This window comes from Amphiura filiformis, chromosome 20, assembly GCF_039555335.1.
Source record: "Amphiura filiformis chromosome 20, Afil_fr2py, whole genome shotgun sequence".
NCBI classification, from domain to species: Eukaryota; Metazoa; Echinodermata; class Ophiuroidea; order Amphilepidida; family Amphiuridae; genus Amphiura; species Amphiura filiformis.
The window spans coordinates 39605134-39749312 of NC_092647.1; the positions used below are offsets into that span (position 1 = coordinate 39605134).

At 36.5% G+C, this 144179-nt stretch overlaps 5 protein-coding genes across 6 annotated transcripts in view; 2 read left to right on the forward strand and 3 right to left on the reverse strand.

Moving 5' to 3' along the window:
- The window catches only part of LOC140142308 (aminopeptidase N-like), a 15852-nt gene extending 8592 nt beyond the window's left edge, over positions 1-7260 (reverse strand). The window contains exons 1-5 of the mRNA XM_072164276.1: positions 6512-7260; positions 2983-3262; positions 2534-2654; positions 1667-1821; positions 191-304 (exon numbers count right to left, since the gene is read on the reverse strand). Coding sequence (XP_072020377.1) covers positions 191-304; positions 1667-1821; positions 2534-2654; positions 2983-3262; positions 6512-7260 — 1419 coding nt within the window. The remainder of the gene's footprint in view (positions 1-190; positions 305-1666; positions 1822-2533; positions 2655-2982; positions 3263-6511) is intronic.
- Positions 7261-26539: 19279 nt separating this feature from the next.
- LOC140142900 (aminopeptidase N-like) lies at positions 26540-87912 on the reverse strand. Its single transcript, XM_072164923.1, is given in 19 exon segments — positions 26540-27363; positions 28877-28958; positions 46116-46256; positions 49308-49475; positions 50203-50313; positions 51304-51386; positions 51611-51814; positions 52423-52559; positions 52751-52842; positions 53594-53775; positions 54429-54560; positions 57524-57658; positions 59615-59728; positions 60802-60956; positions 61535-61655; positions 62402-62681; positions 70967-71090; positions 71093-71689; positions 87827-87912. Coding segments are annotated over 19 exon segments (3054 nt in total). The 5' UTR covers positions 87858-87912; the 3' UTR covers positions 26540-27198.
- On the reverse strand, positions 33256-37955 carry LOC140142899 (uncharacterized). Of its 2 annotated transcripts, none has more exons than XM_072164922.1 (2): positions 36481-37955; positions 33256-34817 (listed from the first exon to the last, which is right to left on the reverse strand). In XM_072164922.1, exon 1 carries the CDS (start codon positions 37880-37882, stop codon positions 36647-36649), a length of 1236 nt encoding a protein of 411 aa, XP_072021023.1. In that variant the 5' UTR covers positions 37883-37955; the 3' UTR covers positions 33256-34817; positions 36481-36646. The 2 variants fall into 2 exon arrangements, with proteins under 2 accessions (XP_072021023.1, XP_072021022.1); XM_072164921.1 differs by having other exon boundaries at positions 36477-37955.
- A 26896-nt stretch (positions 87913-114808) lies between the features above and the next one.
- On the forward strand, positions 114809-127717 carry LOC140142903 (uncharacterized). The gene is made up of 9 exons (XM_072164925.1): positions 114809-115156; positions 116608-116778; positions 121829-121920; positions 123561-123708; positions 123946-124176; positions 124444-124671; positions 125176-125427; positions 127071-127218; positions 127608-127717. The coding sequence occupies exons 1-9, from the start codon at positions 115075-115077 to the stop codon at positions 127684-127686; spliced, it is 1431 nt and encodes a 476-aa protein (XP_072021026.1). The 5' UTR covers positions 114809-115074; the 3' UTR covers positions 127687-127717.
- Positions 127718-132481: 4764 nt separating this feature from the next.
- Positions 132482-144179, forward strand: part of LOC140142309 (uncharacterized) — a 14559-nt gene continuing 2861 nt past the window's right edge. The window contains exons 1-2 of the mRNA XM_072164277.1: positions 132482-132900; positions 136977-144179. The exon at positions 136977-144179 is cut by the window's right edge and continues 554 nt beyond it. Coding sequence (XP_072020378.1) covers positions 137022-144179 — 7158 coding nt within the window. The 5' untranslated portion in view covers positions 132482-132900; positions 136977-137021. The remainder of the gene's footprint in view (positions 132901-136976) is intronic.

Sequence of the window (144179 nt, forward strand, 5' to 3'; positions counted from 1 at the left end):
TTGCACGTGATACTTTTACTCAACTGCCAGTAAGGCTTGTATTGTGATTTGAAAACGCTTAGGACTAAAGCTTGTTTCTGCGTGTTAAATATAAATAAGTCCGGGGATGAGTTGCACACTGCATTGATGACAAATTATGATGCTATAGAAAAGTAGGATGCTATAGAAAACAAAATGTTATTCGTCTTACCACTTGCCATGTTGGTTCTGTAATATTGACTCCTATGTCTTCACAATAAACAGCAAAACCTTCATTCAACCAGAATTCTCCCCACCATATCGGTGTGACTACGTTTCCAAACCACTTGAATAAAGCAACAATGTTACTTGTGTTAACATGCTGCAGGGTGTCTCTGAAAGAATATCGTCGGGAACTGATTTGTTTTGGTATTTTAACGCATAAACCAAACATAACTAAATAACATATGTGGTTGAGGATTATATCAACTATCACATACTTTTTGAATTTTGATAATTGACCGCTTTGTTTTTGAAATAAAAGATTTTACAAAACTAGTTACCTAATTTTCAATCCATTCCACGGAGTCAAATATCTATCAATAGCCGCCTCATGTGCTAATGATGCGCAGTGCTAGTGATGGGAAGGTGTGCACCAAAAACCCTTTTTTCTCATTAAACCTGCTAGACATTTCATATATAGTGTCAAAGACACTTAGGTTGAATAAAAGCGAAAAATGAAAAAAAAAAACACCTAATTTGCATATTTTATTGGCGACCATGTTGGATTTGTGTTAGAAACTCAATTCCTTTTTTAAATGAAAGATAATAAGCAAACTTAAAAAATGTAGGAGTTAGATTTTTAATAAAATGTTCCATTTTATAATGAAAGGAAAAACAAATCTAAAATAAAGAAAAACATGGATATTTTGCACTCAATAGCGCCCTCTATAATTTGTTTTTATCTTTTCGTGAGAAAATGGAATGTTTTAAAAATAATCTAATTCCTACATTTTTTTAGTTTGTTTATTATCTTTCATTTAAGAAATAGAATTATGTTTGTAACATGTTTCATTGTGTACCTGGACTCTTTTAAAATCCGACACCCAAAAATCCAAGATGGCCGCCAATAAAATATGCAAATTAGGTAATTTTTGCAGTTTTCGCTTTTATTCAACCCAAGTGTCCTTGACACCATATATGAAGTGTCTAGCGGGTTTAATAAGAAAAAAGTGTTTTTGGTGCACACCTTCCCTTTTTAACACTACGAATACAGATCACCGATTGATATATGAATCCGTAGAAAGGTTTGAAAATGAGGGAGTTTCGTAAAATTCTTATATTTCAAGAACTGTGTGGTCGATTTTCAAAATTCAAAAAGTATGCGATAGCTGATTTATTTCGCAACCACAACAAATATTTGGTTACGTTTATTTGTGGCGTTAAAATACCCAAACAATGAAGTTTCCGATGATTCAGCTCTTTCAGGGACACCCTGTACCAGATCATTAAAAACAATGTGCTTCTACAAGACTCTTTTAAAGTATAAACTCCATTCCATCAAGGTAAAGCTTCATACAATAATCCCAAAATGTCTCACATACAATGCTTGAAGACGATTTTCGTAGTCAAACATTCAGCCATATATATATTCCCACTAACACACAACATATATACACTACGGTATGGTAAGAGATTAGAATTTTACCTGATGAGCCACTTCGTGTGCAATCACATCTGCAACTGAGTTTTTGTTACTGGCAGAATTGACCTTCGGATCGTAAAGCATTAGGTTTTCACGGTACAGAATTAAACCCCAGTTCTCCATAGCACCAGCAGCAAAGTCAGGAATCGCTACCATGTCTATATATACATAACAAAATGGAAACAGTCCAGACAAATGTTCAGATACACCGATTGGAAATGTAATGTTTACAAAATAACATTATGTCTTTTACAATGTTGAAGATGTTTGCTATAAAACTGGTGGAAAGGAAGTAACTCATGACAAATTATATGTAGCAAGTCTGTTTTACTGTATGTGAAGTTCTCTTAAAGAAGAGCATTTAAAAACAAGACATATTAGAGCGTACCAATGGTATTATTAATTCGCCATTGACCGGATGAGGTTGGGAATTACGTCACCAAAAACAAAAAGGAATTTGTATTAGTCCTCTTTGAAACTCTGCAGTTCTGTCAATTGGAGCAGATTAGACTAACACTACTCTCCTTGAAAAAAAGTGTTTAAAAGGTGAAAGTAAAAAATTGAACTGGGTTTTTATTTAGTAGAATCGTCTGAGACAAAAACAACCCTGACGTCATTGCGATAGGATTAGTAATATTGGCAGTAATTTGATGTATTTTATGTTTTATCTGCAAGAGCATTGCCCAATCATACCGTGCTTGCTAAATAAATTATTGACTTTTGTTTTTCATTATAGAACAGTGTATTAATTGTGTATCTTTGCGTGAACCTTTGCAGAAGGTTATTTCTGCCTTCCGTCTTGCTAGATCGTAACAACAATGCGCCAAAGGTTTCTAAATTTGATTCAAAAGCTTTAAATGCTATACTTACCTTGTTTATCCATCGGATATGCGTAATCGAAATACTCTTCGAAATACGTTAATATATTGACACCGCTGTAAAGGGCGTAGTCCGTCGTATTAATTGCGTTTGGTCTGCTCCAGGTTCGAAACTAGAAATATAAAGCCAAGAATGATTGAAACACCAATATAGAGTTAACATTAAAAAAATATTGCTCCATGGAAGTGATAATGTCATTAAAATGGTTTTGCTTAGTGTTATTAAGACGGCAAATTGTATTGTCAGAATTATATATCATTGTTAAGATTCCAATTACTTATTACATGATAAATATTCCATGTGTGTTTCTATGTTCCAGTGTACGATGCGTAAGCATCTTCGCTTGTTTGTTTTTTAATCGGTTAAATACGATTTCCATGACAAAATAGTGTATACTGTATAATAATTTGTCACTTTTAGTTATGGAATGTGGTTCTTACCAACACGCCATTTGGCGTTATTTGCTTCGTATACACAAAATCACACACAACAAACGCCAGCAAGTAGGTAGACATACGTGGTGTTCGTTTAAACATGGTCTCCTTCCACCCTGGAACACCATCCCAATCTCTCGTTGATAGTTCAATCCCGTTCGTAATTGCCACCATATCGGCTCTGTGTCTAATGGTTGTATCAAACACAGCTTTGAAGTCTGGTTCGTCAAAACATGGTAAGGCCCTCCGTGCGTCTGTTGCTTGGAATTGTGTTGCCGCCAACCATCTGAAAAACGAAGGCACTTTGACATGTTTGATGAAAAAATAAAAGAATACTAGTATACTTTATTTACCTTAAGGGATCTAGAATGAGCGTTTATGGCGTTTCGACAGTATTTTTTGTGGGACATGAGAGCACCTCAGACGTATCGAATTGCATTCTGAATACGAAGCATGTCTTTCTGATATCAAATAATTTTCATTTTTGAAATTCACGATATAATACAAATTTTATGACAAATTATTATAATTTGATATTTTTCAAATTTTTGATATATAACAGTCCTCGAAATAAATTTTATAAATCTAATGATATATTCTTAAAGTGTATGTAGCTGGGAGGAAAAGCCGACGATCAATTGAAAATTTTGACCTTTTATATTAAGATATGGATTTTTTTCCCAAAAAGACCTATTTTGTTGGTGTTTTGGGGAAAAAATCCATATCTTCAATACGAAAGGTCAAAATTTTCAATTGATCGTCGGCTTTTCATCCCACCTACATACACTTTAAGTACAAATCATCAGATTTATAAAGTTTACTTCAAGTACTGTTAAATATCAAAAATATCAATTTTAATGATTTGCCATAAAATGTGTATTACATTGCGAATTTCAAAAATCAAAATTATTTGATATCAGAAGGACATTCTTCGTATTCAGAATGCAATTCGATATGTCTGATGTGCTCTAATGTCCAACAATAAATACTGTCCAAACGTTCATACCCCAGCCCTTAAGGCAAGATGTACCAAATAATTAGATTATATTATGTCACTCCGTGAAGTTTTACTTGGTCAACAACATAATTTATGTTCAGGATAGCAATATCATTTACTTTTCTCACACTACACGAGGAAGCACGGTGGCTATAGCGGTTCAGAGCTCGGACCCGTAATAGGGCCATCTAAATTTAATAGTTCATCTTAAAGCCCACGCGCATTAGTAAAATCGCCCGCTTTGTGTGCGTTATTCATTGTTTCCGCTGTTTTATCTTTTTCACGTCTATCATCGCCAGACGTCAAAATAGCCCAAGTCGTAAATCGCAATAAAATTCTTCATCTTGACCAAAGTGACCACATAAAACTCTTACAAAAGAAACGCATTCCGCATCAGGTTTTTAATTTGGAAAGGGCTTTATGACGAACTATTAAATTAAGATGGCCCAGTAGGTCGGCTGTTCGAGTCACATTGCAGCCAACATGATGTGTCCTTACTTCACCCAGGTATATGGTACCGAATTATGCCGGGACGGAATACACGGAATCGCTGCAAAAGAGCTAGAGATGGGCACTCTCTTGTATACAAATGTATGAACTTTACCCTTTCATTAAAAATTTAGAGTGCTTATAATGAACTTACAATTTAAAAGTTTGTAGTACTGGTACTATTCTTATTGAGGCGTTCTGTATTGACGGACTTGCGTTCTTGTCTCACAATTAAGCAAACGCATGCATTTTTGTTTTATGGATACGAAAACCATGATTAATATTTCAGTCATTGCAAAAATAGAGAAAATAATAATGATATACAGCGGTACATTACACGCTAATTAATACTATGTAAATATTTAACGTCTAAAGTTCATAACTAATTGCACCCATAATTTACATGATTGCAAGCGCAATGACCTTTATTTCTTTCATATAAATATTATTATTTTTGTTTCAGCTATCGTGTCACCTCAGTAAATATACGCATGTAATTATGTACTATTGTGATAGGCAATATGATTTTACTTTTTTAAATCAATATTTAACTGAAACTCAACAGATAATACTGCATTTTACATCGAAATCGAAACCTCATCAACATCAACTAAATCGTAACATATTTTAATTGATTAAAATGGGTATTTTGTGATTCTGGCAAGCCCGCTATACGTAAAAACTGTATTCCCAAAATACAGACATCAACATAATTACAAGGTACCAGTTATCTTCACATACAGTAAGCCAAAGAATTAAGGTACCAGCTATGTTCACCCACTGTATATCCTAAACAAAGACAGATATATCATAATTGGAACCAGCAGCCAATAGCTGCATTTTTTTGCTCGAATTTAAGACCTCATTCGTTGCAATTGTTCAAGAAATAAAGACACGGCGATCAAAAAAAGCCAAAGAAGATGCCAATTTAAAAATTACAGTTTGCCCCATTGCATGCCTATTGATTTGTAGACAAAGCGTTCGCGAGCAAGAGAACTAGCGCAACACATTCATTGATTGACACATTAAAACTAACCTCTTGCTTTCATTGATTAGAACACAAAAGTGCAACTTTTGGTTTCGTTTCTTTATTAGGTTTCAGATCACCGGGTTTTTAATTCTCAACCAATTTCAACAAATAAGGTCTTAAATCAGAGCTAAAGAGTACAGGTATTGGCTGTTTGTTTTACCTTTGACACGTTTGTCTTTATTTAGGATATACAGGGGTGAATACAACTGGTACCTTAATTATTTGGCTTAAGGTGAGGTATAATACTGTATATCATAAATAAAGACAAATATGTCAAAATTTAAATCAGTAGGCAATACTTAACCTTTAGCGCTGATATATGACCTCATTTGATGAAATCGGTTGAGAATAATATAAATGGTGATCGAAAAGCCAGGGAAGGGACGTAATGAAAGGTTGCACTTTAATGTTCCACATGTAATTAATGGAAAAGCACGGCTCGCGTTCTTTTGTTCCAGAACGCTCACAGTTTGTGTACAAATCAATAGGGCGTCGATGGGGGCAATCTGCAACTTTTAAATTGGCATCAACCTTGGGATTTTGGATCACTGTGTCTTTATTCCTAGTCCAATTACTGGTCCAACGAATGAGGGTCTACAAACCGTGCTAATATATGCAGCTATTGGCTGGATATTCTAATTATGACATATCTGTCTTTTTTTAGTATATTCAGGGGTGAACACAAATGGTACATTGATTTTTTTGCTGTCTGTATTAATTGATTCTGATCTTGCGTCCATAGGCCACTGTCCTACATAATTTCGCCCTGTTTAATAGTAAACAAAATTTGACTACATTTTTGCTAAACTACTGAATCTGCAAAAAAACGTTTTTCCACGCAACTAATTACGTGGCCAGAGGTTTCATCTTCTTTGGAGAAAATTGCTGGGATGAGGAGGCTAGGAATCCCAAAATTCCCAATAAATATTAAATAATTTAAATATTTGGAGTGTGTCAATAAGAGAACACTGCATTTTACACAAACAAGATCAATATTGACAAGGAAATATTCTTCTTACTTTAATTCGTCGTTTTCGTTGCGGTAACTACTGCGATATAAACCCACCAGCAGGTTGTTTAATTCTCCTAGGTATGTAATCTGGACTTCATAATCTTCTCCTACCGTCATATCTATAGTGGTTTCCATATTCAGAAACTGATAATAATCATCAGTCCACCATTGATCCAGTAAGTCTTCATCAGTGTTCCCTGTCATGCGGAACACCTTGACTGTATACACTGTTATGTTAACAATATGCACGGTAACCCTGTTGGTAACTTCCTGGCATCTGACGCGGATATTAACCTCACCGTCGAAAGTAAATCTGCGCTCTCCAGGTCCATCACCGTCAACATCTTCTTCATAGAGGTAGGGTGTAAGAAACAGCTCATACCGCATAGGCCAGATGCTCTGTGGAAGCCTTCCATCCCATGGCATCACAGTTGTTGGCAACATTGGCCCAGTAGTTGGTCGTCCTTCCGTAGGTTTGGTAGGAACATCCGTGACTTTCGATGTTTGCGGTGGTTGCGTACCTTGCGTAGGTGCTTTTGTGGTGATATACTCCTTTACCCCACAGCCACTATCGGGGACATAAAACGCAAGTAGACCTACCAGTAGAACTATTCCAATGGTTATAATGACAATGAATGCATTTCGAATCGGAGAGCAGGATATGTTGATGCTGTCATCATGGTCATCACTGCCATAGGTAAAACCTTCACCTGTGTTGCTAGATTCTTCTAGGTTGAAAGAAGCTCTTTTACCCATAATTTCTATTGCAATAAAATACTGGATAAAGAGAAATTCGACATATATACGTATATCGCCTGTATGCAGTACGTGCTCAAACAGGGCGAACTTTTATCTTTACACCAAATCAGTTCTGTTGTACCTTCTGTATAAATTTAAACATGAATTAATCACGAGCAGGTCAAAGTCAGCAACAACCAGACAACAGAGGACAGATCAAAGTATCAATTATGTCAACATTTATTGTTATTAAACACAGACCTTATATCTGACGGTAATATTTCCTATTTTCATAATAGGTATTATAAAGCCTGTCTCAAAAAAAATTGTGTAAGTGAAAAGCGCCCTCTTTGGCAATTAAAAAATACCGTTGTGACGTGATGCTTCAATCAACGTCAAGGGCGTATTCTTAGCTCTCGAATTCCGTTTGTTCTGTTTAATTTGCTGGTTTCAATCTCGAGATATGTTTAGTTAACGACGAAAGGGTAAAATCCCATTGTGCCACTTTTACTCTTGAAGAGGGCTTTACATGTGAAATCAAAAGAATGCATCAATTACACCATACAGTTTTTTTACTGTTATTATTATTACTATTTTATCATGAGGCAGGAATAATGATTCTTTTTTCCTATAGATTAAAAGAATAAATAATTCACATTCTGCTGTAAATCTAAATACATGTGCACGTTAATGATTTTATCATGGTAAATACTGTTTTCTTTATTGCACACTAAGGTTCGTATGAACAAAAGAGTTAGACAGGGTCTAAAGTTAGACCTGGTCTAACTGGAATTAAGTTCCGTCAGGAATGGTCATTTACTCTTATTTCCTTCCTAGAGTAGCTAGAACATTCTAAAGATTTTAATGCAACGTTCAAAAATAATACAAAATAACTTAAGCAAATGTAAAGGAAAATGTCCCTTGTTGGGAGAGAAATTAGACTAAATAATGCACGCGTGCTGATGTTGATGGAATGATGCGTCTAATGCACGAGCCCCGAAGGGGAGCTGCATTAGACGCATCAACTTCAACTATCATTGATGTACAGCTCTCTTTCCTAGTAAAAGTGGCACAATTGTGATTTTGCCCTTTCGTTGTTAACTAAACACATCTCGAGATTGAAACAAGCAAAGTGAACAGAACAAACGGCATGTGAGAGCTAAGACTGCGCCCTTGACGACGATGTAAGCATAATGTCACAATGGTATTTTCTAATTGCCACAGAGGGCGCCTTTCACTTGCACAATTATTTTTAGACAGGCTGTATATTTACATTCGCACCCTCACAGATGGTAGAGTACTTTAATGAACATTGGGGTAGATTATGTTATATCAAGGGGCCTTTTCAAGTTCGCAATTTTGCTATGGTTCAGAAACTATAAAGAGATTAGAGTTAACAATACTAGAAAGTTCAAGTATTCTAAATATAATTAACTTTTGCGTGATAGATGACATCAGATTTTAATATACAGTGTGTCACAAAAAGAACGCAGCACTTTGAAGGATTTAATAAATACAGCCTGTCTCAAAAAATCAGGCGGCATAGGAAGCGCAACACGTGACATACGAGGCTGGCGAAGATACAGGGCTGACAGCCCCATTCAAAATACACGGTTAGCAATTACAAATGGAAAATTAACATACTTGCAGTGGGGTACTTTGTCGACGGTTTTAGAGTAAGATAATTTTGCTTTGACACCACATAACAAATTTAGAATTGTTGTGAAGATTTCATGATTATGTGTTAATCCAATGGCGACCTCAAAATTGGCGATATCGCTTCCATCACCGCCTGAAAAAATTGTGCAAGTAAAAAGTGTCCTCTGTGGCAATTAGAGAATACCGTTGTGACATAATGCTTACATCAACGTCACTGGCGCAGTCTTAGCTCTCCAATGCCGTTTGTTCTGTTCAATGTGCTTCGAGATATGTTTATTTAACAACGAAAGGGTAAAATCACAATTGTGCCACTTTTACTAGGGAAGAGAGCTGTACACGTGTAAATCAATGATAGCTGATGTTGATGCACTCCTCCTTTCGGGGCGCATGCATTAGACGCATCAACATCAGCACGCGTGCATTATTTTGTCTAATATCTCTCCCAACAAGTAATACGCGTTCATTAACCTATAACATGTATAAGTGCGCAATATTTGTTTGTCTTTTAACATGTCTTAAGTGAATATAGAGAACAGTAGTTACCATGATAAAATCATTGGCATGTACATGTATTTAATTTTTACAGCATAATGTGAAATATTTATTTATCTTTTTATCTCTTTTAAGTGGAAAAAGAGAATCATCATTCCTGCATCATGAAAAAACAGTCAAAAAATTTCGTATTGTGTAATTGATGCATTCTTTTGATTTCACGAAGGAACTCTTGATAAACTTGATGCTATCACTGTTTCATGTAAAGACCTCTCTTCCCTACTAAAAAGTGGCACAATTGTGATTTTACCCTTTCGTCTTTAAAACAAGCCAATTGAACATAACAAACGGCATTTGAGCCTTGACGTTGATGTAAACATTATGTCACAACGGTATTTTCTAATTGCCAGAGAAGGCGCTTTTCACTTGCACAATTTTTTTTAGACAGGCTGTATTTGTAAAATTTTAGTATTTTCTGAAGTACGATATTGACATTTTACAGTAGTTGCTTCAAAATTATTTCAAATAAATATAGAGTGCAGTACTCGCAACCTGCTACTTCTAAGTCCATTTTTTAAAGCAGCTGTACCGCACTTTGATTTTTTTTTTTTTTTGGAAAATCCAGCAAGTCCAAGTTTTTTTATGAAGAAAAATATTTCAAAATAAAAAAGAATTATTGTTTCTTAAAAGTGATCAATATCCTAGCAATGTCGCACCCCTCCAACACCATCGACCATAGCGACGGCCCTGTGCCCAATGAATACGGGTTGGAATTTTCGATATTCGACACTTACGTCAGAGGGGAAGGGGAGGGGCTTAGCCTTCTATAGAAAGGACTTTCGTTTATAGTGCTTCATCGAACTTTTGGGTTGTTCTCTAAAATAACCATGGAAAATAGCCCATTGAATTATATATATCCGAAAAATGAAAATGCAACATTCTCTTATATACATGTATGATTTGCATTATGAGGATGACTGATATTGTATCAAAGGAGGTGTATCTGTACAGCGTGATGCGGCGCGAAGTGATACACCCCTTTGGATCGCGAGTGTCTCGAGGAAGCCAAATAGATAATAGCCCGTGAAGTATCTTTAGCGTATCAATGGTCATTCGATGCAACAAGATTTTACACCGAACTATTACGTCTTAGACTGCAGTTAAAGGCCATAACCAATGCTTGCAATTTTAAGCTACGGCATGATAGTGACTTATCGATCAGATATCGGCAATCGCCTTTCCGATTAGTGGCGGATGTTACGTCACAAAAACAAACACGCTACGCACTTTGCGATTGCCTAGTATGATATGGGCATCAAACGGTTTGTATTGGCACTAAATGGCCATTAACATTTGCGATTTGCCGCGATATGGTGCACAGTGTCATCGCCCCGATATCTTCATGGCAGAAATCGCCATGGTAGGTTGAATCCAGAGCTACGCATGGCCATTTTGTTCTGACCTTTGAAACACATAATGAGCCGAGGGACATCCGACTAAGGCTACTGACAATAGCCTGGTAATTGACCTATCTGTGTGTGAGTGAGCATGTATACGCCATAATGAGGTCCATGGTCATATGCTTTTAGACTGCTTGCACGAGTGAGTGCAGCTAGCATACGCTACGCTATAGTTCGGCACATATAAAATCAGAATATTTTTGTCAATTTTTGAGTTCAAGACGCAATGGTTCTTTCTCAAGACGCAAGCTAACGACTATCATATCCGTTGAACACGTATATTCAAGTGCAAGGAACAAAATTCTTTAGACTAAATCAATTACGGGAGATATTCATCATATTCTACCCCGGTATCCAAAGATTTATCGTCTGAATATCAAATCGTGCATAGCACATTCACGTGTATCGATCCCGGGTATTCATTTCAGTGTCTCTGCTGTATAATGTAATTATTAACCGGGCGATGTCGGTGTGTGGTGTTGTTTCCTTAATGGTAAAAATCTTAGTTTAGTGTTTATCCTTTGTTACAATAATTCCATAGCCATTACATATAATAGCACTATTTATACAGCTGAAATTTTGCTTATTTTTATAGTAATAATAATGGTAGAAATGACAAACAATGAAAGATAACACGAGGTGTACAAATCCCACAAATCATAGTTTATTATATCCTTCGTTAAAAATAATTATTACATAGCAGCCACTGTATATATAATAGCACTATTTACACAGCTGAAGCTTATGATGAATCAATAAAAATGGGTAAAATGGGCATTTCTTGATTATTCTTTTTTATATAAAAAGAAAAGTATGCAATTTAAGCTTTTTAAAATATGCTTTTTATTATATTTAATAAATGGGACGTTTTGTTCCAAATCAGTGGGTATTTACTGAAGATAATTAGGTGACGCAAAAAGGTGACCCTCTTCGTTTTGCCTATACAAACGCATGTATTGTATTTATTTTGTATTATATTGTTTTTACTCTGCGATATTTAGGGTTTTATCAATAAAAATCAATAAAACAGGTTATATCATTAGAAAATTTTGATTTACCAGTGGTTTGGGATAACATAATCATTATGTGAATAAAATATTGATTCAACGGCTCAAAACTTGCATAATTATTGCAAATAATAAAAAGACAGTGTTTCTAAACTTTAAAATACAATTTGCGCCAAATACCATCTGTTTAAGTCTAGCGATATGTTCGGTACTTCGCAGCATCTTGCGAATGGTAGTGAGCTTTGGGAAAGAAAAATTTCATTTCAAAGCGAGTGTGTAGAATAATTCAAATATCACAGATATACTTTTGTAGGTCGTGGAGTTATGTTGTAAAGAGGGCTGAAACAACAACACTTTTGTAAAACGTACATAACGGATTAAAAACAATAAATTAAGTAAGTTTTCAAAGTATATGATTTGTAGAATGAACTAATATAATGTGTAGATATGAAAAAAGTATAGAGAATGTTTGTCCTTAGTATCTTAGCATTTATTTATGTCCACATTATATCGTAACAGAGAAGATTAAAATTGACTGCGGAGGATCCGTGAGGAAGATATATTCCTTGAAGATATATTCTCTGTAATAATGACATTTCTGGGTAAAATTGTGGTAAAAATCACATAAAAATACGTTTTTAACCTAAATATCTGAAGTCATATTGAAATGTTTCACTTAATTCTTATCAAGAATTATTCAGCGTTGTAAGCTCTACATCTGTGCCAAACAGGTGTATTTCTATTATAGGAATACAGGATTTCTCCAATATATCCCATAGTACAACTGGACGATGGTGATAAAGCATCCATGTGTTATGATGCATTTGCACTGTAAATTACACAAATGCAGTTTCCGTCCATTTTCAGTAATATTAATGTCACGCCAAAACGAATCAATTAGCTATTTCCACGAAAGTCGCAGAATATTTAGGTGACTTGTGTGCCATTGTATTGCACTTATCAAATTAAATACACTGTCAAATTTTGTATAGACCATTCTGGGACACCCTGTACAACATGTTTTAAGGGAAGTAGTCAAAACTACTGATCCCGAGGTGCTTTAAGGGGTCTGAAATTAGCGTTTGGACAGCATTTGTTTTTTGGACATGAGAGCACATCAGAAATATCGAATTGCATTCTGAATACGAAGAATGTCCTTCTGTAATCAAATAATTTTGAGTTTGTAACATTCGCGATATAATACAAATTTTATGACAAATTATTAAAATTTGATATTTTAAAAATATTTCATATATCAGTCTTCGAAGTAAACTTTATAAATTTTATAATGATATGTACTTAAAGTGTATGTAGCTGGGATGAATTAGCCGACGATCAATGGAAAATTTTGACCTTTCATATTAATGATATTCATTTTCCCCCTAAAAGACCTAATTTCTTTCTTTTTTTTTGTGGTGTTTTTGGGGAAAAATCCATATCTTCAATACGAAAGATCAAAATATTCAATTAATCGTCGTCTTTTCATCCCAGCTATATACACTTTAAGTACATATCAATAGATTTATAAAGTTTACGTCGAAGAGTATTTTGAGTATCAATTAATCTTTGAGAAATCCTATGATTATTTTACAAGTTTCCATAGACCTCTACTGGTCTGCCAGCCATTGCGCAACTTCTTCAGCATTCTCCTGCATCCATTTAATGTTGATTTTAGTTTTCTCAATGGCCTGTTCATAAGCACGTGTTGCAGAACCAAAGTCTCTGCCTACTCCAAATTCTATCAGCTGTAAAAGGAGAGGATACAGATGAGTTATATTTATACTGAAACGTAAATTGTTGCACATAACTATATCGTTTTTATCTAAAAATACTATCTCTATTGTTTGTGTGAAATTCACAAGCTGATCAAGTCAGCAAGTTTAAAGAGATAAACTCTTATAAACCAATCAAACTGTTCACTGCTGCTCAGTCAACGTGGCAGAACCATTTCTTTGTTAACGGATCACACCTAGAATAAGATTAGATTATATTTTCATATTATTACTTCGTTTTATCATAGACATTTATAAAGCATTTTGTGTTGTAATCCATATTCATAACCTCATTAATATACGCAGCAAGTGCGATCCAATCACAGATAATAATTTTTAAATACGCGGACGCAAATGCAGGTCATTGAAAAAGTATAAAGACCGCGTCTCGTGACGTAGCTAAAAGTACGCTGTACAATGACCGCGTTACGTGACGTGCTACGCGTTCGAACAATTTACGCGGACGCTGGCCGCCGTATTTGGACATCGCATGATTGGTCGCTAGCGGTATTTCCTTAATAGGCTATTCGATTATTTACAGGGAAAACGACAGATAAAGTTAAAATTGTTTTCTGTTTTCAAATTATGAGAAGAAAATGTGACGTAAATTGAATTTAAAAAAAGTGAAAAGTGACGGTTATGAATGAGGTTAATGACTTTGCATCAGTTATTTTTCGGGTATTGTGAAATATCTAAACATTGTGCTTCCACGGTTCCAAAGCACAATGTTTAGATATTTCACAATACCCTCAAAACAACTGATGCACAGTCATTAACCTCTAATTAATCCATATTAAATTTATTTAGATAGATCTAACTTGTTGACTTAATATTTACTCAACGTATTACTCAACACGATTTATTCAAAACACTAAGTAAAAACATTTTTAGAGTGCATGGTTGGGTAAGATGGTAAGATGGTAAGTTGGGGTAAAATTATCTATTTACCCAACCGCCATATGAACTGATGAACAACACTCACGTCTGATATCAAAAACGTGCTTGTGTTTTTTGTGTTTGTGGCAAAATATCAATGGACCACGAGATCTTAATTCTGGAACTTTAAGGGTAGGACAACTTTTGTTTTCTCGCTAAAACAACACATCACAGCAAACAATGATATGCCTTATGTAGTTTAATTACGCTCAGCAACTCATAATACAAACCATTTCTGCTTAGAAAAGTATGTATTCGAGTTAATTTTACATTACATTTTATTGCATTGTTAACGTTGCTCAGCGTTACCAAGCCACATCGTAAGGTGTCCGGAATGGTTGAGTATTCGCAGTGATGATGTAACAAGATTAATTACCATAGCGATGGTTAAAAACAATTTTGAATGCATGAACCTGCACTATAAGTTGGCACTCATCATCCGTCATGTCTTTGTATGTGTGCAATTATAGATTTAACACAATACCGCTCTTTTCAAAGACACTAATCTTGCAGGTGCGAGAGAAACGTACCTGGATTCAGCATATAGTGTGAAATTTCCATAGAATTACGATCCGGGTCGTTATGCCTATTCTTTGATAATCAATGGTGCGATGTCGAGTTACAGCGTACGTCTAGTGCAGATCAATACGTTGCAAAATTGTTTTCACCTATCAATCTGGTAATTAATCATGTTACCTCACTACTTCTACAGCGAATTCGTCGTCGAAGTGATGTAATAATCGGATTAACTACCATAGCAATAGGTAAATACATTTTAATAGATCGCCCTGCACTACTTACAGGTGCGAGTGGTCAGCATAATATGCATTATTCTATATAATTACAATCCAGGTCTTTATCCCTGTTCTTCAACATCTATGGTTCAATGCATAGGTACCGCGTGAACGTTGTAGTGCTCGGCGATCTATTCAAAAATTGTATTTATCTATTGCTAATCCTGTTAAGCTGTGTTCACAGCTGCAGTTATTACCGGTAATATTTTGTCTATGTTTATGTCCGATGCAATTAAAAATGTTCCGCTAATCCGTCAGCGCGTCCACATTAGATCCGACGTCTTTATGTCCGTCAAGCTTATTACCGGTCACAGCTAACCGGAAATGGTCCGTGACAAGCTGGAATCGTGTCGTAACTTTTGACCTAAATCGCGCGAAATATGATTTTGTAAGAGAGTGACGATTACCAAATTTGCCGGAAGCCCTAACCCTAACCCTAACCCTAACCCAAACCCTGACCCTAATCCAAACCCGTTCGGGCAAATACTGTCACCTGTTTACTGGTAAACAACGAGAAATCGCTACCAAAATGACTTGTTTCGTGTTCATGCTTTTGCGGCAATATTTCGTAGCGAATGGCGATGTAGATGAAATAACACCTCGGCTGCTCTTGAATTACATGAATAAGGCAGCTCTTCTCGACTAGAAGAAGCACGGAGAAGCCAATTTTGGTTATACATTCTTCACGCACCAACGTGAAAGGTGACAATTATCTCTGACAGCCCAAGAGTGCCGTCTACACGTAATTACTATTAACGGACACGGCGTTATGGCGGGTCTTTACCCTGGTCAGCTTCGGCATTTGTCGTCGGATATAAAGCACAATATGTCCGATAGAGTTATTTCCGACGCTTGTTCCCACTGCCACTTATATCCGATACTATTACCTACAAAATATAGGTCCGCTAATAAGTGATTTACGTCCGACTGTGTGAACACAACTTTACATCATCACTTTGACGGCGAATAGTAACATTACATTTAATGGTGCAATAATAAGATATAGGCAAATCAGACACTCACCTGTTCCAAATCAAACTTGGTATTAAAATGTTGTGTAACATCATTAATGAGGTTACTAAATGAAAAAGAACCGCTTCCGAAGCTGTAAAATTGTAAATGCAATATTTTGACATTGTTATCAAAATGTTTCCAACAACAAATATGAGCAGTTAGGTATGAAGATTAAATTTTAAAAGAAATCGAACTCTTAGTTGATAAAAATATATCAATTAAACAACGTTACCTATGGGGGCACCAGAAGGTGGTCAATATTAAAGTGATGGACCAAATGATAGAAACTTTTACAGTTTTTCATAATAATGTTATTAAAGCTAATTGTTTAAACTAAAAGTAATCAACGGAAACTACAGGGTTGCAAATAAACACACAGGAACATCACCAGCTCCTCTCTAGAAGCTGCAATGTCAGCGTCTAAGTGCACAGATCACTGAATACATGAATACAAAACCCACCCAAGTCCACCGAAAGTGATTTTGAGAAAACTAAAAAACAATTATGTATCATACACGCTGGCTATAGGGTATGTTGGATTTCACATGCTCAAAAGACGCACGTAGAGGTGGGTTTGGGCTCAACGTTTATACATATGATATGCCTATGTATAAACAACAATTTCCTATGGTTAACTCAGTTTGGCCAAAGTATGGACTTGGGTGGGTTTTGTATTCATATATCCAGTTGTTTCTAAGTTGACTGATAGTTTCAGTAAAATATACAATTCGTGGAAGTGTATTCGCCGCTGTATAGCAATTTGGGGGTGGTGGCCGGGTGTGGGATGGGTTCATTGGTTTGAGTATAGGATAGGTCTGTTTAGCAGTGTTGTGTTTAATGAATAGACGTGCAATGCGTTTACAGTGTCATATTCGATATATTTTTTTAATTCAATAGGAAACTAAAAAATACACTTTCCATGTAATGGACCTTGGCAAAGTTAACTTCTTTAACATCTCACATATTTGACGATCAGATCAATAATGTCTTATAGGTGACATTGTAATATGTGGTTATGTTTATATTTATGACAAAGCACGTCCTTAAACAGACCGTTATGGTTATGCGATGACATTTTCTATCTTCGAGGCAAGCTAATTACATCATTATAATATAATACCTGCAGAGGACTAAGAACTTATTTATGAATTATGGAAATTGATGAAGATATAATTCACTTACAGTGCACGTAGCTTATCCCAGTTAATAGCTCTAGTAAAGTCCCATGCTAGCGCCCGTCCTACATAATTGTCTGCTGTATAACGGATAACATAAGTAGCATCTTGCTGACGGACAACGCTATCATCAAAGGCTAATTCTAGATATCTGCAAGAAATATACACAAAAGGATGAAATAATTATTACAAAGGAGATTCGTTGAATTGTATTACCAGTTCAACTGAATCAAAGAACACAATAAGGTATCCGAATATTGTCAATTTCAGTAAACTAATATTCATTGTTGAAAATAGCTCTTCATGTCTGGCTTACTTACATCACATCAGTTGTTTTTAGCATCAATTTGTTTACTTTTTTAGATTGATCACTGTTGATTGAATTGGTATTTATACAGGCTGAGTCAAAAAGAAGTAAACTCGTGTTTGAGGGGCTGTAACTAGAGATCTGTAAAGAATCTGGAAAAATTGCTGCAATTGCTCAGTTATACTCATTTGAATACAACCAACCATTTTTGTAGCTGCACACGGTGTCACTCTCCAAGTACTTATTATATTGATTGATAATTCAAATACAAATAAAGTTACGTGGCAGGTGTGGTTTCGATCAATAATTCCTACATGTTAAAGGGTTCTTTTTAATATGAATTTTACCTCATTGCACTACATTATAAATAAATAAATGACAACATGGCACCACAATTTACTGCACGGGAGCGCACGTTTCTGTCGACGAAGTATCATGAAACTAAGAATCCCACTGACGTTCAGCTTCTTTTTCGTCTCCAATTTCCCACAGCTAATCGGATTCCATGTAAGGGAGCAGTATATAAGAATGTGAACAAGCTCAATGTGCATGGGACAGTAAGGAACAGACAGCCGGAAGCTTCAGGCAGAACACGAACTGCTAGATCACAAGCAGAGGATGATTTAAGGAAGCCCCATCATGCACCGTAAAAGTGTTATCACTAGATTTTCAACTGCCACTTTTCTTTTCAAATCCCAATGAACTCTGTGCAAAAGATGGTGTTTTAGAATTGCCCGTGTGTCGTCATTACTTGGTCGATTTTAGATCTAAAGTGATGTATGCATGAAGGGTAATTCACACCTTCTGTAGATAACATAAAATGTGAAATCGACCAACCTTTTGAAGGTCCTTTTATTGTAAATATATCTGTCCAAATTCAAATTTAACCATGCACGTGTGTATGCCGTGGGCGGGCAGTGGTGTCATGTTCACTCACACAGCTGTGCTAACCGCAAGACTTCTGGGAAGGGCTTAAATCATCCTCTGGATCACAAGTGAACATTGCTAGAGTTAGATATGCGTTACAGCTCAAGACGTAATCCTTTACCCAGCATTCCCCAATAAAGCTTCTGCTGGATTGTTCGTAAAGACTTGAATTGGTATTTGCTTGGTAGAAGAACTGAATATTAAAATACAGTTCCTATCGTATGACCAAAGTTCATCAGTTGGGCTTGGTGTAATGAGACGATGTTCTTGAATTCCGGCAATTTCAATGCCTGTATCAGCACAGCCCATTGCCTCTTAATTATACTTACCTGCTATTCTGAAAAATGCCCCCATTTTAATCTACTCCAATAACAACCCCCACATGATATACCATTGCCTAACAATAGTAACCGAATTTGTTGTTTTATTTTAAACCAATACTCTTGCATCCCATGCAGTACCATTTTTACACCTCTCCCACAGCAATAGATATGCCTTGCCTTGCATTTCATATTCTTGCTATGCTAATTTTACAATTCCGTGGGAGTATTCAATATGTCAAAATAAACCAAAATTGTCTGATTTAATTTTCCCAAGAAATCTCTCAGAACCCCTTTAATTAACCTTGCGGGGAATGCATTATTTATATTTGCTTAGAGCCACTAAAGAGAGCTAAAGACCCATCAAACACCCGAAGTAAGGGTACATTAATGGTATAAAACGTTTTCATAACATTAAATAACATTTGTTGGTAATTTACTGTACAGCAAACACAAATGTTTTACAGAAAGCATTTAAATGTCGGGTTATGTAAAGGGTATAAAAACGTTTTAATAACATTCCAAAAACATTTTTGAAAAATTGGTACAAATCATTCTAAACAGAATGTTATTTTGGGGTTGAAAAAATTATTTTGCTAAAAATGTTTGCCCAAAATATTTACAATAACGTTTTTAAAATGTTTTCACGACCTTTATATAACCCGACATTTAAATGTTATTAAAACATTTCTGTGTTTGCTGGGTGCAAATATTTTAACATAATGTTATTTAAGTGTTGACAAAATATTTGGCCAAAAATGTTTGCAAAAATAGTTTACAATGACATTTCGAAAACATTTTAAAAATATTGTTGTAGTGTGTTTTCATACAAAACGTTTTAAAACGATTTCATGACCTTTATAATAACCCGACATTTTAATGTTATTAAAACGTTTTTACCTAACCAAAACCCAAAATATAACTTATTTAAAACGTTTTAACAATGTTTTTGTGTTTGCTGGGGTGTAATTCTACCCTTTTAATCGATTGGAGTATTGTTTTTGAACCAGATTTACCAACCACTGAAACAGAATAGCCATCAGAGTAGCCGGGCCGCGGAGGCTGCCGTGATGAACGCTGGTTTGGTACTTCCGGGTTGAGTAAGATTCCGGGTCTTCCGAGGAGCACCGTCGTATTTTTGGTGAAAAAAAACAAGGTTTTGCTTGTTTTAGGGCCGGTCGATCGTTTAAAAAATATAATTCCAAAAAAAAAAGTGTAGCGTCGGGCATAATAATATATTGAGACATTGCTATATATACTGACTAATTATGCATGTAGTAGAATACAATCATGGTTATATCACTGACGATCCACTAACACAAGCAATATCAGATGGTATTAAAAATATTTGCTACTTATTCTGTCTTTCTAGAATACAACATCCCATCAGTCCAACTAATGCATATGCAAATGAGCATAATTATATCTCACGCCAACTGACGTGTACAAACAGTCTTAAAACGTATCCCAATTTCGTCATATCCAAAGTGCATGGGTGCAATATTCCGCTAAATATTAATTTCTTTCATTATGGGCTATACAAAACGTGAATTTTTGCCACGAATATTCTGCGTAAATGTATAAAGATGCCGATCCAAATATTGTATTCCCATGGTACAAATAGTAAGAGTCCCATTATGTTCCCATTCCAGATACAGTACACCCACATCCCGCAAAAATGGGTGTCCTTCAAGTGCAATTCCTTATTAATCCCGCTTCGTGGGGAAAAATTAGACTTTCCGATGAGACAGGTCTTTCATAATCCCCCTGTACTGATATACGTAGATATTGACTTAGTTTCTACATAAACCCGTGATACAGACTGAGTCAAAAAGAAGTAAACTCATGTCTGAGGAGCTGTAACTAGAGAGCTGTAAGGTATCTGCTATGAATGAAAATATCATTGGAAAGAGCAAGCTCTACACGTCTAAATAAAAAAGGATTGTTGCAATTGCTCACGGCAAACTAAAGTTATACTTATTTGAATACAACCACCCATTTTTGTAGCTGCACAGGGCTGATTGATTTTTTTTCATCCATTTAAATTTCGACGAATCAGCAAAGTTCTAACAGGATTTATTGTTGAAATGACAACTTTTGCTTTTAATTAATATATATATATATATGTAAGTCTACGACGGTACTGTAATTTGTAGGGATAACAATTTAAGTCTTTACCGTACGAACGATCCGGCAAAAGCTTGATTGGGGAATGTTAGGTACAGGATTGCGTCTTGACCTGATCTTTGGGTCTTGTTGTAACGCATGTCTAACTCTAGCAATGTTAACTTGTGATCTAGCAGTTCGTGGTCTGCCCGATGCTTTCGGCTGTCTGTTCTCTCATATTCTTCTCCCTCCGATTAGCTGTGGGAAATTGGAGACGAAACAAACACTGAACTTTTTTGAGTCTCTTAGTTTCGCGCCTTACCAATCAATATAATTGGTACTTGGGAAGTGTAACCTTGTGCAGCTACGAAAATGGGTGGTTGTATTCAAATGAATATAACTTGAGTTTGCTGTGATTCCTGTTTTTATTGAGACGTGTAGAAGTTGCTCTTTCCAAAGATATTTTCATGTTTCGCAGATTCCTTACAGATCTCTAGTTACAGCCCCTCAAACATGAGTTTACTTCTTTTTGACTCAGCCTGTATAAACGCGTGCACGAGCATTTCCTGCTCATATCTACTTTTGTACTTATATGGACATCCATGAGAGTATAGCGGAAACCCAAAAATTCATCTTTTATTTCCTGTAATAATTGACATCTCTAATATTTACTAATAATCCAGTCATCAATGTTGCGAATAATACAGATAATAAACTCCGCAAAAAAAACTTTCTTTATGGTTAGGAAATTTACCCAATATTAAAATCTAGCGACCAATGTTGTACTTTTGCTAAATAATCGCATACGGGAGATTGTCCTGTGCATTTTGACACCTCAATCACTACCCTGCGACACTCCTGAGAAAAGATATGAATGTTTACGTAACACGAGGTCGAAAAATGAAAATTGCAAAGAAGCCTATTCAATGGTTTTAGAGCTGATTCACTGATCCAAGACGGTTTCATTATTCCCGCCTTTTCAATTTTAATTTAAAGCATTTTAATTGATGCATGTTGGATAATCATTTGCTTATTGTGCAGATAAATGATCAAAGACAAAGGTGAGTGGGTACTAAGACATTTACGTTTTGAGAGATGGATTTGGAAAAGGGATTCAAAACAGGTCATGATTACAGCTGCATTCCTGGAAGCAGAAGGAATTGAGACACTTGAGTGGCCCTCCAGAAGCCCCGATCTTAACCCCTTGGAGAATCTTTGGGATCAGCACAAGAGACGAGTAAACAAGAAGATAAAGGCAGATACAAGTCTGGTGGGATTGCGTCGCATCGTTATCAACGAGTGTAACGGGGTTTTAGCAAGGTAACATTCGACGCCTCATTAGGAGCATGAGACGCCGCGTGGTTGCTGTACGGGAAGCCAACGGTGTACGCACAAAGTATTGAAAGACTGGTAAAGAAAGAGGTTAATCTCAAGTAAAGTTGGAAGCGGCAGTATGATGCCTGAAATGTGCCCAGCAATTAAACAAAAAATGTTATCTGCATGTTTGTTGTTGTTTGTGTTCTTTTATGCTGGAAACTTGAATAGGCCTTTTTGCAATTTTCATTTTTCGACCTCGTGTTACTTAAACATTCATATCTTTTCTCAGGAGTGTCGTAGAGTAGTGATTGAGGTGTCAAAATGCGCAAGACAATCACCCGCATGCAATCATTTAGCAAACGTACAAAGTTAGTCGCTAGATTTTAATAGTGGGTAAATTTCCTAACCATAAAGAAACTTTTTTGGCGTAGTGTATATTGACCATGTCAGGTTTTAATAATTAATCAAGTCGATGTTTGCAGCACAGGCAGCAACTGCTGCCCTGTTTATTAAAGTAATTGTAGTATATTCAAGTTAAGATAATTATCACCAACGCGCACTTACACTAAACTAATAGTTTATAGTTCTCGTTTCAACATGTTCAAGTGACTTTATTGAAATCATCGCCAATAAGTTCTTCCATTCTCCTGGCGCAAATTTTTGGAACAATTGAGTTATGAATAGCTTACTAAAATATTGGTAAATGCACACGCTTTAAGCTATTTTACAAGCCTTAAATTTTAATTAATTAAAAAGTTAAGAAACAATACATTAATTAACAAATTGAAACAAAAAAGCCTTCTCCTGCAAAATGATTGATGCGACCTTCACCCGGCGAAAATATATACAGGCAGTATCAAAAATAAATGATTGCTACCTTTCAGTTTTGATCAATTAATCTAGCTTGCTTGGGTTGCCGGACTTCAACCCTCGATAAACCAAGAAATCCTCCAAATGCGTCTTATTTCCAACAGGGATTTCCAATAGGGTCCAATGTGGTTTATGTAGCCATGACATAAATAGCAATATATTTACACAGCTGAAACTTTGGTACACTTCTGGTATTAATAATGGTAGAAATGACAAAACAATGAAAGATAACACGAGTTGTACAAATCACACAAATCATAGTTTATTATATCCTTCGTTAAAAATTATTACATAGCAGCCACTGTAGCACTATTTACACAGCTGAAGCATTCATGTTATAACTTTATCATAACATAATAAATGATGATGCTTTTAAAGTCATAATGTACGATTTCAGCCAAATTTAATAATTTTCATTCTTTACCCATACTGCTGAAATAATATTAGTTATAACTGCCGGGAAAAGGTTTCTGTCCATTTTAAACCGAAATCACAATGTAAAGTGAAAGAAATCTCACTGGTTATATTCACTGTTTAACATGGAGTTCTAAGGGGACCTAAAAACACATCAAATTTGATTGATTCCATTTCGGTGTAAGTTGGGACATGTGTAAACGTTACAAATATGCCACAGAATCAGGTTAAAAAATTAACCAATTTCATATTATAAGATCGTACATTATGGCTTTAAGTTACGCATTGAAGTACATAATTGAGAATATATCATGCAAATCCAAAATGGTCATTAAAAATGAGAAACTATAAATAAAATTGATATAGCCGTAAATGGAATATCCCAAAAACACAAAACGTTCTCGACATTATTTACAAAATATTAGAAAAGATTGTCAGAATGTCGGTCTTGTTTGAATAACATGTTATTTAATTGCTGACAAAATTGTTCATGTTTGCCAAAAGTATTTTACAATAACATTTGAAAACATATTGTTGTAGTGTGTTTTCATACACAATGTTTAAACCCGTTTCCATAACCTTAATACAACGCGACATAATTATAATGTTATTAAAACGTTCTAACCAAAACCCAAAATATAACCCATTTAAAACTTTTTGTGTTTTGCTGGTAACACACATAAATTGAAATAAATGGAATGTAAAGTTGACACCATGGCGTAGTCCTGTGACATTTAATTGATCTTGCATTTGGTGTATTTTTTTCCAGTTTTGATAGAGGTCTTAGTTGTATATAATATTTTAATTCATTATATACATTTTGCCAAAAGCTTTTGAAAAGCATGTAACAAATGTACAGCACACGAAGATTTGGATTGTTCTCAACATTTCATAATGTTTTTTGGGACAGCACACATAATTGCTTACACTGTACGAACGTTTTTTTAAAAGGTAAGTCGGGTAGTTTAGGTAACATGATGCCTCATCTCCCCACTTTTCTCAAAAAAAGTTGAGATTTTTGTACCACTGGAAACCTCTGGCTACATAATGTTTATGTACCAAACATTTCTTGCAGATCAATTCGTTTAGCAAAAATATCGTCAAATTTGAATTTCGTTCTGGTATGCCAGAACGAAATTACAACAGTGGCCTATGGGAGCAGTGTCATACACGTAATCCTGCATTTAACTCACAAACGCAAAATCGGAATCAACTGAAATTTTGGGAATAAACTTTTTTGTGGATATCTACTGAAAAGAGGAGGCTAGGATCACGAAATCCTCCTTTAATTAACATTAGTTTAAAATGATAAGATATTAAACAAGTTGTTTAAGCAGGGGTCCATCTCACTAACATTTATGACACATCGTACTCCTAAATATAATTAATATTATATACCCTATGGCAGTGTTACGATAGACGTCGGTCTTACGAAGATAGGGATTTACGATGCGTCGATATGAATGATTTTATCAATGACCTTTTTGTGCGTTTGGCATAGTAAATAAGAAATAGAAGAAATCCGGACCCGGATCCGGACAGCCATGATTTAGTGTTCTTCAATCAATATCTACATACGATTGAGCATTTTAGATCGAATGGCACCTGGTCATGCTAGTGTAGCTACCAGAGACGTAGTAATCGGGTGGACAGGTGGACAAAGCCCATGTGTCCGAGGGTACAGGTGCCCCGAGTATGAAATAAGGGCTGATAAAGAGGATGTTAAAAGGGTCCGCGCTGCTCCTTGTCCATGGGCCACGAGGCTCTTGCTATGCTCCTGGTAGCTACGCCCATATTTTTATCACCTCCTAACGTAATATTACCAACCCTTTAAACCGTATAAATACATGAAATAGGCAACTTACTAAGGTCCCGGGATTAAGGTTTTCATGATACAAAATCATAATATTTACATCATTATAATACTTAAGTAAAATAATATTTTACAAATATATGTTAGAACATTGTGAGGTAATACATCACAATCTCGAGCAAATAGTCAATAATAAAATCTATGTTTGATTTCTATGTTCTACGTAATTTCTATTTTCTAAATGTCTTTGCCCTAGTAAATACCGTAATGTGATACTGTGATATTTTAATTTAAAAATCTTATTTATATCAATTTCTATACATTATACTATTTCTAGAATATCTTTTTGCGAATTAACAACACTCAAATAATCCCAATCAAAGAACAAAGAAAAATGGTGCAAGTTGAATTCGAGTTAAAAGTTTAAAATACAACTTCCCGATACAATGTGGATGTTATGCCAATTACTCGATTTTGAATATAAGAAACGTATCTGGTAAATTTGGCTTACATATATACCGGACAATGCCAATTATTAAAAGGTTGGACCCATTTCACCCAAGCAACAGGTCCACGCTGATATTTGACCCAATGCATGCAAAACAAGCTGAGAGGCCGGTCGAGTGCAGATCCGTCGGAACACGCTTTTCAATACGGAATAAATGCTAACCTCATCGTGACATCATCCAAGCAGCAAAGTTCATTTCCCATTGAAAAGTGTTATCCGACGGATCTGCAGTCGACTATTCTGTGAGGCCCGAATTTCTTAAACCTAATAGCGCCGCCAAGAGCCATTGCGGGCCCGGGGTAAAATGAACGCACGGGTCCCCTTTCTACGGGCTCAGGTGTCTTTTCTTTCCTTTTATGGGCCCATTAATGTATGTTGTCTTTATTTTACGGGCCCCTAGGACCCCGGGCCCGGGGTTAACGCATCCCCTTAACCCCTCTTGTCGGCGGCACTGCTAATCTTCGTACATGTGTTAGCACCTAAACTGTTGAATACAAAAGTTATCTGAAATTAGTCTGCGAGTATAAAGAGGAGATTGTGATATATACGGGGTACATAATCCATTAAATATAATTAACCCATTTGTTATTATTTCAGCATTTAACATACTCCTCAGTTTCTTGTTCGTGAATTCGAACCATAGTTGTTATGAAAACAAAATAGGAAGCTAACTCTGATAAGTCGATCCAATAATAATTATAATTTAAGTAATCCAATGAAATGGGTTAATAATCAATTTCCTGAAATCCACTTTCTAGTCCTGAAATTGGATTCCCTTAAACAATGGTATCAGCAATTTACAAAGTAAAATGTTTTCTAATATGTATGTTATTTCAGTAAATGAATGCTATATTTTAAGTTTGAAGCATATCACAGTTCCCAAATTTGTGAGGATTTTTCAAAACATTGACCCATGTATGAGCATCGTCTGTGACACAACCTATCCCATATCTGGTGATTTGTGTATGTGACAAACAAACCCACTTGGGTGGTACGTCCCCATTTACAGCAACATGTGCCCCGCTCCAGCTCCCCCTTTGGCCAAAGTGTTCATTTGAAAATAAATTATGCTTGTCTTCCTTCTAGCAATCCAACTTGCTCTTCGAGCCATTTCGATGTTTCTTCAGCATTTTCATTCATCCATTTAATGTTTGCCTTGGTCTTCTCTATCTGTTGCTCGTATGTCCTCGTTGCTGAACCTAAATCTTTTCCTTCACCAAATTCTATTAACTGTTAGAAGATAAAATATAATAATATTTCGTCAACCACATATAGAAAACTTTTTAGTCAAGCACATTGGATCAGAGCGATGCATTAATAAGTCATATTAGTTAGTGCCAAAATGTAAAAATAATTATTGCGAAAAGTATTGAAAATATTTACAAAGTTAATGCGAATATTCGCAATGTTATTACGTATATTGGCAATGTTATTGCGATTATTTGCAAAAGTTATTGCGAATATTCGTAATAATTTATGTATTTCATCCATACTATTGGACAAACATGAATAGCTCTGTTAATCTACGAGGGTCGGTAAGTATGTTATGAGAGTTGACTTGTAGCCCCATATATGGATTATTAAGTAGATAGCGTGTGGGTTTAATCCTCAGTAGATAGCACGGTATGAGTATTAAAAGAATACATGGAAAAACCAGTGGCATGATCGAAATCGAAGAATACATGGAAAAACCAGTGGAATGATCGAAATCTGTGGTCCTGGGTTCGATTTACTTGTCTCCTTTATTATTTGCGACGGCGAACCTGGGAAAAATTGTGTTTATTTATATAATCCCTGTCGATCATGCCACTGTTTTTTCCATGTAATATTTTCTCACAGGGAGGATGGCAATTTTTTCTCGCATTTACGGCCCTAGCTACTATGGGCCATTTGCGTGGAGGAGATAAGCTTAAGTGACCGCTTATGGATTCAAATTTCAAACAGCCTAATCATGAAGCTCCCGTGGCCGAGTGGTTATGGCACAGGTATCGTAAACCGGAGGTCCTGGGTTCGATTCCCAGGCGGGATCACTTTTTTCTACTTGTCTCCTTTATTATTTGCGACGGTGAACCTGGTGAAAATTTATTAAAATAATCTTTATCTTTACATCCTGTTATCTGCAAATCCGTATTTTCGTGCGCTTTGTTCCGGTTTAGCTCAGTTTGACGTCATATTTCGTCATTTGTGACACGATCTGGTCCATGGGGGCCAAATGAGGCATTTTGAAAATTAAGTTGCTATAACTATTACCTTATACAAACATTAGGCTATCATATACTGAAAACACTAAAGGTCTAGCATACTTGGTTCTAAAGTTTTGTGATGTCTGTTTGAATTTGCCGCCTTTGGCCCCCAGGGACCAGATCGTGTCATATTTTACCTTCAAAATGGCACATTTTCGCGCGCTCGCACATACCGGTATTTGTTCTGAGACAGCTATTGTGGGAGCAAACGACAATCTATTCATTCATTTTTACAACCCTCTGTCAAGGGACAGTTACGGCCAATTAGTGAAGGGTATACATTGTGGAGGGTATGCATTAGTGAATGGTATGCATTGTGGAGGATATGCATTAGTGAGGGTATGCATTATTATGGGTATGCATAATGCATTGCATCCACCCCGCATTATTGCGCATCCCTGATGTGATGATATTAATAGTTAGTATTGCGACTGTTAGTACTCGACTAACGAACATGCATGACAAGAGCCTGCAGACAAGACTGACTCACGGCATCTTACCTGCTCTAAATCAAATTCGCTATTAAAATGATCAGTTACATCTCTGATAAGAGAACTGAAGGAAAAGAAACCATCCCCATAGCTGCAAATTAAGAAAAAACACACACAAAGTTAACTTCGAATAAAACCATAATCTCACCTGTTCTAGACCAAATTCTGAATTGAAATGATCAGTCGTCGCTCTAAGAACACTGCTCATGCCGCCCAATCTGTATCAGAACAAGGGCAAGGCACGAAAGATTAAATAGAATTCATCATACAGACTTGACATTTAATATGGAATAATTTGTCAAAAAATTCCAAGACTGGTTTGGTAGAGGTCTGCATAAACGGCACCGGCTAAATATTAATTGGGGTGTGTCGGGATATGGTATAAAATAATTGTTTGACAGAAAATGTGCTTTCCATTAGTTTACATCATGGCGCTCATAATGTAGTAAATTAGCCTAAAATGGCGGATTTAAGGAGACTGAATTTGAATTTTGTGGGGGTAAAATTTCTGAATTTTATCAACATTATTCTGATATTATCAAATTTATTGAGGTTTGAGGCAATTTTATTGAACCTAAATACCAATAAGTGTTCGTCATAACTGAAATGCACCTGTGATCTACCAGTTTTAAAAGTGAGAGGAGCCTTACAAATTATGGCTCTACAAAGTGGTATGTACTCAGAAATTTTGAATGGTCCCCTGGGGCCAAATGTTATAAACTTACTGTACACAAAGAAACAGTGTGAGTTCATTGGACAACCAAGAATCCGCACAGTAGTTTTTGTACCGTAAGTTTATAACATTTGACCCCAGGGCCAGGGGGCCATTCAAACTTTCTGAGTACGTACAGCCTTTAAGAGCCCTATTTTTAAGCTCCTCCCCTGTTCAAAAACTTGGTACATTATAAGTGTATTTCAGCTGTGATGAATACCAATTGCTAAAGAAGTTTAAGAAATATCACCTCAAACCCCTATAAATTTGATAATAACAGAACCACGTTGCATAAAGTCCGAAATTGTGTCCCCCTCAAAGCTCAAATTCAGCCTCCCTAAATCCGCCATTTTAGGCAAATTCGCTACATTATAAGCACCATAATGTAAACATATCGAAAGTACATTTTCTATCAAACAATTATGTTACACCATCTCCCGACACACCTCAATTAATATTTAGCCCGTGCGGTCTATGCAGACTCCGTCCAGACCAGTCTTGGAACTTTGGGAAAAATATTCCATATTAAATGTCAAGTCTGTACAAGGTAAAATGTTATCAAGTTATAAAGGTCGTGAAAAACCCTTAAAGATCCACAAACGAATGTGAGCTCTTAAAAGATATAATATGCTTTAAAGATATGTTGATCTTTCACTTACGATGTCACAACACCATTATTTATTATATACTACCTGTAATAATTCATGACAAAAACACGTAAGGCGCCAAATTTAAACTAAGCAGAATTATGCATGGTTTTGGCTAAACTTTTGATTGCTAATGATACGCTTTTGTTCTATTTTATGTCGCCAAGAACCCAGACTCTCCTGTAAAGACAACATGACTTAGCGTACACGTCTCTATTGCAATGGAATATGCATTATTATACAAATATCAATTGTTTTCGAATGGGAAAGTTGAGTCATTATCGCTCTGTACCCAAGTTAACAAACATTTTCTAAACACAGTAATAAGTATATTAAAAATTAATTATAACCTAGCCTGCAGTCTACTGTCTATTGTGTGTGAAAGCTGTATGAATGTACTGTTTTTAGTTTTTCAAACAAGGTTGTTTGAAAAAGGCACTCCGAAACTCAAAGTAGCACATGGGTTTTCAATAGCACCACATTGTCTTTTCATTATGACGTCGACATGTTTTGTAGGCTACAAGAATCATTGGATACGATACCTGTCCAATTTTCTTTGGTACAATATTAGTACCAAGACTTAATTATTCAAACTTTTTGTACAGAATTCACAAAATTGCTTATTTCACTAGTGGTGTCTTGGTATTTTTGGGCGGATTTTGGATATAAATGGTACAATACATGGATCAAAAGGGAAAAAAACTTGTCTATCTCGGTACATGAGGTGAGTGTGCCAGTCAAACAAAACCAAACAGACAAAAAAATAAACCATGCGTATTTTGCTCTGAGCTTGTCTTGTTTGCTACTGAGTTCTATTTGAACTTGCCATCAGTTTTTGAATTGAATTTGTTTTTAAACTACAGCATGTAGTTTTCGTTGTTTGCTTTTATATTTTGTTGTCTGTCCCTAAACAAGAGCAGTATCTGCTCGAAACGTCGGCTGTTTTTTGTTGTTGTTGTTGTTGTTGTTTTTTGTTGTTTTTTTGTCTGTTTGGTTTTGTTTGACTGCTACTTTTTTTAATCCTACATAATTAAGTATGAAATGTTTCCTGAGTGCCAAGACTAGTCTGGGAGGACAGGGGTCTGCATAAGCCGCACAGGCTAAATATTGATTGACAGGGTGTCAGGCGATGGTGTAAACCCAGCAAACACAAAACGTTTTCGACATCATTCGCAAAAGGTTATAAAAGCTTGTCAGAAAACGTTTAAATGTCGGGTTATATAAAGGGTATATTAAGAGTATAAAACGTTTTCATTACCTTAAAAACATTTTTTGATAATCTACTGCTCAGCAAACAAAAATGTTTTACAGAAAACGTTTAAATATGGGGTTATATAAAGGGTATAACAACATTTTAATAACATTCAAAAACATTCTTGAAAACTTGATACAAAACATTCTAAACAGAATGTTATTTTGGAGTTGAAAAATATTTTGCGAAAAATGTTTGCCCAAAATATTTTCAATAACGTTTTAAAACGTTTTCATGACCTTTATATAACCCGACATTTAAATGTTATTAAAAGGTTTTGAAAAAAAAAAATTTTAGAACATGTCTGTGTTTGCTGGGTTCAAATTTATTTTAATGTTATTTAAGTATTGACACAATATTTTACCAAAATGTTTGCAAAAATAGTTTACAAAAACATTTAAAATATTGTTGTAGTGTGTTTTCATACAAAACGTTTTAAAACGTTATCATGACCTTTATATAACCCGACATTATAATGCTATTAAAACGTTTTTACCTAAACCAAAAGCCAAAATATAACTTATTTAAAACGTTTTTGTGTTTGCTGGGAAATAATTGTTTGATAGAAATTGTGTGTCCCATGAGATTACATTATGGTACTCACAATGTAGTGCATTTGCCTAAAATGGCAGATTTATAATGGCTGAATATGAACTTTGTGGGGACACAATTTCGGACTTATACAACATTATTCTGTTATTATCAAATTTATTGGTTTGGGGTGATATTTCCTAAACTTCGTTAGCAATTGAATACCGGAGTGGAAGAAGGGCCCAACTCCATCAAAACTGTTTTTGAGATATTAAGAAAAAACTTAATATTTGGAAAAGTTTTATAGACAGAATGTTTTCATCTTCAGAGGACCTTTAATACATGAACATACAATATCACAAAATAATGTATAATGCTTCCATGGCAGCGGTACAGGTCTTAATACGAGATGGAGTTGGGCCCTTCTTCCACTAATATACTGCAAGTGCCAGTTCCGTAAGCAGATGTGTAACAAATAGCTACAGAAATTTGGTAATTATCCAATAATTGCGCAAGTAGAAGTATGTAATATGTTAAGAAAAAAGATTTATTGTAGTGAAAAGCAGATTTCATGGATGAATAAAATTCCTCTTTAACCCAATATTTGTGGAAGAAGGGCCCAACTCCGTGGAGTTGGGCCTTTCTTCCATGAAAACCATGATTAAGTGTACGTGGAAGACTACTTAGAGAGTGGATTTTGGCTCATCTTTCACACACAAGGAAGAACAGTCTGCTGGCAATAAAACTCATTTTTGTAACAAATTGGAGTTGGGCCCTTCTTCCACTCAGGTATTCAATTGACATTCATCAGAGCTGGAATGCACTTGCAATGTACCAATTTTTTGAAAATAGGAGGAGCTTAAAATAATGGCTCTTAAAAGTGGTAAGCACTCAGAAAGTATGATTGTCCCCACTGCGGTCAGATGTTATAAACTTACGGTGTAAAAACAACTGCACTGATCATGTTGGTGCAATGAACTTACGCTGATGTTTATTTTGCTGACTGTTAGTTTATAACACTTGGCCCCAGGTGGCCATTCAAATTTTCTGAGTGCGTACCTCTTTTATGAGCCTTTTTTTTCAAAAGATCCTCCCACATGCAAAACTTGTACATTGCAAGTGCATTTCAATTCTGATCAACACTTATTGGTATTTAGGGTCAGCACATAATTACCTCAAACTTCAATAAATTTGATAATAATATCAGAACAATTTTCAGAAATTCGGAAATTTTATCCAACACAAAATAGGAAGATTAAACGAGAACTTACCTTAGTTCGAAGTTTGATCCTTATTTTATGAAGATATGGTGAGTGGAGGAATAAAATGAGAATAGAAACACCGCGTGCGAATCAGCCTTGAAAGTAATGAGGCTAGCTTGATAATAATAATATAAAAACCAAACGGGTCACCTCACAAAAGGTGTGTTGTCTTGCTTATTGCATATTTATGAAGACTTGGGTATGGGAGGGAGGGCATTTTATTCCTCCACTCACCATATCTTCATAAAATAAGGATCAAACTTCGAACTAAGGTAAGTTCTCGTTTAATCTTCCTATTTTATTTCGATATACGTGTCGAAATAAAAGGAGACTTTAAAGCAAGTCTAGCCTCATAGCACAACAACAAACTGAAAACAATGGTAAGTTTTCACCAACAACAAGTCTTTAATCATACATGCAAAAGTACATCAGAGTATTGTCCTTCTTGGACAACTTGTAATATCAACCATTACCAATTTTTTGCTTGTTTATACACAATACATGTTTACTTTTTAATAAACTTAGTAAGAGCCTTGGGCTACTTGTAGAATGTAGAGTTTCTTTGTTTTCTTTACGTGTCTTACTCCAACACAGCATTAGCAAATTCACTTTGTTTCACAACAGGCTTATTGTAATGTTGCTGGAAAGTTTTTTCCCCAGACCATCCTGCTGCAGCTAGTATATCTGTAATAGGTACATGTCTAGAGTTTGCCGCAGAACAAGATGCTGCTCGTGTTGAATGTGACTTGAATACCTCTATATTGACACCTGCTGCTTTCATAGTACGTTTTATCCAGCCTGAAATAGTGTCCTTAGTAACTTTAACATGTGGCTTTCTAAAACTAATCAGCAATTGCTGCTCATCTCCTCTTAAACTTTTAGTAACCTTAATATAGTGCTGTAGCACTGAAAGCACACATACACGTTTATCTACATTATATGATTTGAACTCAATTTTCATTCCTACATTACCAGGCCTAGATTGATTAAGCAATTTTGAGCAATAAAATGTTATGTCGTTACTGTGAACCACCATGTCTTCTAAATTTAACATGTGAAGTGTCTGTACTCTTTGCCCTGTAGTCAATGCCATCAGCATTGTAAGTTTGAATGTCAAATCTCTCAAACGCAATTGATTGGTTGGATGTAGAGATTTCAAATAATTCAACACAATTGTGACATCCCAAACTTCCCTGTATCTTGGTAATGTAGGACGAATTTGAAATACACCCTTAATAAATCTTGTTATTAAGGGATGAGTACCAGCTGTGTGAGCTCCTGGTATAATAAGAAAAGTAGATAGTGCACACCTACATGTATTCATAGCACTATAACTTAAATTGAAATTGCTGAACTGTTCAGTAAGAAAACTGAGAACAGGGCCTACACCCGATTGCATAGGATTAGTGCCCCATCTACTGCAAAAGTCAAGCCATCTTGTAATATACACATGGTACTGTTTAGCTGTCGAGGGTCGCCATGATTGCTCAATAATGAGCAACGCCTCCTGCGGAACTCCTTGCTCTTGCAATGATCTCCGGACAATCTGCAACACAAAAGGCGTAATTTATGAGTGAGTGGGTGTTTTACCCCTGATATGGGCTGAGAGATGACACCTTTGGGCAAGAGAATGGGCTGGGCAACCAGCATGTGCAATACTTTAGCAAACCATGGCTGAGTAGGCCATTTAGGGAGTATAATAATGCCTTCTGCTTTTTCCATTTCTATTTTCTGGAGGCAAGTATAGATCAAACAAAATGGAGGGAAAGCATAAAAGAAAGAATTTCCCCAATTGACTGTAAATGCATCAGTCGCTGCACCACTGCCATAACTCCTTTGCCAAAGCATTGCACCCAGTTGAACGAGTACCCCCCATATTATTGATGTAAGTCACCGCTGTTTGGTTGTCACATTTAACATGAACATGTTTGTTTTTCATTTGTTTACAAAATGCTCGCACTGTAAAAAATGCAGCTAGCAACTCCATGGTGTTAATGCCTGACGACTCAAACAACTGCTGTTCCTGGGCATTCCATTTACCACCAATCTCATCAATACCATTTGTACCACCCCATCCTAAGCCACTGGCATCACTTTCAATCTGTATATCTGCATTAGGTACCTGAACCTGTGCCCTAGTTGTTTCCTGATCAATGTTGCAAATCCACCAATCCAGATCATTTCTAGCAGATTGTCCCAAAACAGTTTTTGCCTCAAAATTACCAGCATTATGCTTGAGAGATACAATTTTGGTAATTTCCAAAGCTCTGTAATGCAGTTGGGCATATTGAACTGCAGGGGATGCTGCGACTATTTTCCCAACAACTTCAGCTATTTGTCTAATACTTGGTTTTTGTTTACGCAAGAGTTCAATACACCTGTTCTTAATATCAAGTCTCTTGTCTCCTGTTAATGACACTGTCATGTCACTTGAGTTTATCACAAAGCCTAGGAATTTAATTTGTTGTGTTGGCTCAAATATTGATTTTCTTGGGTGAATAATAAACCCCAGCTTAGACAAGACATTGGCTGTGTGGTGCACTGCCTGTTCTGCTTCCTGTTTTGATGGAGCAATAATGAGGGTATCATCTATGTACCCAACAATACAGTAACCTAGGCTCCTCAATTTGGAAAAAGGTGGTTTTAACACCTTGGTAAATAGCCTTGGAGCTGAGGAAAGTCCATTTGGTAGAGCTTTATACTGATATAAAACACCATTCCAAAGAAATTTCAGGTATTTCCTATGCTGTTTTGATATGGGTACTGAATAATAGGCATCTTTGAGGTCGATTGAAGCCATGTAGCAATCATGAGAAATTAGCTTTCTTGCAACTTCAAATGTATCCATTTTAAAGTGCTGATAGGTCAAGTATTTATTTAATTGGGATAGATCTAGTATCATACGTCTACCTCCGTCCTTTTGGGACGTGAAAAATATTTGACCAAAAATCACCCTCTTCTGGTTGAGTACGTTCAATCACATCCTTCCGTAATAAGGATTTCACTTCCTCATCAATTGCATTTGTTTCCATTTCTGACAAATTATATGGATGTGGCTTAACAGTTTGATAAGGGGGCAATTCTTTAAAATCTAATCTATAGCCTTTAACTGCCTCTATAATCGAAGGATCCGATGTATATTTATACCATTCAGATACACATGACTTCAATCGACCACCTACTATATTTGCATCACTGCACTCACCTACCTCTGCAGGTTTTACTACTGGCTTGGTCTGGTTTGAGTAGAGGGTGCTTTCCCTCTGTTGTACAGTTTCTGGGGAGGCAATGTCTGGCGCCACTGCGGTTGCTGATATCCCTGACGGTACAGCGGTTGCTGGCGGTAAGGTGCCTGCATCTGGGGTGATATGTTCCCTAAAAAGGTCCAGGGCGATACTGTCCCCTTCTCTGATGAAAGTTGGATTGGTGCATGCCTTGCGTAGAATAGGGGTGGAATCTTGGATTCTTCCCGAAAGTCTTATATGGCTTCCCCTGTTTTGTGCACATCATGACAGCTTTTTTCTCCTCTGTAATATCTTTCACATTACGTTGGAGATCATCTCCAAACAAGAAATCTGACCCAGTTTGAGTCTGGCACAGGTGGCCATAGGCCGGGTTTAACTGAGGTTTAATGTGGTCCTTTCGAGCATTGCTCAGTTCATAGTTGGCGTTGCACAGTAGTGCAACCACCTCTTCCAGCTCTGATGTAAGCTTGTCATCTCCAATGGAGCGCATAAGAGCACATATTCCACCAGTTAAAGAATTCTGGATTCTTTGTAAGCGTATGTCAAATGCACGTGTCTTAGGAGTCATTGATGCCCAAATGGGCGGATTTACCTTGGGCGATTTAAGCCGAGACAGGTTGGAGGGTGCGATATGTTTTGCAAGTAACTCTGCGATCTTGTTTTCTTTCAGTTTCATCTCCAACATGGTATTGATCTCTGTTGTCAATTCCCCATTAAGAGGAGGCCCCACCTCCGCAACATCGGCAAATTTCCTTGCAAAGCCTGTGGGCTTTGCTGCTGGAGTGGGTGTATCTTTAGACACGTTTTGTTTCTCAGACTCTTTCACCAAGTCACTAATAGTGCTCAGCACCTGCACCTGCTCATTTAGTTCCTCTGGGGCAGCAATCGCACCAGTGCTATCATCATAAGCATGAGTTTCACTCATAGCGTCACTAGTCATATCCATGACATCATGTTCACCCCCGCCATAATATCCATAATTTGGATAAGCATTTTCACACTGTTCACCGCTCATTGAGTCGGAGTCATGGTACATATACTGCATATTACTATTGCTAGCATATTCTTTCTCTATCTTGTCAATTCTGGCTGTAAATTCAGCCTTTTGCTCACGTGAATCTCTATGCATCTGGATCAAGAGTTTCTCAATTGAACCCAGTCTATCAGTTTCAGTATCACCAGTCTTAGAACTAGTATTGCCCTGGGGCTGCTGTTTGCCTGGCTTCTTTTTAGGCACAGCCGAAGGAACTGGCAAATCTTTTTTGCTTGTTTTGCCCTCACCACGTGTAGAGCTATGCTTGTTGGCAGCTGCCGATTGTATCGACGCTGACTTAGGCGACATACCTGTCGAATTCTGCTCCGCCATTCTCACGTGCGATAAAAGTGGATGAAAATGATCCTATTTCGCCGTGATAGCGTAAACTATATAAATATCGGCTCTCCGACAATGTCAAATGTTTCTCTGATTCGCACGCGGTGTTTCTATTCTCCTTTTATTTCGACACGTATATCGAAATAAAACTCTAATTCAATCTCTTTAAATCCGCCATTTTAGGCTTACTCACTACATTATGAACACCATAATGTAAACTCATGGAAAGCACAATTTATGTCAAAAGCATTTAACACCATCTCCCGACACACCCGAATAAATATTTAACCCGTGCGGTTTATGCAGACACCTTTTGGATTAGTCTTGGCAATTCGTGAAGAAATATTCCATGCCTAATGTCAAGCCTGTAAGTCGTTAAGGAGACCTAAATCTAGGAAAAACATGTTACTTAATGTGATGTTTTAAATATTGGTCGATTATACATATCTTAGCAATCTTTAATGTCTAAAGGTATATGAATAATTGTACGCCACCGATGTTTTGGATTATGTTACATATTTATGCACAATCATACACATCAGTTGTTTGATACACACATTGACACAATTGAATAAGAATTTTGATTCAGGATCTTTATTGACGTATCATAAATTGCATAAAAACACAAAAACGAAAGAAAATACCGTATGAGAGGAAAATTAGACAATAGAGGATTAAGACAGAATAAGGCAAGAGAGAGGAGAGATGTGTTGAGGGAGAGAAAGAAGCAGAGAGAAGGATGTAGACAAATAGACACAGTATTCATGATTAGAAGTATTTACATTAGGTTATGTAAAAAAATAACATTAACTGATCATTTTAATCTGAAAGAATTAACAAAAAGGAGATTTAATATAATTATTATTTATAATACAAATAGTTGTACACCTACTCGTTAGGAGATAAACGAAATACCTTAAACCCTATAATACATATTTTTATTATTCCAGAATGCACGTTTCAAAATGACGTTAATTGACAAGCTTGCTTCTTCAAAGGCAACATTGTATCTTCTTAGAAAGCCCAGGATTTATAGTTGTATGCACTTATATAACATTCATTTATAACATATAAGGTAGCTCCTATGTTGTCTTTTGATGTGGCAGTCTTGTCGATAATCACTGAAAGCTGGGTAGCAGTCATTTTGATACAGCATGTATAGCCAAAGGACCTGTATTTGACCTACTCTTATAGGCATGGTAAATATATTGCAAAGGAAAGCTCTTAAAACAGTGAGCTCATGCTTATACGCTCATGTATGTTCATCCATTTCAAAGAATTTAAAACTGTAAAATTAGCAGTAACCCAGCAAACACAAAACAAACGTTTTCGAAACCATTCGCAAAAGTTTAAAACGTATTTGTACAATTTATATAGGGGTACATAAATGGTACCAAAATGTTTTAATAGCATTAAAAACATTTTTGAAATCTTGATGATAATATTTTTTTCATACACAAAGCTGTAACACGTCCTCATGACCTTTATATAAACCGACATTCGTTATTAACAAAAACGTTTGTAAAGCAAAAATGTTTTTGATGGGAATCTTCCTAATTTCCAATAAAGTTGACAAACATTGTAAGTTCCTACAGCACACGTCTCACTGTATTGCCCTTTGTCCTATTACTTTAATAATATTATTTGTACAATTGTCATGTAGATGTAGCAAAGCTATTGAGGTTTGTTTATATCCAAACAACATGAAAACAGCAGTGGGTCATGTTCCAAACGGTCACTTGAGTAAAAAAAAAGTGATTTTGATATCGATTAATCTTTCAGAAATCCTATGATTATTTTACAAGTTCCCTTAGACATCTACTGGTCTTCCAGCCATTGCGCAACTTCTTCAGCATTCTCCTGCATCCATTTGATGTTAATTTTAGTTTTCTCAATGGCCTGATCATAAGCACGTGTTGCAGAACCAAAGTCTCTGCCTACTCCAAATTCTATCAGCTGTGAATAGAGAACATAGAGATGAATTATACTTACTGATGCGTACAAAAACGGTTGAACATAGCTACATTGTTTTTGTTTTGTTTTTTAATAAGATTTCTATGTTTTGTGTATTGAGCGCAATTAGCCTTTTCGAGATATGGCGTACATGATAGGAGCGCGGTCTTTAACATGAGTAAAATCCGGCGAATTCAAAAGACTTTAACCATTTCATGCAGGGCCATCCTATTGTGTCCGCCATATCTCGAAAAGGCTAATTGTGAACAATACGGCTGCTAACAAAGTCAGCAAGTTTACATCAGAGAGAAACTCTAAACGGTTTGCTGCTGAAAATATGGCAGCTCCATTTCTTTGTAAACTGATAAGACCCACTTAGTTCATGAGTTAGCAGCCTGCACAACCGATTCTTTTGTTTGGCAAGGCTCACTCAGTCATTTAATGAGGCAATACAAACGATCGAATTTGGTGTTGAAATGAGCTAAATTTTTAGTTACACCTTTTCGATGTAAAATTAATTTTCTCGGCCAAATGAAAAGCAATCATTTTCATTTTTCAGTAAATGTCAGGAAAACTTGTAGTGCTTGATACTGTATTTTTTTTCAAATTCTAGTGTTAAACTTAGGCGTGAAATTTAGTCATTTAGTGTAAGATTTTCGATTTTGATAGGCTTAAACTCTGTCCGCGAGCCTTTTTTTGGATCAACCTTTTAGCTTTTCAAAGTAAGATAGTTCGCTAATGAAGGATTTTTCCCAACTTTCTAACGCACATCACCGTGAGCGATATATCATAGTTTTGTCAGAATGTGCGTTTTCATTTCACTATTTTAACTGCCGGCTGACCATTTTTCAAAATCAACGAGTGAAATCTAAGGCTAATACTAGCATTGTGGATCGATATCCCTGGGTTTAATAGGAATACCGGCATGGCTACAGTGTTGCTAGAACTTCAATATAGCAAAGAAATTCCCAGGCCTATAGCGCTCCTACTGATCATGTTTAACCAGAACACTCAATTGGGGATTTGGGCTACCAAATCGCTGGTCGGGCAATTTGCTTTCAATGGAAAATTGACCTGGATAAACAACAAAGGAAATATCGACTATTTCTGTTGGTTGCTCTCGAGATAAAAGTAATGAGTTAGACATTTTCGGAGTATGAAGGGAAAAAGGGTAAAATAAAAACGGAAATTCTAACAAAACTATAATATATAGACCCACACGATGTGCTTTACAGAGGTGGGAAATATCTTTCTTTAGCAAACTATATTAGTTTGAGACGCTAAAAATGAATTCCGTAAAAAGCTCGCGTGCGAACTGAAGGCCTATAAAAATCAAAAATATCACACTAAAAGACACAATTTGATGCTTAATTTTAACACCAGGATTTGTAAAAATATATATATCCAAGCACCAAGTTTTTAACTGACATTACTGAAGAAAAAAAAAATATTGCTTTATATTTGACCGAGAAAATTAATTTCATAGCAAAAAGGTGTATCTCTGAATTGTGCTGATTTTAACATGTATCGATCGACTTTCAGCGCGACTAAGCATTTCTAAAGAATCGGTTGTCCAGGCTGCTAACTGCACTAGGGTTAGATCTAACCTTGCAATGAATAACAACAAGGTAATAGTTAATGGAAGTTATATAAAGGGCATAAAATTACGTTTTAATATATAATATTCATGAAACATTTTGAAAATGTGCTGCGAAATATTCTAACATTATGTTAATGCTAAACAATGTTTGCAAAAACATTATGCTAGAACATTTTGAAAAGTTGTTGTAATGTTTTTTCATATGAAACGTTTTAGAAATGTTTTCATGGCCTTTATATAACCTGGCTTTTAAATATTATTAAAACGTTATGACCAAAACCAAAACGCGTCTATAACACGTTTTAACGTTTAAATATTTTTTTTGTATTTTCTGGGATGTCATAATAGTAGCAATAACTACAATTACTGTATTACAAATATTAAAGGAAAGCAATTTGAATTTTTAACATTATTTTGAATGACTTAAAATTTACTATTTCGATAAAAACTTGGGTTCAATTAAAAACGCCGTTTTGCAACAAACCTGTAAGAATACAATTATGACTAATGTGCCCAAAACATTTATCCATTCTACCTATTCTACGATTTCTACCAATATTATTGTTAGTTTGTGCAGAGAAGATGTAATAAAGAGGAGGTTGATCAAGCTTTCCTCAAACAAAATATGTGTGAGACCGCTCACTCAAAGTAAATGATGAATCACCCTATTTAGCTGCTTTACAATAGAATACCACAATAGGGTTTGAACCCGGGATGGGTGTGATACACAAGTTGCAGCTAACTGCTTTTAGGGATAGGTCAGTGTGTGCATGTCATCATGCCATACACACCATGCATGCAGACCCTGTCATCTTGTCAGATTTCAGATAAAATATGACTGAAGTTCCATGGCAAATTATAATTTTTGCTACTTGTTGCCACTTTCAGACTCTATTCTTTATGATAAAGAATGTTATCAATTATCAGAATATCTTTATTAGGTTGGCAGGAAATGAAAGGAAAATACATAAAATAATAAAATAGAAATGATCAACAATCATCACCTCTCTAAAAATTTCTTCTTTAGAAATTTATATATTTACAAATAACGGTGGATTTGGGGGAAATTTTACAGCACTCGATTTCTTTCTTGTATTATCCACATGTGGTATTCCATCCAAGCAGCAGGTCCTTAACACACGCGTTTCATACTTTTTTAACAAATTCTCTATAGAAACATTGGAAATATTTTCAATTCTGAAGTGAAAATTGGTCAACCATGGGCGGTCACACACATAACATCATAGGATATTTCAAGTGGATGTCTAACTACTTGAGAATAAAGGACTATGAATAGATGCGACAGGATTACCTACGGGATTATCTCAAGGATATAATTCCGTTGACCCTCCTCTTTATTACATCTTCTCTGGTTTGTGGTAGAGCTTCACTAATAACAAAATATTAATAATACCAACACCTATGCTTTCTGAAAAGTGTTTACAGGAATTTGTTAATATCAAAAGAATCCACCAACTACTTGATTTGATGATAATGGTACACTGATTAAGATTGTGTAAGAGGTTCACCATGGGATGTTTACTTGTGTAATAGGTGTACCATGGAAGGTTTACTTGTGTAATTCGCCAGCGAAGTGGTTACATAACTCCTTGGTTATTGGACCGCGCACCTTTTGGAAATAATTACACTTTTATTATTGACTGAATGTCCAGATGAATGGAAACATTGATGAACAGAATCCACCACCTAATATTCCTAACACCATCTAATTTCTATCTAACAAAAACTATTAAAATGTGACACGATCAAGGGAAATGAGTCGGATGTCGCTAATATTGATTTTGAGAAAGAAAGAAAGTAAGTGTCAAAATTTGTATCGACATGAGGTTTTCAGTTTCAGAAAGCTCTAAATGTCCTCTTTAAAAACATAATTTGTAAAACTCATTTTCGACCAGGGTCGACATGTGACTCATTCCCCTTGATCATGTCACAAATAGCAGGAGTTGGTAAGACTTTTTATCCAAGGATGTCTGTGATTTATTGGAATTAATGGTATATGTAGGAAAGTATTATGTAGGAAATTAGAAAAAGTAGAATATTTCGCCAAAATATTAACATGAATGATATGTTAATCAAAAACAAGAAGACGAACGGACAATGTAACATGGATTAAACATCTTAAAATGAGCTTTTCCCACGATTCAAGCACGCAGATTATAAACACAGGGCGGTGCTTTAGTCTGTCACGCTGTAGTGAACCCGCTATATGAGGTGGAGGAATCGCCCTGGAGGAGGAAATGTCCAAATTTGTCACTTTTGAAACTCAAGTATCTCTCAAATGCGTATAACCTTTGGGATTAAGTCGTATCGTGTCGAATGAGGTATCAAAATACGCAGAACAAAATTCTTCATCTATCGACCACTTGTTAAAGTTTAAAGAAATATTCGTTTCACATAGATATCCTTAGATGTCATCCTACACATTTAAAGCCAAAACAAAAGTTATATTACCCCTTTCCGACCGCTCCAAAAATCTAGAGTCGCGTTTTTTGTATTTTCATACATTAAGTATCATATAATTCCTAACATTGAATTTTCCAGTTTGTCATTCGTACCGCGCAAGTATGATATCTTCCAAAAACGTGCTTGTGATTCTGCAGCTTTAAGGGTAATACAACTTTTTATCGGCAAAAGAATACATTACAACAAACAATGATAGGCCTTATGTAGCTTAATTACGCTGAGCAACTCATAATATGTACCATTTCTGTTTATAAAAAAGTATGCGTTCGAATTAATTTTACATTGCATTTTATTCCATTATTCACGTTGCTCAGGGTTACCAAACCACACCATAAGGCCTCTGGAATGCTTGAGTATTCGCAGGAGAAGTAGTGATGTAACAGGATTAATTTCCATAGCGGTAGGTGAAAAATATGAATGTATTGCCCTGCACTATAATTAGGTTGCAGTCGTCACCCGTCATGTCTGTGTATTGTACAATCATAGATTGAGTACAATACTGCTCTTTTCAATGACACTGCTAACATGACTAATCTAACAAGTGGCAGTGAAACGTGTATGGACTCAGCATAATGTGATAGAATTACGATCTTGGTCTTTATGACTATTCTTTGATAATCAATTATTGTGCGATGCAGAGTTACAGCGTATGTCTAGTGCAGGGCAATATATTCAAATATTGGTGTCACATATCGCTATGTAATTAATCATAATTATTGCATCACTACTTCTACAGCGAATAGTAACATAACATTTAATGATGCAATAATAAGATTTAGAGAAATCAGACACTCACCTGTTCCAAATCAAACTCGGTATTAAAATGTTGTGTAACATCATTAATGAGGTTACCAAATGAAAAAGAACTGCCTCCGAAACTGTAGAATTGTAAATTCAATATCTTGATAATGTTAACAAAAGTTTTCCAACAACAAATAGGCGAATTGTTAGTTATAAAGATTAAATTTTCAAAGAAATCGAATTACGCGTAAGTGATAAAAATATATCAAATACAAATATTCGCAGGTAACCCACGGTGGCCACCATAACTAAACCATCAAGTATCTAATACACAGGTGATGGAGTAATGGTAATGGGGTAGAAACTTTTCCCGGCAAAATCACCAACATAACATATAGCTAAATTATTACACATTGTCAGATTCTTCGTTTTTCATAATGTTATCAAAAGAATATTTGTGAAAACTGAAAGTTGTCAATGGAAAACTGCAGATATCCGAATAAAGATGCAGCAAACACCACCCACTACTGTCTAGAAGCTGAATGTGTTGCATCGATGTGTTTGAGGGGTAGGCGTGGAATGGGTTTATTGGTTTGAGTATAATACTGTTTAGCAGTGTTATACGTGTCAATGCGTTTACCATGTTATATTCGATATATTTGTCAATTGCAATCAACCTTGACGAGGTAAACTTTGCTAAATGACATCACATATATTCAACGATCAGATCAATTTTCTTATAATTATATGTAATAAATGGATGACATTTACGTAGCTTTGTTTATATTTATTATGTATGATAAAACTACGTCCTTAAACAATCCGTTTTCATTATGTGATGACATTTGCTATCAACGAGGAAAGCACATTAAGACATCGTTATAATATTGTAAGCAAAATAATTAAGGAACCAGTTATGTTAACCCCTTGTATTATCATAAAAAGACATTAATATCATAATTGGAACATCATGTGCATCCAATAGCTACATCTTTTAGCTCGAATTTAAGACCTCGTTCGTTGCAATCGTTCAAAAAATAAAGACACGACGATCCAAAAACCCAAGAAAGATGCAAATTTAAAAGTTGCAATTTCATCCGTTGCATGCCCTATTGATTTGTAAAGCGTTCTCAAACAAGAGATCTAGCGCCGTGCTTTCATTGATCAGCACATTAAAACTAGCGTCGTGCTCTAATTGATTAGACTTTTGATTTCATTTCTGCCTTAGGTTTTAGATCACCATTTCTTTAATTATCAACCAATCTCAACAAATAAGGTATTAAATCAGAGCTAAATTATGCAGGTATTGTTAGTTTATATTTTGACATATTTGTTTTTGTTTAGGATATAAAAGGGTGAACATAACTGGTACCTTAATTATTTTGCATACTGTATAGCTGTAGGGGGAAAACTTTTTAGAATTATTAAAAACTTTGATAATTCACTTACTCTTCACGTAGTTTGTCCCAGTTAGCTCTAGTAAAGTCCCATGCTAGCGCCCGTCCTACATAATTGTCTGCTGTATAACGGATAACATAGGTGGCGTCTTGCCGGCGGACAACGCTATCATCAAAGGCTAATTCTAGATATCTGCAAGAAATACATACAACATAAGGTTGAATTATATTGCCCGATCAAATCTAGAACACCAATAACTATAGGTATCCTAATATTGTTGTGGTCACATTTACAGTAAGTTAATCATTACATGTTAAAATGACAATTTACTGCATTCGATTGTTCACTGGCATAGGGTTAACTTTTTATAAATGTTACCTCTTTATGTCTGGCTTACTTAACGTTGATCCACATCAATTGTTTTTAGCATCAATTTGTTTGATCACTGTTGATTAAATTGTTTCTCATAAATGACCGAAAGTCCTTCAATTCAATGTTGACGTGTCTACAATAACATTTAATGATATGTTCGTGACCAAAGACAATTTAATTTAATAAATAAAGCCTAGATTTCACTGTCACGATGGTACTCAATGGTATACAAGTAGTCAGCCGTATATCAATTTGGTCATCAATCTAAAATATTAAGGTGGTGCTTCATGTAGTTCACAGAGAGCCATGCTTTTCGAAAATTGATGAACGGATATAAGAACATTTTGTGATAAACATGTGCTTTCGTACAGCATTCCAGTTAAAACGTACGATTTTCATACAAAACAGATTTTTTATTTTCCACAAAAATGCTAGTTTGCACCATCAAATAATGTCCTCCTAATGAAGTAGGATAGAACAAGTCCCAATTTCATTCGAAAGCCTTCAATTATCTTTAATTGAGCACAATTTCACCTTACCTTCACACAGAGACGTTAAAACATTATAATCGTGCAAAAACATTGAGGGCGTCATTGTGAGCAAATGACACAATATTACTTAAATTACTAACTTACCATGCAATACCAATATAATATTGAGAATGTTTGTGCTCTTTAAGGTGGTACTACACCCCCTGATAAATGCTGTGACTAATTTTGCATTTTTCTCAAAAAGTAACTACACACTGGTAAAAAAGGTAATGTATATTATAGGGGCAAGAAGTGGTTCATTATATATGTGAAGAAACGAGGTAAATAATAGCGGTATCTCTTTTCTTATCATAAATAACGTTCCGCTTGTCTTGAGTCACTGAAATTCCAGTGAAGTAACTGGATTCCTTGCCCCTATAATTTACATATCTTTTATTACCAGTGTGTTATTATTTTTTGAGAAAATTACAAAAATTAAAATTAGTCACAAATTTATCAAGTGGTACAGTAGTACCACCTTAAAGCTTTTGAAAAATGAGACGGCGAGACAGACAAACATATAGAGACGAAGACATTAGAGCAGCTTGGATAGAGATAATAAGAGAACGACCGCCAGACACAGTGAAAGAAAGATACGTAGAGAGAAAGAGTAAAGAAACTATTGACGATATTGTTTATAGGTGACATGGTCTTCTCTATGGAGGCCAAAGGCGGCAAATTTGAAATTGAGATAAAGGTAAAAATATGGAATAAAAAAAAAAGAAATTACATAAGAAAAAAAAATTACAACCATCACAAATCTTCATAACTTTAGAACAAGTATGCCAGACCTTTTGGTGTTTTGAGTATGTGTGTATAAAGTAAATAATAACGAGAGCTAATTGTAAGAATATGAGGGTGCACATATATTATGACGTCATAGTACCGTTACATAAGGGATGTTGGTACTTATTTTGGTATCGCTGGACCGATGGCTATCCATTGGAACCAAACTGAGCAGCATATGGTTTTTAGTATAGAAATTCAGAAGGGAGATTGTCCTCCACCCCAAGCGTATTTCCAAAAATAAGATAACTTTGTAAGCTTTTGTTAGACGAAAGTTAGAATAATGTTGTGTACATATGACAGTCTATAAAATCGAATTGATAAATTCGAATTAAACAATTCATTGATGTTAGCACTGGGTAGTAGCCATTACTGCCAGTAGATAGGAAGTCTAGATTCTAGAAAGTTTACCTCAACGCTGTGGGTGGTCTTCCTGTACTTTTGAATAAGACAGCAGTAACCTTGGCCAATTTGCAGACCAAAATTTTGGATTTTTCAGATTTTTGTGAGAAGTTTGTGAGAGCATAACAAGACTATCCGTTGATGGATTTTTATTTCCGTCGATAAATAGTTTTTTAATTCAGTTTTTCATAGCATATTGAAAAGGCAGAGACCCCTGTTATACTAAATTAGCTAGGTAAGCTTTGGGTAAACTTGATGAAAATTATCATAAAAGTGCCTATTCTTTTGTGTATGTACGGTCCATCACCTGCCACTTGGTAGTCTTGTAATATGTCTAAGGGCGCTGCCCATGGCTACCCAGCAAACACAAAATGTTTTAAAGAAAACGTTTAAATGTCGGGTTATATAAAAGGTATAAAACGTTTTAATAACATTCCAAAAACATTTTTGAAAACCTGATATAAAACATTCTAAACAGAATGTTATTTTTGGGTTGAAAAATATTTTGCGAAAAATGTTTGCCCAAAATATTTGCAATAACGTTTTAAATACGTTTTTATGACCTTTATATAACCCGACATTTAAATGTTATTAAAACATTTTGAAGAAAACATTTTAAGAACATTTCTGTGTTTACTGGGGGCAAATATTTTAACATAATGTTATTTTTAGTGTTGACAAAATATTTGGCAAAAATGTTTGCAAAAAATAGTTTACAATAACATTTTTGAAAACATTTTAGACATATTGTTGTAGTGTGTTTTCATACAAAACGTTTTAAAACGTTTTCATGACCTTTATATAACCCGACATTTTAATGTTATTAAAACGTTTTTATTTAAACCAAAAGCCAAAATATAACTTATTTAAAACGTTTTAAAAACGTTTTTGTGTTTGCTGGGTACTCGATGAATTGTTTAACTCGAATTAATCAATTCGATATTATAGCCGCATTTTATCATCTTCTTTAACGGGCTATTTCATTTAAAACCCACATTCCCCCCCCCCCCCTCCCTATGGAAGACATGACCTTAGTCTCCCACACAAGGGATGTGGATTTCAAATATGTTCACCTATTCAGGTAGTCCCATTTGAAATTCACACTCCTTATGTGGAATAGCCCAAGCTTTTAGGTCAACATAATTATAATTACCTGCTAAGTATCCATGGTTCCTGACTGCAAGCAAGGGCATACAACCACTTAGATTTCTCGGATGAATCTGTAGTAATCTGGTAGCGTTCTAGACCAAATTCCCATTCATCTTGACCACCCTCTCTTATTCCATTGCAGTAAGTAATGTCTTTAAGGTTTGGTGTGATTCTAACAATATGGATAAGTAAATTGGTTTATTGTACAAGAGTCATTAACGATTAGCAATTCATATTTGGTCGGTAACAAAATAGATATTTGACAAAGGGGTTAAGCGGTAGGATTCATTTCGTAAAGGTACGAATCTAGGCGGGTTATTTTAACGAGTACGTTCGTGCAGTGAGAATAAAAATCCGTGCAGTGAGGATTAAAATCTGTACTTAAAACGTTTCAGCCACACTAATGACCAGGAAATTAAAGAAGTTCCCCAACAAAGCAAAACTGGTCGAGTCAAAAATCCTATGCAAAAGGTTTAGTTTGTCGTAATCGCATTCATTTGAAAAACAAACAAACAAAAAATAAAAAAAAACAAGCAAATATTGCCTAATGCAATGCCTTCGGCAACGCCCTTTCTCCTAATTTTCGCCCTTTCTCCCAAAATGTGAATTGTATCGCCTTGAAACATCGCGTTATGTTGATGAAAAACTGTATTTCCCGTCTTATCTTATTTTTAAGAAATAGAATTTATGTGTGAGTGATATAAAACAATCATTAACTGTCTTAAATTCGTGCATTGGTCGAAATATAATCACTTGATGATAGATGTATAGTTCCATTCCACTCGCTGTTCCAACTCGTGGATTGTAACAACCCATCCTTCACCTCAAGAAAATATTTTGACCATCATACTCATTGATAGCTAATAATATGTCATGTATTTGTTTTGATATATACTTACGGATTGACTGATGCATTACCCATGTACTCATGGTATAACATACTTGCTGTTTGGCGACAATCTTCTAAACCGTAGAAACACGCTGTGTGTACGGCGTTAATACGATTATATCTGAAATTAGAGATTAGACAATTATTGAAAACATTTCAACCGAGTTAAATTGGAGATTTAGGCAAGTATTGAAGACATCTAAGCCGATTTAAAATGGATATTAGATAAGTATTACAGACATCTTAACATGCTTAACCCAGTTAATACGATTATAATTACCTGATATTGGAGATTAGACAAGTATTGAACATTTTGAAACACCTAAACGTGTTAATGCTTTTATATCTGAATTTGGAGATTAAACCAGTATTGAAGAATGTTAAAGGGGCATTTCGTGATCCACAGCCTCATGCCCCCCACCTTTCTCAAAAAAGGTGAGATTTTTATATCACTGGACACCTCCGGCTACATAATGTTTATGTACAAAATATTTCTTGCAGATTCGTTCGTTTAGCAAAGATATTGTGAAATTACAACGCATTGTCTATGGAGCAGTGTAATACACATAATCATGCATAACTCGCGAACGCAAAATCGGAATCAACTGAAATTTTGGGAATAGGTTTTTTTCGTGATTATCTACTGAAAAATGTCATAAAAACAGGATGCTAAGAATCACGAAATACTCCTTTAAACCGAGTTTATCAAGATGTGTGTATGGTGCTAATACAATTACATCTGAAATTGGAGATTATACAAGTATTGAAGACATCTAAACCGCGTTCATACAATTATTTGACTTTTGCTATTCACAATATTCAATACAAACATGACAAGTGGGTAGATATTCCTGGGCATCCTGGTTACGTGGGAATCTCATCCCATGAATTGGCAGTTTTCTCGAGCCCAAGAATAAGTTCACAGCACCAGTACAATATGCAACAGCTCTGTGGTGATAATACGGTATCAGTTCAACCTTTGTAATATTAAAGGTCGTAAGTATCACTAAACTGTCATGATGCACCGATCTGTTTGATTTTTGTTCCACACAATTTAGGGTCACTGATTGTGTTGTACTTAACGCTTCAGTATGTGACATTGGTTACTTACTGTTCCAAATGTGGATCATTAATTGGGTCATCGTTCCAGCCAAGGTCTTGGTACAATGGTGTGATTTTCTCAAGCATATATTTCTACAATGATAAAAATAAATTAATAGAATGTCTGGTTTCTTTATGTTTATTTTGTGTTTGTTAAATTTGGCTTTACATAGTGAAAAACAAAATATAACTATAGTATTACATATGTCTTGACAAGGTTGGTGGTAAATATTTAATTTTTTTTAAATAAGCAAACTTATTTTTATAAATGCAAACATTTATGTGATGAATTCTTGCGAACAGAATCATGGATTTACCTCGAGTGGTCCGTATCCAGAGTAACGACTGAACATATCTCTGATGTACGCCATAACAGCTAAAGTAGCATCCCATGGTAGGTATTCAGTTTCTTTGTCCAAGTAATTGGTGAGTGCTAGGGCTGTGACTTGGTCGAGATCACCAGATCGGGCCATGTTGAAAGCATCATCGATAAGCTGAGCACGGTTTTCTACAGGAAGCATCTTTTGGCATAAGGAATGTAGAAATGTAGTAACAAAAGGTATTTACATTAAACAATAAATTGGGATGGTGTGATAGACTAGTACGTGTATGCAATATTATTATGGTAGTCAAACTGTTGTTACTTTGATGTGCTTTTTACAAATGATGATAATCAAAACTCTCCCAGACACAAATCACATGTGTTAAGTCATTTGCTCGAAAATAAATAGCACTTAAATAATAGCCAACAGACTAAACTACGGGGACAGAGTGTCACCTCCGAAAAACGTCTCCTCCGCAGTTCCAACCGGTACAACTTTTTTAATTGTTGACCTTTTGCCACCTGGGTGTTACCAAGCTGGTTGCACAGCTACGTTACCTGTACCTTACACAAAACTTTACTTTCACTTAACAACTTCATTTCCTCGCTGAGGTTTTATATCTGTCATTGAAGTGACCACATACACAGATTGTATTGCCCAGAAGAGTCAGTGAGTTATATGATAACCAATGGACAGTCATGTAGCTCTAGAAAGTGACTATCGCCTGATGATTTTTAACGTAAAATGTGGACAGTCTTACTACATCGGGTACTACGGCAATGTTTTACTAAATAGACTAGACTTACCGTATGATCAGCGTTCAGCTGTGCTGTGAGTCTCTCCCAGTTCTCTGCATCATAGTTAATCCTGTAGTATCCATATTGTTTGACATTCGCGAGATACCAATCATCAGTTTTAATTCCTGACGCCAAGTCGACTACCACTAAAATAAATGAACACAAGCTAATGATGTTACTGAATGTATTACAATTTTTGTACCATTGAATAGTAGTTTAATTGTTTGTTATTTACTTATTTTCTGAAGCAACTTGAAGGAAATAAAGTAGTGGGAATATAATTTTACAATTAAGAGTTCAGAATGGGTGAATTCCTTTTTGTTTCTATCATACTTACCCCCGCTTTCTCTTGCTAAGAAACTTCTGATAGGGTCGTCAAACTCCATTTCTGATTTGTGGGTATGTGATACCTCGACTTCCCATACATATCTTTGACAAAAGATAAGAAATTAAGCAGGTACGTTTGATCATTATCAATAATTGTTTAATTTCGATTGTGTAATTCATTGTGTAGTTTCAAAAGTTGCACCAAAACCCATTGAAATATTGCTTTTGCTGATAGACGTACTAGAGTGCCTAATAGTCAGTGGTCATTGCGGATCATCTTTTACCAGTCATGTAGAGAACGTAATGATACACTTACTTCAGTAGCTTTTTAGTGCAGCTTTTGAATCTGAATTTTTTGTCATTCAAAGTGTCACCGTGGCTTTTATTTAAAAAGTCTATGCATAAAACTTGAGTTGTTTTCTAGTAATAAGTGGGGGTAATACTTCTTGTGATGTGTTTATTACCCCCTAATCACATCAGCATATCCCTCAAGATGTCTACACACGGACAAAACAATGTTGTTGATACTAAGTAATTCTTGTTTTAATAACGTCATCACTGCTTTGTCTTCCAGAGTACATCTGTCCACCTTGACATTGTTGTGTATTCTGTAGAATACGGGAGAATGTCCATGTTCTATACGGGTATTTGAAACAGGTTTAGAATGGGCTATTACTTAATCGCCCACAGAGGGGTGTAGATCTGACACGGAGTGTCCAATTCAGCTAACCATTTGAAATTCACAGTCTCTGTGTTGAAGATTATAAGTACGTCTTTCTTTTCGGTTTTTGCTTTACTAACTCAGATTTTCTGTTATCACCATTGCAGTCATTTAACGAGGTGTTTTGCTTACCCAAGATCGCCATATTTATCCTCCACTGGGCTATCCGGATTGATGAGGAAATGTTTCTGTGTCACATTGACCTTTGTATGGTCCGAGTCCAGTCTATCAAATGATACAAGTGGGTAACCCATCTGTAGTGTCCATGTATCCATTATCTTCTTAACATCCCTGCCGCCATGATCTCTGTCAGCCTGTTGAGGTAAAATGGAAGGAAACTGTAGTAATGATTTTCCCCCAAATGATATTTAAAACCATTACTGGTCATTTTATACAATAATGCCTGCAAAGGGCAAAGTATCCTCTTGTATGCTGTGCAAAGCTGTGTTTTTCATTGTCGCTACCAGCGCTCAGCGAATCGCGTAAGACACGAGTTATTTAGGACGGTTTATAGTCACCTGTATATGTCCGTATGTGGAGCATAAAGTTAGATCATTAAACCACTTGGTCTTAAAGGATCATTCCGTAATTCCAGCGCAAGTGTAATAAAATTAAAATTGTTTATTAATTGCTTAAAAGTGAAGGATAAAAATTGTTATTTTGTATTTTTTAATGAAACTTTGGCAAAAAACGAGGAAAACAGCAGTATTGACAAAGTTGAAGACCAATTCAAATATAGCTATTTTACTGTCAGCATGGTCAGTATACAAATTACAGATTCGTGTAAATGCCTTATTTTTATTACGCGGTTTTTGGCTAAACCACTAGTATGCTATGTTAGCACATCTACATGTATGATAATGACAAAGGGACCCAAAAATGTTTTAATGATTTTTACGATCGTCCGGATGAGCATATCACTGAATAAGCCTTTAATGTATTTAAAGTTTAATATCATTTATCTTACGTAGGTGAGTGCAGCCCAAAGATCGTCACTATCTGTGTTACCATATGAATGAAGCATCAGGTATTCTGAGAGACCTATGCTGAATACTTCCTCTGTCAAGATCCAGTTCAACATACGAAGAATGGATGCACCCTGTAGTGAAAACAAATGGTTAGAAAGGGATAAACACCATGGCTTTGCATTGGTATAGTGTCATGTGCACCTATTATTTATGACATGAAATTATTTCAAGTGAGATAGGGGATTCATCATGCAATCAAGAAAAAAACCCAATGGAGGTTTTTTGTGCATCTCCTAATCTAGAATGCCGTTACCGAACAGGACTTATATTTTTGAATGCCCAGATATCATAATTCAATGGGTTCATGTTATCATAATTGACAACTAATGAACCACCCCTCCCACCTAACACCATTTCGAGTATGTCATCTGCCACAATGATTTATATTTATGTTCTGGTGGACATTCCCAGTAGCTAATAACTAATTTGTATATGTTTTAATTAAATCTTTGAGTGCACTTGATTAACATTCGCTTTCAGGTTCATTGTTCATATAAAATAAGAAATTATGATCAATTTTTGCAGATATTATCCTCCATCTGTTCGTTAAGGTATGAAGCTTCTGAACTGAAAGAAACTGGACCTTTTTATGGCCCATTCATTCATAATATGTGTATGAATATTCAGAAAGAAACTTGTATGAAACAGCAGTAATTTACTCTGAAAGTGGAAACGGACCTTTTTAGACCCCAACGACAACCCTGAACTTATATAATGATTCGACCAATAGTGTCTGGGCATATAATTAAAGGGTAGTACAACAAAGCTTCTCTCCGTCATTTAATATTCAAAGACAAAAGTACAGGGTGAGTCAAAAAAAGTGCAATAGAGCAAAGAATCGATATTTATGCAAGAACCAAGTCACACTTTCCCTTTATTGAAATTTTTTATAAATACCACACTCAAAAGTCACCTTCTGTGAAAATATGAAGTGAATCGCGACTACCGTTTAATTCTTATGAGTCCTTTTGCTGCGATACCCAATTTCATAATTTGTCCACGAGATACCATGTAATTTGAATGAGAGCACACAATGCACGGTAAAGGCATTAGCTCTGAAACTGACATCAACTTAAAAAAGGTTGATTTTTGCGTTATTTAAATTTTTTTTCTGTTCAAACAAACTTCCTAACATTACTTTAAGTCCTTCATACCTCATTCGACTCCAACTCCAGTTTCTTAATCCCAATATGCCCAACTTACTGGATATTTTGTAATTCACTTCAATTTGCGCGCATTTTATTTTGACATTTGAAAAAACCCGCCTACAAATTTGAATGTTTTTGATTGAGAATAAACATCTTTAAATTAAGGTATAACAACAAATAATGATTATTTTCCTTAAAAAAGACAAGGGCAATAACACCTTGGGTGCTCCATTTAATTTCAATGCCAATGAGGTTAAGAAAATGGCAGTTGTTCCAAATCTACCTTACACATAGAGTGCGCTGACATTCAAATTTTAGATGTCTCCTGGACAAACATTAAAATTGGGTATCGCTATAAAATGTGTCATAAAAACAAAACGGTAAATGCTAATTCCTTTATTTCTTCACACAAGGTTGCTGATGAATATATCTTATATAAAATGTTTTCAAACCTAAAAGGTCTAACTCGGTTCTTTAATTAAAATGGATTCTTTTCTCTATTGCACTTTTTTTGACTCACCCTGTACATGTATGGTATACTCCATTCTGCCAATTTGACATCCAATCGGGCTTTGCTGGTCTCGGCATAGTCTCGGTCCCAGTCGTACCCCTTCGTGACCAAACAAACCGTCTGGCGGCAAGCTCCAAGTACGTCTTTCCTGATTGGCCTAACCGTTACCCCAACATTGTTTGGGTTATTCGACTGTCAATCATCCACTGCTTCAGTGATTGATTGGCAGCCATAAAAATTCATAAAAAGCAAGTGAATACGCGTTTCGGCTTCTCTGACATGCAAGACGATATCAGACGATGGCCGCCTCCGTGACCGCCGTCAATAGTCTGGTCCTGTCCTATTGTTCACTTCCCACTTCTACACCAACCACGTCCTAATTCCGCAGTCACGTGTTTTCATAAACAACTGAAAATATTTTTATGGAAAATCCATAATCGATCATTGACAGTTATTTCGAGCTTTTCGACAGAAGGTTTGTTTAGCGACAACGGACAGTGTGCTTCGACAATATTAATACATACGTATTTATAAATACGCACGTGATCACCTCAGTATGTCTCGAAGTGACCTTCTACATAGCGGGTGGTCTTTCTGTACATTTAAATGCAAAGGCGGTAAACAACGCAGACTGTGCAGCAAAATTTGCTATTTTGTTTAACTTTGTGATTATGTATTAAATGTTTCCGTCGATAAATATTTTTTTTCCTCAAAATGTTGTTTTGATAACATATTACAAATTCGGAATTCTCCCATGTGTAATAATTTTGCAATCAATTGTTACTTTTATATGATAATATTTATCTATCTTTTTCTGTATAGTGATGTGATCAATGGAATGAAGATTTGGTCCCGGGGATCCCGCTTACAAATTCGGAATCCCCCCATTATTTTGCTATTCGATTAATACTTAAATTTAATGATGTTTATCTAAAGAGTTCCTATCCTTTTCAATGGCATGAAGATTTGATCATCTGTTGCCATGGTGGCTGGTCTTGATAAGTCGTGCCAATGGGTCACGCGCGTATTTATAAATACGTATTTGTACATAGTCGATGGTAGCTGACAGAGCACAAGCCTGCTGGAACGATTTGTTAAATGCTACGAAAGAGGACACGCCGGCTGGACCGAGATACCTTTTTTACTGCTTCTCGTCACGGAGCATTTCATTGGATAATCATGTACCTGACCAAATTCTTTATGTATCATAATTGTTCCTTTGAACTTTATGACACCCTTTTAAACCTACATACACAGACCGTGGACTTAAATGTGACTGTGAACATGGTGAATGTTGTATATTGCTCTGTGAATGTTTATCAAACAAGTAACACTCACCTTTTATACTCGTAGTACATGACACAATAATACATACCTTACTGTACGAGATAGTATCAAAGATTTCGCTAATTTCTTCAGGTGAATTTACTGGTACACGAACTGGATGTGAGGTTCCTAAGGCATCCAACGTGAACACGTAATGGAGGTCTGAAACGAGGAATTGCGCCATCTGGATGATAAAAAAAACAATATCTCTTTATAATGTGATAGCAAGATATCATTAATGTACATACCTTGCTGAATTCATCTGTGAGGTCCAATTTGGGCCAAAATGCTCATTTTGGGAGAAAATCCAAAAAAACGGGTTTTTTGGCCCAAATTTTTTCGTGCAACGTAACAAAAAAATTGTTCGGCCAAAAAAAAAATTTATTAATTTTTAAAAACTAGATAAAAATATCTGGGGACCGTTTTTTTATTTTGTTGAATTTTGACCAACTTTGAGAAATTTGCACCAAAAATGGTCAAAAAATGCAAAATTTTCAAAAAAACCATAAAAAAGATTTTCGCCCAAATTTCAAATATTTTTGGTGAAGTTGGTCAAAATTCAAAAAAATGAAAAAATGGTCCCTAGATATTTTATCTAGTTTTTTTTTTTTTTTAAAAAAATTTTTGGCCAAACGAAAAAATTTGGGCCAAAAAACCCGGGATGTAGAAAAGTGCAGCATTTTTTTGGCCGAAAATTTTATAAATGGCTGTATTTCTCAGTGAAGATGATAACAGATAACAAGAAAACACCGTTCACTTGATGCATAACTAATCAGCCTATGTTCCAGTCTTTAAAACAAGCAATTGAGCAAGCCGTTTTTGGATTATACCAAAAATTCTTAGGGGGGTACTTATTTTTTTGGAACCGTTTATATTGTATGACTGTTTATATCCAATGGAACATACATTAGAGTCAGTTTTTCGAGGTAATACTAGAAATGTGAGTTTGAGGTTTATAGATTTTAAAATCACGTGTATCCGATGTTAGAATATGTTATGCCAGTTAATAGACGTTAGAAATGAGAATTATGTGTAGAGGTAGTAAAATCACGTGTAGTCGAGGTTAGAATGTGTTATGCGAGTTAACAGACGTTATATAGAAATGAGAATTATGTGTAGAAATAGTAAAATCACTTGTAGTCGCGTTCGAGGTTTGAATAGTGTAGAGATAATACAATCACGTGTTATCAAGGTTACAAATGTGTTTTATGAGTTAATCGATGTTAGAAATATGAGAGATAGTAAAATCACCTGATAGTTTTTTACAGATGTAAAAGGTAGAATTAATTGATTAAAGTTATATTTTTATTTCTTCGGCTTCTCTGACAAGACTGTTGATCAGCCAATCAGTGTGATCATTTATCGCCTTTGTGTTTACGCTCGTGTACGCGATGCGCATAGCTCCGACCACGGAAGAAATAACAAATAAACTTTAGAAGATGAACACATGTTGCAGTTTATTAAAACAGACAGGTACAAATCGAGGATTTGGGGAAAGATAGTCTCCTCCGCAGCCAGTTTGGTTACGCTCCCTCCACACAAACAGTCTGCCAATGATCACGAACTGGTCCTTTTTGATTCGCTAACGGTTTTCTGCCGACGTCATCCAGCTTGACGTCAAACAAACGGCGTTATAAGTGGCAATTGGCAGACTGTTTGTGTGGAGGGAGCGGAACCAAACTGGAGACTAGTGGAGACTAGGGGAAAGAAGGCCTTTGTGCAATAGCTGCGTGGTGTCATATTGTTAATAAATAGCAATATAGAAAGCAGAAATTTTCGAATGTATATCAGCTAATGCGTGGCCTTCTACTAATGTAGATGGGGATTGAAATGCATTCAAAATATACATTTCTGTACTTTACATTATGTTAAAAATTATGGGTTAAACTCGGGGTAGAATTGGATGTAAACATAAGGATTTAGAAATAGTACAACGGTGCAGAATCAAATCGAATGAACATTCTATTTGAATCATATACATGTTCTGCTAACATGAAGGTCACACAAAGTTGAAGTATTCTCTCGCAAATGAAACTGACTAGAAATGGCAGAATGAGAAGCTATAATCGAAAAAAAAAAAGAAATTTAAAATAATTTTGACGTTAGCTTTATATTATTATGTCGTGATATAAGAACTTACCATTTCCCAAGTCGGTTCAGTATGATTAACACCTAGGTATTCCACATAACTTGCAAAACCTTCATTTAGCCACAAGTCATCCCACCAGATGGGTGTGACCAAATTACCAAACCACTGTGCAAGAAGAAAAGACAATGGTACATTATCATATTCGCAATGTCAAACATTTTCGATGATATGACATTGGGTTTGCTCACTCTGTGCACAACACACTATTATAATATAAATCGAGACAATGGAATCTATGTTATAAACTTAACAATGTCTTAATTTCTTCCAGAAAAATGAGCGTGTTTTGCGTATCCTATTATGTATTAGTGTTGTGATTGCAGCCAGTACACGGTATGTGGTAATCAACATGTGATTTTGACTAACACATCCTATATGTACATTGTATGTCATAGGTGTCATGTAAGAATTATCTTCCAGTATTCGCATTTATCATAGGGTGGTGTACTCCAAATGACAGACTAACCATGACAGACAACAAATAAATTAAGGTACCAGTTTTGTTCACCCCTCTATATCCTAAACAAACACAAATATGTGATGCGATCAAGCACAATCAGTCGGAACTCGGAAATAATAAATTTTCAGTTTCTTATAGGATAGTTACAAACATTTGCAAAGTTTCATTTTGCAGAAAACTCCATTGCAATTGAACAATCAGTTCCAAAGATATGAGCAATTCAAGAGTTTCCAAAACAATAGAAAACAAAAAGAAATATTTCCTTTGATTGGCTATATCTCAAAATCAATATTTCCGAGTTCCGACTGATTTTGCTTAATCGCATCACATATGTCAAAAACACTCACGCCGCCAATACTTGTCCCCTTTAGCTCTAATTCAAGATCTCATTTATTGAAATCGGTTGAGAATTTAAACAACGGTCATAGAAACTTGAAGACTGGAAAGAAATCAAAAGTTGCTTTTTGATTTTCTATTCAACGGAAAGCACGGCGCTAGTTTTCTTAAACGGAGCATCCAATCGAGTAATCTGCAACTTTTGAATTTGCATCTTCCTACAGATTTTGGATCACCGTGTTTTTATTTCTTGACCGATTTTAACGAATGAGGTCTTAAATCCGAGATAAAAGTTGTAACTATTGGCTGCTAGTTATAATTAGGATATATCTGTCATTGTTTATGATATGCATTGCTGATATGTAGTTGCTCTTAGGCTTACCTGATGTGCAAGCTCGTGTGATACAACAACAGACACTCGTTGTTTGTTACTAGCAGAATTGACTTCTGGATCATACAATAAAGCAGTTTCACGGTAAAGAATTAATCCCCAGTTTTCCATAGCACCGGCAGAAAAGTCAGGAATAGCCATCATATCTATATAGTAATAAACAAATGCATCAATACAGTAAAAGACTATACGAATAATATAGAAACAAGAATAAGAACAAAAACAGGACTATATTTATAAATACGTACGAGACCCATGTGCACGACATACCAAGACAAGCAAGCGTGACCAAATCCTCATGACATTGAAATGGATAGTAACCATGGTAACTCTTTAGCTTAATATCATCAAATTTAAGTATCAATTGAATTGCAAACTTTTATTCAACATGGGGGTATTCCGAAATTCCAAGTTATCAAAAGTTATGGCAGCGTGGAGATGGTCAGCATGGAGATGGTCACGTATTTATAAATATAGTCGAAGCATACTGTTAAAAAGAGACAGTGAAGAGAAGAAACATCAGCGACAGGACCAATAACATACAAAATGGTAACAATGATGATGATGATGATGATGATGATGATGATGATGATGATGATGATGATGATGATGATGATGATGATGATGATGATGATGATTATTAACGATGGATGGAGAATGATGGGTGCATATTTATTGTGGAAGAAGTGGTGGAGGGAAAAGTGAGTGGAGGCAGTTTCCTCACCCTGTTTCTCCAAAGGATAGGCTATGTCGAAGTATTCTTCAAAATATGTTGTCTGTCTGGTTCCTTGGTCAAGGGCATATGCTTGGGCTTCCTTGGCTCCAGGTCGTGACCATACTCTGAACTACAGCATAAATAAAAAGATGTTGTATTGTATTTTCAATGTAAGACACTGTGTAATATTAAAATAAGAGGTGTAGCATACATCAGCTGGCGCTATTAAATGGTACTGTTGAAGCATAGTTCTTTGTCAATGAACTGGTTTTTGTTAGCAAGTCAATATTAAAACACGAGGTCAGTCAAAATGTCGTAAATTTATGTTGTGATATGTCTTGTCCTGTCCTGTCATATCATGTCATGCCTGTCCAAACACAGCCTCATCATATTTTATCATAATTGATGACTCACTTCATTCAGGTTTGTATCGAAAGAATACAAAGCCGAACTTATTTTTAAACTTTAGACCTGAATGCTGATAATGTTCTCTATTTCTCATAACCCATGCTTAATGCTTTAAATATTGCTGACTTGTATTTTGGATATTCATGATAATCTACATAATTTACATCGTTTGCCTCGCTTTCAGTTTTCCACTTCGCTAACTCCGGCCTAATTGGAATTAGCAGAGCCAAACGCCGTAAATGGCAACAAAGTGGTCAATTGCGAAAAAGGTGGAAGTCCAATTTCCATCTTATACAGTTGTGACAAGTTTCACGCTTCGCGTCTTTGTGACATCCGCATCTTTTCACTGCTTATGGATTAGTTAATTAGTTTGTTACCATAATTGTGTCTCTATCTTGCATTTTCCATACTATAACTTCGTTGTGAATTGAGATGTAAAATATAATGAAACTTGTCTCTAGAACTTACCAGAACACCGTTTGTTGTTGTGTCTTCTGTGTAAACGAAATCACTGACTACAAAGGCAAGAAGATATGTTGGCATGTTAGGTGTTCGTTTGTACACTGTCTCCTTCCAACCGGGATAAGCTTCCCAATCAGTGATTGAAGTTTCAATGGAATTACTAAGGGCGACCATGTCAGCGCGATGTCTAATGGTGGTGTCGAATACAGCACGGAAATCGGGTTCGTCCCAGCATGGTAGAGCACGTCTAGCATCTGTGGCCTGCATTTGTGTTGTTGCGAGCCATCTAAAGAACGATTAAATGAAAGAAGAAAAGAAGGCTAACTTAAACTTCATCATCTTCGTTGCTTTTTCGAAGTAAAATCATCATGTTATCTAAATTTGTATATTCATATCAGTTTCATTATTGATTAAATAAATAAATAACACTGCTTCAGATTCTTTATTCTTGTCGTCTTTACAACTAGATCGGTCACCCATAAGAAATGAATACTTCTGTTTGAAAAATAATCAATAAGAATGAAATATGCAAAGCTATATTCTGAACAGAATAAATCTGCTCCAACATAGCTCCCTCCCCCGATATACCATTGCCTATAGCAATACCGTAAAAACTCGATAGTATCATATATATGCTTATTATTATTAAGCGCTTTCGGAAACATGAAATTGTACCAGGTATTTACTTGTACGTATTATATAACTGTGTATCGAAGATTTGCTCAAAACCCTTTACACTTTTGTGGATGGGGCTTTTCATGTTTGCATGTTTTAAAAGCGCTCGATAGTGAGCACATATGCTGACTATCGAGTTTTTACGGTAGTAAACGAAATAGCCTGCGCTTTATTCCTTTTATTTGAAACCAATACACTTGCATCCGCATGTATTACCATTTTATATCTCTCCCACTGCAAAATATATGCCTTGCAGTTTGTAATCCTTCTATGTCAATGTTATTGTTTTAATGAAGACAATCTTATCCAAACGGTTACATTTCAAGCTATTACAGCATATTACGTCAAAGCTCCCATTGAGCACCCCATTATTTTAAAAGGAATTTTTTTATTTCAAGCACACTATCTTGGAAACTGGAAAGTCATTCATTAATGCACTTCCGTAATAAAGTATAATATGCTAAAGAGTACTTTGAACACCGAATGGCAATTCAATAACCCTCGCGCTACCGGATATTTCACAAACATTGATACATACTATAATGAACAGTATTGACATTAGTTTTACAAATGGCATTCGTCTCTATTTTAATACAAATATCGCCCGTCAATCATCATGTATAAGTTATGTGGTGTGATCAAGCAAAATCGGTCTAAAGTCGGCCATATTCAATTTTCAGTATTCATGATTGAATAAAACATTTGCAAAACTACATCGTGCAGAAACCCCATCAAAATTGAACATTTAGTTTCGAAGATATGAACAGTTGCTTTCTATAAAACAATATGCAACACAAGAAATTATTGCCTTTGTTTGGTAGATCGGGGATGTAAGTCCGCTCTGAAAGCAAACGTTTCAGCTCTTCTATTAAAAGTGAAAAATAGATATTCTATCATCAAACAGTAGAGTATTTTGTCTATAATACTGACCCCCAGATAGCTGGATGAGATAACAAAATTGTTTTATAATGGCCCGGATAACATGGATGATGGCATCGGAAATCAGGACGGAGTTGCTTTAAGCATAATCGGAAGAAAGCAGAACTAAATTAGCGCGGTTTTACTTAAGAGATGAAAATAAAGGTTGTCTTGTGTATATGAAGTGTTTATGATGATTTAGTTTAATACACTAAAGCTAGACAGCAAATCGGTAGACACATGCAGCTCTAACTAGGACTATCCGCTCGGATATAAGCACATCAAAAATTAACTACCCCCTAAATGAATGACCATTATCCAAAACTGGTTTATGCCAAATTTGTAATAGCATTGGCAGCAGAATGTACTTGTGCGCACCACGATACCTCATTTTGTTGCAATAGTGTTAGTATTGAGGCCGCAGTGTACATTTAAATGAAAGTAATCCATGTTTTTAAAGTTACAGCAAAATATATGGCCGTGTATTCAGTATCCATTGGAGGAAATGTTTTTGGGTTATTAATTTTGTTCAATGATTTTGGAGGAGGTCAAAACAAATGATACTCTTAAAAATTGTCATTTTTCAAATCAGTGGTCATTGCTCACTTTATCCTTTATCATGTTTATTGAAATATGATTATTTTCTCTGACCACCTAGGTCACAAGAAATGGAAGACCAAGGGTTACATCTGCGATAAACTACACCATTGCAAGGAAATCTAGCAACAATTGTCGGCCATTTAGGACTTTGTTGACCTCGTCGTGTTTCAATTTGACATTAAGTGAATATTACCATTGATGTGGCTAATGACAATTGGTATTGTTTATCACAGGGCTTTGAACCCCTCCAAATGCATGAAACAAAAAGAATAGTTTAATGAGAGCCGAACACATAATGATTATCTTCAATGGATACTGAATACAATGCAATTGAATTTAATGCAGCTTTCAAATCTTTGGTTACGTTCATTTAAATGTACGCGGCAACATTAATATTGGGTCCAATACAACAAATGAGGTGTCATAATCCGCAAATAGAAAATTTGCCCCCATATGGCATACGGTAAACCGTTTTGGAATAATTGTCATTTATTAAGGGGTGGGGAATTACTTTTTTGTGATGTGTTTATTATAGTTTTGTCGCATATAAAGTGAATATATAACAAGCCATGGATAAATCCAATTAATTAATTGCGTTCCATTTTATATTCCACAAAGTAATACATTATTGAAGATGCGCTATGCAATGCGTGTGGCTTTAATGGGGAATAACATTGTATAATAAAATAACCCACAGTAAATACCAAGTGCAAACATAAAGGAAGCATAAAGGAGCAAAAGAGAGATAAAAATTAGGTTTGGGACTTCCGTGGGAACAAAGTTCAGATACGTCTTGAATATGTTGGTGATAAACAGCTGTATCACCAACATGGACAGGCGCTATGTGGCACTATCAATAATTTCAGATAGGCTATAGATAAGGATGTTTAAACAATTATATTGTCTATCAAAATCATTTCTTATTTTTGGTGTCAATAGTCATGGTGATCTCATTTGACCAGGTGTGGTTGTGTGCGCTTGAGCTCTCTAGCTCTCTAGTTCAAGCCCTATACTTATTGATGGGCCTCATACGCGCGGGTGGACGCGTACCTCTGTCAACATGTTCTTTATTAATGATAAGGTTAATTAAGGAATATTTTAGAACATCAAAACTAGTGTATATTCGTCTTTACATATGTATTTGATTGCGTGTGTGCATGTGGCGTTATGCTTGCATTAGGCTAATAAAAGATGATTCCGAGTTTCCCGCCACTCGCCCGCATCTCTTATTCATTTTGGCCAAAACATGAGAGAGTAAATTATCTGGAAATTGAGATTAAAATAATCAAAAAAAGATATAATTATGAACTGTTGTTCAGTAGCAGTAGTGTATAGTCAATAATAGAAGATCATAGTGTAAGGATTCCTGAATGTCCTGGTGAATACACAAATTGCAAATTTCTTTTCATTTTAATAAAACAAGCCTATATTTTGATATAGTCTTACATCCATAATATAGGTAACAATGAATAATGAAAGAGTCGCCTCGTCACTCAAAAAATTACTACGGGAAGTATTGAGGACTTCAACATAACACAACTCCAATACAACGAGGTCCGATGATTATAAATGGCAGTATTTTCTGGTGGAGGACAAATGTTGGACACAAACGTACCGCACATGCCTCATCCCCGAAAAAACTACCGGTGCCGCCACTGCTAAAGATCAAATAAAGTCACCAGCTACCTTCGACTATATTTACAAATCCGTATTTATAAATACGCGCACGACATACCAAGACCAACAAGCATGACCAAATCTTCATGCCATTGTAAAGGATAAAAGGATTCCGAATTTGTAATATGTTATCAAAAAACAACATTTTGAAAGTATTTGCCGACGGAAAAAATATTTATCGACGGAAACGTTTACAATATAATCACAAAGTTGAACAAAATGCCTTTGCATTCAAATGTACACGATGACCACCCGCTATGTAGAAGGTATCTACAAGCTATTATGTCAGCGCGGAGGTGGTCACGTGCGTATATACGTATTTATAAATATAGTCGAAGCATACTAGTTACCGTTGACCATATAACATTTACGAATTCAGATTTTGTCCAATGGACTTTGTCCAGTTATATGTTTTAATATAAATACCCTGCAGCAGCTTATCAATTATTTACCTGTAACACTATGCTTGCTTTATAAGATGAATCGATGATAAAAAAAAACCCGTGATGCAACAGGCTCTTGAATTAATGACTTAGATTTCTGAGAGATCAATGTGCGTGTATAAAGCGCTCCACAGACACCGAGTATTAGACGTACAATATTGTATGTAACATATCTACGTTATTTAATCTATTGCCATTCTATTTCCAGTAATGTTTAAGTTCTAACGAATGTTTAATGACGAAAAATCGATAATATGTTACATATAATATCTAGTAGAAATATATTATCGATTTTACGTCATCAAACATTCGTTAGAACTTAAACATTACTGGAAATAGAATGTCAATAGATTAAACAACGTAGATATGTTACATACAGTATTTTACGTACAATAAAAAGTCTGAATACTGCTTAAATCTAAGCACAAGACTAATATTGGAAAAAAACACTCTCACATTTTGTGATTGCTCCATCTATCCTAGTTTCATTTGTACAAAACTGAAGAATAAATAAACATTTCTTTTCAAAAATGCTTGAATTATAAAAACACCGGTACCAAAAAATTAATACTGCAACTTAAAATTGTATATACTACCAAAATATTAAAGCACGGTAAGTCGCTATGCGGAATAAAATTTAACAATAATCTGCATGTAGTTCTGTCTGTCTGCCTATGTATATGTGTGTCTGTCTCTATCTGGTATTTTCCTATACTTAAGTCACAACCTTATTAATAATTTATCTCGTCTTTGTTTCATCTGTATCTCAATGCGGATAACGTCTGTTTTTCTATAATCTGCTTTATAATTCATTCAAAACAATATGTATCGGACTTACATTTACATTTCTAGACTTTGGATTTACATAGTAAACACTTGTATGACTAGAGCACCAAGACTATATCCCGTCCAATTTTAAATTCCCTGTTTTTCACGGAGTTCAGTCTAGCTTGACAGTGCAGTGTCCGTACACAAATTAGAGTTGGGATTGTAATACTTTACTTGTCTGATATTATATCCCTAATAACATTGCATCTGAATCAGGTGGTGGCCGCATTGCATTCTCTAAATTCAGTAAATTTTCATCGTCAATCGTGTAATTGAATGGGATTATTTTGAAATTTTAAAACGCTTGAAATATCACAAACAAATAAGCCTATGTTGATAAATAATATAAATACAAGCTAAAACCGTTGGGGTTCGATAATGAACCCCACAAAACTAACCGACTACATTGGAAAATGCCATACGGCCGGGCGGTTTCACAAGTTGCCGGCTCGATCATGTCATCCGCCGCCTGATCTGAATCAAACGATTTATCCAATTTGACACTGAATCTACATTTATCTCGTGTTTTTACGTTAGTGCCATACAATTTTCTGTATGGACTAAAGAAATATAATGGATTGGCCGATTTTGTCTAGCAAACAAGAAGCGCTAGTACCCAGCAAACACAAAAATGTTTTTATAACGTTTTCAACAGGTTATATTTTGGGTTTGGTTCAGAAAAAAAAATGTTGTAATAACATTACGATATAAAGGTTAAGAAAACGTTTTAAAACGTTTTGTATGAAAGCACACTACAGCAATATTTTTTAATGTTTTCAAAATGTTATTGTAAAATATTTTTGCCATATTTGCCATTTTTTGCTGAATATAATTGTCAGCACTTAAATAACATTATGTTAGAATATTTGAAATACGTTATCAACAAATGTTTGTGAATGTTATGAAAACATTTTATACCCTTTATATGCCCTATAACCCGACATTTAAATATTTTCTGGCAACCTTTTCTAACCTTTTGCGAATGATGCCCAAAACGTTTTGTGTTTGCTGTGTATTCTCGTAACAGCTAGGTGGCTATCTGTACGATCGAGTTGTATTTTTCATAGAGTTTATTTGATAGGTCTGAATAATAATAAGAATACTGCACAGCTTATTTAATCTCAGGATGGAACCTCGATAAAAAGCCAAATGGTAGTTTTTAGCATTTTAGTAATTTAGTACAACGTGGGGCTTGAGAGCACACCAGACACACCAAAATGCATTTTGACCGTTCGTTTTAAAGATAATTAATTATGCATTCCCCCCAAAAGACCTAACATTACTCGTATTCAATTCGATGTGCTCTTATTCTACCCATTAACCTAAAGGAACACTCCGGCAATCACAACATTATGCCTTATATGTTAGAAAAATAATTATCAAGCACAAATCACATGGTTTTATTTAAAACAAACTCATATTTACCATATAAACGAATAAAAACAGCCGGCTCTACACACGCAATATTCAAAATTCCCGCGCCGAATTTGTCTGTGTCAATGACGTCATGATTATTTGTGCTCAATTGTTGTCAGCCTTCATTGTGTTACTGGGTGCCCGTGAACTTTGAATATCGCGTGGTGAGAGACGACTGTTTTTATTTGTTTTTTAAGGTCAACATGAGTTTTAAATAAAACACGTGATTCATGTTTGATAAGTATTTTCCTAACATATAAGGCATAGGCTAATGTTGTGATTACCGGACTGTTGCTTTTATCTACGCTTATAATAGTCTGGATACCTTTCTTGAGTCAGTAATTTAGATAATGTTTTTATCTAAATGTAATAATGTGACGTATATAAAAGTATATATTTTCAGACAGGAAATGATACAATCTATCATAACAGATTCCTGCAAAAAGTTTTTTTAGAAAGTCTCTAAATTTAATTGTACTTTACTGACTCGAGGAAGGTATACAGATTATAATAATTGTAGTGCTTTCGAATGCGTTCTCGTCGCGTTGGACTGATTCATTTACATTGGGGTTGATGCGTTTATATTTGCTTGTAAAGCATTTTAGGACTATTTTTGTATTATTTATATTTTAAACATGACATTTTTTGTATCCAAAAAAAAATGGAAAATTGTTGATAATCAGCAAGCAGGTAAGGACCAAAAATATAATTAATTTTGTGCATTCAGTCAAATTATTTATTTATTTATTTACTTATTTATTTATTTATTTATATATTTATTTATTTATTTATTTATTTATTTATTTATTTATTTATTTATTTATTTATTTATTTATTTATTTATTTATTTATTTATTCACCTATTATTTTTGACAAAACCTTTACTCAATTTTAAACAAATTAGTCACAAATTTTCATCGCTGTCGCAAAAAAAATCATGTCCCATGCGTGTACACTTTAAGTGTTAATTTGTTACGACAGTATTTTACGGTTCGTAATAATTGTTTAGATAATTTGACATTATAAGCTCCCTATTACCTACAAACAGTTAACTTAAAGGTGAGTCACGATGTGTGTTTAGGGATCTTAACGGAAATCATGCTTATTGAAAAGTTTCCTTACTAAATGGTTTACAGAGACAAGTCCAACGTTATCAATTAAGGTTACTGACATAGGTGTTAATAATGATGCGCGTTTCAAACTTTGTATGTAACGTCGGTTGTACCAAGAAACATATTTAAGCTTAATGTCATTTGCTTCGGACAATTTAAGCAATGATTTTACAATTTTGAGCCTTCTTACATTTTTGTCTCATAAAGTCCAGCCTATATCATGCTAATACACGTAGATTATTTCACATCGAAGTATATACCCTCTCCCCGGGATTTTATCTCATATTTTAGTGCACTGTGGGTCATTCGCTAACTAATACTAAAGTTGTAAGCAGTTAAAGAAGTTACATGCTTGCCACGTCACATCCGAAATCATGGCAAAGAAATTGCAACGGATTTAACATGTTTAAAGATTTCTGTTCAGGTAGGATACATTGTCATTTTGTCATGCAATTAAATATACTTAAGATTTCTTAAACAAACGCTAAATTCTGCGCGTACGCCAGTTAAATTATTTAAAATCACTGTACTGTAATTTTAATTGATCTAACTGACATTTGCGAAGTGGAGAGTTGATGTAAGAAATGGACTATACCAGAAAATAGATGAACACCCCCTATTATATAGAGGAGTTCGGATTTCCGGACTTTTTGTCCAGTCGTGATTGTTGGAATTCCAGACTTTTAAATTGTCCAAAGGCGAAAAATGGTTTAAAATCACAAATCCTCAATTTGAGATTGAAAATTTCCGTGATTTTTCCTTCATTTAAATAATTGGATTACCAGAGGCTTTCTCAAGTGACATTACCAACTGGACTTGAAAATCCAGACATTTCTAAGATTGAAAAGTTATACTCCTCTGAAATAGCCCGATCTCAATCTCACACGTATTCAAATACTTACACTTCCTCGCCCGCTTCATTGATGTAGGAGCTGCGGTAAAAACCCGCCAATCCGTTCCACAATTCTCCCAAATACGTTATGAAAATTTCATAATCTTCGTCCTTCTCCATCATGGTGTTAAGTTTAAGGTGTAAAACTGGTAATTTTCATCAATTGAATAACTGTCAAGCAGATCAGTTTGTGAACTATCCGTCATTTTTACAACTTTTAATGTGTGGATGGTGATGTTATTGATATGCATTGTGATCATATCTGTAACTTCGTGGCATTTTGCATGGATGTTAACCTCACCATCGAAGGTGAATCTCCTGTCCCCTGGAGCAGTATCGCCTACATCTTCAGGATAAAGATATGGCGTAAGTGTAAGTTCATATCTTACTGGTATTACATTATATGGTAGTCTTCCATTCCAAGGTTCTGGAGTAGGTGTCATCATTTTTGTTGTTGGTTCTGGTTCAGGTTCTGTTGGTTCTTTGGGCTCTGTTGGGTTATGTGGTTCCGTACCTATGATAGGTTCTGTTGGTCCTGGTTCACTAGTACATGTCCTATCGGGAAGATAAAAGCTTAAGAGTCCAACGGCAACCACTATACCAGCAGATACCAAAACGGCAAAGAATATCTGGCCGTTGCTACAGTACATGCCACTTGACTTCTTCTTCTTGCCATCATCTATACCCATTTCGTGGTCCATGTCGGAAGAAGATTTGTCAGGTGGTCCACCTGCTGAGGAAGGGAAGAATTAGAAAGATGAAATCAATGTGTGCTCCTTACTGTGGTTAGAGCAGGGAGTAACACCGTTATTAGTTTTACAATAGATTATGGTCAAAGGGTAACTTGACCGATTATTATTTAATAGAGGGGTGCTACTCATTAAAAATAATCTAAATGAACGATCGCCTTAAGTTACTGCTGAAACGGTAATGACGACAATGATGGGGTGATGACTACAGCAATATAGTCATGATAGTGGCGGAGATCGTGCTTTACGACCTCTCAAATACGTATTAACAATTTTAAAATAATTATTGTCAAAAAATATTGAAATATATAAATTACGAAGATTGTTAATTGAGTAGCGAATCTACCCAAGAATATGTTTAGTGGTCCCAGATTGTTTCGTGAGTAGTACCCCGGTATGACAAAAATAAAGGGGCGTTACATTAAAGTGGAATTTGGACTCTGAATTACAGACAGATGTTTATCAAGAAGAAATTAGAACAGTTATGCATTGATAGTACAGTGATAACAGGAGACTACTGTGTTATCGTTTGTGTAAGCGTAATACAGGCATTTTCATTATGCATGACAATAAGAGTTTACGAAGATCATGAAGATATTATATCATTATCAACAAATGCATTGTCATATTTGATACATTATTTTGATAGAAATTTTCAAGAAGTTCCAAACTTAATCTTTCCGAACACTTAAAACAAAAGCCATTTCTTAAAGACATTAAAAAATTAAGAAGTCGCTAGATAGAGAATGTCGATACGATACGACTTTATTATCCTAACTTACAGCAATTTGAACAAAAAATGAGAGCTTTTCAAAAGAGACCAAAATTTGCATTGACTTTTTCACCGAAGCACGCAGATATTGATCACAGCGGAGTGAGCATTCATCTGTCAGGCTTTATTGAACACGTAAGACAAGGTAGCAGAAATGTCACTTTTGAAACTCGACCTTTTGTCATAGAAATGAGTGTAGATTAGTGGAATAAAACGATTAGAACGTTCGGATCATGAGCACAACGTTGTGGGTTCGAAACCCGTCAGGTCCAACTTGTTGTTTGTGTCCGTGGGCAAGATACTTTATCTCGCTTGTCATATATTCCACCCATGTGTACGATTTGGGGCTGTTAGGGGTAGTCATAAGGCGTCATTATTGGTATAGGATATTACAGGATATAAAAACCCATTTATTTATTTATTTATTTATTTATAAATTATTTTTGGCAAAAACTTACCAAATTTTTAAAAAAATATAGTCACAAATTTTCTTCGCTGTCGCAAAAAATATCGCGCGAAAACCAAATGTTTGGTCCACAGTGGTAGTGTCCAATGCGTGTACACTTAAATGTGTTACGACAGGATTTTACGGTTCGTAATAATTGTTTAGATAATTTGACATGATAAGCGCCATATTACCTACAAACAGTTAACTCAAAGGTGAGTCACGATGTGTGTTTACGGATCGTAACGGCTATTTATTTATTTATTTATTTATTTATTTATTTATTTATTTATTTATTTATTTATTTATTTATTTATTTATTTATTTATTATTGGTTGAAAGTGCACAAAATGTTGATCATAAATAGTGTTAACATTAATATAAATACTATACATTATTACATGCTATACTATGTATAGGATAATGGCCAAGGATTAGAACGTGAGTGGGTAAGAATGGCTGAGCCGCGGAGCGGCGAAGCCATTCTTACCCACTCACGTTCTAATCCGCGGCCATTAACCGACTTAATACACACCTATGACGTCGCGCTATTGTTTTACCGCTCCATTATTTTTCACGAATGGAGTGTTATTGAAATAGGTTGCTCTTTACAAATTGATCAATTACTCATTGATGCCGGACAATACACTAATATAATGATCGTACTAAATTTTAGGTGCGAGTGCAAAAATAGTCCGACTCAGCTTTATGTAAAATTTCTATAGAAATACCCATCATATCACGATCCAGGTGTTTAGTTCAAATCATCCGTAACCACCTTCTTGAATTATAAAGATTTAAAATGTTTGTTACACAAATTGAATAAACGTAGATTCGTAAAATCATTAAAGTGATTAGACCATCAATAGTTCTTTATGCCCACTTCTAATGTATTAACTGTTGAAGTAGTTGCGTCATGTTGCGTTTAGGTCTCTATTTTGCATAATAAGGAAAATTGGCAAAAGGTCATATAGCATGTATAGGCTCATATGAAATGGTCATTACAGTTGTCAACCTCAAGAAAACTACACCTATCGCTATACCTGAGCAATGATACTCTTCTCTGTGAATCGAGTTTACGATTTTGGAACAACCATGCAATTATGGACACTATTGTTTATCTTGGATAATTTTGTGATGGAATCATTCCGAGGATATATATCGTTGATTCGCAGCAGAAGGACCAAAATCAGGTACGAAAAGGTACGAAAATTTTAAATGTACTACAACACATTTTACCTAGGCCTATTATTGTCCTTGAACTTTGTCGGCAAAAAACAAAACAAACTTCGCCGCCTTCGACGCGAAATAAAAGCCACCTCAACTTCCAGTCCCCCTTCCGAAATCAAATGGAGCGTCCCTAACATTGTAATACAGGGTGTCCCAGAATGATTTGTACCGTGCTTGCAAAAATAACTAAAAATAGAAGACGGGCAGTGTATCTATTTTTGATACCAGCATTATAATGTTGGACATGTCTCCTACTTATTCTGTTAATTTCAACACGCTACCTTTATTTGTTTTGGCGTGGCATGCAATAATGTAAAATCGATGAAAAACGACTCGCATACCTTTGAAAAATGGCACGATACGATTAAATGAAGAACGTGGGATGTTTGGCACAGCATTTCGACGACAACTACTGTTGGGGTTGCGCCTTAAAGCTTACCGGACAGCTGCAATGTTCGCTCTAGTTCTTACAGTCTTACGAGTACCTGAAGCTTCACTCTGCCGATTCCTGACAGTTCCGTGCTCGTCAAACTTCTTTATCGTCTATAATGAATCTTCTTTGCGTCTCAACAGCTGCCGGTTTGCCAGTAAGTTTTTGAAAGAAATCCACGCTGCTGTACAGTAAATTAAGGAGCCGTCTTTTCTGTACCACAAACAGTTCGATCTCTGCAAGGATTTCAAATGACATGGACCTCACACCACAATAACTATATTTAAAACTACCGCCAAAGAGAGAATGGGATTAGGCCACAAATCCTTAATTCCATATAATGATTGCTTCGTAACGTCATAAATAATAGATGGATTTCGGCTATTTAGTGGAAATATGAACAGGGCACAACTAAAATACCTGCATAACTTTTTCCAAATAACTTTGTGCTGAACGGTTAGTAATGTTACAGATTTTCAAAATAGGTTGCGTTGTCAAAACTTAGAATTCACCATTTTTAAGCAAACCTTCTATAACTTCTACTAAAAACGTCCAATTTTTAAAATCTAAAAAATCTGAGAAAGCTAAATATATGTAGAACTTAAAATGCAAAACAATATGACCATTCAACATGCCCTTCATACCTAAAAAATTCCATCTTTCCCGGTACAGATCATTCTGGGACACCCTGTATTTAATTACCGTAAAATGGGGGTAACTTCGGTAAGCGGGGTAACTTTGGTCGTTCAAATATATTTTTTAAATGGTCATATTTCCGTACAGCAATATTGTTTTTAGTCATATTTGGTCTCAATCTGTTAAGAAATATATTTGGAAGAAGTCGCTCATGTCCAATTTCTTTGAAAGTTACGAAAATATTGGCATTTTGACCACAAATGAGCATTTTTTACATTTTTTCAGACAAAATAAAATCGATATTTGTGAGCAAGGATGCGTGCTTGCTTAATTTTGCATGGGGATAAATGTCACAAAAAACAAAACCTTGCCCATATACAGCGAAGATCAATTTTTTTCATTTTCTTTTCTTCATGGAATGTAATACTCTGACCAAAGTTTCCCCAAATGCGGGGTAACTTTGGTCAGGCTATTTTCAACCCCTAGGGCACCCTTTCAAAATTATTCAAAATCTTTTTCAACTTCAAGGTGTAGAAGGAACCCTAACGTCATAAAAAAGAGATAATTAGAAATATATTTGGTTTTGTTTGGAAGCAGTGGTTTAAAAACTCTGAAAAGTGCCCAAAGTTACCCGTTTTACGGTATCGGATAGGCCTACTGATCGATGTAAGTAAATATTCAAGCATGCCAAAATACCATCAGATGAAACATCAGATATACTAATGACAAATAAAAATTATACAGAAAATAGACCTACTGTGGCTTTTATCATTATTAAACATGCCCGAAGAGAACGATTTGAAAATAAACAGATTCATAGGCCTAAATACATTGATACAGAATGTGTATTATGTATATGTAGCAATGTTGCCCAAAATATGACAAATTATATGTAGGGCCTAAGCCACTGAAAACGTATAAAAATATAAAGAAGGAAAAAAAAATGTTATAAAAACAGTAAGCGTAGAAAGAAAGGTCCAAATAAATAAAAGTAAAGGCCTACGAAGTAAAGCCTAAGTGAGGGTAAAACACATCTTGCATAATAAGTACAACGTACTTAGCCAACAATTTAACCTGCCCGTTTTGATCTTGACTTGCTTTTCACAGATTGCATTGTAAGGTCTCGGATAGCGACGTTTTTACGTATTTTGTTTGTGGCACCTAAGAGCAAATCAGACACATCCTTCTGATATCAAATAATTTAGATTTTTATTAAATTCGCGATACAATACACATTTTAAGGCAAATTATTAAAAATTGATATTTTTGAAATTTAACAGTCCTCAAAGTAAATTGTATAAATCTAACGATATGCAGTAAATAGTAGGAAGTTGGGTTGAACAGCCGTCAATCATATGAAAATTGTGACCTTCATTATTAAAGATATAGATTTTTTCCTCAAAACACTAAAAAATGTAGGTCTTTTTGGAAACAAATGTTTAAGTTCTATATGAAAGGTCAAATTTTCAATTGAGTCGGCTTTTCATCCCAGCTACATAGGCCTATAGTTTAATTACATATCATTAGATTGATAAAGTTTACTTCGAGGACTGTTACATTGGAAAAATATAAAAATATGAAATTTTAATAATTTGTATTATATCGCGAATTTCACAAAATCAAAATTATTATTATTATTAGATATAGGGACAATCCTCGTATTCAGCATGCAATTCGATATGTCTGATGTGCTCTCAGGTCCCATGACAATACTGTGCAAATGTTGCTATCCGCTTCCTCAATTTATTGTATTAATGAAAATCATTTTCTTCTTGTTTTTTCGTATCATTGTTTTGCATGAATGAAGTGATGATAACAATACCGCACTTTTCGCAAATACTTGCTTTTCAAAAGTGCAATTGATATTAACACTACATTCGTAAATGCCAGTACTTTTCCCTGAAAAGTATTTGCTTTTCAGAGAAAAGAGAAAGGCATTTACGAATGGCGTGTTATTGTGATCATCGCTCCATTCGTGGAAAATAATGGAGCGGTAAAACAATAGCGCGACGTCATAGGTGTGTATTAAATTATGATTAATATCTATAGTACCAATACACATGCATACAGGCTGTGTTGGTACCCATTAGTTTGCGTTGATATTGGAAAAGACTGTCATATCAAAATGAAACCTAAGAACCATCTAATGTGTATAGATTTATGTCATAAAGGTCAAACTAACAATTCTATTTATCATGTTTATTCCAAGATGATCCAATGTGCTACTTCATTTAAGCTCCACACTACCCATGTGGAGGATTTAGCTACCGGGGCAATCTTTTCAGAGTGAAAAGAGTGAAAAGATCTCTTTTTACTCCTGTACATATAGATATATGGTTTACTACTTTTTCCCTCACTCAAATACTCACTCCAGTTGTGGAAGATACAGGTATACAGCCATAATCCCGGGGGCAATCTTTTCAGAGTGAAAAGAGTGAAAAGATCTCTTTTCACTCCTGTACATAGATATATGGTTTACTACTTTTTCCCTCAGTCAACTACTCGCTCCAGTTGTGGAAGATACAGGTATACAGCCATAATACCGGAGAGCATGGATTTCAAAATGATTTACCCTGATCAATTACATTTGAAAAACATACTCCACCAGTATAAGATATTTACCCAAATCTTCCACAGGGGTAGTGTGGATTTCAACTGGAATAGCCCAATGTTGAATTTGGAAGACTATTCCTTTCATCAAACATGATGGGTACCAATCAGTTGGATGGATAGACAGCCGTGACAACAAGTATTCTCAAAACATATGTTAAATGTAAAAGATGAAAAATCCACTCTTTTGCCTACAGTGGTATTAACGCCCCAGTGAACACAAACGTTTTCGACATCATTCGCAAAAGGCTAGAAAAGGTTGCCAGAAAATTAAATGTCGGGTTATATAAAGGGTATAATGGTATAAATCGTTTTCAAAACATTCAAAAGCATTTTATGATAACTTACTACAAAATATTCTAACATAATGTTATTTAAGCGTTGACAAAATATTTGGCAAAAAATGTTTTCAAAAAACATTTTACAGTAAAATTTTTAAAACATTTTACAAATATTTTTGTAGTGTCTTTTCATTTAAAACGTTTTCATGACCTTTATATAACCCGACATTCAATGTTATAAAACGTTTTTACCAAAACCAAAATCCCAAAATATAAACTGTATAAAACGTTTTATGTTTGATGGGGCCAATGGGGTGATATTTTTAGAGTGAATTGCACTCCGTGTAACCCGTGTTCACTCTTTGCAGAGAGAGTTGCACTCCGTGTTCATTCTTTTCAGAGTGAATTTGACACTTTCCAGCATGAAATTTACTAATTAGAGTTATCATAGGCAATTATCTCTTTTCACTCTTTTACACATATGGTTTACTACTTTTTCACTCACTCAAATACTCACTCCAGTTGTGGAAGATACAGGTATACAGCCATAATCCCGGGGGCAATCTTTTCAGAGTGAAACGAATGAAATGATCTCTTTTCACTCTTTACATAGATATAATATAATGGTTTACTACTTCTTCCCTTAGAGGGATACTCAAATTTCCCTCTGAATATGGATCCAGGGTAAAGAAGAAAAAAAAACCCACAAAAACAAACAAAGTGTCAACTACTGCTTTCACAGCAAACACAAAACGTTTTATTGTCGGGTCATATTATATAAAGGGTATAAAACGTTTTAAGAGTATTTTTGTGTTAGCTGGGTTGTTGCTCCTGCCATGCCTGCTGTCAAATAGCGCTGTTACCGTATCTGCAACTTACGATATTATTCATGACAGTGACTGCACTATTATGTAGCAGAATACAAAATCATCTCTGAAAATTAAAGTTATAGGCTACTTTATGTCCCTGCCATAGGGTTATACCACTGACGATCAACTAACACATGGAATGGTACTAAACATATGCTATAGTTATTCTGTCTTTATAGTTATTCTGTCTTTATAGAATACATCATCCCATCAGCTCAACTAATGCATATGCAATGAACATGTTGTCACTCCAATTTGAGAGCGTGTGCTAACATTCTTACGTAGCCAAAGTTGGCTGTAAGTGGTTTAGATATATATTCCGCTGAATATTAATTTATTTCATTGGCCATACAAAACATAAATAATCGTCACAAACATTAATGATACCGATTATAAATAATACAGATTCCCATTACTTTCTCAGGCTACAGTACACCCACATCCCGCAAAAATGGGTGATCTGCAAACGCTAATTCCTTATTAAACTTTTAAAAAATTAATACAATTTGCGATGGGACAGTTCTTTCATAGTCACCCTGTACATAGATATTGACTCAGTTCACAGATAAATTTCATAACGTGCGCACGACCATCTCCTGCTCATATGTGATGCGATCAAGCAAAATCAGTCGGAACTCGGAACTATTGAATTTTCAGTTTCTTATAAGATGAAACTGAAAGCATTTACAACGCTGCATTTTGCAAAAAAAAACCATTGAATTTGAACAACCAGTTCCAAAGATATGAGCAATTAAAGAGTTTCCAAAACAATAGGAAAGAAAAGGAAATATCACCTTTGTTTGGCTATATCTCAAAATCAATATTTGGGTATTTCTCTGAAAAGGTGTACTATTTGAAGATAGGCAAATATGAATTTGAAAATGATTATAAAAATGTTTCCTTTACATATCTGTAAGGATGTAAGTCTCTAGTGCATGAAAACAATATTTGGCGCAATCTTTAGGGCGCCCTCTATATTATAGAGGGCGTAATCTGCAGGTTGTGCCAGGTGAGCATCATCTCCGTCACATTTAGGCCAAAAGGAAATAAGGACAAAAAATTGTTAAAACTCTTAATTATGAGTTTTATGGATAACTTGTAAGTTGCTTGATTCATGTTTGCTTTTTTTTTTTTAAAAAAAATATGATTTTGTACTTTCGTCATTTAGTTGGGACAATGAGATGCAGGCTGTACGGAAAATGTCATGTATATTAGTATTTTTTTATACAAACTTAAGTATATTCATAATTTTGCTTGAAATAACTAAATAAATTTCTATTGACATAGTAAACACATACAATATCAATTACATTTCCAAATAGTAAATTCCATGTTGTCTGGGTCAAAGGTCAAATAAAGGTCAACAACAATTGTGATGGAGATGACAATGCTGTGATGGAGATGATAGTGATGTGACGGAGATGATATTTCTACACAAATTCCTATAGAGAATCATCTCCGTCACAGACATTTGATTTCAGTAATGTTTTCACACTAATTGAAAAATTAAATTCATACAGATGAGAAGGTCTAGAATTGGTAAGCATTTTCTGATAAACTAAACTGGACTTCGCTGTATCTCAAGATCCGGTGATGTGATGGAGATGATGGTGATGTGACGGAGATGATATTTCTACACGAATTCCTATAGAGAATCATCTCCGCCACGGCAAATTGTGACGCCAACTGATGTAGCGGAGATGATGGTTCAGACATTGCTTACGATTAATAGCAGGGTTAATCTTACCCACGTGTTACATATCACCACAACAGCTTGTGGGGCACATTCAACCATCATTATTTTCCGGAAAATTTCAACAATAAGACTTATATCAAATTGATCAGAAACGTTTGGAGATGATGTTGAATAAAGGTACGCGCGTGTATACTTGAAGATACCCTCAAAATTGGCAGGAAAAGAGTGCCAATGTGCACCTATTCCGGGTTGATGTTTTTCGTCGTCTGTAAAAGGCAGCGTACAGGGTCAAATTATTGACCTCTGATATTTGGTCTTCACCTCCAGTCGTTTTGATGCCAATGTGACGGCAATGATGCAAAACCAAGGGACAGCAATTTTTTGACACAAATTTTTGAATTATTCCATAATATTGACTTTAGAAGTGGTTTTAAGCATTTAAACCTTCTTAGACATGATATTTACCCCAGTCAGTGGTAATTTTCACTTCCCACACTTGCTCACAAAAATACTACAAAATCACTAAAATTCGGTGCGTGACATCGGGACATGGGGTTTTCAGGGGTCGTCAGATATTGAAGAATTTTTGACTCAAGAAATTAATTTTTCCCCACTTGGATGTTCTTAACTATTTTTATACATACAAAAGTCCATGACTAAGCCAAAAAGAAAAAAAAATCCGCTTTTAAAACTTTTATGAGCGCCGAAAGTCGCGGGACTTAAAAGTTACTCTTTTCAGAGAATCACCCATTTGCGAGTTCCGACTGATTTTGCTTGATCGCATCACATATTGAAACGCTCCTTTGCTTGTGTGTCTATATCATGGAAATCAATGAGAGTGGTTATTTACTGTGATTTGGAATTTGGCTTCACTCAAATCCTTTTTATTTGCGAATTATTCAGCCGTCAATGTCGCGAATTGCAGGTAACATAAAAGTAATTGATCATGTCAGTTTTAGTAATTAATTATAAAGTCGATATTTGCAGCACAGACAGCAACTGCTGGCAGTTGCTGCCCTACTTATTAAAGTAGGCTAACTATTAAGTTAAGATATCAGCAACGCGCACTTACACTAAAATAATATTTTAGTTCTCGTATCAAGTGACTTTATTAAAACGATCGCCAAAATGGAAGATCGTTTTAAGTTCCTTTTGCAGTTTCTTCTATATTCTCCTGACGAAATATATACCCAAGTAGAATGGTTTTGTTACGAAAGTAGTTATCGATGGGTGAGCGCAATTGAGTTATTATTTTTAACACATTTTACATTGTATTAATATGCATTAAATTTAAAGCATTAGAAGTACTCAATTAAAATTAGTATACGAGGGCTGGTCAATAAGTTCCCGCAACTATGGTGTATCTCCGCTCATGCATGACTTCGATGGCTGTTACTTACGCTAAATTCAAGTTTGTACTTTTGTCTTTCAAAACGAATATGTATTAGCGATGCTGAATGCTTGATTACGTAATGACATTAGCATAAACACAATAGCGTATGGGCACTGCCTGATTTATGGTGAAAAGTAGTCAAGAAAATCTCGCGCCAAATTGAGGTATTGTTACATAATTCAAAATATCTCGAGAATAAAAGTATAGAATCTGGCACGGTTTTTGCAGCTTTATAGACCGATAACATAGGCATGATGCTGGACTCTTTTTAGACGTATACCATTTTTATTAAAGAAAAGAAATCGTGTTGAATATCTCCAATTTTGAGTAGGCTTTATCACCCATTGTTCTTTACATAATAAGAGATAGAAAGATTAATCGATGACAAAATTTAACCAATGGTATCTGGTTTGATTGGGTATCTACTGATTATAAAAAGGAGGTCCCAGTGGTGAAACCATAAACATTTCTTTCTTAATGAACCCTTAATTTCAAAAAGTCTTGTTTTTGTAATTAAAGTAGCACACCATAGAGAGGCTCTGGATTGAATAAGAAATTTGAATTTCGAAAGGTGTGTCTAATTTTAGCATAAGACTTGGTATAGCAATTCACACACACAGCTACTGTTCGGCAAACCTCGTATTAGTCATATTTTTAGCGCGTTTTTGATGAATTTTACTTTTTTCATACATTTTTGGTACTTTCAATCATGCATACCATCAACGCATGCGCATATTTCTATTTTTGTTGCAACAAATTCTATTGGCCTGACTATGATCTCTAATACCATACCAATAACCATATTTGGTTTTGTTTTATTTTGGAGATAATTGGGATTCTTTCTTCTGCCGTGTGGGCTCTTTTTCGCGATTTTCACACCATTTTTGCTTGTTGTTATAGGCGGTCCCTTTCCTCATCTGTTGACGGATACATTTCGTCTTTCACAATTATCAATTGAATATACTCAGATTACCTCATACCAAAATTAAGGCTTGTAAACTACTTTGGTCCTTACTTATGCTTCTTTTTATTACACGTTCCTCAAAGCCAATTCAAATTTCTCGCCAATGTTGACAATTGTCAGTGTACATATAGCAATGACTTTATGCAAATGAGATTACGTAATTAAAGGTACTCTGATACTAATTATTGTGCGTTTTGACAGACAAAGGTACAAACTTTATTGATCGTAAGTAACAGTCATCTAAGTCATGCATGAGCGGAGATAAATAATGGTTGCGGGATATTATTGACCAACCCTCGTAATTAAAAGTGTTAAAAAATCAATGAAAATTTAAACAAGTGAAAAAAACCGTATAGAAAACAATTGATTACTTTGGATGACAACAATGAAAATTCTTGATCTCAACTGGCACACATTTGAAATTATAAATTCGACATACCTCCATTTTGCAGGAGAGGCGTTGTTTCCATCGTGTATTTCATTTTAATTCAAAGTGTAATGTATAGGCTTATTGACAAGGCCTGTTCTGTAGGTCGGATCGGGCTGTTGATCGGGTTTACTCCCCAGATCTGGAGTCAGACCTTTCTTTGGAGTGTCGCATGGCATTTCAATATGAGATCAATAAGGTGTATAAGGCTGAGATTTTTTCATAAATGAAATTCTTGTTCAAATTGAAAAAAAGGCCTTTGGTAACAGATCGAAAGAAAATATTTTGGGTTTTTGGGGACAACTAAAGATAACCCAAGAAACCCTCTTATGAATCTTATTTCCAATGGGATGCATTTTGAACACCGGGACAGGTTGGTCTACATGTACAGCTATGGGTCTACATGGGACCAACATGATGTCCCCTCCGAAAGACGGGATTCTCTAATGGTTCATACCACACACCCAACTCTAAAGGCAGCATGGAGAAAGCGGCTCTCAGAATTTAATCTACAGATGTTGCCAATTAAATTCAGACTTGATTTTTCAATGCCAACATCCCAGCAAGTTTATAACTCCCAGGAATAGAGCACATTATCTCGGGCATCAGAAGCGATTTAACCATTGACCCACGCTCTTCTCTCCTTTGATTGACAGCGATGTTATCAAAGTTGGTTTTTTAAGAACCCTATATAAGCGCCTGATGTGGTAATTAACCCCCGAGCTTCCCCAGTGGCGTAACCCTATCGATCTCAAAATTTAGCAGATCCCATAGGAAAATTGTCCGAAAATGGCTTGTCCCCCCCCCCCCAACGGTCGGTGCCCCCTACCATGACTCGCGCCACACCACTGCCACCTCCCCCTCGGGGTGTGACGTTTGGGGAAATCAAAGTGTTGTTCATTCTTTTCGGTTTGACACAATGGATTAACATTAATGAACAGAATAATTTCAGCGGGAGAATATCAAACTGGACAATATTTTACAAGTTCTAACTTTCTCATGAACATATTTAGAAAGCTGTTTCAAGTTAACTTCCCCATTTGCCATACGTCCACAACGTAGGTTGAGGAATAGCCAAGGAATAGCCAGGTCATGTCAACATTCGGACCGACAGAATAAAGTACCAGCAAATGTAGGCGTTCCAAACTTAATGTTGCAGAAATATGACATGTACATGTTTTGAAACCACCATAATCACCTAAATTTAAAAATGAAATTTAAAGATATTTATGAATAATAATTATGCTCAGTCCAGCTTTTATAATTCATCATCTAATGAACAGGCCGAAACATACAAACAAGCTAACCCAAACATACATTAACATGAACGGTATAAATACCGGTACCTTATAACTCCTACCAATAACAATGTTATACATAATAAGTGTTCACCTGATAACACAACATTTCCGATGTACTTCATGTACATTACATTGGACTATGTAGTGTAGGCATATGCAACATACGTATGGATATCAGAATCGCATCCACATCTGTACCAGGACCCTTTTTTCACCCAGGCTTCAGCCTGTTGTTTCACCCAGGCTTCAGCCTGTTGATATTACATTCAGTTTAGACCTTGTCCTTTGAACCCAAATTGGCTACTTTGAAACGAAGTAGCCAAATGCATTTGCTTCGTCCTCATTAAAATTATTTTACAGGATAATGCAGAGTATCTAATGGATCTGCAGGCTACTAAAAAACTAACCTCACTCCCCATGACAAAATTCATAAAACTATATTCAGTAGTGCTTGACTTTACCCAGGGAACGGATGGAATATTAACCTCATTCAAGTCCCCATGACAATTATTCGTACAGCTGTTCTGTAGCCTATGAAGTTATTTTTTGACATATAGGGATGATGTTGCAATATGAAAGTTGACCGGTGAATGGCCATGGCCACTAATTCATGAACTTGGCTAGCTGGCTGGCTGGTCTGAGGTCACACTTCTTAAACATCTATGATTTGTTGTTCTCATCACAGACTGAATTAGAAGGAACCATTAAACTACTACTATTAAAGTCTGCTATTATAATCGGACACTAAATTAATTGTAAAAAATCCTCCTGCTCCCATCATGCAAGTTATTCCACTTAGACTGTTTGATATAGGCCTACTTTTATCAAAATAATTAAGCATTGATTAGGCATTTGCCAGTGAAACATTCTCACTCACAAAAATCAGATACTCAACATGAGAATCTGTGCAATGTTTGACAGAGAAGGTCACTAAATCTGGCCGTCTCAAGTTCATAATTAGTTTTGATTGATCTTCATGTACCAAATCATTTACTTTGAATTGATATCCTAGCTGTGACCTCTGAGCCAAATGTTCTATAGCATAGTAACACCACATGCATTCATATACATTTATATACAAACATATTGGCATAATGGGGATTGATGTTCTCTGACTGCAGTCAGAGGGTTACATGTAGTACCAGTATGGCTAGTAGTAGCATACAGGTAGTTCATATACTTATTCAGCAATCATAGCTCAGTTGTGGAGTACTAGTTCTTTGGTTGAATCACCACCTTCTTGACTGATCAGAAGACCTGTGTTTTATATAGGCTTACTGCATACACTGCCTACCTCTTTGCAGCTATGTGGAGCCAAGGTGGGGCAGTCCAGGGGGGTGTGCAGTCATGTGACCTCCGTACGGCCTGGGTATTCCCTTTTAAAGGATTTTTATTAATACAGTGTCCATCAACTAGATTGTGAGATTGAGGCAATCATGGGTTAATCCCGGGGGGCACTTCAATATGAAATGGATATAGGTGTAGGGCTGGCACTTTCGCACTAAGGGGCATTCGGTGAGAGCAAAATGTAAAAAATATGGGGTCATTGGGTGAGAGCATGATTTTTGGCATTCGGTGAGAACAAAATGTAAAAAATATGGGGTCATTGGGTGAGAACATGACCTTTTTTTTAATGGAATCTTTGGGTGAGAGCCGAAACAGCGACGCAAAAACCTCGAAAATCGAATTTCTAGTTCTAAATGGCTTCAAATTTCATTGTTTTTTCAAAATAAGTAACAAAATCAGTGATAAATGAAAGTTGCTGTTCAAATTGAACTTGTAAGGGTCTTTGGGTGACAGATCAAATGGAAAAATAGGGGGTCTTCGGGTGACAGAGCATGTGTTCGTAAAAAATATGGGGTCTTTGGGTGACAGCGATGCTGAAAAAGGGGGTCTTAACAGCCCTACATACGCGTCACCTCCGAAGTTGGAGTGCCCCCCCCCCCCCGGGGGGTTAATGCCCTACTCTTTTCGAAATGAACTGCGAGTTATGTGAACTGGCATGGGTCAACGGTTAAAGGTCCCAGCAAACACAAAACGTTTTGGACATCATTCGCAAAAGGTTAGAAAAGGTTGTCGAAAAACGTTTAAATGTCGGGATATATTAAGGGCATATAAAGGGTATAAAAAATTTTCATAACGTTCAAAAACATTTGTTGATAACCTACTTCAAAATGGTAACATAATGTTATTTAGGTGTTGACAAAAATGTTTGCAAAAATATTTTACAATAACATTCCAAACACATTTTTAAAATATGGTTGTTAGTAAGTTTGTTTTCATACTTTACGGTATATATCCCGACATTAAATGTTTTTAAAACGTTTTTATCTAAACCACAATCCAAAATATAATTGGTTTAAAACGTTTTAAAAACGTTTAAAGTAAATTTCACTCATTCCAACACGCATAAATCTCCCTCTGAATATGGATACATGGTACATAGTGAAGAAATAAACAAACAACAAAACGTTTTAAGAACATTTTTTGTGTTTGCTGGGTTGTTAATTTTTGCAACTTGCTACATTATTCATGACACTCAGACACTGAATAATTATGTAGCCGAATACAAAATCGTCTCTGAAAATTGAAGCTATATGCTACTTTATGTCCCTGCCGTAGGGTTATACCAGCTTATACCACTGACGATCAACTACCACATGCAGTATGGAATGGTACTAAACATACTAGTTATTCTGTGTTTCTAGAATATCCTACCAGTTCACTTAATGCATATGCAATGAAAATTTTGTCACACCAATTTGACAGCGTGTGCAAACAGTCTTTAAACTAGCCAAATTCTGGTGTAAGCTAGGGGTTTATATTCCGCTAAATATTAATTTATTTCATTGGCCATACAAAACGTAAATATTCGTCACAAACATTATGATAACCGATTAAGATTCCCATTACTTTCTCACTCAAGTTACAGTACATCCGCAAAAATGGGTGCTCTTCAAGGGCTAATTCTTTATTAAACAGATAAAAAAAATTCAATTTCCGATGGGACAGTTCTTTCATAGTTACCGTGTACATAGATTAATTTGAAATTATAAACTCGACATACCTCCATTTTGCAGGAGAGGCGTTGTTTCCATCGTGTATTACAATTAATATCTCATTTTATAAAAAACAAGTACATCCATGTTGTCATTTTAATTCAAAGTGTAAAGTATAGGCTTATTGACAAGGCCTATATAGACCTTTTTCCCTCTTTCCCATCATGCACTATTCCAGGGGGGTATGAGTGTCGCAAAATACATCATCTCCCCGGGGGAGTACAGAGTTATGTTCATCACATTCTGAATACGGACATTTCGACTGGTGCCTTCATCACAAAAAAAAGGAATCCCCGATAATGATGATAATGGCGCCACCGTCACTAATACCTTTCGGGGCAAAAACAACATTTCTATGCCTTATGGACATGGTGTATTCACCCAAAAAGTTTCCTGTTATTGAAACCTAACTTTGCATACATTTTATAGACCTAATGGTGAAAAACTGATGACGGGACACGCAGTGATATTTTACCGGCATCCGTTTCACTTTTTTTCGGAGTTGAAAATAAAACGAACACAAAATCTCTTACACAGATGTTCTGCATCGCTCCGTAACTGCATCACTCGTGTATTCAATTATTGCATAATTAGTAACATCGATGGCCTTTACGATAATCCCCATTATATGGAATCAGTATGCCCATATTAAGACAAAATAATTGCAAAGGCCTGGCAAAGACCATCGGATGCACACGATCTATGAGGTTGATGAACTACGTCATACCCCCCTGGAATAGTGCATTGTGGGATAGAGGGAAAAAGGTCTATTCTGTAGGTCGGATGTCCGGGCTGTTCCATCTATCGGGTTTACCCTCCAGATTGAGACCTTTCATTGGCGTGTCCCATGGCATTTCAATATGAAATCGATAACCATGATAACGTGTAAGGCTGAGATTTTTTCACAGGAAGTAGCATTCGGTGATAGAAAAATATAATGAATAAGGGTCTATCAATATTATTAGTTGAGAGGTGGAATTTCTGACCTAAATGTGGGCATTTAGGGCTGTGAGGGCCCAAATCGTTCATCCTCAGTAGTTCTAAAATGGCTTCAAATGGTGTTGGTATTTTAAAAGAACATAATAATGATAAATGAAATTCTTGTTCAAATTGAAAAATAAAGGCCTTTGGTAATAGATCGAATGGAAAAATTAGGGGTCTTTGGGAGACAACTAAAGATAACCGACGAAACCATCTTATGAAGCTTATTTCCAACATGTCCAATGGGATGCATTTTGAACACCGGGACAAGTTGGTCTACATGTACAGCTATCATTCATAGCCATAATGGGTCTCATGTACACGGGAACGACATGATGTCCTCTCCGAAAGACAGGATTCTCTCATGGTTCATACCACACACCAACTCTAAAGGGAGCATGGAGAAAGAGGAGGTCTGAATTTAATCTACAGATGTTGCCAATTAAATTCAGACTTGGTTTTTCCATGCCAAATACCCAGCAAGGTTTCAACTGCCGAGAATAGAACACAGGATCTCAGACATCAGACGCGAGAATTCTAACCATTGACCCAAGCTCTCCTCTCCTTTGAGTGACAGCGATGCTAAAAAAAAAAGGCGCACTATTATGATGGATTATCCCCCGAGCTCCCCCAGTGGCGTAACCGTTTCGATCTCAAAATTTAGAAAATCCCATATTAAACTTGCCGAAAAATGGCTGGTGAGATGGGGAATGATGTTACTTTTCCTACAGTTGGAATTGTGTATACCGTAAGTTCAATAACCTGCATTAAACCACCTACGAGCCGTAGTTTCATGTATGACCTCAAGTTGTGAATTATGTTTTGATGTTGTTATTGATGTTGTTGTTGTTGTTGTTGTTGTTGTTGTCAGTGGCGTAGCGTCATAGGGACACGGGGGTTCCCATAGGAAAATTACCGAAAAACGGCTCGTGCCCCCAATCAGACCCGGGGCCCCCCCCCCCCCCCAATCGTGGTCGGTGCCCCCCCCCCCCCAGTATGATTACCCACGCTACGCCACAGGTTGTTGTTGTTGGTGGTGGTGGTGACGTCACCATGGTGTATCAGATTTCCATCATGGAATACTAGACGACTCAATGAATTGGGTGGCCAAACCATGCACTCACATTAGCTGAATTCCTCTAGCCTTCTCCACTCCGCACTGATGCACTGATATATCGACGTTCCGTTTGGAAAATATCAGTCTCAACAACCTCGGACTATCACATGATGAGAGCCACAGAAGGATAGATTAAAATGAAAACATCCATCACGTGGCGACATGTGAATGAAGTTGAACGTGTTAAAAAAGTCTTGGACCAGAATTTGAATCTGCCAAATTTGTACAAAAGGAGACTGCTATTAAATACAATGCACTCTGACATGTCTGATGAGTGATGAGATCTCATGAGATACAGCAACATACCAATTCGTATATCTTATTCTTGTACAAAACAGAAAAATCATTCCCTCCGAATCCCTCGAGTTAGCCAAGAAAACAAAATCGTCTCTAATAGCCCAGGAATTGAACATTCAACGGCATACTGCAGGGGAGTTAGCCTGGTATCAAAACAGACATTGGGGCTACAGCTTACGGAATAAAACTGTATTATCCCTCAACGTCTTGAACATGAACTACCTCGCTCAAGCAAAATTAATCAAACTAGGTTTGATAGAAAATAAATAGCAATGCTCTTCTATTTTGAAACATATGCACACCATATAGTAAGGAAAGCTTTAATTATGACACAATCTGATCCACTCTGACCACTGAAATCCCATACTTGGTTGCATAAGAGCCTTTCAAATATCCACTTCTTCATTTTTTACTGCTTTTTGCTCCCAGTTTTTTTTAAGTCTCAACTTCCTTAATGCCGACACAAGTCTGATTAGATCATAACATTTATTGAATAATCAGTGTCACTCCAAGAACATAGGGAACACTATTATAGTCTGTATATCTACCTCGAGTCACCGGCACTAGCTTTGAAGTTCAGCGTGTACTACATTGGCCTAGCGTGGTTTCTTGCGTGTACATATGCGGCACGTTGATCGCGCGCGTAAAAGTATGTAAACGCACCAAGTAATGCTAAGCTAACGCAGCACACGCTGAACTACAAACCTAGTGCCGGTGACTCGAGGTAGATATACAGACTATTATTGACCTATGCCCATATAGTACATTACTTTGGGTCAAGGAAATTAGTCTGAACTGTCACATATTTTTAAATTCTTATCTCGACATACCTCCATTTTGCAGAAGAGCCGTTGTTTCCATCGTGTATTCCAGGTATTTAATGCCTCATTTGATAAAACACCGGTCCAAATAGAGCCATGTTGTCAATTTAGTTTAAAGTGTAAGTATTCATATGACTTACACAATTATAGTAAATTTTACATTTACAATCCAATTTATAAAGTACCAGCAAATGTAGGCGTTTCAAATGAAAGAGTAAAAATATAACCCGCGCATGTTTGGAAACCACCACGGTTATCAAAATTTAAAAATAGTAAATCTAAGCATAATTATGGGGCCTATAAACATGATAAATAATATTCTTCCGTCTTTTCATTATATCCTGGCTTACTAAAAAAGCTAACCCAAACATAAATGTAACATGAGTGTTATAAAGTATTATTATTAATAATATGCGGTACATAACATAACATTTGTAAAATTTTCGGCACAAACGGTTACATTTTTCTACAGGCTCGGATACCGACGTTTGGAGAGTATTTTTGTGGGACCTAAGAGCATATCAGGCACGCTAAATTACATTCTGAATGCGAGGAATGTCATTCTGATATCAAATAATTTTGATTTTTTTTTAAATTCGCAAGTTATTAAAAATTGATATTTTTCACATAAAACCCCAGCAAACACAAAAACGTTTTAAGAGCATTTTAAATAAGTTATATTTTGGCTTTTGGTTTAGGTAAAAACGTTTTGTATGAAAACACACTACAACAATATTTTTAAATGTTTTCAAAAAATGTTATTGTAAACTATTTTTGCAAACATTTTTGCCAAATATTGTTTCAATACTTAAATAACATTATGTAAAAATATTTGAATTTCTTAAAATGTTTTTTTCAAAACCTTTTAATAACATTTAAATGTCGGGTTATATAAAGGTCATGAAAATGTTTTTAAAACGTTATTGAAAATATTTTGGGCAAACATTTTTCGCAAAATATTTTTTCAACACCAAAATAACGTTCTGTTTAGAATGTTTTGTATCAAGTTTTCAAGAATGTTTTTGGAATGTTATTAAAACGTTTTTATACCCTTTATATAACCCGACATTTAAACGTTTTTTGTAAAACATTTTGTTTGCTGAGCAGTAGATTATCAAAAATGTTTTTAAGGTTATGAAAACGTTTTATACTCTTAATATACCCTTTATATAACCCGACATTTAAACGTTTTCTGACAACCTTTTATAACCTTTTGCGAATGATGTCGAAAACGTTTTGTGTTTGCTGGGACAGTCCTCGAAGTGTACTCTTAAACTTATCCTTGAAAAAAACTCCTCACAAATGAGTAGAATATATTAAAATTTGACAAGGGTAGCCATGGTAGTGTGGGGTGTAATCTAAAGCACTGACCACCCAGCATTGACCGAGAGGTATCGTCTGCCATCTGGATGCCCGAACTGTTCTGAATCTATATTCCACGCCTGCCCAACGACTACGTGAAACGGACCTGACTTTACTAGAAGTGAACATCAGAGAACTACGTTCGAACATATATAGGTGAGCTTTTCAATCTGTGCCATCCATTATTGTCGTCGTGGAAACATTCTGCAATGCTATTGTGAACGATGGTGCTGACTGCATAACTATACTAGGATACTCCCTCAGCTGTCGTAGAGACAGACCTACATCCAAAAAAGGAGGGTATTGACATATTTCATGCAAGTGCTCTTGAGGACATGGAGCTGATGTAGTTTTCAGTAACAATGTAGTCACAGAAAATACTATGTGCTGCTGTCTGCAGACCACCTAATGCTAGCAGTGATATCATTAGTTATCTGAACTCCACCACCTTGCCTAAGCTTTCTGAATTCAATGCACAATCAGTAGTTCTTCTTGGTGACTTCAATGTCCACCACATGGAATGGCTTGGCAGCCATACAACAGATGGTTCTGGATGCCCGGGAAGACCAGAATCTTGACTTGGTCGTCACTGATCTAGATGCCACCTACACAGTGCATGCAACACTATATAGACCATGGTCAAGTTCATTTTAAACTGAATATGCCGCTGTACAGGGACAAACCCTACAGGCGCAAAGTGTGGCAGTACGATAAGGTTGACAACTGGGGAATGAGAGGTTTCCTTGCATCTCTGGTCTCTTAAACTTCGATCTGATGATCCAGGAGAAGCTGACAGCAACATCACCACTATTATCAGCGATGCAATGGAGATTTGCATACCAGCATAGCTTGTTTGTAAGAAGACTGGTTACAATGTACGGGTTGATGGTCACTGTAAACGAGCAGCAACCAAGAAGCGCCGCTTATTCAGGAAGCTAAAAAAGAACAACACCAATGAAAACCAGGATAGGTTTACCATGTTTACAAAAGCTAGTAGAAAGGAGTACAGTCATGCAGAGAAAGTAGCCAGAAGGAGCTATAATAATAAGTTGAGGAAAGAACACTCAGACAGCAGCCTCAGCAGCAAGAAATGGTGGAACACTGTTGATGTCTGGTAAGTACACCAGAGTTGATATACCTGTGCTGAAGGACGGGCGTCAAGTCTGCACTACATCAAAATACAAAGCTGAAAAATGTTGCCAGACCTTTGACGCAAAATGTCAGCTTACCAGTGCAGAAGAACCTGCTCCTGAAGTTCAGCATTCAGCAACGTGTAATGGCAAAGATAGCTTTCAAGGTCAAAGATGTTAGGAAGCTTCTCAGGAAGACCACACAGCCTGCTGTTTGAGCTTTGCGTCTCCAGGGGAGTTTTCCCAAGCCAATGGAAGATTGCATCTGTCATCCCTATTCAGCAAGGACATCATGGAGGCTGTTGTACATAACCAACTTCAGAAGTACCTCCTTGGAAACGAACTGATATCAGTTAGATAGTTTGGATTTAGGCCACACCACAGCAGAGCTGACATCCTTACAATACTGACCTAAGAGCGGTCCAACTCCCTGGGCAGATGCAACGAAATGCGCATGATTGCACTGGACATCAAATGAGCATTTGACAAGTAGGTCTGGCATAATGGCATTTGCTCGAAACTCGTAGCAAAAACTGACAAAAGGACTATCCGGCAAACTGCTCACCTGGATTAGGAGCTACCTGGCAGATCGTTCCATCTTGTTGTCTTATCTGACCAGTCATCGAGTACTTCCTCCATCAATGCATCAGTTCCCCAGGGGTCAATATTGGGCCCAAGTTTGTTCTCTGTCTTCATTGATGATCTGGGTGATGAGTGTGAAAACCAGCTCTACCTCTATGCAGATGATTCCAACTTGTTTTGTGAGATTACATCTGAAGCTGTATACTGCTCGCCTGAATAGTACAGAGACCTGAAGAAAGTGAGGATCTGGGCATACAGATGGAAGGTGACTTTCGAGCCATTGACATGTAAGGCAATAACAATATCAAGAAAGAGGAATCCAACCAAGCTAGATTTTCTGTTTGGTACCACCAAACTGGCTGAGAAGGAGGAACTGGAGATTCTGGTCCAGTCGACAGCAAGATAACCTGGGCAAAGCACATTTTCAACGTCTCATCCAGAGCAGGACAGAGGCTGGGCGCTTTGAGGAGAGCTTTAAATAAACTTCATGTCAGAGGCAGAGCAACCACTTTCAAGGCTCAAGTTCGATCGCAGTGTGGTGAAATATGCCTTGGATGAGTGCCAGTGCCATCACTCTAGGAATATTAGACTATATCCAGAAGAAGGCCCTTCGAATCATAGGCGTAAGCGAAGAGGAAGCAAGCACAATGCTGAACATTACATCTCCCCATCAAAGACGTCTAGTGGCTGCAGCAACGGTCCTCTGCACCAGCTGTTGAGAAAACAATCAATTATGCAAAATATGGCATATACAAGGAAAGCAAAGATTTGTTGTCGATGTCGAAAGGGGGGAGTGACTTTTGAGAATACATCACGCGGGGTACACATATTGCACAACCCCTTATTAAGGGTACACGATGTCTTGTTGGTCGTAGCAGCCACAAATTCGATTTTCATTATCTATAAATCAATATATTATTGGAAATAACACTTCCGTGTTTTGCAAAAGTGCATTCTACTTCTACAAATCAAATACTTTGAAAACTTGCTTGATTTATTGTTGTTAATGAGTTATACGTTTTATAAATGTGTTGTTGTTTCAGCCCTCTTTACAACATAACTCAAGAACCATATGACCTACAAAAGTATATCTGTGATATTTGAATTCTTCTACACGCCCGCTATGAAATGATAAATGCAATTTTTACCAAATATCACTACCAATTCGCAAGATGCTGTGAACTACCAAATCAAAGCAGTTTAAAATAGTTGCTAACCTTAAATGGACTCGCGACTCATGAAACTACAATTTTTCTTCATGTTGTGCGCAGTGCAATTAACATAAAAGAATTCATGCACGTAATTATAAAATACGGTATTTTCTTTTGAATATGTTGAATTCCGTATGAACTGTGCGGGTCAACATGCTCAATAGCCCGGGTAATTGGCCAAAATTGTCGACTCGAAAATGAGAAACTGAAACATTTCTGGTATTGCAGCCATTTATATCTTTGGTCATTGAACTCTTTAAGATTGAGTACGCTTTTGTGCTTTCTGTAATACTTTGCAGGCGCAAATACTTTGGAAATGAAAAACACCCTAATGTTTTGAAAGTACATGCATCTTTTAGATTTTTTAAAAGACCATGTTTTGACATACTAATTATTGTTAATAAAGTAAAAAGTTCATTGACTTGCGTAAAATACGATAGCAAAGGAATCTACGATTAAACAAGAAATACTATAAAACACGATTGCAATTTGTGCTTCACACAATAAATAATCTAAATAGAAATTTGCACCGTAGTTTTGAAATGGTACGAAAGCAAGCTTCAAGTAATGAGCATATATTTTAATAAAAAATACTGTCTGGGTGTAAAATAAGAACCGTATACATAAATAGGACCTGTAATTAAGGGAATACCGTAAAACCCCGTCTACAAGCATATAGTGTGCTTCTGATGAAAGCTACATTAATCCAGTCGCCATAATGGAGTTTGAGCAAGTAAATTACGGATCCAAGCATATACAAACAAGTAATATTTTAAGACCGATCTACTGTATTGGTATATTAACGCTTGCTTCGAATTAATTAAGCTTTTATAAAAAAAACACTATATATGCTTATAGACGGGGTTTTACGGTATACGTACAAAGCAATAGTATTTTGTTTTTGTTAATGCACTACTTGAATTAATTGCGTTCAGCTTTACTTATAAACATGATAAATACGTGTATAGTGTTTATACGGAAGGCCGTATTGATCCCCCGGCGTCGAAACATGTCCTGATATGTAACTACTATCACATGTATGTGGTCTGAGACTTTATTATGTTTCTTTACCATTATTATTATTATTTGCACTATTTCTATTTTCATGACAATTTTCCAATTTTATAATCATTTTCAAAGCATATATTTAAAAGCAATTGCTCCATAGCGACGCCCTTCAATTTTTCTCGATTATCAACATTTTGCATGACTGCCATGCCCAATGGTGTACTAAAATTATTTAAAAAAAGACGACTAAGCCTGAAGTGCTTAATTACAGTAAAATTTAGAGTTTTAATAATAAAATTGAGGATCCAGGGTTTATATTCGTCAATTCCCCAATAGAGCTCAGTCCACAGTAAAGCGGTATTGTGGTTTTCATTCATTTAACTTCATTTTTTCGCATAAAATGATTAGACCTCATTGGCAGTTGTTACTAATATTATGTAATCATTTTTGGTAACGAATAATAACATAAACATTTGACTGAAATCATACATTATGCATGGGTTGAACAATACACAAAGTCGTGTAAAGTTTAAACAAAACTACCACTTCTACTATTAAAAAACGTGATGTTGGAAAAATATCGTTATAATTTATAGGCCCATAAAGCACTGATTTTTTTTTCACATGAGTATGATCTTGTAATAATGTCGTCTATTTTGACGGCAGGTTAACGGTTAATCATGTTAACCCTTCTTTTAAGGATAATAACCCCAATTCGTGTATGCCAATAATAATTTGCCTTCACCCGATTCAGTTAATGTCATACACATACGGACATCGCTACTATAGCTATAGATTAGATCAAAGAGCACACCATGCACGTCCCATATACTAATCCATAATTCAGTTGCCAGCGATGCAGAATTGAATCTTGAAACCAATGAAATGAATCGTTACATCTCGCTCTGACAAGACCGATTTAAATGATTCGGGCAGCAAGCAAATCACAGGTCGCTATAGCGATTGAATTTATCCTTCAATTAGTATAGATTTATTTTGCTGTTCGTGAATGTTCGTGACATGCACAAAAGTAAATTGCTCCATGCGGGATACACTAATGTTATTTAATGTTAGACTTTAACATTGTTTAAAGCTTGAATTTTCAACAAAATGAAGATCTATGCTTTAAAGGTAAGAGTACATCTAAAAACTCACTAGGTCTGTCTAATAAAAAAAGTCACAATTATTATAATGGCCACGACATTCTTTCGGTTGCAATCTAGCTACCTGGGTTGGAGTCATGATCAAATGATAGCAGTTTTTAGGTTAAGAGACCACGGTTATCTGTAACTTAAAGCAACATAGCAGTTTTGTCCGTGTTTTAACGTATTTCGCCTCAAACGCATTTGGCATTGATATAAACATCAAGAATGTAGGCCTATCTTCTTTCCGGGTGTTCCAGATACGAAAGCATTGCTTGCTTATTTATTTATTTATTTATTTATTTATTTATTTATTTATTTATTTATTTATTTATTTATTTATTTATTTATTTATTTATTTATTTATTTATTTATTTATTTATTTATTTATTTATTTATTTATTTATTTATTTATTTATTTATTTATTTATTTATTTATTTATTTATTTATTTATCTATCTATCACTGGTAAGAAATTCAAATACATCAATCGTAAGTAATATTATTAAATAGTTACATTGCACGCAAGTTTAAAATACAAAATAAAAACAAAACAAATGAATCTGATGAATTAAATATTATAAGTGGGACGGAATAAAATAAGGTATTACTATAGTCTAGTATTAAATACCTAAGTAGTGTTGATTCTGTTCCATTATACTACTATCGTAGATGGTCTACATTTTGAATTTTTTTCCAAATAATCAAACGTATCATGCAAGCTGAATTGATATAGAAATGGTGGAATCTTATTACGGAATCGCACTTTAATATCATTGATTTGTTAAGGGCTGGGGTATGAACGTTTGGACAGTATTTATTGTGGGACATTAGAGCACATCAGACATATCGAATTGCATTCTGAATACGAAGAATGTCCTTCTGATATCAAATAATTTTGATTTTTTGAAATTCGCAAATGTAATACACATTTTACGGCAAATGATAAAAATTGATATTTAACAGTACTCGAAGTAAACTTTATAAATCTGATGATTTATACTTAAAGTGTATGTAGGTGGGATAAAAGCCGACGATCAATTGAAAATTTTGACCTTTCGTATTGAAGATATGAGTTTTTTTTCCCAAAATACCCAAAAAAAATCGGTCTTTTTGGGAAAAAATCAATATCTTCAATATGGAAGGTCAAAATTTTCAATTGGTCGTCGGCTTTTCCTCCCAGCTACATACACTTTAAGAATATATCATTAGATTTATAAAAATTTACTTCGAGGACTGTTATATATCAAAAATGTGAAAAATATCAAATTTTAATAATTTGTCATACAATTTGTATTATATCGTGAATTTCAAAAAATGAAAATTATTTGATATCAGAAAGACATTCTTCGTATTCAGAATGCAATTTGATATGTCTAATGTGCTCTCATGTCCAACAAAAAATACTGTCGAAACGCTCAAAATGCTCACTCCAGATCCCTTAAGACATGTAACTAAAATCATAATCATGATAATTGTCGACTTTCTTTCAAAAACTGCACCATATTAATTTGGCATATTATGGTTTAGGCACTCGAAAATGAAGGTGACGTGCCCGTAGTACGACACTACGACACGACGCGATTTTTGTCGAAAAAGGGGTCCTTCAGTGGCGGATCCACGAAAATGGGGGTCATTATGTATGGAAACGCTAAAAATTGGGTGTCATTGACCGTGAAAAATTGCAAAAATGTGCACAAATTTGCAATTTTTTTTAAATTTGTTCAAAAGTTTGCAGATGTCTAAAAAGGCGGGATCATTGGGTGTAAGCTGGTGAAAAAATGGGTCATTGGGTGACATGACAGGCACATTTAATAACGCGTGCCAATATATATGCGAGTTATACCCCCCCCCCCTCCCCCCCCCACACCCTTACACCCCCGTGGGCCTAGGGGATCGTCGTCAATCTCTATAAAATATAAAGACAACATCTGCTCGTCTCCAGTTGTATATCATACGTCTACATGGTCCAGGTCAGTGGTCAGTCGCACCAGATCACAGAGTAAATCTCTTAAGCGCGAAATTCCTACGGGCAACAGGTGGTTTCGTGGGGAATGCTTAAATCAAGGCTAACTGGATTTACAAGCAAAAGGTACATGTACTTGTAGTAGTAATGATATTTAGCTGTGGTTAAATATGAAAAATACTATTATTGCTTTTCATAAAGCATGATGATGGTCGAATCTATAAAATCTACACTGCAAAAAGTGTGTTTAGGAATTAAACACTTTTCTAAACACTATCTTGCACCATGTTTTTAAACATGTTTAAATGCTACACATGTTTAGCAATTTGATGGGCTGTGTTTAGGAAATTTGACATTGGTGTTTAGGAATCAAACATGTTTAGAAATGTGTTTAGACATTGGTGTTTAGGAATCAAACATGTTTAGAAATGTGGTGCAAGAAAAGTGTTTTATTCCTAAAAACCAATGTCAAATTCCAAAATATCATGTGTTAAATTCCTAAACACATACCCATCAAATTCCTAAACATGTGTAGCATTTAAACATGTTTAAAAACATGGTGCAAGATAGTGTTTAGAAAAGTGTTTAATTCCTAAACACACTTTTTGCAGTGTGCTGTCTGCACACCCCCATCACGTCAAGTGCCCCCGAGATGGAGCGGTTAGTAGCTATATATCAGGGCTGGCTGCCACTATAGGAATCAAGCATGTTTAGAATGTGGTGCAAGAAAAGTGTTTAATTCCTAAACACGCTTTTTGCAGTGTACCAGATTGAGTTGCACAACGTCAAAAGTTCAGATTATATCACATGTTGCTCTATAATTGTTGCAATAACATCGGCGTAAGATTTAATTAGACCATATAGAATGTAAAGCATGTACAAAACTACAATCTATAAGACATGCTATAATTTCATTTTCTAGCTTTCACCATTCATTTATGTTTTCCAAGTTAACAAAGTATATAAGTGGCATTCATACCTGTTAACTGCTGATGCAAATTTTCAGCTCACCAACTTTGAATCCAAATTGAACATTAGTTTTATATTCCACATGTGTTTTCAATGTACACTCACGAAGCTACACCACACTATATCCATAGTAAAAAACTTTGTATATATTCCACACTGTAAAAATGTAAGTAGATCACCGTGTTTCCATATACCCATGAAGTAGAAGCCGGATCCTTATCTCAGGGGGGAAATTATAAGAGCTCTTACTATAGCACTGATGCAACTGTAGGGGTGCCAGGTCAATCAGGGGGAATTCCTGCCCTGGGGTGCGGAGGGAACTGTGTGTTTGTCTGGCAAAGCCTCCAAGTGGTTCAGTGTGACGGCGCTCTATACATGTAGCTCTGTCTTGGCGTCCTATATTCATAAATAAAAGTTTTATCCCTTCTGGCGCTAAAACTCCCGGTTTTACTGTCAATTTTAGTTCGCATTTTCTAAATTAAATAATATTCCGTAAAGTCAAAACATGCCTCTCTAAAATGTCCAAATTGTGCTTATTTGTAATTAAAAAAATCCAACATGACCCAAAAAGACTGGCTGTAATGTGGACTTTTTCCTTCTTATATTTGTATGTTTGTTGTTGTTTTAATTGTTTTTTAATGCGAAGTAAAATAGTTATTATGGAATAGTTTAGTTTGTATGCGATATACAAGGATTCGGGTCAGTCTCATGGGTCTGTGTACGGCGCTATGTGTGATTTTCAAAAAATAATTAAAAATTAAATTAAAAAAATAGTCTAAAAATAGCGTAGATATTCCTTGATATTCCTACGATGCTGTCTCAAATCTATCATATTTCCATCTGATCCGATCTCGGGTGTGATTAGAAAATATGTAAGCAGGCCCGTACGCAGGGGGGGGCTGCGACCGCACCTCCCCAAATTTGCAAAAGTATACAAAAAGTCCCAACATTTCTTTTACGCTTTTTTGGTCAAAAAAAGTCCAAATTTGGGGAAGAAAGTCCACTTTTCACAAAATCGCCCCCCCCCCTTGGAAAAAAGTCCATTTTCTCAAAATCAGCACCCCCCCCCCCCAAAAAAATCCTGCGTACGGGCCTGTTAATGTAAGCACATAATAATGGTGTTATTTTGCATCCCGTACTATATATAATAGCTGTATGACTATAAATTATTCTTAAATGAGCATCAACGGCTGGATTACATTAAATTGTGCACGACACCAGTGACACAATTTCGTATATAGTTGAACTCGCCACGGATGCTTTACCTCGGTTCGTTTAAATCGGAGTAGAGCAAATACGACGTGTTTACCTTACATGTTTTATGAAATGTGATCAAAGTAGGGAAATATAAAGAAAATTGGTAAGTCAGTAATATTCAGGAATATTGAATAGGACTGCATGTAGTGTAAATAGGGCATTCGACAAAATAATTGTACCATACGTTTCAAGGTGTTTAATCGCACGAGACTTACAATTATGAGAATATGTAATTTCAAGTATTGAACGTGATGAGGAATAATAGTTTAAAACTCTAAATTTGAATCCTGTATCTTAACATCTTTATTTAATAGGCTATGTGTGAACCGTACCCACAAACGCCCCAGGAATTTTACAATAACACCAAATTAATAATTTAGTTAATGATCCTCTTTTATGTGCTGATAAATATGGAAATCGCATTCATTAAACATGTTAACACAATTCAAATATAGTATATTTTATAGGTATCTTTAAAAAACAAGATAAAAAAGACCTTAAGGTGACACGTGTAGTCCCCCACCCCCTCCTATAGCCCTATGAAACTAGAAAATATCCGGGCCTATTTTGGCCGAAGTGGATCGATTTTGAAACATTTGGAAAACAAAATCAGAAAATTGGAATATGTAGATTTGTCAATTATGCTGTGATTTTTTAGGGCCAATTAGCCTCTTCCAGTAAAAAATCCCGCGACCAACAGACCCTATTTAATCCGCCGCGGTAGAACAGGTTCGTCGCCTTTATGGGAACGGGTCACATAATATTAAATGAACTTATTGGGGGGCCGCCCCCCCCCCTCCCCCCCCCCCCCACCCGGTTCCGGAGCCACTGTTATACTTAATTGTGCCAACTTTGTTTCCATGACGTTCATGTTTAACCCATAAACGCATTATACTACACGACTCAGTGTGTGAATCTGACCCGCTTTTTCTTGAAAAGAAATTGTCAATTGAACCGAGTTAACGACATTTGATCCGAGTTGGTAACATTTAATCCGCGTATAGCGCTTACATTTAGCACGTATCGATGATTCGATGGTTTAGATATACCTGAGACGAATATAACTTTGTCTCAGGATATACGAGATAAGATTGTGATAATAATACTTTCACACATATGTATGCATAGTGTACAAATCTAATTCCGTCCCCAACTTGTGGTCTAGGACTAATGCTTTTTAGTGTCCTGAGGGCTCTTCTATATGACTCTATGCATGGTGCATGTGACTAACCTCGTAAGCATGGTAAGGCAAGTTGTCATAACCTAACCCGATTTTGAGAGAAGAATTAAACTGAAACCATAGGTTGCAATAATTAATGCTTTCCTCTTTATAAAATAGCCATAAAAATACTGATAAACAATATTTAAAAAATATCACATTATATTATTTTTTTTAAATCGGTAGATTAACTTACTCTTTTAGCCTCTTGTTTCACAAGTTGCGGACGAAAGTTTGCTGCGTATAGGCCTACTGACTTCTTGGGAATGAGGGAATAGTCCGTTATTTTCAGCTAAGGGACCCCAAAAGAAACTCCCACTCCACCTGACGTAAATATTGAACGGCCCATAACCTTAATCACATTCACACGTTGAGGGAATGATTTCTGAATATTCCGAACATATATATTTATGATTATTTGAACCCGGGGGGGGGGTACTCAGTATAAATGATATACGGATGGTTTCTACTTTTGGTATATCAATGAACCTTTCTGAGGCCCCAATTTTGGTATAGGCCTATGCATGGATCATTTTTTCAAATTTTCTACATTTTCGGAAAAGTATCTAAAATAATCCAAACAAACTCTCAGCTGCACACTCCTACCCAAATTTCAGTACCCCTATACTCTCACCCAGGGATCTTTTTGTAGATGTTAAGATAAATTATGTATAGACCCGTAAACCATGATAGGTATTTGAGGAGTAGGCCTACCTATGATTAAACTACGCTTTCATTTCACTTTTAAACATGATGCAATACATGTTCAATGTTGATCGTAATGATCTGAGAAATGTCCACATTGCCAAGCCTTGAAGAAAGCAAATCTTCAACGTGATAGCTCGTGTTGTATTTATTTACAAATGTATACTAATTAGCATCTTAACACAAACACTTCGGGCTAATTGTTCAGTATGATAATTAACTTAAAGTATCCGTATACTGTACTGCACTTAACCATATTTCAAGTGGCACTCGGTATGCCGTGCACAGAGATTTGACACAGTGACTGCCGAATTCGCGAAGAAGTATACAGTGCATGCATAGCCAGAGTTGTAGATGGCTGAAATTTTTTTTTTTAATGTCGTTATTAAGAGCAAATTTCTTTCTTTTTTAAATCAAAAATCTTGAATTATTCCGACTCAAAACTTTCCAAATCAAGAACTGGGTTTGGACAACCTTTCCTCCACCGTTGCAACCTTTTATACCTCTAAAAAGTGGTATCCGACACAAGTTTTCACTCCATGTTTCATGAAATGTGTACCACTGATAAAATGAAAATTCACTTTGAAAAAACGGGGCACACAGCAATCAAAACATATCACCATGTTTAATGGCAAAATGTGAAACGGAATAAAAACAGAATGACACAATGCTTTAGTAATTTGGGCTATTATACTTACATAATTATACAAACTGCATAACATGACTGGTGGGGTTACAAATGTTCAGGGCGCACTATGATATTATGACGTCATAGCGACATCGTGAAAATGTTGGTACTTATTTTGGTTACTTTGGCAGAGGTGACCCACAGCTATGTACAATATAGGGCATTAGACTATCCTGCCTCGACGTATCGGGCAAACAATCATGGCAATAATTATGTGTTGTAATTTTTCATGTGACTAGGATTAACAAAGACAGTTTTCAGCCCTCTGTTAACCCCTCTTTCTACATGTTCTACAGAAATTAGGCCTATACGTGTAGGGCCTACTCATAGAAAACTTCAATGAGGATCATATAATTTGTTTCAGATTATAAAAAAACAACAATGACAAGTGCTTTAGGGATGAATTCAAAACTCGACCGGCGACCAGTATCTATTGTTCTACAATGAAAAACCGTTCAACCGCCGGTCAACCTGCGGGCTAGTTTTGATTTAACCCCTTAATTATTACTTAAGCGATACGAGGCGAGATAATGTGTTACTTTTAATACTATTTATCTCGTCCGAGAGATAAAAGAAGTAAACATTGGTATCAAAATAGTCAAGTCATCATGCTTACTGACCGTGAAGAACCAGCAAATGACGATGAATGCCGATGGTGTAACAACATGACACGGAAAATAACGTCTCATGGTCAATATCTTAATTATTAAGCATTGAAACTTTAACCAAAAAGGTTACAAAATGTGAGGAATAACGAGAGTATACAATCTCATACGTATAATGACATAATGACCAAACAAGAATGACACAAAAAAGAAAACTACTTAAAATATTAAAGTCACTTTAATTTTTGAAAAATTCTGTACGAATTTTTAAAAAAAATCAGCAAACAAAACAATAATGGCATCAGTTACAGTATCTTCTATAAACACGATAGAACAACTAACTTTTATAACGGCTTTAAAAACGTTTTATTGCCGTGCATATGTGGGCAATATAAAGTCACTTTAACTTTCGAAAAATTTGAAGCTTAGTTTTCTGTGGACTAATCTATACGAATAAAATATATTTGTTGGATAGCCTTTTCCCCAAACAAACTTACCAGTTCCTTCCGAAAAATCGACCGACCTTCGTTTGAACATCTTGTTTTCACAAAATAATATAATTAAATTATAGTTTTCAAAAACAGTACCCTCCTTCGAAAAGTATGGTAGCTTCTATTAGCCTATATGACATCAGTATCTTCCATAGACAAGATGATGTAACTAACTTTTATAGCGGCTTATAACGTGCATAAATGTGGGCAATATTTATAAAAAGGCAAATAAGTAATTAATAGTATAATAATGTTGACATAACATTTCCGACAGTTCCATTTTTAACAAGAGGAGCTATAGTATGCTTACACATCAACTTAGCTTCGTCACATTTCATCAGGATCCCTGATATTACTATATTGTATTGGTCATTTGATATCACTTGAACACCTTTCCCATCAATACTAAAACCCTAACACGGTTTACCCAAACTAAAGTGTCTATGTCAACACTTAACAGCACGGCCCTCTCAAGTTAAAACGATGTATCTGCATGATGTACAGCACAGTATTTAAAAATATCTTCCTCCCGAATTAAAATATATTGGGTGATTGCACACGCAGGCCCGTACGCAGGGGGGAGGGGGTGTGCGGGGTTGCGACGTCCACTTTTCACAAAATCACCCCCCCACCCCTTGGAAAAAGTCCACTTTTTCAAAATCAGCACCCCCCCAAATGAAATCCTGCGTACGGGCCTGTGCACACGAGACCTGGATCCACAAACGTATTCAGGAAATGATGCGTAAAGAGCGTGTTTTTTGTAAGTGCGTTACGTTACAGTTCGTGTGCGTGTGCGTGTATGGCGGTCATGTCACGATGCCATGTGCGTGTGTAGCCTGAGTCCCTCGGCCCCGACCTCAAAACAATTCTAAATGGAATAAAATGTCCGTTTCTCTCCTGCAAATACAACCCGATTACCGTGCGTAGCAGTTGAAGGACTGGTGGATCGAGCCTAGTGCGTGTGGCGATCATGATGTGACGCCGTCTGCGCGCACACAATGACATAGGGGACAAACGGAGATCACACTACAGTTATATCAGCTCGTAATCGGAGGGCCTCACAATCTCGCCAATTCATATCAATAATGTTCTTTCGAGATTTGTCTTGTCTTGTGACAACTCGTCAGAAGTATCACGAATTATTAAATAAATAAAAGTCCTCGGGGTCTCTCCATGGTTGAAGAAAAACGGGGATGTGCCACAGTTTGGGGTACCTTTTCAGCGATTTTGGTATATCAATGGATGTGTTTTCAGTGAAGACCAATGCGCCAAATTGGGCGCATTTTGGCATAACGCCCTTAAAATCGCCCAATTAGGGTTAGGCCTACTTTGGGGGGAATTTGGGGATTATTTTTGTTGAAAATTGGTATATACTGAATTAATGATAGGTAGCAAACACAGCAAAAAGTATATAGAGAAAGTCAGCATCCAAATGTCTGCGTGGCACATCCCCATACAAAATTAATAATGCGGACCTCTCTCTCGTACGGAGTCACACATGCTATATACTACAAGTATATACAGTACTTGGTGAGCAAACGTATTCAAAACACCTGCATGGCCAAACTTTACAAAAGTGTATCTGCTGTGTTATCTATTTGTAGATAATAATCTTATACCGAGAGTACAGAATTGTCAACCTACTTTTAAAAATAACTGGGTAGCGCTAAGTGCATTACTAAGCAACATACACGAATGTTTACCATATTTAACTACCACGCACTTCATATCAAGGCATAGTAACGAGCTGTGATGCCAAAAACTGGGTCTGAAACGTCTTTTCGCGTCTGGCCCCAAGGGGCCAGATGCATTTAGTGTCGGGATTAAATCCCCAGGGAGTTCCAGTGACACATTCTAGAAGTTATCTGTTATAACTCAGCTGAAGATGTGATCATTGATACTGAGACAGAGACGGCATACAGAGATGGGATTTGACCAACCAGCCTTTTATGACTCTTTAGGGTAAGGCGGCTTATGGTGTCATAAATTTAGTAGGAAGAATTGTGGCCATAATAGGTTCATAGGTCAACGCTAGAAAGTACAATATAATAAATCAGAAGATATATATACAGCTTCAAAATTACATGAACATAGTCGTGTGTTGCCATAATATTAATGTATTACATTATATTGCTGTAATTTTTGTAATAATGTTCCTCCAAACTTAATGATATCCCGGGAATGATATGAAATAGTATAATTTGAAACTATTTTTTGCCGGGATTTTTTGTTCTCTAAAATCCAACGCTAATTATATTACACAAATTGTGAAGCACGCTGGTAAAGTAATGCACTTCATTTCACAAAGTGAAGTTGACATACTGAGACAGAGAAAGCAGAGATGGGTTTTGACCAGCCTAGATTTAATAAATTAATAAATTAATAAATAAATAAATAAATAAATAAATAATTAATTAATTAATTAATTAATTAATTAATTAATTAATTAATTAATTAATTAATTAATTAATTAATTAATTAATTAATTAATTCCATCCGAGGTCAAAGGTTATCAATCAGAAGTCATCCGGGGTCAAAGGTCATATGGAGGTCAACGGGGTGAAACAGTACCGCTATCATGCCGCAACTAGGATTATACCATTTTGTGCCAGGGTTGCATTATAATATTAACCTTTTTAAAGAAGAAAGAGTAGTCAGTTAAATAAATAATTAATTAATCAATGTCATCAACAGAGGTCATTCGGGGTCAGGTTATATGGGGTCAACGAGATGAAACAGTGTCGCTATCATCGTGCTGCTACTTGAGTACATATGTCCAATACCATCAACAATAAAAAGTAATAATTCTCAAAAAATTATTTAAATACCACCAACTATATTCATTTTTATATTTATGTCGATTAATAAAAAGTCATGAGAATATACTAGTACTTGGATCCTGATTCGTCAAGTCTGTTACCATGACCACAACGCATCCAATCTTTTCTCTGGACCAGACGCATCCCTTTTTAAAGGGATTTTTATTTGGCAAGGTACGGCACATGCACGCCAGTTGCAAGGCACGTTAGTTTGGCCAGCTCCCAGTAAAATAATGGTTCGTTTGATGTTTCGTATTGCATGTAGGGTGTATAAGCATGCTTTCAGTTTTAATTTCAGTCCGAATATCACTCTATATCCCTCCCAATAGTGTTGAACATGATTTTGTAAGGTGATAAACCATGAGGAGTTCTGATGCTGTATGTTGTTGTATTTAAGTGAATTCATATTATTCATAGCCCAGATGTCAGAAATGTGGTTAATCTCTCAACCACGTAACAGGTGATTACACTGTGGAAACACTGCAGCTCAGGAATTCAATAAGGACCAAAAATAACTCGTCACAAGAGTGCTAAAAATCGTACAGCCCAATGCGGCGACTTCTCCGCGGTGCTGGCAAAGCTATAATACTAGTCACTTTGGAGCTCTTTGGCGTGATTCAGTAATAAATATGAACTTGCCGCCTTGAAAACAAATAAAGCTAGCCTTTTCAGCAAACATGGTTTATCTCTGGAACAATAATGTGCGCGTGAAATCTCTTAGCTGTTATGTATTTTCAAGTCGATGCCAAGCTAATATCCACAAGATAATTTGGAAAACCACGAAAAACTTTTCCAAAATAATATTAAGTTTTTTCTTAATATCTCAAAAACGATTTTGGTGGAGTTGGGCACTTCTACCTCTCAGGTATTGAATTATTATTTAATGTCGAATATTTGGTGGAAATATATTTTCAGTTTTACGTAAACACATATTCGTTAGAAGATAAAATAACTGGAAATAAAAACTTGTTGCAGGAACCGGGCCAACCGGTCTAATAATGTGGATACTAATTGGGGTAATTGCGAATGAAAGAGTGCTTGGGTGTTTTGGTGCACCCGTGCAAGGATTATTATAAACTTCAGAGGCTACTTGTGTGCAGTTTAAGTTCTATATCCAAACATACCGAATGACCCAAACTCACGTTGTCGAGCGTAATGTACCATGACATACAATGTTATCAGCACAGTTGGCAAACATCATTATGTGACTCGTCTTATCTAGAAATGATAGAAAATAAGTACCTTTGACCTTGTTTGATTGACTCAACCTATATCAAATAAATTACAGTCCTGCTAAAGCCACGTTTCTGCTCAGACTGAAAAATCAACAATATAAAGAAGCTAGTATCCCAACTTAATCCGTAAAATTTGACGCTTCAAGTAGTGAATTGTGCAAAATCAGCACGGTCGTCGGTTTACATGAGTGTTGTGCAAATAATGATAGTGAAGAAAATATATCAATACAATCAACTTCGTATCGAAATGCTAGTTTACTCCGAATGTAGTTTCAATATTAGAGACTCGCTCACCCACTTATCAGAATGTTTCTCATGGCGTTCCCCAAGGCACCTTATTGGGCCGTTGGACTTCCTCCTATACCTCTAAATGATCTACCAGAGGAAATGGAATTATGTAACCCTATGTGCTGTTGACTTTACCAAAGCATTTGACAAGGTTAATCACAATATTGCTGTTCAGGTGTTAATCATGTTAATTGATAGGTATTCGGCCGAGTATCATTCCTGTCATTAGAAGCGTTTTGTGTAATCGCACCTAATCTGTAAGAATCAAAGGTAGATCATCAGCATGTCCAATTATCTCAAGAGGAGTGCCCTTCGAGATGCCGCCTCTTCCACCATGGTCAATGATCCGAAGCCCCCATGAGATGGAAATATGTTGATGACTTGACGTTTGGTGAAGCTGCAAATACTAAAACAGTTGGTTTAGGTGAGTGGTGCAACATAAATGACATGCTACCAAACCGTCAAAATGTCATATTATGCACATTAGTTTTTTGACAATCCTTCGATTCTCAAGGGTTCAGCCTTAGATGTCACTCAGAATATGAAAATTCTTGATATTACCTTGGAAAGTGATCTCAGCTGGACTTCTCAAGTCCATTCAATGATATCGCGCGCCTCTAGACGTATGTATATGCTTTATGTTTTGAGGCGCTTCAATGCTTCGTGGGATGACCTATATCTGTATATCAAATGTACATTCGGCATATCATGGATTATGCCAGCCCATTATGGCATACTGGTATCTCCAGGACACATTCTGACCAGATGGAGCAGATGTATCATCCTGGGCCAGAGCTACGCATCTTATCGGGCTGCTTTGGATTGCTTTATACCGTAATATATAAACATATTGTTTATTGTGATGATAAATCATTATTGAAATCGATATATCACTTGGACCGCATATTTTATCCATTTTGCTTTCAAAGACTTATTGATATTAATCGGTCGTTTCAAATATTGAGTTTCAGTATTGGTTTTGGTTTCGGTCACGTGGTTTCCTATTAACCTGTCTAAGCTCTTGACTGACGTCATTATCGATATCTTTGTTTGTACCCTTTGTAAGAAGCTTAAAACGTGTAGCAAGTAGTTTCGGTTTTCATTTCAGTTTGTTACATAAACGTGTGAACGCATACTCGCTTGGTTACCTGATCTAAACGTGTGAACATAAACTTGTGAACCCATATTCCCTTGGTTACCTGATCTAAGGGCGTGTTCACATTACACAATGTGGGTTCGTACCTAGGTAGTGAAGTGGTGTCGATCCACATCGAATCCACATTGAGTTCGCGTTCACACTGGCAAGCTAATCTACATCGAAAGTGGGGAATGACGTAAGTGGAGCGAATCCACATTCACTCGGTCGGACATCCGGGAATATTGTCCCCTTTGTCCCCTTTGCACAAGCGCGCCCATAGCAACCAGCTCGAGAAAGGAGAACTGCACATGCGCTGCACATGCGCACACTGGTTTTACAAGGCTATTTCCCCTTTGTGACGTCAGCCCGACCAAGAGAATACCCAGATGTTACATGTAGAACGACTCACAGGTAGTACCACGCAGCATAGATACCAAATTTCGTAAAGCCATCACCTCAGAAGCGATTTATAGACCTTTTTCTGATGATGTCACCTATCGATATTGGGGTCTGAGATGTAAACAAACAACACGTGCGTTTCTCATGTGTCCACGGTGTAAAAATACAAAATAAAGCGTATTTTCTCCTCTGTTTTGTCATATTTCACTTTAGCTTCCATAAAATAATTGTTTAAACGGGAACTGTATACTAGTTACCTTTGTTCCAGTTTGTTTTGATGCCATAAAATACAAAAGATATATATGGAAAAACAGCGATGCTATTTAAAATTCAATCTTTATTTTGTTTTACAATTTTGTTTACTTTTTACACCGTGAAGAACTACACGCGTACTGCGAGCTGGCAATTCCGCGCAGGACGCCTAGCGTGGCGCAAAGTTGATCGCGCGCGCCGGCGCGGTAATTGCGTTTGGGTGCGGATGACTCGAATGCTGGACCCCAATATCGATTGATTGGTGACGTCTTCAGTTCGTTTTGTTCCATTGACGTTCACCATTTCGGCCCGTACGACCACAGCCACTTCCGGTATATGTGGATCGACTCCACATTATCGTGTTCACATTACGAAATTTAACCCACCTCCTAGGGTCGAAACTACCTCAACCAGGTAGTTTCGATCCACATTGTTGATGTAGGGTCGAATCCACTTACTTTGTGTTCACACTACACTGGGAAGTGGTTTCGATGTAGGGTCGACTCCACGTCCCTACATCAAAAGTGCCTAATGTGATCACGCCCTAAGTATACAAAATAAATGTCCAAATTTCGCAGTACAATATTCACGAGCAGAGCAGAGAAATCGAACAAGTCAATCTACATTCAAAAGCGTGGTTTAAAAAATCCAATAAGTCTACGATTATTTCGCTGTGAAAAGTATAGACCATCGAAATATTTCCTCTCGAGATTACTAAAGGGGTGACTCGAGTGATATAAACAAAATCAATTCATGTGCTTATCATAGTGCAGTTATACTGTACATCAAACATGATTCGACTTTTGCAGTACTTAAACCTGGTTAACAAGAAACTATTCAAGCAAAATCGAACATTTGCAGATTAATATTTTCATTCAATTATATAAACACAACCGGATTTGTATCCGATATTTGCTTAGCACAACATGATGCAGTCATGTCTACAGTAGAATTCACCACGACCTTTGCAGGACTTAAACCCCATTAAAAGCTGTTAAACCAAGATAACACTCATTGAAAACAGCTCAACTGATTAAATCATATCTTCTCTGGTTAAATACACACTACATATGTTTCTGCTTTACACGTACAAATTACAATGGAGCAATGCGCTGGTATTATAGTTTCAGTTGGGTGAACGATTATAAAGCGAACGCTAGAGAACAGTTCTGTGTCGGCTTTTGTTTACGAAATGAGACAATACATGCTTATTGTTAACCAGCGTTCTTGAAAATGAGAAGCATGGTGGTTTGCAGACTTAACACGGTTTGGAAATAATTCCTTCATATTTTTGGTGTTATCTGTCGTTTACATATCCTTCCTAAAACACCAAAGTACGAATATTTCCAAACATCTAAATTAGCTAAACATTTAGGACATGTTACAAAACTATATTTTCTAAAATTTTAGAAGAGTACTTTTAATATTGGCCGGTTATTTTTCACACAGCGACGTTAACTAGGCCTATTACCTATAACATACAACACCAAAGTACGCATATTTCCAAACATCTAAATTAGCTAAAAATTTAGGATATGTTACAAAATTAAATGTTCTAGAATTTTAGAAGAGTACTTTTAATATTGGCCGGTTATTTTTCACACAGCGACGTTAACTAGGCAAATCCCCATACTTCTAACGTACGCTATTTGTAGAGGTCACGCGTCAATGGTAAGAGCACTGTGTATTGTGTATAGGAAAACGCCGGACAGTAACTGCAGTATGATCATGGCAATAGTCTGAATAAGCTATTATTATTATTTATAATGATACTTTCTCTCTACTTTAAAGTTGAATTTATTACTCTATCACTGACCGGAAAACGATTGGTATTTGACCAATGAGGTAGTGGCGTAATGGCCAGATTTTGACAGGGGTCGGGTGAGATATCCGGGGAGATATCACCATGTGTTAGTGTTGTTAAAATTATTCCAAAACCGTTGGAGCTCGATAACGAACTCCACTGTAAGTATGCTGTTTTTCAATTTGTAATTTTGCTTACCGTCTTATCTACTTTGAACGGGCTTTCAACGCCTCACATGTCACCTGACGCGTGTCCTGTACCGCCTGGATTTTGACATATAGTACATATAGCGCCGCTATGTAAATTATAGTAACAGGTTGACTGGATTGGACAATAGCGGTCGTATGAATGTTCAAGTGCTAGTAGTTTGGAAATTTAATTCACAGACTTTGATTGTCACCTGACGCGTGTCCTGTACCGCCTGGATTTGGCATAATAGTACATATAGCGCCGCTATATACATTGTAATAACAGGTTGACTGGATTGGACAATAGCGGGTGTATGAATGTTCAAGTGCTAGTAGTTTGGAAATTTAATTCACAGACTTTGATTCGTCGGTTTCGTCCTCCAAAAGAGGATAGTTATACTTTTTTTTGACTGTGTTTATGTAAGCCTATCCCGGTCTAAATACAGGTAAAATTCAAGAAGGTTTGTTTTTCTACCACATGTGACAATATTTTGAATGTTCTGACTGGATTTCCTTAAAGTATAAAGTGTGAAATTTAATTAAAATATGAATTTTTAAAACAAGTTAAAGGAAGTGTCCGGCAATCACAACATTATGTCTTATATGTTAGAAAAATAATTATCAAGCACGAATCACATGGTTTTATTTAAAACAAAGTCATATTAACCATAAAAACGAATAAAAACAGCCATCTCTCAACACGCGATATTCAAAATTCCCGCGCCGAAATTGTCAAGAGCAATGACGTCCTAATAATTCAATGAAGCCTGACGACATTTGAGCACAAATAACCATGACGTCACTGCTCTAGAAAAAAAAATGAATTTTAATTTTTTTTTCACTAAAAATTTTATGACATCATTATTACGTTGAATAGTTTTTTTTTCTGCATCGTTCAAGTGTCCTAAAGTATTTTGACATCATTTTTGGACATTAAAAAAAATACACCACGAGGACAAGAGATTGATACAGAAAACTGGATTTTAGATCGAAATTCGACCAAATAAGGCAGATCAAAAATTGTGATTTTTTGGCCAACATTTTTGAATGTCCATGTTGGTGTGAAGATACTCTCGAACACATACAGAAACCTATTTTAGGTCGAAATTCGGCCAAATAATGAAAAGAAATGAAACAAAATGGCCCGTGAATGTCCAAAAATTATGGAACAGATAATAATCTCCATGAATCTCTAAATATCGAACCAACTTCACCATGCTCTGGGTACACTTCTGCCAGGATACACCATGCCAGGAAGCGAATCCAGCAATACAGCCGTTTACCCGGGCAACCTTTACTTCCGAGCTCTTCCGTAACTGGAAAGCTGGAACCAATAATTAATATATCTTGTATACTATTTCATAACCCCACTAACATTAATGTGAAGTGGTTAAGATTATTTCTCTCCAGGATCTGTGTTATAATCCTATCGTACATAAGCCTACAAATTGTGGCGGAAGTCTCAATCTAGGAGACAATCAACGAATCGGACGAAGAATCGTTGCAGAAACGCAGAACACTTTCAAGTTCTTCTACTATAGATTTTTTTAAAGGACAACGTCAGCATAACTCACTCGTCATTATGGATGCATCAAGTTCTAAATCGGACTTAATGGCACGAATTATTTACGTCTGTTTCTTTTTGAGCGTCTTACAAATTCAAGGTAATTGGTCCGTTTGTAACATATTGTGTTCTCCATGGACGAAAAAGATAACAGACCACGTACAAGCAGTCAAAGTCTCGGCATCACCCGATAATGAGAGCCGATTGTTCCATGAAATGCGTCAGGCAAAACTGCTACGCACCGCGTATATTTACGGTCTATCGCGTAATCGCGAAGGCATGCAACGCTCTCTGTCGCGTCCCGCGAAGGCACGCAACGCTGGCGTGATTGTTAGACATGGCACGATCGAACAATCGGCCCTCATGAATATGCGAGAACTCACAGCATAAAATGCACGGGGACTTCGACTGTTAATACATGGTCTGCAGTAGTCTGTGGTGTTTTCTACCTCACGTTGAGCCCTATCTGCCAAACATTCTTATTCCAAGTTGTGAGTTGAATTGCTTTAGCGATTAGGTTTCTAGAACCAAGCAATTGTAGTGGTATGTAGTGGCACAGAATAATTGAAGACCTGAGCGCAAGAAGACCGTAAGTCCACTTGGCCCCTCAACATATACACTAAAGTTATGAAACTATACGCAACTTTAGTGAATACATGGTCTTCAATTATGGTTTTTCTTCACCGCCGACAGGTGTTTGCCCTGATCATTTATTCGTATATCCGCCATTTTCGATTTTTGCCATTTTGTGCATTTTGAAACCAAGACGAATTTTTTCTTCATTTTTTAAAGTCCCCAATTAATCTGTATGCAATTACCTATCATGTGAGACACGTTAATAGCTTGGCTTCGATTTAGTTTTCTTCTTCTGACAATTTTTACTTTACGGCCGCCATCTTGGATTTTGAGCTGAATTTTCAAGTTTTACCGGATTTTTAAGCCGAAGGCGATTTTTTTCTTTAAATTTTGAAGTCGCCAAGTAATCCTTGTACAATTATCGTTCATAAAGTACATGCAAATTGGTTGGCTTCGACTTAGCGGTCTATGTACATCAACCCGTGTGCGCCTAGAAAAGAAACATATTTCTGATAACAAAATGTGCATCTGTCATCTTGATGGAGTAAAGTGAGGAGAGGATGAGGATCTTTTAATGGACCTTTAATGTTTTCATTAAGGACATAGGATTAGACCGTGGTCGCGGAGCAAAACTATTTCCAATTTGCAATAAATTAATTGTAGGACTGTTTTTTAGTGATACTTCCTATTACGAGGCACGCCCAAATTTGGTTGGATGTTTGCCCCAATTTGAGATGAGTTTTTCAATGTATGAATTTTAATAATTTAAACGAAGTTGGACATTTTAATACTATTGTTAATTCGGGGTGGATTACAACATTAGCATAAATTGGTACAGATGGCAGATAATTTTGGTGACCATTCGTAGAACCTCCTAAATTTATAAAAAGTACAAAATGGAAAATGTGCGGCTCTGCGACAAATACCTTTTCAAGGTCGCTAATTGTTAACCGTTTGCTTTAAACTTATGTTTAGTTTGTGGTAGCTGTGAACCTAACTGGGTTGTAAATGATGGGTATTGTTACTTCATATCTACGGGGAGTAGTCGTACTGGGCTATCATTCCATGCAGCACAAAGAGCATGTCAATCTATGGGTGCCGAATTGACGAGTATACATAGCGAGGCAGAAAATGACTTTATTTATCGTAAGTATAGTTAAATACTCATACGACGTATTAAGTTATTTTAATACAGTTTTAAATTATAGATATTAAATAATAAATATTTGAGCACGGGTCAATTTTAAAGCAAGAAATTACTATATTTAAGATAATCTTTGGACTTATTCATTGTATTGATAAAGCTGCTTGAAATGGATATTGGCTTTTTTCAACTTGAACGATATTTTGCGCGAGTTTTTAAACTTGGGCGTTTCAAGTTTACAGGTTTTCCAAAGTAGCGCTATATCGCCCTCTATCGGCAACACGTTAAGTAGACACAAACAATCAACGGACTGAAGCTTTTAATCATCTATTTTGTCCGATTTGGGCCTTCACATGTTGGACAATGTTGTCAATCAATATTTATGACGTCGTGCGGTCGATGCTCTATTTGTAATAGAGACATCATGCCTGGTCTTATTATCGATGGAGACACAATAGATTACGTAACGCATTGTTCCTTTGTGCCGATTTGATTTGCCGACAAGCTATTCATCGAGAGGTCAGGATAAAAGGGTTCCGCCATCGGTAACTGACCTGACAGCGTATTAACGCTTTACCAGGCAGCTAGGGTACTGTCAATAAGTGGTCAAAAGAAAGGCATCTGAAAGCGCCCACTTTTGTACTCATACAGCCCACGGGTGTGATTGAGTCTTCGCCGGCACACAAAAGCACACCTTAGTTTAAGCGCCTCATTTAAATAAATTGAATAGAGTTGCTGATCGATTACCCGTAACAACACAGAGTGGCTGTCAGGTATATAATGTAGGTCCGTGACTATCTGTGTCACTTTCTATTAATTAACTATTTCGCAGTATATGATGTTTTCATGGTTATATGCCTATTCAGAAGTCAAATGGGTTTTCTTAATATCACGAATATCCATTTTAAAAGCCAGGGGTAAGTGAGGGGGTGAAGGAGGATCGATGGATGAAAATGGGCTATCGAGATTGGAGGGGAGGGGATGGGAGAAAGACAAAAAGAAAAAGAATGGTAGTGGAAGAAGAAGAAAAGGGGAGAGAGGGAGAAGGAAAGCGAGTGAAGGATAGACCCCTAATGTGTAGGCATACGAAAGAATAAGTGCCTGCCTACCTGCCTATGTCGAGCAGTGTCCTCGAACTGTGATATCCCTCCATATCTTTGACATTGAGAATTTCATCTGAACAAGACCAGTACAAAACTTACGTTTTTTCTGGACGTTTCATCAACCATCGGTTGACTTCATCAGCAGTGTTGCTGTTTTGAAGTGCTGTGCGATATTTGGACCGGCAACTCTAGATGTTGGAGCAGCATCACCTCCATATCTTCCTGTCTTGCATTGCTGTTGCCATGTCAGTTGTTTCAAGTTTCAAGCCTTCCTTGTTTCCCTTTTCCATGCTTCTGAACCTAGTGCACCAGTTAAGATACAGGTTCTGTCTTGCTTCTATAGCGGTGACCAGCAAACCGAATCCTTCTTTCTCTCATCTTGTCTGATAACTTTGGAAGGTCACCATACAGCTCTTGTTTGCCATATGTTGTTTCCAGTGGACATCGCGCATTATCCTCAACAGTCTGGTATAGCAGCCATCCAGCTCATTTGCCAGTTTGGAAGTGACTGTCCATCATGCCTCACACCCATAGAGCAGTACCGATTCCACTGTTGCTGTAAATAGGCGCTGTTTGAATTTTGCTGAGAGTGATGACTTCCAGATCTTGGCCATCCCATTACAAGCTCTCCAGGCTGCTGCTTTTCGTATTTTTACTTCCTTTTCTGAGCTTTTCATCCACGCCCGTAGGTACGTCTGGGACCTCCTCAATCTGTGTTCCACTGTTTGTCTTAATTGTGATACATTTCGTCGGTCGCAACACATAGTGGCGTATAGCCATTTTCCAAATTTTCTGTTTCACATAGTGGCGTATAGGTTTAGAGCTAGCTAATATCCTATATTAGTTATTCCTTGTTAATTATTAAAGATACAGTTTATTAGTTTGAACCTTTAACTTTAATTTCAAATGGAATCGCGCCACTGAGAGATAACAGTGGAAGAGTATCGACTCCGTTACTGGTAGCATATCCTTCAAAAACGTTTTGCTCGGAGACGTATTTTGACCTTCACGTACGCCATTATGTGTTGCGACCGACGATTTGTTATGGTTAAAATGCCATGAACTTGGTTTTGCCAGCATTCATCCTCAGTCCGACTTTTCCTACTGATGTTTCCACCTAGCTGAGTAGCTTGTTAACTTGATCTGTTTCCTCTGACAGTAATGCTATATCATCGGCGAAATCAAAGTTAGTGACAACCTCTGGATCAATACGCCTACTTTTTTTCTTCTTTCCAAGTCCCTCTTCTTTACCCACTTGCTGTCCTCAGGGCATAATCTAGTACCACTACAAATAAATGGAGTAAGAGTGTCGTCCTGCAGTACACCGGCCAGTAATTCGAAGAGGTCTGTTTCTCCATCAGGTGAAATCACTTTTGCTTTTGTCTTTGCATAAACCCGGCCAATGGCTTTAACAAGCTGCTCAGGAACCCCATAAGCTTGCAGGATTTTCAGCATTTTGCCTCTGTGGATGGTATCAAAAGCCTTTCGAAAGTCAATAAAGGTAATTATTGCTGGAAGGTTGTTAGCTTTGATCCCTACGATGAACCTCCGTAAGGCAAGAATATGGCCGACCGTGGTCCTACTAAACTCGGAATCCATTTTGATTGTTTCTCAGGTGTTCATCGAGTTCTGGTCTGATCCTATTGAGGATCATCCTATTGAAGGTCTTTGCCACTATAAACCTTAAGCTGATACCCATGTAGTTTCCAGCTTGGCTGAAATCTCCAGACTTGGGTATAGGTACTATGTTTAGGATACACCACTGTCCTGGCATTTCTTCCTCGCTCAATACACGGTTACGGAATTCTAGAATGATATCATCTAGGTCGCATCTCTTGAGAACTTCGGCTGGTATGCCATCTTTAGAATTAGGGAGGGATCCTTTTACTCTATTCTGTTCCTCCTTTACTCCCTGCAAAGTCTAATAATTGAACTGCAGTCATCTATTATTAAGCTACATGTATTTGCCCTTAACATGATCTACAATACTATAGACTAAGGTATGTAAATACCAAGAAGTTCCTTCTCCGTTAGACTAATCTCCATAGTTATACCAGGTCTAAAGTTGAACCTGGTCTAACTTGTTTTGTGCATATGGACCTAAGACAATATGGTAAATGTTATATAGTTTCTACGGATGGTGCAATAATGGTGAATACTTGTGCGTCGGGGAGGCAAATTTTTGAAATGATTTAACATGTCCGATTGGGCTGAACTTAATGCAAATAATCCTTCATCCAAGGTCAAAGGTCAAATGTTAAAGCTGCTCCGATGGGGCTGTAACTATGGAAAAACAAACCTTCAACAGGTCATCCGAGATCAAATGTCAGATCAAATTTGAAGTTGCTCCGATTGGACTGTAACTTGGGGAAAATGATCCCTGACACTTGGGAGTATGAAACCGCAAAGGTAATGTGAGAAGTCAAAGGTCAGGTCAAATTCAAAGTTGCTCTGATGGGACTGTAACTCGGGGAAAACAATCCCCGGCACTTGGGGAGTATGAAGCTGCAAAGGTCATGTGAGGTCAAAGGTCAGGTCAAATGCAAAGGTCATGTGAGGTCAAAGGTCAGGTCAAATTTAAAGTTGCTCCGATCGGGCTTTAACTTAGGGAAATGATCCCTGACACTTGGGGAGTATGAAATCCTAAAGGTCATCCGAGGTCAAAGCTCAGGTCAAATTTTAAGTTGCTCTGATCGGGCTGTAACTCAGGGGGAAATGATCCCTGACACTTGGGGAGTATAAACCCACAAAGGTCATCTGAGGTCAAAGGTCAGGTCAAATTTAAAGTTGCTCTAATTGGGCTGTTACTCAGTGAAAATGATCCTTGACACTTAGAGAGTATGAAACTGCAAAAGTCATCCAAGGTCAAAGGTTAGGTCAGATTTTAAGTTCATATGTTCATGCTGTAACTCAGGGAAACAATCTCTGACACTTCCAATAGTATAAAACCGCAAAGGTCATCTGAGGTCAAAGGTCAGGTCAAATTTAACGTTGCTTCGATCAGCCTGTAACTCAAGGAAAACAATCCCTGACACATCAGAAATATAAAACTGCAAAGGTCATCTGAAGTCAAAGGTTAGGTCAAAATTAAAGTTGCTACAATTGAGCTGCAACTGGGGGAATGATCCCTGACACTTCAGGAGTATGAAACCGCAAAGGTCATCTAAGGTCAAAGGTCAGGTCAAATTTAAAGTTGCTCTGATCAGGCTGTAACTTGCAGAAAATGATCCTGACACTTGGAGAGTATGAAACCGTAAAGGTTATCTGAGGTCTAAGGTCAGATCAAAGTTGCTCTGATTGGACGACTGTAACTTGCAGAAAATGATCCCTGACACTTGGGGAGCACAGCAGCTGAAAGGAGTACCACATCATGCATTGCAGTATATATGCATGCTCCACAGCAAATGTATACAAAATATAAACAAGAGCCGCCTAGATATTGAGAGCTATGGATAGTTTCACAATACTACAGGGGTCATATTTTTCAAACAAAAGTCTAAGCTCCCCTGATTTAAGCGAATAATTGAAAGTTGAAGTGAAAGATTGTGTGTACATTTTCTATGACACGTTTAGTTCTATTATGGTACCGCAAAGCATAATGGGAGACTCCCTTTAGCTGCTGTGCTTGGGGGATTGAAAACCCAAAGGTCATCCGAGGTCAAAGGTCAATTCAAATTTAATGTTGCTCCAATCAGGCTGTAACTTGCGAAAATGAATATGAAACGGTAAAGGTCATCAGAGGTCACAGGTCAGCAAATGTAAAATGTTAAAATATGCCTGATTGAAAATTATTCTTGATTTGAGACAGTGTGAGCAGTCAACTCATGTTCACCCGAGGTCAAAGGTCAAATGAGGTAAATCAGAAGCCACCGCCTGATATTCGTGGCTCATGAGCCACAGTAGCTCTAGTTATATTTTTGTTATTTTATTATGTTGTTTACTCACGAAGAGCTAATGGAAACAAGAGGGAAAAGAATTGTGTGGACAGGATTACATGACACATCCCGTGAAGGCTCGTTTGAGTGGACAGATGGGACCCCTGTAAGTAGAAAAAGTTTTTATTATTTAGTATATAACATTCAAAAACACACAACCCAGTCGACGTAACCTCAATCTCAACTCAAGTTCTCAACATGGCATGAATGAATAATGAATACATGAATCCAAAACCCACACAAGTCCATGGGAAGTGATTTTGAGAAAAAAAAACTGTGTATCATTTTAATTCCTTCAGTTAGATTTACCTGGTCAATATGGTGAGTTGTACGTGCAAATGTGTGGGTTAAACTGTATTAAGTATGACAATTAGCATTTCAGGGACTTCGTGGGGTTAATTTTAAATTCTGGACTTGGGTGGTTTTTTGAAGACAATAATGTTGGAATGATATTATCACTAGTAAGATAATACAAAATAGAGCACACATTTATGTATAATGTTGATAAGCATTCTGCCATGTAATATAAACCACACACTTTCCTTGATTAAACCCATTTTTTTTCAAAAGTCACTCTCCAGCAATGAAGATGTTACAAGTGGACTTTTATACATACTGGATTTCAATCAATGTGTTACAAGACTCAAATCATGGACTTGGGTTGATTCTTTCATACATGCTATTTTTCACATGCTCAATAGACACAGAGGATGAATTTGAGTTGTTGTTTCAAACATTATGACAGGCCTATGTATAGCAACACTTTCCCATGCATAATTCAATTTGGCCAAAGTATGGACTTGGGTGGCTTTTGTATTCATATATTCAATTCCATGTCAGTAGCTATATTGCAGATTCAGGTGATACAAGCAAGAGAATTGGCATACACCTCTTGTGGGTCACTTTAATTAGGAAACAGAAGCAGATATACGAAGGTTGTGGTATAACTTTTTGAATAACCCTCTTAGAACCATCCCATTACTCTTGTGTATACGCTTTATTTGTCTCAATATTTGAGTGCAAACACCGGTAGCTCATGCTACCGTACTCGCCTAATTGAAAACCTTAAAAATATATTATACTAATATTGCAGGTGCGAGTGATCAGCATGATATGAGTATTCTATAGAATTACGATTCAGTTTTTTATCCCTGTTCTTTGACATCTATGGTTTAATGCATAGGTATCGCGTGAATGTTGTAGTGTAGTTCGATATAATTATTCAAAAATTGTATTCTTCTAATGCTATGTAGTTAATCATGTTACATCATCACCTCTATGGTGAATTTTGACCCACTTCTGTTAGTTCTTGGTTCGTTACAGACGGGGAGGGATAGTTTCGGGTATAAAACAAAACTAGTTAAGGTTAGCAATTATTATAAACTGTTGCAATTTGGTAGTTCACACCATGTTCACAGCTTCATTCCATAGCGAGTGTGTAGAACAATTCAAATATCACAGATATACTTCTGTACGTCCTGTGGTTCTTGCGTTATGCTGTAAAAAGGCTGATACAACAACACCTTTGTAAAACGCATTTAACTCATTAACAACAATAAATTAAGCAAGTTTTCAAAGTATATGATTTGTAGACTGAACTTCTGTAAAATATCAATGTATTACTTATACAATAATATTTTGGTTTCTTTGACCAACAATACCTCGTCTACCCTTAAGCGTAAACATGCAGAACGTTATCGATCTTTTGGTTTGTTCCCAAACTACAATTATTATTTTATCGATTAGCTCGACTATTCTAATTGGAAATCTGGTGAGCCTAACGACAGTGGCTTTGGTGAAGATTGTGTGGATATGTCGTCATATGCAGTGGTCAATGGTCAATCGTGGAACGATAACAATTGTTCAGTGAGTTACCCTTACACGTGCAAACGAGGTTAGTTATCAAAATTAAAGTTAAACATTTGAAAACTGATGCTATTTACAATTACATTTCATTTCATTTAATAGTAATTTACTTTGTTTTACCTCATTTGTTTTGCTCGACATTTAAAAAGGGACAATGTGATCAGTAGCTATCAGTGAAAACTAACATCAGTAACATTTAAATAGGAATCTATTTTATGCAAATCACACTTTAATCAATTAACTTTTCTTCTCCTTTTTTTTCAAGGTGGTACAGTATGTCCTGAAGATATCGAAACTGTAACTGAATTCGGTACAACTGGAGTGGTAGTAACATGGAATGAACCTCAGACAACCGAACTCTCGGGACCAATCCAAACAATGAGATCTCATGAACCAGGAACGGGGTTTCCTATCGGTGTGACATCAGTATTATACACATTCATGGATGCATCAAATAACGAGGTTACCTGTTCTTTCTCAATCACTGTGGAAACAGGTTGGTAGTGGCGTATCCAGGTGTTTTGAAGAGGGTCCGCTCATGAAAAATTGCTGGCTTCAATCGCCGCATTTTTACTTCAAATGTGAATCTAGTGGTCATTTTGGGGAGCCATGCCCCCTGGACCTGCCCCGGGGACCCGCCACTGCTTGTCGGTATTTACCAACCATATTACTTTTTCCATGAGCATCATATTCTAAATAATATGAAACACTATTTTCGTGTATACTATTGCAATTTTCAAGCTTTATGTTATTCGTTAAACAGTGGACACCACACAGCCTAATATAACACGATGTCCTGAGAGTTTTGAGTCTGTTGGGGGCCGACACGTGACCTGGAATGAACCAATGGCAGTCGACGTGTCAGGAGTTACACACCAATCTAGATCACATCCGCCGGGAATGTTTCTAATAACAACAACTGATGTTGAATACACATTTACAGACTCATCCAATAATAGTGCTACCTGCCGATTTTCAATTAACATAATTGGTGAGTAACCAATATTCTGTATTTAGTTTCATTCGCACAACGTTCATAAAAGTTTGGAAACTGGGAGAAGTCTTTTGAAATTTACATCTATGATTATAAAACTTCAAACATAATACAAGAAAGTTGATTACAATTCTGTGCTCAGAGTCATAGACCCCAAACATTTTTGGTAGTTGCAACTGCACGAGAAACGTCATACTGACGAGTTTGTTAGCGTCCGTTGTTAGCGTCCGTTGTCATGGTAGCGTGCAATGAAAACGGACTATTGTACTCGCGCGGAGTGTTATAGCCTTGTTGCAGGTGGAGCTAAAATAGCAACAACAAAAAATCAACTAGTAATTGGGCTATATGCAGGTTATAATTTTTCGATTGCATCTAAAACATGCCAGTGATTAATATTATTTTTCAGACATAACTTCTTTTCTCCCTATATTTAAAAGGGACAGTTAGAGATGTAAACGTACAAATGACCAATGACGTGTCCATCATAATAATTTATTGCAGAGGATACTGTCCCGCCAGTAATTGAAAAATGTCCATCTGATATTCACGTACTCCATGAGTTTGGACAGTCGCCACTACCTGTTCAATGGACGAAACCATCAGCATCGGACAATTATGGACGTGTTATGCTCGTTGATTTCACCCATACACCAGGCCAAACCTTTCCTGATGGTTCTACTCAGGTCATATACATGTTTGCGGATGATTCGTATAATGTAGCCACCTGCAAATTTTCAGTAGTTGTGAAAACTGGTGAGATTGAAATATTGCTCTAAACACACTCATTTTTAATAGGGCTGTTTTGTTTGTTTATTCCTTCTTTACCCTCCAAGTCCATATAAACAAATTTTCTAGTGGGGACCTGTCCTTCATTGGTATGTACAAAGTCTGATATATGTCCGGTGAGCTGATACCTTCAGTCCCTGGGGTCCACGGATGCATCTTTGTTTCCAATGGACATTTTATTGTGAAATGTCATTGTACAAGGAATACATAAAAAAAAAATCCACATAGCCCCCGAATGAAAAGTATTTAATTATCTTTGTAATCACTCAAAAAGCATTTTGTGTGAATTTTACATCCGAACTAGAGGCTATTAAATTTTTACAAGCCTTTTTATTTTACATGTAAAGCCTATGGGGGTGACGATTAGAAATGGACGGCAATATTAAAAAACCCTCATTTGGGGCCATTTTAGACACTAAAATGCCCATAAAAAAAGAATAGCCTCTAGTCCGGATGTAAAATTCACACACAATGCTACCTGAGTGAGTACAAACATAATTAAATAAATTTCATTCGGGGGCTATATCAAAAACAAAAAATGTCCTATACCTTCATGGTTATGAAACAAAGGTGGATGGTTGGGTATTTTCAGGTACAAACAGCGATGTGGTGGATGGAGTGGCATTTTATGTGTTTATTAATTTTAGGCTTAAGGGTAGACAAGGTATTGTTGGTGGAAGCAGCCAAAAAATATCGATTTTCATTATGTAAATCAATATATTATTGAAAAAAAAACCACTTTGATGTTTTGCAAAAGTTCATTCTCTGATTCTACCAACCATATACTTTCAAACCTTGCTTGATTTATCGTTTTTAATGAGTTCAGTACGTTTATGTAAGTGTTGCAGGTGGTTCAGCCCTCCTACAACATAACCACAACATAACCACAGGTCCTACAAAAGTATATCTGTGATATTTGAATTCTTCTACACACTCACTATGAAATGAGCAATGCGATTTTTGCCAAAGCTGACTACCATTTGCAAGATGTTGTGAGCTACCAAATCGCAACAGTTTAAAATAGTGTCAAACCTTAATGTGAACATTAAGTACGAAGAGCCGTTTTTAATTGTTTATACAATACAGACTATAACAATAAAAATTATACACTTGCAATTTCGCTTGTTAAAAAAATGGATGCAGTGAAACAGAAAAACTTTACTTAGTTTCTTTACTAGTTCGGGCTCAAACGCTATACTCAATTAACTAAATCATCCAGCAAACGAGTGGGCCACTTTTGACATATTCGTGCAGTCAAGCTTGCATCGCGTAAATTTTACTTTCATGATAACAATTGCATTTTTGTTAGTCAGAAAAAATAAAAGTAGTCACAAGGTAAAGTGATCTACAGTAGAATCAGTAATACCTTTGCTAACAGAAAAACTTGGTTTCTTTCCTACTTCAGGTTCAAACGCTATGGCCGACTTTACTTATTCGCTCGAGTTGGGCCACTTTTTCTAATGTTCGCACGTAAAATTTTAGACCACCTAATTTGAACAAAGCTTATGTAGCTTAAGAAATTACCTTGACGACCAAGTAAAATTTGATACAATCAATAGGTAACATGTTTGCCTAACACTGTTTTCTAAATTGTATAATTTTTTGTTTAGATAAATCGCAAGGCAGTTCAGGAAGCAGTCAACAATTTACCGCCCAAAGAGGAAACGAAGACAGAGGTTTTCGCATTGCAATCGCAGCGTTAGTACTAGGAGTTTTTGTGGCTCTATGCCTTATTGTTCTCATCGTTATATACATTCGGTATGTGTTAACGTTAATCTTGTTATCTTGAGAGCTTTTGCAAAATACAATTTTTACTAGAAATTAAATAAATAAATAAATAAATAAGTTAAATTTAGTATATACCACATTTCTTATTAAAGGTGGGTGGTTCAAATGTAACACATGGTGTTTTCTGATTTAGTAAACTATAGTCGTACATTTTTTTTTCATACCATCTAAGCGAAACATATTTCAGGCCTATTGACTGGAGTTATAAAAAATATAAGCTTTCACCTGATCCGCATTTATGGGGTACAGAGAGTGAAGTTGTCATGTCAATAGGGTCACACACTCTTAATATTTTCCAATTGCTGTTTAGTGTTCACACGGTTTTTTGATTGTTTCTTTGTTTCTTTGTTTTTTGTCAGGCAAAACAGACGGAGTAATGACATGCGACTAAACCTTCTTACAAAGAATGCTCAGGATGATGGCGACATTGGGTTATGATTTACGTCGACAATTCTTATGAATTGTCACACTAGTACAAATATTGCAACATTCGCGAAATTCGCGAAATTACAAGTTTTAAGGGATCGAAGATTTTTTTAATTGCGCAAAAATGGGTGGAGTCTGTCATGTTTGCTGTGAATTTTCGACGAGGCCCCCCTATAGATATTGATCACATATATTTGAGCATGGTCAGTTGTGTAAGGTCACAGGAACTTATGTAAATAGGCTTGTATAGTTGATGTTGCATTTCAGCTCACGCACTTTTTTTAAACCCAGGATTTCATAAATTTCCCTGGCGGTGATTTTCCTATAACTTTGCCTTGGTATGTTGATAACTCAAAAGAAATATTTATGGAGAATCCGGAGAATGACATATGCCTAATAAATCTCGACAATTCGACGTGATTTTGCAAAGTTTTTGTTTGTTTGTTTTTTGTTTTTGTTGTTGTATTTGTTGTTGTTGGGTTTTTATAAAATTATTTTACCTTATTATTTCGTCATAAAATGGACAGAAACCTTTCCTGACAGTTATTACGTATATTATTTCATCAGTTTTGGTAATTTGTGGTAAAGATTAAAATTTGACTGGAATTTAACATTTAGCGTTTGTTAATTGTCAATACCTATCATGTAGAAGACCAAGAAGGTGAAACTGCTTCTGCTATACGTTTCTGTTATTGTTTTTAAACAATTGAAATTACAATTAAATTGTTGACGATTTTAATGGAGTAACAGACACTCTCTACTTTACCAATATGTAACTTAATAGAAAAATAAGGTGTGTGGTTACACGTAGGGCTGCAAATTGCCACATTGTAAATGGATTTCGATGAATCCTTTTTAAATGGTTTGAAGAATATTTACATAACAGGAATATTAAACACGACTTCTGCCATAAAATCATCTCATATATTTTTTTATGAATCTGATAATGGAACCAGATTTATTGCCAAGATATCATCTCCTACAGTTGCTGCCTTCAAACTATTAACCAATCAAGGCGTTGCATCTTTTTGGTTTGCAACCAAAACACATAAAAGCTGCATAAATTACACCCGGGGTTTCCCTGTAGTGTGCCGTAGCGTTGGTCACGGTATCAAATGTCGTAGCGTCATAGGTGCACGGGGGCACGGGCCCCCCAGTCGATCTGAAATGTGTTTTAATCCCATAAGAAATATGCCGAAAAACGGCTTGTGCCCCACCAATCAGATCCGGTACCCCCCCCATCATGGTCGGTGCCACCCCCCCCACCCCAATGTGATGATCCATTCTACGCCACTGCTCCCTGACAAAAAATGAAAGAAAAGAATTGCCCCTCTGACAAAAAATGAAAGAGAAAATCTGGAGGGCAAATGAAAAGAAAAGGAGCAAGGAGCCCCTTTTTAACCAAAATTCACCCCCATCATGGGCCATAATATTGTAAAATACCAATACCACAATGAAGTCTTTTCATCCAGATCATGGGTGAAAAAGTGTAAAATACATAAAATAAAATAAAATACATCGTCGCAATAAAGCCTTTCTTGGAAGTCCGAAGACATGTACAGTCTCTCTAAAACAAAACCGATATATCTATGCATGTAAGGCCCTTCGCACTTGATTATTAGTTTCCTGTTTACCGCCCGCGTCCAAAATTGAAAATCTCAAAATAATTAGTTATTTTATTTTAATTTCCAATTTTCTCCTTTAAAATAACTTTCAACTACTTCTACTTGACATTTTCTGACTTTAATAATATCAACAATAATGATGAATGAACAAAGAGTACAACTCCACCTTCACTTATTTATAAAATCAAATATTGTTGTGAAATAATTAAATGCCCGCCCTTGTCAAAACGAGTCGATAGTTGTAATAGTTCAAACCAAATAAAGAAAATAAAAGATAATTAATAATTAAAAGTCACCTCGTTCCTTTTTCAAAATCTTAAACAGGAAACTAATAATCAAGTGCGAAGGGCCTAATGCAACTGCAATTTTTGTCGTCTGTGCCCCCGAAATTTTATTTTGACTTTAAAGGCCCATTCAGTTATTTGCTCATCAAAAAAAAAATCAACGAAATTTAAATTTTGGTACCTTTGTCATTGTCATAGATGTGCTAACATAGCCTGCGAGTGGTTCAGCCGAAAAGTCGTGTATTGAAGGCAATAAGACATTTTACACGAATCTGTAATTTAGATACTGACAGTATCTAAATTAGCTACATGTATTTGAATGGGGCTTCAACTTCGTCAGTACTGCTGTTTTCCAAATGACAATTTGAATGACTTATCCTTCACTTTTAAGCAATTTATATAAAAAAAGATTTTTAATACACTTGCGCTGGGATCACTGAATGGGTCTTTAAGCTTGTTAATACACACCATTAAGGGCTGGGGTATGAACGTTTGGACAGTATTTATTGTGGGACATTAGAGCACATCAGACATATCGAATTGCATTCTGAATACGAAGAATGTCATTCTGATATCAAATAATTTTGATTTTTGAAATTCGCAATTTGATACACATTTTATGGCAAATCATTAAAAATTGATATTTTTGATATTTAACAGTACTTGAAGTAAACTTTATAAATCTGATGATTTATACCTAAAGTGTATGTAGGTGGGATGAAAAGCCGACGATCAATTGAAAATTTTGACCATTCGTATTGAAGATATGGATTTTTTTTTCCCAAAACACCAAAAAAAATTAGGTGTTTTGGGAAAAAAATCTATATCTTCAATATGAAAGGTCAAATTTTTAATTGACCGTCGGCTTTTTCCTCCCTGCTACATACACTTTAAGAATATGTCATTATATTTATATCATTTACTTCGAGGACTGTTATATATCAAAAATTGAAAAATATCAAATTTTTATAATTTGTCATAAAATTTGTATTATATTGTGATTTTCAAAAATGAAAATTATTTGATATCAGAAAGACATGCTTCGTATTCAGAATGCAATTAGATAGGTCTGAGGTGCTCTCATGTCCCACAAAAAATACTGTCGAAACGCAATAAACGCTCATTTTAGATCCCTTAAACCAAAGCAGAAATTACTGATCCATAAACTCAAAAACAAATTTTGTCTCTTTAATTTGTCATGGTTAAAATATAACCGGTTATTACAAATGTACAGTACTGCATTGAATGAGACTTCGACCTTTGAATGCTAAAGCTGAATGGCACTGTGAATGTATAATTGACATAGCCTTGCTACACAGGAAAGTAAGGCAGGGAATTCCCCACTCTACTCACGCAACGTACTTAAAATGATGCGTCACGCTGATTACTGCTTACAGAAAAAACTGTGCTGATTGTTTCAAGTGCAAATTAAAGGTTTTATATGTCTTTCAAAAAGGAAAAGAAAATATATATTTATCATAAATCATTATGTATCCCACTTTGGTTTAAAACCATGTTACTTGTATATTTTTTGCATTTAAATAGGCTACTAGTATATATATATACAAGGGCGTAAATCGGGTGGGGACAGGGGGACACGTCCCCCTCACTGTTCAAAGGGGGGGGGACATAATATCAAATGTCCCCCCACATTTTGGTCCCCACCCCAAAAAAAAAAAAAGGGAAGGGAGAGAAGAGAAAGGGAGAAAAGGAGATAAAGAAAAGAGAAAGGGAGAAAAAGAGAAGAGAAAAGGGAGAAAAAGAGAAGAAAAAATGTTAAATTGCACGTAATTGAGTAGGCCCATCACTGCCCATACCTAAAAATCCGCACAGCCGGGTTGATCGTAAGTATAATATATTATAGGCCTGTGATTATTTTGGGCAAATTGCTTGAAGGCGGGACCACGGCCCAAAAGCCTGTACTGCGGGCCCGTCGATATGCAGGGCCCATCACATTTTATCACCAAAGTCAGTTTTAAAACGGACTCAATGCTGATTTCAACATGCATGCTTTAGTAATAATTCCTAATCTCAAATCTGAAGTAAAATTTTGCAAATTGAGTTCGGTCCCTTTTTTTTTTTTTTTTTTTATGATAACAGTGTAAAAATTATGCACCAAATGACTTCAATTGGACCTTTATTTTGCAAAATTCTCCAACGTCTGGGAACTAGACGCAGCCCCCTGCGTATACATAAACAAGTGGTCGCTCTTGCTTCTGTTTTAGTGAAGACTTGTCCACAAGTTAGGCCGTCATTTTACACAATAATAGCGCCAAAATGGTCCACCAAATGGCTTCAATTAGGTCTTCATTTTGCAAAAGTTTCTTACTTCTCATCTCAGGGGGAACATCCCCCCTCAGACACCCCCTGCGTATACATAAACAAGTGGTCGCTTTCGCTTCTGTTTTAGTGAAGACTTGCCCACAAGTTAGGCTGTCATTTCACAGTTTTTCAGCTGTTTCAAGCTAAAATTTTACACAATAATAGTGCCAAAATGGTCCACCAAATGGCTTCAATTAGGTCTTCAGTTTGCAAAAGTATCTTACTTCTGAGGGGGGCACATCCCCCTCAGACACCCCCCTATGTCGCGGGGGCGCGGCGTGCAGCGCTGTCGCGCAGAAGTGTCAATGACTAATAATTTTCATTGTGTCCCCCCCACTTTCAAAAATGGATTTACGCCCCTGTATATATAGCAAGTTTCAATTTGTAAATTCTTCATTTGATAGAAACACGTTAATTTTTATTAAACAACTCGACGTTTATACAATGTACGTACTAATTTAAGAACAAATATTAATTTAGAGCATTTATTTTGGCACACAAGTATGATAGGCCTACGTCACGTTCCACTGGGTCACATTCGTATAATTCATTATGTAAAAGTATAACCTCGTTCCTAGGACTCCACATGACATGGCTCATCTAAATAGAGCACATAATATACAAGACATTCGTACGGGTGCAATGAGACGAGAGTAATGTCATGGTTATGCCAACGTTTTCAGTAGAGTTGCATGATCACGAGACAAATTTAGAACCGATTCTTGATAATTACGACATAGTTCATGCAGATCGATTATCATTATGACGGGATACTCCCAATTCTTTGCAACGTCTGGTCACAACTGTCTGGACTCTTAACACAGGCGAACATACAGATTGGACTGGGAGTTGGACACAATATCATACATACACATACATTCGACGCTATATCATTTAACTTGGCTTTTGATTCCATGTTGGTTAACATTCTGTTTTCTTCTGCCAAGTCTACCGAGTGATTTCCTATGTCAACATCTGAATTTTGCAACGGATAGGTAAGTAGCAAATTGTTCTTACAAATTGGCTAAAGTTAAGGGGTACTACTGTAACACCCCTCGATAAATTGTGTCTATTTTGTATTTTTCTCAAAAACTAATAACACAGTGGTAACAAAAGTTATGTATATTATAGGGGCAAGGAATCCAATTACTACACTGGAATTTCAGTGACCCAAGTCAAGCGGTTTGTTATTTATGATAAGAAATAAGGTACCGCTAGGATGTACCTCGTTTCCTATCATATATACTGAACTGCTTGTCTTGAGTCACTGAAATTTCAGTGTAGTAATTGGATCCCTTGCCCCAATAATATACACAACTTTTGTTACCAGTGTGTTATTATTTTTTGAGAAAAATACAAAAATAGTCACAAATTTACCACAGGGGTGTAGTACCCCCTTCAACAAACGAGGAAAAAAATGTATGTGTAATTGTAAAACATGTATTCAATTAAGGTTGGTCGGAGCCTTCAAGTCATATTTTTCATTTCTGCAGAATAAATTGATCCTATAGGAAGTGAGGAAGGAATTAGCCACTGGCCACATAAATATTTCCATATGTCTATATATTGTAGTTATTGAATTCTATGACAAATATTAGCAGGCTTTGCCATTTTGAGGAGAGCTAGAGCGTTTGCTTCCCATCACTCCCCTCAAATAAAGCGGAGGAGAGCTTTTTATTACTTACCTGCCTTTGCTGTAACAATAATAACCACATTACAGTAAAAATGCTCTCCTATTGCTCTTCTGTAGCACTCAAGGAGATCGATTAAAAGCTCCCCTGCAAATTTCAAACGGCAAAGCCTGTATTAGTAGAAGCGGCATAAGTCAAAACGGAAGTTTTTGCTATTTCCCCCAGTGAAAATCGTGCACATGGGGAAAATACAACCCATTACAATGAGCATTGGGATCTCATGTATTGAACCCATATCTTCACGTGAGTGTGGGTTTTACTTTTGTCAGTATTTGAGCAGAAACAATAGTTCAGACTTCGACACGCCTTAAACATGTAAAATGGACGTAAACCTTTCAGTGCGTTGGCCTATATGAAACACTATACATTGCATGTATTTGACAAGTGCATTGAATTGTGTTGAACATCAAAGTCATTTTAGAGCTATATAGTTCGGTGGCAAACCAAGGTAGGTTGGTTTTGCCATTTAAAGTGTGTTTGTTTTTGGATTATTGTTCTACTGGTGGTACAAAATCAGATTCCGAAGGGTGTAAAATTGTTTTTGAATTTGGATTATTGGTCTACTGGTGGTACAAAATCATATTCCGACTGGGGGTGTAAAGATGTTTTTGTATTTGGATTATTGGTCTACAGGTGGTACAAAATCAGATTCCGACTGGGGTGTAGAACTGTTTATGAATTTGGATTATTGGTCTACTGGTGGTACAAAATCAGATTCCGACTGGGGTGTAAAATTGATTTTGTATTTGGATTATTGGTCTACAGGTGGTACAAAATCAGATTCCGAGGGGTGTAAAATTGTTACTCCTGGGCAATTCGAAATATCCAAGGTCAAAGTTTTTACAGTGGTTAAAAATTAAAAAAACATGTCAAATTTTGTTCAACCCTATTTATTATTTATTATTCCTCTCGTCATAAGGATTCAGAAGTTTCACATATGTACGACTTATCGTTGTGGAGGTATGAGCAACAAGATCGAAGGTTAAATAGAGATTTCCACAGGGGTTAAGGGAAGAATAAGGGGAGACACGTGTATGAAGATTATCATTCATCCAGGTAGTAATCAATATCAATATTTGAACTATAATCCAATCAACTGGACTTACTATTTTTGAGTGGGAAATTTTCACGTCCAATCCTGAACGCATCATCAGCCCTACTGATCATCTGGCGGTAAAAGTGAATTGACCATGATGCAGTTTTGTCTACAGTAGAATTCACCACGACCTTTGCAGGACTTAAACCCCATTAAAAGCTATTAAAGCCAGATAACACTCATTGAAAACAGCTCAGATCTTCTCTGGTTAAATCCACACTACACATGTTTCTGTTTTACCTGTGCAATATTGCAATGAGCTGGTATTATAGTTTCAGTTGGGTGAACGATTATAATGCAAACGCAAGGTAAAAATACTGTGTTGGCCTTTGTTTCCGAAATGAGACAATAGTCTGCATATTGTTAACCAGCATTCTTGAAAATGAGAAACATAATGGTTGCAGACTTAACACGGTTTGGAAATAATTTCTTCATTTTGTTTTTGGTGTTATCTGTCGTTTACATATCCTTCCTAAAACACCAAAGTGCGAATATTTCCAAACACCTAAATTAGCTAAAATTTTAGGACATGTTACAAAACTATATACCTATAACATACTGTTTGTAGAGGTCACGCGTCAATGGTGAGAGTACTGTGTATTATGTATAGGAAAATGAACAGTAACTGCAGTATGCATGTGAAACCGATGTTGTATTGTAGTATCACATGTCACTACCTTTGAGAGACACATTTAATTGTTTCTCCATTATATATCTTTTTACGTCATGACTGTGACGTAGACAAATAAACAGTTAAATACGTTGTTTTGTGCAACACATCTTACAAGTACAAACAGTTTCAACAAAGTGTGTGATCATGCATGAATGCTATCATTTTCCAGGATAGTATCGTGCCGTCACATTTCGGCTACACACGAGGCTAAACAGAAAATGTTTTCCGATTTTGGTCGTCTCAAGAAGAAAAATCCATCAAAATATAAAACTCAAGTATATATGTTCAGCTTAAAAAAACATTAACGAAATGGAAATTTTGCACAGTAAGAAATCGACAAAAAAAGGAAAAAAGAATAGGCTATAAACTTTGATTTTGATTTGATTAAAATCCAAAATTCTAGCCAAAACACCCGACAAACTACGAGAAAAATGCGTAAAGGTGCAGCTTCCCCTAATTTATTATGTATTAAACTTTAGTATTTTTTTTATTTTTCAAGCTGCGATATTTCATGAAAAAAGATTACTTTGCTTATAGTTGACACGTACTTTGTGTACGTACAAAATGTAATTTACTTACGAAAAATATGATGTTTAATAGTTTTGACACAGACCTTGATAACAAAATAATTTTGGAACTCCTCTGAGCACAACAAAACAGTAAAGAGGTGACCGTCACTCTCAAAAGGAACAAAGACATTATTTGTAACACACTTCAGTGAACGGCTCTTTTCAGAGCCACCAAACCTTTAAATTTAGCAGGTAGGATAGGTCTGCTTGTTCTCTGTTGGCAAGGGGCAGTCTTCAGTGAACGGCTCTTTTCAGAGAAACCAAACCTTTTGCATTAGCAGATAGGCGAGGACTGCTTGTTCTCTGTTGATAAGGAACAGTCTTCAGTGAACGGCTCTTTTCAGAGCCACCAGACCTTTACATTAACAGATAGGCGAGGTCTGCTTGTTCTCTGTTGATAAGGAACAGTCTTCAGTGAACGACTCTTTTCAGAGCCACCAGTTGGCAAGGGAGGGCCTCATTCTTAGGTAATTTGTCCTGAAGAAGTCAGAGCTACTCCTGACAAAAGCTTGACAGTTCTAGACTAGTCCGACGGTGAACCCACTAAAAACTAACCAATTGAAATAAATAAACAAGTTAATAAATAACAAATTATGTAATATTATGTATGTATACACGTAACTGGTTTAGCGGCTTATTCTCATGGTTTCTTTATTAATTCTAATTGCACCATTAGGGAGAGCAGAAGTTTGAATTAAATAGGCTAGATGATACCAACTAAAGTCATTTGGTCCTGAAGCCAATAAACCCAGCAAGTTGCCAGCGCCGGGAATTTGACCCGGGCCTCATTGCAGCAGAGGCGAATAATATACCATAACCACTAGGCCACTCTCTTTCCCTTTTTGAGGCAATACCCCTAATTACCTGTCATGACCTTGACCCTGTGTAATTATCTTCCGTTCTTTGTGATTTTAAAACCAGGTAGATCCCCTCGACCATTTATGCACAGAACCAAGACGACTAAAATGCTATCTTTCAGATAAACAGGATAATATTAGGCACATTCATTTAAAATATACTTGTAATTATTTTCATTATACAGGTTGTCCTAAGCACCATGTACAGCTCTTTTAACAAGTGATATACAATGGCGTCACAATCAAATAAGCTTCCTCCGGGAGCCAGACCTAAAACGACATTTACAAATGGCCCGAGACGTGAAGGTCGAGGACCACAAAGTACAGGTCGGAATAGTCGTGAGCCACCAAAAGGATCCTATTCACAGCGAGGTTCAGCATCTTCTCAGAGTTCAGGAAGAAAGCAGAATAAATCGAACCAACCTTTGCGGCCACAAAATTCAGACAAAGCTCCTCTCCCAGACGTGAGAGTTCAGAATCAAGGGAATAGGAATGATCACAAATTCAAGAACACTAGTGGGCGGAGACAAAATAATGACGACAAGAAAGACGACAAGGATGGCAACAGACGAGGTACAGCTGCGAAGGACAGAAGAAGACCAACTAATAGATCATCTGAACCTGACAGGTCTAGAAGAAGGGATAGACCTCTAGATGTGTATCGGCTGAAGGAAATGCTGGACAAAGACCCAACAGAAATCGTGATGGAACTTGCAACAGAGAGAAGTGGATGGAAAGAATTCTTGGAAAGGAGCAACATAACTCGAGATATTGTAGTCTTACTTTTGGAAATCATGGCTAAGGCATGCCTTTGCACAGGTTCGCCGAAAAATCTAAACAGCTTCCTGGCATTTGTGTGCCAGTCTGCTTTCCTAAGTCGCCATTTGTCCCCCTTTATAAGCTCACTATCTAGCGTGGGAAGCACATCGACTAATGAAGCGTCTGATGAAGAGCTGCAACCTGGTCGATACATTGTAAAACTGTCACAGACTATTTTGCAATGCCTTCAAACATTAGCTTTGGACGATGTGTCAGTAAATGCTGTTCTACTAGAATTCGTGTACAAAAGCAACAATAAAATACCAGATGATGTGAAAGAAGAAGTTGTTGAACTGAAAGTAATGTGCGAAGATCTTCAGAATAACCGTGACAATGTTAATGATCGAGAGATGGTGAGAAGCCAGTATAAACCGCCACCGGATGACTTCCGAGGAATTCCAATCATTCCTGAAATCAATGAAATAGGCAAGATAAAAAGACCATTTCTGAGACACAACCTAATTAAAGGTAAATATCAGGATACGGAGCATTACTTGGATGTCCAATTTCGTCTACTTAGAGAAGATTTTGTCGCACCCCTCCGAGAAGGCGTAGGAGAATATTTAGACAAACAAGAAGATTTTGAGCAGAATCCACGCAGAAGACTTCAAGATGTCCGTCTGTATTATGGTGTCAGGATTATACGACCTGTCATGACTCGGGACGGAACGGGGCATTTGATACAGTTCGATACCAGTCCTTTCAAGAAAATCAGATGGGAATCCAGTAAGCGGCTTATTACTGGATCGCTACTTTGTTTGACCAAGGATAATTTTGAGACGGTCATATTCGCTACTGTAGAAGAAAGAGACGTGAGATATCTTCAAAGAGGTCAAATAGAAGTAAAGTTCATTAGACTTCCTGATGCAATTGGCAAAGCGTCAGAGGCAACATTCTTGATGGCGGAAACTAGTGCATATTTTGAGAGTTACCGGCACGTATTGGGAGGTCTGAAGGAATACACAGAAGCTAGCCTTCCAATGAAGCCATATATAGTCGAAGCATCCGGAAAGGCAAATCCACCGATATACTTAAGTGACTTCACTGATTCAGAACCTCTATATGACCTGAGATTGACATCTCAAAGACAGAAGGATGATGACAAAGATCGTGCATCAAACGGAGCCGAGAGCGAATGTGCTTCCGCTGTGAATGAAGATTCCGAAGATTCTGACTCTAAAGACGAAGATTTTATCTCTGTTTTGAGGGCAAATCACAGTGGCTCAGATTCAGATTCGAGAGATATCACTTTACACAACTATGTACAACGTAAATTGAGGGCAGTGAATGTACTAGAACCTGGTACATGGCCGGAAGCTGATACATTGCACTTTGATGAGTCTCAGCTAGAAGCATTCAGGGCTGCACTAGCAAGTGAGTTTGTCCTTATTCAGGGTCCACCAGGCACGGGCAAAACATACGTCGGGTTAGAAATCGTCAAAACACTCCTGTTTAATTGTCACGCATGGTGCCATGGAGAATCAGAAGAAGACTGGGATTTCCGTCCGATACTGGTGGTTTGTTACACAAACCATGCCCTGGATCAGTTCTTAGAAGGCATTTATCAGTATGAACAAGGTGTAGTTCGTGTTGGTGGTAGATGTAAAACCGAGAGTTTGCAAGAGTGTTGCATTTATAACATCAGACAGAAGAAGAAGAAATTGCGTCAAGTTCCAGAACACATTCGTCGTAGAAGGACAGATATGACAGAGTACTATGATATGAGAAATATACTTGTGGCAGCCCATGAAAGGATTGCCCTAGCCCAAACTGGAGTACTAGACCCGACGACCCTCTACTCTATGCAAATCATATCGCAAGAACAATATCGAAGCCTTATGTCATGTAACAATGAGGATCCTATGTATGTGTGGCTTGGACTCGATGGAAGAGGACTTCCTAAAGTACCTTCAAAACGTAAAAAGCAAGAGGGGCAAGCCGGCGATGATATTGAGGAGGAAGACGAGGAGGAAGACGAGGAGGAAGACGAGGAAGAAATAGATATTGCTGAGGAAGCAGTACTTTTAGCGGAGCAAAGAGAGCTTGGAAACGATCCAACCTTCTTAAAGTACAGAGAAGAAAGTCGAGCCAATTTGATGCGTGAGTTTGCATTTGTGCCCAGACAACGATTCAATGGCGAAAGCATCAAAGACAAACAGGAAAGACTCAAAATTGAAAAGGCGATTGAGTACGCAATCAATGATACATGTATCATGCCTGCCGAAGATGCTGATAGGGTTGAAGACGTATGGCTTTATTATCCTCAACGCTGGAGCCTATATCGCTATTGGTTGACAAGATTCATCAAAACTCAAGAAAGAATTATGCTTCAATATCAAACCGCCTATGAACGTCTATCAGAAGAACGCAAAGAGATCGACAGAGAGGAGGACTACCTCATCTTGAAGGAAGCAAAGGTGATTGGATTTACCACAACAGGTGCAGCTAAATATCGTGCACTCCTTCAACGCGTACGCCCTAGGATCATAGTAGTCGAAGAAGCAGCCGAGGTCTTAGAAGCTCATATCATCACAACATTGAGTCAAGACTGTCAACATCTGATCCTAATCGGTGACCATCAGCAGCTACGTCCAAACCCTACCGTGTATCGATTGGCTAAGAACTACCACTTAGATGTCTCTTTGTTTGAACGAATGATCAATAACGGGTTACCGTGTCATAGACTGGGACAACAACACCGCATGCGTCCTGAAATCTCAATTTTGATGAAAGAGCACTTTTACGAAGGCCTTCAGGATCATACCTCGGTAATGAGCTATAGTTCCATCAAGGGAGTTGCGAAGAACATGTTTTTCCTAGACCATGATCAAACAGAGTTAAAGATAGATGACAACAAGAGTAAGTCAAACTTACACGAAGCAAAGTTCCTGGTAGCACTGTGCTACTATTTCCTTCAGCAAGGTTATGACCCATCACAGATCACTATTCTTACCACTTACACTGGACAACTATTCAATTTCAAACGACTTATGAGCAAAGAGAAATTTGGAGAAGATATACGTGTGAGTGTGGTTGACAACTATCAAGGAGAGGAAAATGAGATAATTCTACTTTCGCTTGTTCGCAGCAATGAGGAAGGATCCATCGGGTTTCTGAAGGTTCACAATCGTGTTTGTGTAGCACTATCACGAGCAAGAAAGGGATTGTTCTGTATTGGAAATATACAACTTTTAGCAGAGCAAAGTGGTTTGTGGAAGAAGATCATGACGACTACGACATCGAATGCCCAAATCGGTCCAAAGATACCTCTAGTGTGTCAGAATCACCCAGATACTGTGACAGAAGTTTCGTGTCCGGAAGACTTCTCAAAGCTGGTCCCTGATGGCGGATGTTCACTCCGGTGCGATGCTAGGCTTGAATGTGGTCATGCTTGTAGATTGTACTGCCACCCCAAAGATCCCAAACATGAAGAATACGAATGCATGAAGGATTGCGCTACGATCTGTCCTCGAAAGCATAAGTGCTCTCTAAGGTGTTATCAGGAATGCAAATGTCAAGTGTTGCTAACGAAGCTCTTTGCGAAATGCCAACACACCGGAAAGGTCAAGTGTCATGAAGATGAGACAGCAATATGCCAGAGGCCGTGCTCAAGAAATCTACCATGTAAGCACGCGTGTCCTGCAAAGTGCGGCGAAAAGTGTCCGGAGCTGTGTCCACAACGATGTCCAAAGAAAATGCCATGTGGCCACAATTGCCAACGAAAGTGTGGAAGGCCTTGCTCGACAACAGCCCAATGCAAGGTTAAGGTTGAAGTAAAACAATCCAAATGTGAGCATGCTTACTGGGTGGATTGCAAAGATAATCCACGATGGCGTTCACTACCACAGCACCCACCTTGCAACGCGCCATGTGCGCGCAATATGAAATGTGGACACAGGTGCACCAAATTATGTCATGAAAAATGTCAAACAGAATGCCGAAATATGGTCATTAAAACTTGGCCCACCTGCAAACATAGCTTCAAAATGTGGTGTAAGTATGCCAAGGATGCTGTTTGCAAGGCAATGGTGACAAAAACCTGGCCAACATGCGACCACCGACTTGATCAGATGATGTGTTGCGATGCTCAAAATGCCGTGTGTCCGAGAGTATGTTCGAAGCGACTGAAATGTGGACATCGATGCATTAAGCCCTGTAAAGAACCTTGCGAGCCAACTCAGTGTAAGTTGTCTTGCCGGTGTCTTCTTTCTTGTGGGCACTCATGTAGGAAGAAGTGCAATGAGCCGTGTGATCCAACCACATGTAAATCTCAGTGTAAAAGAACTCTTTCCTGTAAGCACAAATGCCAGAGAAAGTGCAACGAACCATGTGACGTCACTACCTGCATATTGCCGTGCAACAGACTTCTTCCATGTGAGCACCAGTGTCAGAAGATTTGCAACGAAACATGCGAAACTCGTTGCAGTCGACAGATGTTGAAAAGTATGCCTTGTGGACATTACACCGAAGTTCCGTGCCATGTTGATGTCAATCAAGTCGAGTGCTTTCAAGATTGTTTGAAGATTTTTCAATGTGGTCATCGATGTCAAAGAAAGTGTGGCTCTCCGTGTACTGTTGTCTGTAAAGAAAACCAGGAAAAGAGAATTCTAGAGTGTGGACACAAAGTCACAATTCCCTGCGACCAAGAACCAGACCACAGCATGTGTAAGGAGAAATGTGTGAAAAAAATGACATGTGGGCATTTATGTCAAAGGTTATGTAGTGAGAAATGTGAGGAAATGTGTACAGCGATCGTAAACAAGGAGCTTCCGATTTGCAAGCACATGTGCAAATTACCATGCCCACAAGACCCGAAAACTATCAAATGTGGCAAACCTTGCAGTAGGATTCTTCCGTGTAAGCACAAATGTGCAGCTAAGTGCGGCGAGCCTTGCACGACCCAGTGCCGAGTAAAAGTTAGAAAACGACATCCAACGTGTGGCCATTACTTAAAAGTACTGTGCTATGAAGATATTGCAACAAAGACCTGCAGAGAACCATGTCTGGAAAAACTACCGTGCAACCACAATTGCCCAAAAAAGTGCTTTGAACCATGCAAAAAGATTGAGGATACTTCTAACGAACAGCCAGACACAAGCAAAGATTCAAGTGGCAGTTTGTTTGTAGACCTGTATAAATATGCAGTAGACGCGTTCGTGACACCACCTAAGTGGCCGGTCTGCAAGGAAAAAGTTCAAAAGAGTGCTAAATGCGGGCATCACATAGAATGCCTTTGCTGTGACAATCCAGACAGTATTCTGTGTTACAGTCCGTGCACAAATGTGCTTCCATGTAAACATCAATGCCCAGAAGTGTGCTCAATGAGGTGCGAAACAGTCCAGTGTAAAATCATCATCGCCAAAAGAATACCTAAATGTGGCCACGTGGTCAACATGAAATGCTACGAAGATCCGACAACTGTCATTTGTCAAAAACCATGTGCAAGAAAATTACCTTGTAGACATCCATGCCCCAAGCAGTGTTCAGAAACATGCGTGATGCCTGGGGATATTTGTCGGGAATTGGTTACGAGAAAGCTTCCTGAATGCGGCCACGAAACGAAACTGCAATGCCACCAAGATCCAGCTAAAATGAGCTGTAGAAAGATTTGCGCTAAGAAACTCAAATGCGGACATACGTGTCGCAACACTTGCCATCCTTCTTGGCAGGCATGCGAAACGAATTGCCGTGTAAAGGTGCATAAAAAGATTACAAGATGTGGGCACACTGTGAAACTACCATGTCATCTGGATCCAGATTCAGGACTGTACTGTGAACATAAATGTGAAGAGCTACTTGAATGTGGACATAAGTGTAAAGAAAAGTGCGGCAGACTATGTACAAAGTTGTGTAAAGAGACGGCTAATGTGAGGAAAGTATTGCCATGTAAACACGTGGCGAGAGACGTTGCATGTTTTGAAAACCCAAGTGATGTGTTTTGTCGGGAGCAGTGCACCAACAGGTTAGAATGTGGTCATGAGTGTAAGAATGTTTGTGGAGAATGTACCCATCGTGTCGGAGGAAAAGGAGGTAAATCACCAAGTTGTGCGGAGGTTTGTCGCAAGCCTCTTCTGTGTGGTCATCAATGCCGATCCAAATGTCGTGATTGCTTTGGAGGGCGAATACATCAAGACTGTAGAGTACCCATCAATGAAGTTATTCTACTCTGTGGATGCAAAGTAAAAGAACAGTGCTCAAAATTGTTATCTTTAAGACATGTGGCACACAGGCAGTTGTGTCTCTTGCAGCAGCACAGACGCATTCATAGTAGACAAGAAGATGAAATACAAGACAGTTGCACACACAATCCATCATCCGGATACTGCAACGAGCCATGCACAAAGTTACTTCCATGCAAGCATACTTGTATAGGAATTTGTGGCGAACCGTGTATAGAACTCTGTCGTTTCTGCAAACGCAGAGAGGTATTAAAGATATTCCCAGAATTTCGAGCGGAGACTGATCCATGCTACATGAAACTGGAAGAATGTGGTCATATCTTCGAAGTAAACGAGTTGAGACGGAAACTGAGCATGGTTTCTCTAACAGATCAATGTGTCCCAATTCTT

What these genes read in the sequence shown, in the direction of transcription:
- LOC140142899 (XM_072164922.1), bottom strand. Translation starts at nt 37,882, where the DNA reads ATGGCGGAGCAGAATTCGACAGGTATGTCGCCTAAGTCAGCGTCGATA.
- LOC140142903 (XM_072164925.1), top strand. Translation starts at nt 115,075, where the DNA reads ATGGATGCATCAAGTTCTAAATCGGACTTAATGGCACGAATTATTTAC. An exon ending in AGTGGACAGATGGGACCCCT is followed by an intron (nt 121,921 to 123,560) that starts GTAAGTAGAAAA and finishes TTTATCGATTAG; the next exon opens with CTCGACTATTCTAATTGGAA. An exon ending in CTCATCGTTATATACATTCG is followed by an intron (nt 127,219 to 127,607) that starts GTATGTGTTAAC and finishes GTTTTTTGTCAG; the next exon opens with GCAAAACAGACGGAGTAATG.